Genomic DNA, 141,635 nt, shown 5'->3' on the forward strand with positions numbered 1-141,635 from the left:
GTGCATGTTAACACACACCAGTTGTTTTAATGGAGGCTGGCTGGGGGCAGGCACACTGGGCCGGGAGGGGGTATTTTTGTTTAGTTAAACTCACTCGCACCCTGGGCCTTGCTCCAGCAGTATGACAACACCATCTCCTAACCCTAGGAGATGGAACAGGGTGGAGGAGGGATGGTGGTCTTAAATTAGGCCCCCGTTGGCAGCCTCCACCCGCCTATTGTTTTAGGAGGTGTTGGTTGTCTACTTAGAAATGTGTTTTGTTATTGAAAATCTGGACTTGTTCGGGTCCCACGTTCCCCCGTTGACCTCTCTCCTCGCTCGGCACCGAATGCGCACATCTTCAGTTTGTTGACACAAATTAAACATTGAATTGTTCAGCCTTCTTTTGAGGTGCACAATGTGGTGTGCCTCGGAATCAGCCGCAAGTTGAAGAGGGAACCTCTGGCCTCGTTCAGAGAGCACACCTTTGGTCATTGCGTTTTCTGTAAGATTAGAGACCTCTTTAATCCTGGCTGTCATTACTCTACATTTAGGGTATTTAGCAGACACTTTTATCCAGAGCGACTTACAAGTAGATTTGTCAGAAGAAAGAGAAACAACAATATATCGCTGTCCGTACAGTACGGATGTTCATGGAGCAGCGCAGTCACTGACAATCATTAGGTTAAACCATTGCCCGTATACAACAAAGATAGCTAGGATAAGGATATGCTACAAGATACATAGTACTTTATTTAAGTGCCAGGACGTACAACATACAATAAGTGCGTACGAGGGGTGTGCTATGTCATAACAGAAAGCCAGACATCCATCCACTGACACCCGTGTGTTCCATCGCCACGTAGCCTCCCTCCCCCCCCCCGCCTGGAGAAGGGGCTCTCATGGAGCGCGGGGCAGGGGGTCCATGGAGCCACAACGCCACCGTCCACAAATACCGCTGAGGACGCGGCGTTGTGGCTCAGATGAAGAATTGCTCTCCAACTCTTCCTATTCATCCTGCTCTTCTATCTCCCCCCCCCCCCCCCCCCCCCCCCCCATTTCAGTGTTTATTTCTCTGCTCTCGAATCGATTTCCTCTCCATCAGTAGACCTGCATGCCGCAGTAACAGCATTCCTGGGGCTCGGATTCTGTTGTTGTTGTTGTTGTTGTTCTGTTTAAGATCACAGATGCACATTCATTCATGGCGTTGTGGTAACACCCCACGTCTCAGCAGTATTGACAGTGTGGGGGGGGGGGGGGGGGGGGGGGGGGGGTTGTTCCAGAGAGAATCTTAGCCGGACAAAAGAAGCTCACAATTCATTTGAAGACAAAAGGCGTCTAACTGCCTGTGTTGTTACACGGCCACAATGGCAGCGCTGGAGGACTGTGGGCCTGCTTGTGGTTTCCTCTCGCACTCGCTGCCTTGTAAATACATCACGGCGGGAGCGGCTTTGTCATCAGGCTCACCACGGCGTCGGGAAGACTCTGTTGTGTGCGTGTGTGGATGAGGAGTGTTGTGCTTAGCCTCAACAGCTCTCTCTGAATGCCCAGAGCCTCATGTTCTATAAAGCCTCTCTCAACACACACACAGACACACACATCGACGTTGCGACTGGCGACTCTTTAAAAAACACCCAGGAAGGCTTGGCTGACGGACTCATTACACGTGTCAGTCAACAATCAGCACGGCACACAATGGCACACGCACAACAACAGAGCCTTGACTCCACAACCGCTGTCGCCATAGCAAATAACACCTTTATGGGCCGGTGGGCGTGTGCTCCGTGCTTTAAACCTCGGTAGATGAACCAGTCCTGTTGTTTGTGTATGAGGATGCGCTCCGCTCCTGGGTGGGGGTGAAAGGGCACCGGGAGGAGATGTAACGCGGGGCAGTGATGGGGACTCATTGGGCATGGCAGCCTAGTCTGAGCTCTGAGGGGGCTGTGTGTTTATTGGGGGAGGGGGAGGCCCTGGGAGCCCCCCCCATCAGCCCTCGGCTCAGCCCTTAATGCAGCCCTGACGCCTCGCTGGCGCAGGGGCCACACTGCCCCACATCTGGAGCCGATTACACGGGAGGAGCCATGACACAACCCCCCCCCGTCCACCCCGTCCAGCTCCCTCTCCTTTCCCTTCCTCTGCTTCACCTCCTTACCTTGAACGTGTTTTATTCCTTTCATGCTGTTGTGTTCGACAGCACCTCTGTACCTCTTAGGACACTTATCTTGTCCTCCGGTCGTCGGTTCTTCACTCAGTCCGTTTGGAACCACATCATAAATAAGTTATATTTAGGTGTTATTTTTCAATGCACTCCCAGGTCCATGAATCCATAGTAGTATACTGAACTAAATGTGCATTAAATTATCTGGTGGTGCAGCGCTGGGCAATAAACACCCCTTGTGAATGAAGAGACATTTAGTAGCAAATTAGCTTTTACAGGTGTGATTTACGGCGGTGCTTCCACCGAGAACCTGTGTGTGTGTGTGTGTGTGTGTGTGTGTCTGTGTAAGTTACACTTTGGCCGTGTGTGTGTGTGTGTGTGTGTGTGTGTGTGTGTGTGTGTGTGTGTGTGTGTGTGTGTGTGTGTGTGTGTGTGTGTGTGTGTGTGTGTGTGTGTGTGTGTGTGTGTGAAGGAGATGGATGTTTATGTAGGCGTCTGTGTATACGGCTGTGAAAACCCCCTGCATCTTGCCGGGGTTATTGTGTAGGAGAGTGTAACCCCCATGCTCCGCAATGCGAGGAGAGTTCAAGAGTCCAGGTAATAGTGCGTCCAGCATGGGGGGGAGTTAAATATGCTGCTGCCTCGAGTCTTAATGACGGATGGAGGTTTGTGGTGTTGCAGGGGGTCGTAGATATATACTAGCCCCTCCGGACGTCTTTCACCGGGGTCAAAGTGCTGAGAAAGACGGGGTGGTGGGGGGGGTTCCATACCTGGTCCATATTCTCCCCGTTCCCCTTCGTCCCGTTTGGCACCAATGCTATGATTCATTAGCTGCAGTTACAGGCCAGACCTGGGCAGGGAGCCAGAGGATTGAGCTGTCCGACGTTACTGCGGCCAACACTGAAACATGGACTGTGACGACAATGTGCGAACGCTACAGGTGGCACTTAAAAACGACTCTGTTATGAATTATGGGAGCGCCACATGGCAGCGACCCCTTTGATTGTGTATATTTCCGTATACGGCGTTTTATTTATTTCCTGTCTTGCGTGGTGACCTTTTCCCTCCACGCCGATCATAAAACCCCATCCACAAGTGTTTTTTTGTGAGCGAGGTATGCAGACTTGTTGACCGGGCCGTAGTTGCAGACTTTTCTCATGCGAGCATAATTCAGGAGTTTGTCATCGGGACCCATGCAGGGAAGGCAGGGGAGAGTTCAAGCGAGCAGGAGTGGGTCAGGGTGTACATGGTGGAGGGTTTGGGGTGGAGGGTGTATGAGGAAAAACATTAAAAAAAACGAAACAAATCATTCAGGCGCATAAAAATGTCAAGTCATGGTCCAGGAAGAGGAGACGGGGAATGATAGAAACACAGGACTTAAGACTCATCCAAATGTCTTCATCGTAAATTACAGAAAATGGGAGGAAATGAGAGAACAGAGGGCGCAGCGCTGGAAGAGAGGTCTCCATCTGCCACCTGCTGGACAGATGCGTCTGTTGCTCCATCCCCACCCCTCTGGCCATTTATGATTATTATTTAGGCGTTATGCTTATGCCAGGACTCCGCCTACCATCCGATAAGGACGTATGCTATTTTCCAAATATATATATACATAAATATGATAGGCGAATATTCCCAATTGATCTGAGTGCACATCTAGACCTACATGTGGGTCTATAAATTAGTAAAAAAGTTTAAGTCAAGAAAAGTTTTTACAGTAGTACAAAAAGTCACAGAATATCGAATGCATGTCAAATGGTCCGTTTTTGTTTTTTTTCTGCAAATACCCCATGCCTTGCTCATGGACCTGTCCTGGAGGCAGCTCAGCTGTATTTGAAGTCGCTTCTACAGCTCCAAACTTGAGCCTATCAGCCTGAACTGCTTCTTCTAGAAGCGGTCAAAGGCAAGCAGACTCACCGCCTGGCTAAATCCACGGCCATTTTCTGACAACTTTATGATTATGACCTTCTCTCCCTGTAAGGTCACGTCTAAGAGGTTGTTTACAAGACGGTCTTTCATGGAGGATGTGTAGGATGGGGAACACATGCGCGCTTTATCTGAACCAGCTGGAGGGGGGTTCCGACATTTGGCAGAAGAGGGTCGAGTCTAACACTAATAAAGAGCCAAGACTTTGATCGTGGCATTTACGGAAAGAGAAGACCTCTGCCAACACACAAGAGCAGTTCTGCCAGACTTGAGACTGACTGACTGCCATTGCTGGGAGTCGGACACATGATGGACATATGATCAAACGTTCCTGTGTGTATGGACACACTTAAACTATCAATTTAACGCCAACATAATGATTCATGAGAAGTAGAAACACTTATTTTCAAATTCGTTATACATTCACTTATTTCCCAACCACCCCCACGGGGGGGGGGCTGTTTCCCAGGCGTTCCTCCTCACCTGGTTGAGGTGCTCCGACCGCGCAGCATTGTGGGAGAGCGTTTCTTTCTTCCTGAACGTATTCAGACTACAATATGAAATCACGTGACTTGTGAAAACAGGTTGTAGTGCGAAATGAAAGCGATGTTATCGGATACGAGCAGCTATGCGGAACCTGACGGCTTCTCAGCACTTGTGCTTCTCCTTATTATTTACCGAACGAGCAGGCGTCCTCCGGTAGTTGTACGCATGCGCAAAGCGGCAACAGCGCACGCAGCGGAGCGTTCGGAGTAGGACTGACAGCTTCAGAACCGTGGCAGGTCTTCAGAAGATGGAACCATTAGCAGGACTCCAGAACCACCGCCACCCGATTCTTTTTTGATATGGGAAACACCCGGCCACTTCACTCTGTATAGGTCGTTTTTATTTGACTTTGCATTTTTGCATTCGATGTTCTAACGAACTTTATTCAGCGACATGGAGATGAAGTTCAAGGGCCACCTCAAGCTCAGGATCGGGGAAGCCGTGAACCTCAAACCAACAACCTACTCACTCCGTCACTCTGTTATCTTCAACAAAGCACCCCCCTCGCTGGACCCCTACATCGTGATCAAGGTGGATGATTTCAAGGTGGGCCAGACGATAACCAAGCAGAAGACCAACTCGCCGACCTACAACGAGGACTTCAGCGTGGACGTGAGCGACGGGAAGAGCGTGGAGCTGGCCGTGTTCCACGAGACCCCCATCGGGTACGATGACTTCGTAGCGAACTGTTGCATCCGGTTTGAGGAGCTGATTGAATCGTCCAACTCTCAGGAGAGTCTTGAGAAATGGGTGAGTACCAGACAGGTATACGGTTGACCGTATCCTGGGAACCAGTAGGCCTACCAGTAGGTCATCAGTCTGTTTACATCCGAGTCTGCTGCAGCATCTGTTAAGCGTGATAAGGTCAACCCACAATGCTCTGTACCTGATCCAAAACAACTTGATACAAAGGTAGAGGTGAACACAGATTTATCATATTTGGAATATAAATTCGTATTTTATGCTAGCCAACATATTATTGTTTAATTCAACCGGCCCGCTTATTATAACCCATTTCCTTCATTATGTTTATGAAATACTGCCTGACCCTCCTGTAAACTTTGCCTTCATCCTACATCTGCTGGATCGAAATTCAAGTTATTAGATTATGTTGTTCTCCAAGAGGTCTGGTTATCACCTAGTTTCCCAGGGATGAGGGAACTTTGTGAACATGTTCGATCAGGTTTAACAGTTAAGGCGTCGTATGACCATGGGCTACCTCCTACCTCCAACACGGGCTGTCTCCTCCAACACCGGTCTGAATGCAGAGCAACTTTGCTATCCAAAAGCAAACTTTCTGCTTCCTATAAGCAATACATTAGTCACATTAAGTACATCCGTCTGTGACCTTCCTGTGCAAACATAGATTAGGTCGATTTCAAGATGGATTTAACAAGACATTGTAGCTCTGAAGAGCCATCAACTATTACAGCCAAATGTGTCTTCTCTCTAAATACATGTCAACATGTCAACCCAAACCGATCTTTAAGAACCTGTTTCATTGCCCTGCTGGACTCTGGCCCTCTGGTTGTAAACACTTCTGGTGTCAGTGCATTGAAATGTAAACCTGTCCCCACCTGAAGACAGAGCAGACCTTTATTGTCTCACCATGCATGCATCAGACCAGGTGAACACGATGTTCGAACCATAACAACAACAACAACTAGACTTTCCAGAACTCTCAGAACTGACGGGCACTCCCAAAGGCTTGTTTCTTCGACAGAGTTTAATGGGAAGCTCGACCCAAATCTGCAGAACTTCAAACCCTAGCAGAGGGTCAACCTGTCGAGCGTCGATCGATGTGGTTTCTTTATGGACATGCTACCTGTCACGTTAGTTTTGTTGGCTTCCCCACTTCGAAGTCCCTTTTAAGTCGTGGACATGGTTTTGCGCTGAATGGGAGCGGTGAAGGAGGGCTTTCGTTTGGTTAGAGTAAGGCAGCAGCAGAGGGGCTGCGGGGCCCCTGTCACATCAGAGAGGGAGAGACACAGGCCTCTACACGCCCACGCCTCCCTGACTTACAGCGCTCCCACCGTGGATCCAGGCTCAGGGTTCACCGGGTCTCTGACTGTCTCTTTCTCTCACCACTCTCTCCACACTCTCTGGTGTTCTTCAGTTTCAAGTTTCAAGTTTCAGAGGGTTTTATTAGAATGGAAAACTTGCATTAGCGTGGCGAAAGCACAAAAGTAAAATTAGCCGCAACATAAAAACAAGCATAATATATCCAAAATTATATTATTTTTATTGAATCGTCATTACAGTAGAATGTATATAATCAGTGAAACAGTTCAGCTGTCTCTCTTTCTGTCAGTGTGTTTCTCATTTGTATTCAGCTTCTGTATCTGTCTTTGACTGCTTCTGTCTCTTTGTTTGCTCTCTCCCTCTTTTCAACTGTCTCACCTCCTCCTTCACCTCTCACTATTAATCACTCTCTCCCCTAGGCTTTCCATGTCCTCAATAAATGAAAAAAATGCAACTCCTTTTGAATGAGAACCCCTTGGACAATCTGGGTCCAGATCACAGAACCGGCCGTGTAGCCGTTGAGTTGAGGTTCTCCTGTGTGGTTTGGCTTGAACCACGTGAGCCTGAGATGCTGCTTCAAGGGGGGGAGGCTGAGCATCTACGGGCCTTGATCACCAAAGAGCTGCAGCAGCCCACTGTAGATATGCTTGTCATAGTATGCGGTGTCACCTCCTGCTCTTCCTCTGTGGCTGGCCTGCTCACAACCTCGTCTGCCGCCCCCTCATTTTCTCACGTCCCTCTCAGCGAAGCCTCGGTTTCCATTGCGTTAGTTTCCAGCCGTACTTGCTGATGCATCTAGTCAACAGCGGCGTATGAGGCAAAAGTTTTCTTCTTATCTATCATACATGTCATCGATAGTTGGCAGGGAGAGCACCCACCCATTTTAAGATATCTTAACCGTAGGCTTTCGTTTGTGCAGTAACTTTTTGAATATTGTTTTTCATATTTTCCACACACTCTGCTATCTTCGTCACCCCCCTCCCCCCCACCCGCCCATTTCCTAAATGGTTTTGAAGAGAAATTAACGCCCCTGTGATGCAGAACAGCAGAGTTCTGCTTTTTAAATATAGATCCATGGTCTCCGTGGTGAGGGTTCATTCTCCGCCTCGCTGGAGTTCTGCTTACCTGAACCAATGAGCTGCTGAAGGAACCCCGACTTGTTCATACCAATGATTAATAACATTAAATAATGGTTTCATCATCCGGCTTGTGTCATTCTGGTGTCTCTGTATGTTTTAATCTGATCTCTCTGTATGTTTCTTAATCTGGTCTCTCTGTTTTCATCTATCATTCTGTATATCTCTCTGCTCCTGAAGGTGAAATGACTGCTGAGCTTTAAATCCATAACCGACAAAAGAATTAGGATTTTGGAAATGTCAAGAAAAGCCAAAACGATTAGACAAGATCATGAATTCTTAAAAATGTCAAGAAAATCCAAACCAAGAAAAATGTCATCAAAGAGAAAAAAATTATAATAAAGGGTATATTTGGATTAAATATGCGTACAAATACGCCTATATATTCCCAGACACACAAATAAGAAATATCTCCAATTAGTATCGTATTACCATCCTTAACTTTGTATGTAGCTGTTATTTGTAGATGACCACGCCCACCCATTCCTGGAGTGTGTGAGGCGTGTTCCGGTAGTTTCTCCTCAGCCGTGGTGTTCCCGCCACCAGGCATGCAGCCCGACCCGCCCGACCTGCCCTCCGGCGGGCCAACCACATTTCTGTGTGTGTTATGTCTGTGCAGAACTATGCACCTTTGCATGGCAAATGCCTCAGCATGTACGTAATGCGTATCGGGTCTGTAGCGCACCTTATGACCCGAGTCATGCTAAGCATCTGGGTGTATATACCGAGGGGCTGGTCATCGGAGCACAGCAAGCTTCCCGCTCTGTGACTCATCCCTGGATTACATGACCGTCCACCAGTCTGGCTGAGTGATCAATGGATCATGGATGATATGTAACATTCACTGTGTGTGTGTGTGTGTGTGTGTGTGTGTGTGTGTGTGTGTGTGTGTGTGTGTGTGTGTGTGTGTGTGTGTGTGTGTGTGTGTGTGTGTGTGTGTGTGTGTGTGTGTGTGTGTGTGTGTGTGTGTGTGTAGATGGACCTGGAGCCGGAGGGGAAGGTGTTTGTCGTCATATCTCTGATGGGGTCGTTCACTGATGGTAAGATTCCTGCTCTGAACTCAAACCCTCTCTTCTTCGTATACTGTAACTCCGTACCTGATCTTCCTGTACAAGTTATATTTTAAGGACGCAACCAAAATAGGTATTTTTTTAAGCATTCTTCACATACACCTACAATGCACCTGTGGAGAAATGTCTGTGTGGATATGGAAGTTGTCATGAAGCTCTTCCTCTTTTAAGCACTGAGATGAGCTCTACATGTGAAAAAAGCAGACTCACTCAATTGCCGTTAAGATAAGTCCTGCTCATGGTTATCTGGTCCATGGGATCTCCGCCCACCCACCTCTACAGTTCTGCTTTTCTGTCTAGCCTCACAGTTCTAGAAAACAGTGTCTTGCTATTTAAGGGAGACAGTTATGTATGAATTTGTATAGTATTTTTAGAAAATGTGGATTAATTTTCATAGGCTCCATAACGTAAGTACGCCTTAAACACAGACCAAGGTAGATTTAGTTTTCTTGATCAGAGACTAACACAACTATAAGCCTGTGAGTGTGTTTTTGTGTGTCCGGTGATCAGAGACTAACACAATCCTAACCCTCGGGTGTGTGTTTGTGTGTCCGGTGATCAGAGACTTACACAATCCTAACCCTCTGGTGTGTGTTTGTGTGTGTTTGTGTGTGGTGATCAGATAATGCGATGAAGGAGAAGACCTTTAAGCAGTTCACCAGGAAGCGGCAGGGCGCGGTCCGCCGGCGCATCCACCAGGTCAACGGACACAAGTTCATGTCCACCTTCCTCCGCCAGCCCACCTTCTGCTTCCACTGCAGGGAGTTCATCTGGTGAGAGCGCCTGGGAGAGCGCCCGGGGAGCGCCTGTGAGGAGGAGTGCCTGGGTAGCGCCTGGGAGAGCGCCCGGGGAGCGCCTGGGAGAGCGCCTGGGAGAGCGCCTGGGAGAGCGCCTGGGAGAGCGCCTGGGAGAGCGCCTGGGAGAGCGGCTGTGAGGAAGAGCGCCTGTGAGAGCGCCTGTGAGAGCGGCTGTGAGAGCGGCTGTGAGGAGGAGCGCCTGTGAGGAGGATGCCTGTGAGAGCGCCTGTGAGAGCGCCTGTGAGAGCGCCTGTGAGAGCGCCTGTGAGCAGTGACCACTGTGGGGTCGTCTGTAAAAGGTGACAGGTGATCATGGTGGTCAGCTGAACTGAATGTGACGCTCTATGTTTCCTCTACAGGGGGGTGTTTGGAAAGCAGGGCTACCAGTGCCAAGGTGAGCTGCTCTCCTTCTTCTTTAATCGCTTCTGATCAGGGGTTTGTTGAGGTTGTTTTTACTGATGGCTTGCGTTGCGAAGCGCCTTTTGTCTTACTGTGTGTTCACACCAAAAGCTGTAAAGCATTTTGAAAGATGAACGCCCATTCACTTTCTATTAGACATGAGCGATAAAGCGATTGGAGCGATAAAACGCTTGAGCGATAGCTTTAAAGCTGTAAAGCTGTAAATGAGAGTTGAAAACAGCTCAACTCTATGCAAATGAGCTCGTAGCGTTTCGGCTGTAAATGACCGTCAGCCAATCGGGCCAATCGGATACGCGAGAACTTTAGTTCCTAGTTTCTACCACATGTTTGTTCCTTCGTCATGGTGCATGAGAGAATAATTGCGGCTATTGCAGGGCATCGTATTTGTCCGCAATCGCATAGCCAACGTGGTCTTATTATAGCCCGATCATTAACTAAAAAACACATAGAAAGGATAAAGCATCCACCATATGATTTGAAGAGCCATCAACTCATACATTGTATGCCCTCATACAATGTATGAGGGCATACGCAATTCGTATTACGCAACAGGGATGGTCGCACAGTGGAATGCTGATGGAAACCAGCAGACGAGCGGTGGGTGGAGATGTGCACGCATTTCAGAAGCAGGGAGATACCGCACAAAAATCTATTTCTAATTTGTATATTTCTCCTTGCATAATAAGGAAATACCCCACACACACACACACACACATACACACACACGTACGTACGTATATGTATGTATATATAAGCATATAAGCAATCGCTCCATTAATTAGTTATTCAGTGTTTCATGTATTTATGCTTATTATTCTTTTTCTATTGACCAAACGAGTGACTATCTTGTGTTTTTGTTGTTCGGCAGCAGCACTTGCCTCAACTACAAGCGTGCAGGCAAAAGCGCGGCTCCTTTTTAAATGGAAAAGCAAGAGCGATATGAGCTGTAAATATTTTGGACAGCATTGCGTTTTGAGCTATTCAGCGGTTTTGCATCTTTTACAGCTTTAAGTGTGAACGTTCAGTGACGTCTATATGAACCTTGCAGCTTTCTAGGGGGGTTTCAGTTGATCATGTGGATAGTTTCTCAGTCCCTTATCATGACACGTAAACAAACAAACACCCCCACCGCCAGACAGGAAGCCAGCGTGCAGTGCTGCATGTGTAGACGCTTTCCATCGCCCTCGCTCTGCAACAGTTTGACAGACACAGTACAATGCGGCCCACTGCACTCCTTCATGATCCCTTCAATCTAAAGCTCGCTCTCTCTCTCTCTCTCTCTCTCTCTCTCTCTCTCTCTCTCTCTCTCTCTCTCTCTCTCTCTCTCTCTCTCTCTCTCTCTCTCTCTCTCTCTCTCTCTCTCTCTCTCTCTCTCTCTCTCTCTCTCTCTCTCTCTCTCTCTCTCTCTCTCTCTCTCTCTCTCTCTCTCTCTCTCTCTCTCTCTCTCTCAAAAAAATCACCTATGCCTGCTGCCATCAGTCTGGTCAATGACCACATGTAACCGTGATCTTTTTCGTGTTGTTTTATCCGTTATGTGTTTGCTGTTTCTTTTGACTACTGGCTGTGCATCAAATTGCCCCCCTGGAATAATAAAGATACCTTGAACCTCTCTCTCTCTCTCTCTCTCTCTCTCTCTCTCCCCCCCCCCCCCCCCCCCAACAGTCTGCTGGTGTGTGGTTCACAAGCGATGTCACCTGCACGTTGTGACCGCTTGTCCGGGGATGAAGAAGATCAAGAAGGAGCAGGTGAGGGAGACGCGCACACACACACACACACACACACACACACACACACACACACACACACACACACACACACACACACACACACACACACACACACACAGTGGAATGACCTAACCTTTTTCCACTACAACCTTAACACCTATAGCATCTTTCAATTTGTTCCTCCATGGGTCTAAACGGTAGCGATGGGGTGGGGGGGAACTGATTGTGGAATTCGACCTACAGTTCCCCCTCCCTGCTACTGTTTAGAACCAAGTAGGACTCAAGGAGACTCGGGCGACCCAGACCAATAGTGTCGTTGTTTACCTCCCTTTTCTGCGTTTCTGCGAGGGGACAGGCGCCTCAGTAACAGTGGTATCTTATCAAGGAGCCAATAGGCCTGTTGAAGAGCTTATGAGCTTCTCAGGGACTAGGAGAGAGAGAGGAAACTGTGGTACCGATCACCAACATGATCTAATAAGTCTGTTCTGCATGTCGCTGCAGTAAACAGTTCAGCTGTCCCGTTTCCTGTTTTTGCGTAAGGTCAACCAACCGCAACAGAAAGCGACTTTGTTGACTGCTTCAGCATTTACTGTCTGCTATTTTTCTGCTGTCTACTGAGGCAATTTGAATCAATGAGTGTCATGTCGGTTAAGTTCCATTACATTATAGATTTTCCTGGGCAGTCCTATGCTTTAAGGAAGTCCGTAATCTCACAAAGAGTTTGTAGGGTTTCGGTTGTGATGTGGTCACTTGAAGTGAATCTACTTCTGGCTCTGCGCTGTACATGGCTTCAGGACTCATGGATACTAACCCATGCCGACTTGTTCTTGTCATTTTCCAGTCAACGAACCAGGGCTTCAGTATCAACGTCCCCCACAAGTTCAGCAGCCACAGCTTCAAGGCCCCCACCTTCTGTGACCACTGTGGCTCCCTGCTGTGGGGGATCGTCAAACAGGGCCTGCATTGCAAGAGTAAGACCATGTCTGTCTGTCCTTTCACCCTCTCATTCCCATCATCCATGTTATTTTAACCTTGGTGTCCCTCTCTCTCTCTTTCTTTCTTTCTTTCTTTCTTTCTTTCTTTCTTTCTTTCTTTCTTTCTTTCTTTCTGTCTTTCTGTCTCCCCCCCCTCCAGTATGTAAGATGAACGTCCACATCCGCTGTAAGGGCAACGTGGCTCCTAGCTGTGGGGTCAACAGTGTTGAGCTGGCCAATAAGCTGGCAGAGATGGGTCTGAAACCGGGTGGTATCCCTCCACCCAAACCTTTGGTTCGTATTCTGACAGGCTTATCTCGATTCCTTTAACCTTTTTACAGCCTTGCTTGCAGACATGTCCACTTCTCCCATAGTGTATTGCAGTTTACTTGGCCCCTCTCCCGCCAATCCTAAACTCTCCACTATGGTCACGCCCACTTACCTTTGTTACCTGCATATTGCCCTACCCACAATGCAAACGTTTCCCTATAAGAATCTGGTTCACCCATTGTCTCACTGAATGTATTCTTGGTAACTTTGCTGCCTGTACTTTCCCATAATCATGCTCTGATATTCAATCAAATATTTAGCTGGCCGACGTGTCCTAACACTCAGTTCCTCTTCATTCCTCCTGCTCTGCTGCAGGTCCCGGGGGACCCGCCCCTGGACCCCCCGCCCGTCATGGACGCCCAGGTGCCCCGGCAGAACAACAGGAGGCTGGGCCTCTCGGACTTCACCTTCCTGCAGGTCCTAGGGAAGGGCAGCTTCGGCAAGGTGGGGTGGTGTTTAGGTGGTGTAGCGGTGGTCTGGGGATGGTGGGGTGGTGTTTAGGTGGTGTAGCGGTGGTCTGGGGATGGTGGGGTGGTGTTTAGGTGGTGTAGCGGTGGTCTGGGGATGGTGGGGTGGTGTTTAGGTGGTGTAGCGGTGGTCTGGGGATGGTGGGGTGGTGTTTAGGTGGTGTAGCGGTGGTCTGGGGATGGTGGGGTGGTGTTTAGGTGGTGTAGCGGTGGTCTGGGGATGGTGGGGTGGTGTTTAGGTGGTGTAGCGGTGGTCTGGGGATGGTGGGGTGGTGTTTAGGTGGTGTAGCGGTGGTCTGGGGATGGTGGGGTGGTGTTTAGGTGGTGTAGCGGTGGTCTGGGGATGGTGTAGAGGTGGTTCATGGTTCATCCATGATATATAAAACCACCTCGACTAGCAGCACATTATGCATATATAGTGTGGTATGTAGAATGTTTAGGTGTGCGTGTGTGTGTGTGTGCATAGTGGCAACCCGCCTTCTTGAGTGAACCGCCTCCTCCCCAAACAGGTCACGACTTAGCTGGGCAAAAGCCAAAAAGGCACGTTTATTCCAAAATCAAACATAAAGTCTCCTACTGAAAGAAAACAAAAGAACGTAAAGAATCGACGGCCCTATCCCTCGTGGGTGGGTTATATATATAGATAAACAATTATCCGCCAAAGGCTCTGTATATACTGAGGAATAGCCACCAAGGCCGTAGGTCTCTGGGGCTACTGTATTGGTGTGTGCACGCAATCACGCACACACACACACACACGCGCAGTCACGTATACAGACACATACACACATGCATGCAAGAGGTAAATAATTGTTTTAGTATATACCGCACATGAACACTCCAAAAATAAACAAGATGGCACCTTTTGCCGGCATTTTTTTTTTATTATTAGCAAACAGATGCAAAGCATTTTGCGATGAAAACCGAGTTTGAGAACTCATACTTTTTTTATATTGTATCACTTGACCTTCGGAGGAGGGATGGAGAGCAGACTGTGATCAAAAGTCACAAGGGTCAGAACAGCAGCAAAATACGAGACTTTTAATGTGCATAAGTTTTTTTATCTGGCAGTTTTATAATAAAAAATAACATATTTTTCTATAGTTTTCACAGCAAACGGGAACTTTGCACTTTAAAGCTTAAAACCAATGGAGGGGTTGTTTGATCAGTCCCCAGCTGAGAGGTGTGGGGTGTGGCCCAATGTTCCCCGACCCTTGACCCCTGACCCCTACCTGCTCCATTACGACTCCATTTCCCCTTCAAAGCCCCTGCTAGTGACCTAGCCCCGCTAGTCACTGCGTGAGTGACAGGAGTAGATCTGACCCCCCCCCCCCCTAGTGACCGTGTGAGTGACAGGTCTCCCCCCACCCCCAGGTGATGCTGGCCCGGCTGAACGGGGGCGAGCGGGTGTTCGCGGTCAAGGTGCTGAAGAAGGACATCATCCTGCAGGACGACGATGTGGAGTGCACCATGACGGAGAAGAGGGTGCTGTCCCTGGCCCGCTGTCACCCCTACCTCACCCAGCTGTACTGCTGCTTCCAGACCTTGGTGAGCACACACGCACGCACACACGCCTACAGACACACACGGACACAGACACGCGCACAAATACAGACACACAGCAGACACCTGCAGGCATACAGACACGCAGGAGTGCTTACAGACACACGCAGAAATAGACACACACGCACGCAATCATGCACACAGCAATACAGGCATGCACACACACGCGCGCAACCACGCATACAAACACATACACACTTGCACGCAATCACGCATACAGACACATGCACGCAATCACGCTATCACGCATACATGCACACGTAATCACCCACAAATGCACAACCACACATGCATACACACAAACGCATATCCTTTATTTTCTCAGGCAATACACGACATGCCCTGCAGATGGCAGCGTCACTGCAGTTTACTGGTGAACTTTTGAGTTTGGGGAAAGAATGTGAGCATGTGACAGTTTGTGGGTGAGAGACCGGCCCTCAGCTCCTCTCTACCCACAGACTAACCAGGCCTGCTGCTCAGCTGCTCCGGCATTTGAACCTTGGCGCACTTAGATTAATAAACAACACACAATGGATTCAACTGATCTCACCAACCCATCCCACATACAGCCAAACTCATGTGGCCACACATAAACACACACTGTAACACACGTACTGACACACACATACTGACATACACTGCTTATCTTGCCCTACAAGAAAAACATCATTCTGTAGCGTTCATCCATGACATTTTAGTTATACTTGTAGCTACTTGTTTGTGGAGACATTTGACAATTCCTCTTTTTGTTTTTTCGCTTCCAATGTGCAGCCTGAATCTGCCCTGGAAATACATTTTCATTGTGATTTGGTTGAATAATCACACACACACACACACACACACACACACACACACACACACACACACACACACACACACACACACACACACACACACACACACACACACACACACACGCGTATCGTGATCCCAATCATCTCCTACTCTGCGTTCTGTGTCCATCGTCCCTAATGCGGAGAGCCCATGATGGATTGGTTTCATCAGGGAAGATTCCCCTTGCCGATTCTGCTCATACTTGGGGTTCTACATGAAAGCCACTAATGACATATAGGAGGAGCCTCCGCATAGATCAGCTACACATCGTCCTCCATATCCATCGTCCACCACGTCTCAGGATATCCTTGGACATGGTCTGTGTGACCGCCTAATAAGATTGTGTGTTTTTTTGTGTGTGTGTGTGTGTGTGTGTGTGCGTGTGTGTGTGTGTGTGTGTGTGTGTCCTCTCCTCCGACCTCCAGGACCGCCTCTTCTTCGTGATGGAGTTTGTGAATGGAGGGGACCTCATGTTCCACATCCAGAAGTCCAGGAAGTTTGAGGAGGTGCGAGCTCGCTTCTACGCTGCAGAGATCACCTCCGCCCTCATGTTCCTGCACAGCAAGGGCATCCTCTACAGGTCTGTGGACCCCCACACACAGAACCCTCATAACCCTTACTCACATCCTCTACAGGTCTGTGGACCCCCACACACAGAACCTTCATAACCCTTACTCACATCCTCTACAGGTCTGTGGACCCCCACACACAGAACCCTCATAACCCTTACTCACATCCTCTACAGGTCTGTGGACCCCCACACACAGAACCTTCATAACCCTTACTCACATCCTCTACAGGTCTGTGGACCCCCACACACAGAACCTTCATAACCCTTACTCACATCCTCTACAGGTCTGTGGACCCCCACACACAGAACCTTCATAACCCTTACTCACATCCTCTACAGGTCTGTGGACCCCCACACACAGAACCTTCATAACCCTTACTAACATCCTCTACAGGTCTGTGGACCCCCACACACAGAACCTTCATAACCCTTACTCACATCCTCTACAGGTCTGTGGACCCCCACACACAGAACCTTCATAACCCTTACTCACATCCTCTACAGGTCTGTGGACCCCCACACACAGAACCTTCATAACCCTTACTAACATCCTCTACAGGTCTGTGGACCCCCACACACAGAACCTTCATAACCCTTACTAACATCCTCTACAGGTCTGTGGACCCCCACACACAGAACCTTCATAACCCTTACTCACATCCTCTACAGGTCTGTGGACCCCCACACACAGAACCCTCATAACCCTTACTCACATCCTCTACAGGTCTGTGGACCCCCACACACAGAACCTTCATAACCCTTACTAACATCCGTGCAGTGGTAAGCATCATAACATAGCATTAGCATATCTATTCAATAATGTATTAATTAATACCTTAGTTTACAAACACCACGAGAAAACGTGAACATCGTTAGTAAATGATTACTACGCCATTAGTTATCCGTTTATTACCATGGCTACAGTGCAGGCGAGAGGCCAAGCTGCCCTACGGTCTCACTGCATGGGGCATTTTTTGTTCTGTTGCCTCCCCCAGCAGAGCAGCATGGGGTGCAGCCCTTCAAGTGCATAAAGATAAGAGGGAATCATGTGAGGTGACTGCTGCTTTTTATAATTAGATGGGTATTCCACGTCATCCCACGTCACGCAGCATCGTTGGTACGTGCTGCACGCGCAGAGCTCCAATGCTAGCACTGAAATAGCTCTGTTCCGAACGAAAAGCTCAAGAGTTCGAAGTAGCTTGATTAGACTCTAGGACTACGTGATAGAACTATATTATAAAAAAACATCAACAAAAGTATTGTCTCTAGCCTACAGAGATAAAGTGTGTGCCTTATGTACAGCGTCCGTCCCAAAATGTCCTTTTTCACTTGATTTCCAGACCAATACGTCCGGACCATACATCCCGCCCCCCTGACCACGAGCGTCACCACTATGGTTCCTGCCTTTGTGCCAGGGTATTTTTCCTGCTAATCCCTATGACTGTGATGCCTACTCATCTCTCCCCCCCCCCCCCCCCCCCCCCCGTAGTACTGCTTTTTGTGCATGACGCGCTTCAGAGTAGGAAGTAGAGATGGGCCACTTATTGATTAATTGTGGAAGGAGAAGAGATGGCGGTGCCTACACTTTGGTTAGTGCTGCTATTCGGGTTTTGATGCTATTTTGCCTCAATGTTGTCTTCCTGGTTGAAAAGCGATCAGATCAATGCATTGCTCTAGTGATGTGGTCGTGATGTCATGGGAACAAAGCCTTCCTCCATCTCTCTGAGGAGAGCCAGGGTAGGGGAGCGCTGGGCTCTGAACATAGAACCATCTGTCCTCTCACTCTTCATAGTGCAAGGCAGCAGCAGCAGGTACACTGCTTGTTTTGGGCATTCCGGCTCCTCAACTTGACTAAGCTCACAAGATTCCACAGGTCGTTGATTCCAGTTCCAGTCTTTGACCGTGCTCTGTCCCGTGCCTCCATTAAGCTCTAATATGTTACTTTATGGATACTTAGTTCATTTAATCCATGGCCCTAATATGTTGACCGCATGAGATATCTCTTTTGGCTGTGGTACAAAGAGCTCATGCCATGCTCTTCTGATTCACTGGTTTCGTAATCGGTTTACGGTACAACAAGAGAAAACCAGTTTAATCCAGCCGGGTCATATTTGTCTGATTAACCGTCACCCCTCGGCTTCCCTTTTCTTCTTTACTGAAAGTCTACGAGCTGTAGATCTAGAGTTCTACCACATTGAGGAAGTGTGCCAAACGCATGTGACAGACAGACAGACAGAAGTACGCAGGATCTAACAGAGGGGTGAGGCTGCAATATGACTAAAACAAAAAACACAGTTGTGTCTGTGAACCCCACTGAATATTGGATGGCTTTGCTCACACCTGGAATTACCTCATTCAATAAAGATTCTTATATTTTGCCGAGGCATCTTGCCAGCAATTCTATCGGCATCTAGAGATACTATCACATTTTTTACGCAATAACCAAAACTATGTTTAAAAAGAGAAGACTTGATGTGGTTCAGGTATGGATTTATTCCTAAATTAAGAGAAATGCGTCCTCAGATATAATTGAACATAACTGACATTTTGCCTTCTGCAGTTACAGTAAATTAACAAGGGAATTGTACACTTTCAACTCCTACTGACATTGGAACCCCCCCCCTTCCCAGGTCTGAATGTGTCAGACGCATCCCGGTTGCCGGTCATTGTTGTCTGTTGTCCCCACCCCACTCTTGAGTGTGTTGGTTCATGCAGCTCTTGCTCTCATCGCACTGCCAAGCCTGGCAACAGGTCTAGCCGGTCCAAATCTGGACAGGGTTCATAGTCTGCATGTCACCTACTTAGTGTCTGATTCCCTATTCAGGGCATGTCCCCTGGGCCGGTCCCCTGTCCCAGTGCATGTGGTCCATGACAAAGGTTATGTTTAACGTACCTAAAAACGACAGCATTGACCTTTCTAAAAAACCTTTTCAAAAGCCTTGCGGTCCGACTGATGAATTGGAGTAACTCGCTGGTCCGCAGCCAAGCTGAAAGTACCTTCTCGTGTTTAATGGATGGCAATGTTCATTGTGCTAGTGTGCATCTCAAACGTGTCTCTCCTCCCCCCGTCCAGGGACCTGAAGCTGGACAATGTTCTTCTCGATAAAGACGGACACTGCAAGCTGGCAGACTTTGGCATGTGTAAGGAGGGCGTCTTTGAAGACGGAGCCACAGGCACCTTCTGCGGGACTCCAGATTACATTGCACCAGAGGTCAGTTAGAGAGTGCTTAGAAAAATCTAATTTATTCTGTATATTTCCTTATTTAGCGAGCATGTGAAGAATGCAAAAGGTTCAGCCTTTTACAAAAAAATCACTTCCTGCCTCCTTCCCCCGATCATCTCTCCAACAACGCTTATAACACTTAGGTCATTTTTTGTTTGGAATAGTCAACAGCTAATTCAATGTATCTTTATCCTTAGTTAATGCCCAACACACTATCTGTCTCTCTGGCACCTGTTGAGGTTTGTTTTCTTTTATTAATGCTCACCCAGGTGTGTGTCCGGTTAGTTCAGAATCACACACACATGCCCACACACAGTGCACCGCTCTGTTGGGGCCATCCTTGTGTATTAATGAGTAAAGCCCCTGGCTGCCTTACCTGATGCTGATGAATTATGTCATCCTCTGCATCAGATCCTGCAAGAGATGCTGTATGGGCCGTCCGTTGATTGGTGGGCCCTTGGGGTTCTGCTGTATGAGATGCTGTCGGGACACGCCCCCTTTGAGGCGGAGAACGAAGACGACCTCTTTGAGGCCATCCTGAACGAGGAGATCGTCTACGCATCCTGGCTCAGCAAGGAGGCCGTCAACATTCTGAAGGCTGTGAGTTCACAGTGAGATACGACGTGCAGCCCTTATGAGAGGAGGTCTGGAACAGGCAGATGAAGGCCTCATGAGAGGAGGTCTGGAACAGGCAGATGAAGGCCTCATGAGAGGAGGTCAAGAACAGGCAGATGAAGCCCTTATGCGAGACAGTCATGAACAGGCAGATTATGGAAACTCGGCTGTACAGCTGATCTTTCAGACGTATATCAAGACCCTTCTCTTTGCATCTTATGATTGCAGGAAAAGTCTGTTGACTTATTTTCATCTTTGGTTTTCGTGTGCTGGTGGCATAGGAAATGGATTTCCCTGGCATGGATGTATTGGGAATAAAGTCAGGGGACAAACCAAAGGGTTCAGTTATCCTTTGTTTAAATGAATACGCTGTTTGGAGGAACTAGGCGTCCTCCCTGTGATGATCGACGACGGGTCCATGCTTGTCTCTTACTAGGACAACACAGAGAATAGCTTTGCTCTTTATCTTCCCAGACCAGCTTTCTGTTGAGGGCTGGCCTTCAGAGCATCTGTCCGTCCGTCCAAAGGACTGACAGAATGTATGACAGCCTGGTGGGAGCTCCCCTTACCAGCTGTTTGGCCGGACCTTACAGAACTATAAACCCGACCCGTACCTGCTATATATATAGTGGCGCTCCTCTCTAGTTGTTGATATTCCAGCCAGAGTGAGGAGGTGTCGGTCCTAAACCCAAATCCTGAAGTGATCTTCTCTGTAGCATGCGTGCGTCCCTTAAAAGGCCCGTCACACCTCAGTCTGTCGGCCGCTGGCGCCTCCTGAGTGGATTTGAACATTGCTGGACTATTTTTACTGGAAGCTCATCCAAAGCCTTCAGGGCTCTTCAAGGCAGCTCTTTGGCGCGTGTTAGGCACACACTAAATGGTTGCTGCGTAACGCTTTGGCGTTGGTAATGTTCAGTTCCTCTGCACCCATTGGCATTAATCAGATCAACCACCGATTATAACGAGGAAGACAAGAATACTTCTGGTCAAATGTATTAGCTTCTTTGTGGTCAATATGAGGAAAGTGTTTAAGAATGATTCATCAAACAATGCATCAGAACATTTATTGATTTTCATTTCATTTATCAAGTGACGATTCAAAAACTATTTTATAGAAGTTTATATCTGAAGAAAAAACATTGACTATATTATGATGAGTAATCAGTGTGGTTACTTTCCATGTGGCTGTCTCCGGAATCTGAGAATGTCTCTGTGATGAGATGTCTCCCTCTCTGATGAGATGACTCCCTCTCTGATGAGATGTCTCCCTCTCTGATGAGATGTCTCCCTGATTGGATGTCTCTCTGATGGGTGATAACATGGGGAAAATGGCAGCAGCAGAATCGCTCCAATACGGGTTCTGTGAAAGATCGAGTCTAAGTGTAAACCAGATGGCATTAAAAAACGTTTACCGCCTCAAACCGCCTGGGCGTTTTATCTGAGGTATTTGGCTCTCATTCATTATTTCCCAGTTTGCTGAGACATCCACCGAGGGCATCGAGGGCATCGAGGGCAGGTCTGAGCGAGTGCACAGTGTATGGGGGTTGATACGGAAGGGAAATCCATTTCTGTGGACAAGGGGCTGAATCTGCTTCCATCTCTCGCTCTCTCACTGTCTCTCTCTCTGGGATAAGGTTGCTGGCTTGTTCTGGTGGCAGGTTAATGTCGGTGTTTGCCCCTAGGTGGGTGCAGACCTCTGAGACTGACCCCAGACACCTTCATTTATTTCTCTTTATTGTTCCCTCAGAGGCTGAGTCCAAACACTTTTATAATTGAGCTTTTTTTCTGTTTCTCTCCCTCCCTCTGGTCCTCAATCCACCAGCTAGGACCTGAGCTAATTTACACAGAGACAAGCAGGTTTGATAAAATGCTGCTGCTGTATCCGAGCAAAGAGTCTGTCTATATGTATACAGTAGTCTCTATCAATGAATTAACACCGGGAATAATGGGTTATTATAAAGCATAACCGTATAAACACAACAATAGAGTACTAAAGTGAAAACGTAAAGTTGTCCTGGCAACCGGATTTTCAGTTCTAAGCAACCGAACGAGAGATGGCGTTTTCCATTGCTTCCATGTGTTGTTTCTTTTCAAATTAAAATAAATAAATTTCAAGAGGTGTAAATCACTACCAATCGAAACATGTCGAGGCGTTCATGTATTCCTCCCTGGGGTATTAAAAGGAAAAGTTTGCGCTAGCATGAAAGAAGTTTATGATGTAATGCTAAATTGGCCCAATCTCAATATTACTTACATCATTGGTAAAGCAAACTCGCAAATCAATTCGCAATAAAAACGTTCCTTTTCTATAAAACATTCGTGCGGAATAGGATTTCCTCTTGTTAATTTGGTTTGTGTAGAACCGAAAATCGGTTGCTATGGAAACGTGACGACACACTTTAGTACTCTATGACAATAATATAATGAAACCCGTTAAACAGGAGATTAAGCTTAAGACGAGCAACTTAAGTTTTCATATTTCAGGTCATTAAATATTGAGCTCCTCAAAGGCTGGTCAAAAAGTGCTGAATCTATGGAAAAGTTTAAAAAGTTTAATTATGTAATGCGATTTACTGAATAGAGGCATACGGGTTCACTGGCCGCACTCAGCCCTTCCTGGACTCACTTTGGTCGCCCTCCAGAAAATGTGGCGGACTGTGCCAACCTCCACTAGGCTGTGTTTGTATTGGTGTGTAGAGAGAGAGAGAGAGAGAGAGGGACGGACAGAGGGACTGACTGTAATGCATGCTGGCTGAGCCACAGGCTTGGATTGCTGCAGAGCGTGACTTGGACCCAATAAGCCTTGTTGCCTGGAAATGGTGAGGAGCATCCAATGCCTGATGATATTCTTCACTTATTTAAGTAGGTTCCTTTGTTAACTGCCATGTTGGGTGTTAGTTTTAAACCTTTTCTCCACCCGTGGTTACATAATGGACATGAAGCACCTGGTCATCATGAATGGCTGATGTGAAGTCAGTTCATCCATCAGGTGCACGTCGGTTGCAGAGTCACAGTGAATTGTCGGCATCATGAGTTCACTGTCTGTAATAAATGTCTGATATCTCGCTGTCGTCTTCCTCAGTTGCTGACCAAGGCGGCGGCCCACCGGCTGGGCTGCATGGGCTCGGAGGGCGGGGAGAGCGCGGTGGTCCGCCACCCCTTCTTCGCCAGCATCGACTGGGAGAAGCTGGAGCGCCGAGAGCTGGAGCCCCCCTTCAAACCCAAGATCGTCAGTGAAACTAAATTATTGTTTTAAGTACATTTGTCCAAAGAAATATAAACAATATAACGCTGTTGGTACAGTAAGGATGTTCATAGAACCAAGTGCCAAGCATTAACAATTGTTAGGTTAACCCATTCCCCGTACACAACAAAAGATACACGATGCTAAGTATTGTTTTTAAGTGCCAGGACATACAACATTCAATAAGTACGTAAGAGGGGGGTGGGGGGGTGTGTGTGGGGGGGAGGCTTCCACAGGTTGCGTTCTTAAGTTGATGTTTCCCCACCTGATTCCCCCTTGATAATGATGGTTTTCATCCGACTCAATGCTATTCATTCTATATCTCCAGAAAACGACGGAAGATGTGAACAACTTTGACCCTGACTTTACGCAAGAGGAGCCCACGCTGACCCCCATTGACGACCCGCTCATCCCCTCCAACCACCTCAACGAGTTCCACGACTTCTCCTTCACCTCCTCGGAAATACTGCAGAAATAGGAGTTTCTGAAGGACCCATGGGACCACCTGCTCTGCTGGGATCCAGGTTCTCTGCCAGGTCCACGGACTGAGCACAGTCCGTGGACCTGGTGTTCCACGTGGGCAGACCTCCAGAGTCTAAGAACTAATCAATAAGTGGATACGACCCCCAATGTGGACTGGACTGAACGAGGGAAAGACTTCCTCAACAGAAAATATGCTCGCTGTTATCTCTGTGTCTCGAACACTTCAGATGTATTTTTTTACCATTCCCTTTATACATCCTCTATTCAACTTAATCTTTGAAAAGACATGGTGAATGCCTTTTTATTTTGTGCGCTTGTATTGAATGTAGAATGGCCTTGTGGATCCCATTGTTGGTGCCCGCTGAAAGAGAATCTGTAATATCTGTGCCAGATGTCATGTCAAGCACCAGGAAAACAGATGTATTTAAACTGTGACCAAACTTGCAGTTCCTTGTAAATTGTAGTCATCGGTGAATGGATTTGCTTCCAGTTGAATCCCAGGACATTTTTGTGGGAACTGTTTTATTTTTTGCCAATTGAGAAGCCTGTTGAATTTCAGGAGGCACAGACTCCTTAGCATATGAAATAGTGTCACATTTGTTCCGTATGTAAATACAAAAAATGGTCTCTCTTTCTCGCTCTCTCTCTGCGCGATATCATTTAAAACAGACTGATAAATCCATATCCTAATTGCCAGTTGGCAGCTATCTCCGTGACTACAACTGTCTTTACGAGAACAGACCAGTCGTAAGATGATGCAACAGTTGTGAAATAACAGAAAGTTTGTTGCTGTGATCCTGCAATCAATATCATCCGTTTGTCTGCCAAGTTCGCTCAGCAGTCGTTTCTTCTGCACCTCACCTTTTAATATTTGACGTCAGATGACACAACAGCTATCGTCTGGTGGAGCAACAAAGGCTGTTTGAGCCTCAAACCAGAAGGAGGAAACCGGAAACCGCCCTGCGTCACGGCGACCACTTGAACCGGCAACAGGAAGTCGTTACAGGAAGGGGGATCTTGCAGTTTTGCAAGACAGCAACGTCAGATAGTGTGTGATCGTCTGCCATAAGAGGCATTCAGGAGGAGAGAATCGCCCCGGACAGCATGAACAATGAACCATGGCCTCTGTTGACCCGGCCCAGATGCCCACGCCCGGTTTGGGAAGACTTCAGTCCTAATGTCTGGCAGTTCCTTATTCTGGTGGATAACTTTCACTTTAGTAGATTAAATATTAAAGCCAGGAAGCAAAAGACCAACCCTTCATACGCAGAAAGATAACAGTTCAAGTTCTCTCTGTCTCTGTCCACTATCGGGCTGAATATAGGAATGAGTGAACAGGCCTACGATTTCTTCCATTAACGGTATTTGGTCGTACTAGGCATTAAATGCAGTTTTTCATTGCTGGAAGTCCACACTGACCGCTTGGTCAACCTCCAAATTAAATAAATAAATAAAAAACATTCGATAAGACCAAAGTTTTTTTATCCATCTTTTTTAAGCAGTTGATTGTGTTCTTAATGTAATATGATGAAAGTTGAAGTGTTAAACCAAAAATAAGGCCTTGACTTGAAACTTGAAAAGTTTCTAAGGGTCTAATTCAATTCAATTTTATTGTATAGCCCTTAATCACCATTACAGTCTCAAAGGGCTTAACAGGCCAAATATGTATGACCCCCCCCCCCCCCCAAGCCTCCACAAGGGCAAAAAAAACCTCCTTTGAAATGGAAAGGAAGAAATCTTCTTCTAAATCCCTGTCAGGCCACTCTGGTGGTGTGACTATAGGGGTTTGAGTCACTTCATCATCCATCACGTGCCTGATGAAGGGTCACACTGACGTGTAGAGACAAGGGCTTCCTGGATTCAGACGTTAAGACGCACTGAAAATGATCATTTAACAATTAACTAGTTTCAACGCACTATTTATGTTGTTTTAGTAACGTTTGCTGACTATCTTTCACTAAAATGTTACTTTTGAAACAGAATTATGAAACAAATATGTCAACTTAAAGGTTTGTATTGCTTCTTCTCTGACCTTGTGTTGTGGATTACATATTAGCCCATTAGGACAGATTACGAACTCTATCCGTCTATCAGGTACAGACACACGCGATCATATCTGAGGGTCCGACACGTCACTGCTCCTTGCTCAGAGGGGGGCGGAACCGCTGGTCCTCCGACGGGGGCGGAGCCGCTGATCATCCGCGGCGGAGCAACATCGTTCAAGCGAGGAACCCTCGTCCAGCGTGGCACTATCCTCCACGGGAAGTCAACTCTTTCCGGATTTACACCGCGATACATTTCGATTGTTTTCCAAACTCAGTCCCCGTCGTTGCTCGTGTAATTGGCTGGGATCCGTGCGAGTGATCCATAAGAACCAGAGATCCTAGACCGACCGGACCGCTCGGTACCCGGGAGAGCCTCTCCTCGGGTCCGCGTCCTGAAATGGACACTGGAATTGTCCCTGAAAAGAAAAGGTAACGCTATCGCTTCTAGGAACTAGCTCGGTCGTTTTCTTTACCGAGACAGGAAACTTGTTCGGCGTTGACTTTGAGATGTCTTCCGGTGTGAACTTGTTTACCGGAGACTTTAATGAAGACCCCGTGTCGGGGGAGTTTGTGCGGGATGCGGGAGGGCTTCGTCTTTTAGCCTTTAACCAGCTAGCTAGAGGAGCTAACAGGCTAGCTGCTGTCTGTTGTGAGTTATGTTGCATAACAACATGCATGTCGTTGACTTTGTTCCAACATATTTAAATCAATAGCCTTTTTGAATCCCCAGGTGAAGTTGTGGCGGGTAGTAGTAATAATGTGTTCCAGACAAAGTGTTGTTAACATCGATCCTCAGATCGATGTTTGTATTGTAACGGAAGTAATTCAGGTTTCAGCTGGTAAAAGTGATGGATTATTGTGAAGATATGACCTGGTAGGCCTTTACTGCAGGGAAATCCACCCTCAACCTATGTAAACTAGTTCTTGCAGATAATAGATTCAACTTTTTATTAATTAGTAGGAATAAAGAAACCTGTAGCTCTTACCAAAAATTATTAATTGTTTTAATTAAACGAGGTATAAACTATCGTTGAAATCAAGCTAAAATCGAACATTACTTTAATTTACAAAATGACACCACAGCAAAAGATTGAATACATGTCATGATGTAAGATTCATAGTAATATATTGCCTTCTTCCGGTATAAATTACTAACGACATTTTGCTTAGCGTCGTATCCTAACTGCATGCAATACACACTCGTTACGTTAGTGTGCAAAAGTATGCAAACCATTCCGCATGCTGAAATCATTTATTCGGATTGAGTGTTTTTAAGGGTAAAATAAGCTGATGGGATGGCAAGTTGATTTCAATTTCTCAAGAATTACCAAGAATGGCGTTGCATGCTTGGTCAAATAGCGCTGCAAAACCGCTCAATGAAAGCAGGAGTGGAAGTAAAACGTAACGACTGTTTCTTTTCTGCATAATGCTACACATTTACTTGTTGGATATGTTTTGATCTTGCCAATAGCTTACTTGAGTTTGCGGTTAAGGCTTTGAAATCTACATTTAGGACATTTAGCAGACGTTTTTATCCAAAGCGACTTACAATGAGTACATTTATTTGAGTGCTGCGAAATGTCCAGGTTGAGGACATTCACACCGGTGTTTCATTTCAAGTCGCGGCCGTGTTAACTGGTGACCATCAGCCGAATGCGTCGCTTGTTGTCGTGGATACGCCAGCTGTTGGAAATCTGGAAAAGATTCGTAGCTGTCCTTGCGAATGCCTTAGATTTTTTTTTTCAATAAAATGTCCAAAACATATCCATCTCATTCGTATTTGGAGTCTAATTGGAGGAAACTTGTCACGTAGAACCATTTTAAGCCGAAATAAATGGAAAATTGGTGTGTGTTTTTTAATAATAAATACGGGATTCGAACTCGTACCATTTTGGGGGAAAAATATTTCAAGCTGAGATTCCATTCCATTGTGCCGTTGAGCCAGAGACTTGATCAGCTGCAGTACTAAAGAAGTCAACTTCTTCCTAAGAGCAGGAGGCAACCAGATCAACTTGTGACCCGACTTTCCATGTTATTATAGACCATGATATTTGTCTCGTTTCCAAAAAGAAGAGGCCATTACATCAGTTATTCAAAACCAAATGTTGTGTTGATCTGGCCGCCTCCTGCTCTTAGGAAGAAGACTAGTTGGAGTTTTTAGTACTACAGCTGATGGAGTCCCTTGCTCCACGGCATAATGGAATGGATCTCAACTTCAAATATTTTTACCCCAAAATGGTATGAGTTTGAATCCCGTAATGTATGCTATTTGATCTGAATAAACGTTATGTTTCAAAGTGATACCGCCTTGCGTTGCTTAATGCAATTAAGATTAAGCAATTTCATTGCTTAAACCGATCTAGCTGTCGCATGTAAACGCATTGATTTCCGAAGTCGCTGCTTTGCTTAGTGACATCCAGTGAAACGGGACAACAACGCACCACATCAGGCGACCGAATGATAGAATGAGCGCATAACTGTTTTTGGCAGTGGGGGGAAACATTAGGTTTTGAATAACTGGATGTAAAGGCGTCTTATGTTTGGAAACGCGACCAATGCATGGTCTTAAGTACATGGGTAGTAGGGTCACAAGTTGATCTGGCTGCCTTTCCTGTTTTCAAGAAGAATTTGTGATTTATACTACTACGGCGGTAAATTTCCCTGTGGGTGAACGGCACAACGGAATGGAATCCGAACTTGTTACATTTTTCCCCCACAATGGTATGAGTTCGAATCCCGTAATGTATCATATTTTAAACATTAATTTCCCATTTATTTGAGCTTAAAACGGTTCTACGTGACAAGTTTCCTCCAATTAGACTACAAATACGAATGAGATGGGAATATTTTTGACATTTTATTGAAAAACAAATCAAAGAGGCATTCGCAAGGACAGCTACGTGTCTGGACCCGATTTCCATAAACTGGCGTAGCCACGACAACAAGCGACGCATTCGGCTGATGGTCACCAGTTAACACGGTCGCGACTTGAACTGAAACACCGGACACACAAGTCCATGTCTTTAACCGAGAAACATCTGGTCACACTGACGCATCTCTCAAAGAAGGTTGTTTAAAGCTATGATGGACGATTTATTATAGAAACGTTTTAGCTTCCCCAAGAATTGCTAATTTCATGAGGTTACTCGATGGCCTAGCTGCTGTTTATAGCCTACCTGCTGTTTATTTACCTGCCTGTTATCTGCGCGTTCTTGCCCAACTCATTATGCATGTCTGAAATCTCCCATCTAAGCTAGGTAGACTTATTTGAAAAGCTAGCAAGCCTTTCATGCTCTTAGGGAGAAAGGGCTTACAAGCAGCCTGAGGGAGGGTTGGGACTCGATTGAATACTTTCAAAATCAAGCTTACTCTTGCTGCTCTCACCAGATTTCCTACCATGGCGTTAAGTCACAACTATGTTGCCAACATGACAACGCTATAGTTCTTTTTCATTATGTCAAAAGCATATGCCTGACAAAATAAATCCCAGATGAGAAATTCTGGAAAAGTAAGTTACATTAGAGCTCATCATTCCAATAACCATCTAGAATAAGCAACCTTCCAAATGATTAGTTGCAGGACAAAAAAATAACCACAACTGGGTCGTAGCCATGGGGATAACCTGCCCCCTCCCTCCTACAACTCTTAGTCCAAAACACATTTTTTACAACGTGTTTTCTCAAGAGCTGTTGGTCCGTTCTGGGCCGCTGTAGAAACATTTTATCTACACTTAAAATATATTTATGAACCTTATTATCCAGTTCTGCCAAGTCCGATCTGTTCCAATAATTCTGCACACCTGACCTTAAAGGTCAAACATTGCTAAGCTTGGTTGGATGAGTGCAAGTTCGCCACTGAAAACTGTCTGTATGACAGTAAGCCCATCCACTGCATTCAGCAGTGACTTCCAGGAGAATTGCTTCTTATAATTGTGCAACATTATTATTTCCTAGTGTTTAGACCTCTTTCTTTTTTGGCTTTTTTGCTTTCCGTCATTTACCTCAACGCTGGGTAAACCGTTCGGTTTTTGGTCCATTACGCTGTTGTCCCGTGACAGTCCTCTGCCAACCTGTGGGCTGATTGAGCGCTGCTGCAGGACTCTTGTATTTCCCTCTCATCTCTTATTCATTCTTGCAAGCCTTTTTGATAGTAGCCAAACTGGTTGAAATCGGATATAACATAAAAACGATGATCCAGGTATTGTTATTGTGTCCGTGTGTGTTAACAGCTAGGGCCGGCCCTCCCTATAGTGAGCACAAAAGGCCAGCAGCAAGAATAGACAGACCTTGGTCTATTTGCGGAGGGAAAGGGAAAGCAGCCTACAAGCATGTGCTGTGGACCTCACCTCCTGCCGGGATGATCCACATGCCCCTCCAGAGATGTATGAAGTTGTCTCCGCTGTCAAAGATTAAACTAAACGGAATAGGGCAGGACTCAAGCCCCACTGATAAGGGCAGGGTAGTGGTGTGTGTGTGTGTGTGTGTGTGTGTGTGTGTGTGTGTGTGTGTGTGTGTGTGTGTGTGTGTGTGTGTGTGTGTGTGTGTGTGTGTGTGTGTGTGTGTGTGTGTGTGTGTGTGTGTGTGTGTGCTTTACCAGGGCAGGGAGGCGTCCTCGTTGGGAGACAGGATGGTTTGGGGATAAATTATTCCCCAACCTCTGGTCTGTACGGCCCGGGTACCACGCAGTATTCAGAACAGATTTTGAAAACAGTTGCTAAAGTCTAAATGACTGAATAATGTTGAGTCAAATATGAAAACAGATGCACTAACAGATATTCCTTTTTCCGTCACAAGAAAAGGGAGTTTTTTTCGTTTTGAGCTTTTCAATTAATATGGCGCTTTCTCAAGAGCGTCTTATTCATTGAATCAGCTGATTCCCTTCTCTGTGAAAGAGGAGTACCAAGGATTAAACAAAGGACAGAACAACTGTTAACGTGGTATGGGGGGGAATTTCATCGCTCAATCAACCTAAATAAATAAAGGGCAGCTATGAGCAGACTACTTCAGCCACCATAGCATTCATAGTAGTCTTGGTGATGTGTTGAAGCTAAACGAGGAGCCGTGGGAACCATGGCTCTACACACTAACGTGCACATTCTATTTTATCACAACGCGACAAATGAGTCGGAATAGATGGGTGACTTTGCAGCCATATCAGTCTAATTAAACGTAACTAAAAGGGGGAGATAATTAGCTGAGGGAAACAAACGCCATGCAGAGCGCTCTCAGGCATGCTAGCCATGTGCACGGTGGTGTTATCTAATTACGGCCCCTCTGCCCGCCTGGATGTTCACACAGATCTGCCTTGTGTTCACGTTTCACCACAGAGCCTGTCGTCTTTACCAGGAGGTCCTCGCAGCCCTGCTGGGTGGACTTTGATTCATACGTTTGTATGAATCATGAATGATGTATAATGTGAACACTCACATTATACATCTTTAAGTCTAAATCAATATGCATAATCAATATTCCAGGCTTGGCTAGGTGTTTGCTGTGGTTTTGGACCACACCACTGATACAAAATTGATTCTGCTGACAGAGTATTTCGACATCAATGATAAACTCTTGGATCTCCTGTTCATCCTGCTCTGATACAGACCTGAGGTCTGTTCATCCTGCTCTGATACCGACCTGAGGTCTGTTCATCCTGCTCTGATACAGACCTGCTGTACCATACAGATTTGTATCCACTTGACTGCTTTCAAAAAAGGTTCTGGGCATTGAAGCTGCCCCCCCCCCCCCCTGTCACCACTACTAGTAGGACTCTACACTAAAAGGCATTTATTCAGTGATCTTACTAAAGCCCAAACATGCCTCATCTCGTCATTGAAAGAATCTTTTATTTTCATAAATAGAAGCCTTCCCTTTTCTTGTAAAGACCAAAAGCTGTACATTTGTGGTCTATATGATACTGATACTAAAGTATAACAGGAATAACCTGTACTGAGCTTCGCAGAGCAGACAGTTTCCTGATCCAATACTGGTGCAATGTATATAGGATGAATTGTTGCATCAGACCTGAAGCACTCTTTTACAGTCCCCCTGATTATCCCCCTCGGCCATTGATTTGTTAGCTGTAATGTAAAGTGACGTTTCTCTGGCATTGTGCGCACAATATGTTCTTGTGTTTCGCTGACCAAAACATCCTGCCTAAACAGCCTGGTGTGTTTATGAGGGTTCAAAGAGGAGAACGGCGTCTTTATGTTAATAACATGCGCTTCGGCCCGACGACGGCTGGCCAGCAGGACACTCGAGCAGGGGTTAATTGTATTGCTCTTAATGTGCAACAGATCGATTTAATTAGGGTTGAATTTCAGAATGGGCAGCTCTTAGATTGCCCCCTCCATCTTGCGATCTCTTTCCAATATGTCCCTGAGTGCTGTGAGCGTTGCAGCCTGAGGGATTTTCGGGTTGTCCAGTTGCTCGGTGGACTGAACTGCAGGCTATCGGGTGAAAAGTAAAGACTTAGTCTATCTCTTTGATAGCCACACGGATTACCCTCGTGCTTTGCCATTTTCATACTGGAGCATTCACAATGTAATCTAAAGTATACCATGCATTCACAGTGAATGAAGTGTGTATTTACATGATTCGTTTTATTTTTGAACTTTTTTTACTAAACCATGCCATCTATATCCTGTGAAGGAAGCGAGAATCTGGTGATATTTTGTTTTTCATGACACAAGCGCCGTGTGTATATATAAATATACTTTGCAATCTTAATCATCAGTCATGGGTTGAGGTGTTTCCAGAACGGCATAAGTACCATGATAAAACACAGCAGATACAATGCACCGACGACACCATATTACATATTGTCAAAACAACCTGCACCCGGGCTGAATTTATAAACACAACTTCAGCCTTCTCGTGTTCAGCCGATTACTTTATTTCCCCGTGTTGTTGCGGCTCAACTGCCATTCTCCTCTGGTCGCTCCGAGAGCCGGGCTGCATAAATGTCAACATGATTGGTGTGATACTTAGTCTTGGCTGCGCTCCAGCAAGCCTGACTGAAGAGCCCCTCAGGGCAAGCCCCCTCCGCCAGCCAATCACACCAATGAGGTCTCGCTGGCTTGGTCTTAAGCCGATCTCTCCCAGGGAGTGTCTGTGAATAAGTCGGCTCCGTTTGGACCTGACGATGAAGTAGCCTGCGCTACACTTCAGACCCACCCCCATTGTTGTGTGCGTGTGCGTGTGCATCTGCTCAACATGTTTTATCTGGCCAACTATTGGGTCCATCACTGCCCCCCCCAAATAGAGTTGTTTTCCGATACCAGTATCGGAAATTCCTCCGATACTGCCTTTTAGGCATCGGTATCGGCCTGTCTATGTGCCGATCCGATACCATCACATGCTCATTTACTACACAGGCAGAGAGTATCACAAACACTACGGTGTTATGCTGCGTTTGTTACCGGTCAGAGGTGGAAAGTCGGAAAGGGAAACGCGTCATCTCCGACCCATGTGAGTGTCGAGCTACCAATTCGGGAAACCATGGATGCATGGACGCTTAACTACAAGAATACAAATGTATTATAATTATGGTTGTTCATGTAAATTATCTAGTTCAAAAAAAAAAGAAGTTTTTAGGCAGTAAGTTAACCGACTATACATTGTGGACATCGTAAGAGAACCCTTTGCTATTGCTAGATGCTGTAGCGGTATATACTCGGTATCCGCCGACCCTCAAGTTCAGGATTCTGAATCGTTATCGGGGAGTACAATTTTTTTAGCAGAAAATGTCCACCCCCAACGCTCACCCACCCATGTCACCCCCCCCCCTGCAGGGTGAGCTCGGACCGCAGGAAGGAGAAGTCTCGGGATGCGGCGCGCAGCCGGCGGGGGAAGGAGTCGGAGGTGTTCTACGAGCTGGCCCAGGAGCTGCCCATGCCCCACAGCGTCCGGGCCAACCTGGACAAGGCCTCCATCATGAGGCTCACCATCAGCTACCTGCGCATGATGAAGCTGCTCGGCACCGGTGAGGACTCCGCTCATATTAGGGCTCCACTATTAGGCCATATTAGGCTCCGCCCAGGTGGGGCTCCGCCCAACAGCGCCCAGGGCTCCACTCAGTAGAACCTTCATCATGATGTCACATCCTTAAATATGGTGGTGACATGTGTTTTATATTATATTACATATTGAAAGGGGAATTGGATAAATGCCATGGTGGCCAGATATTCTCACTGCGTTGCTGTGCTGAGCCAGACATGTTGGCACGGACAGAAGGAAAGCCTTTGGATGGTTTTAGCTCTCATTCCTTCCCATGAAGCAGTGATTCAAAGTACCCGGGGTATTCAGAGCTGCTCCAGGCTGTGTCTGATTGTTTAGAACAGGGTCTTAGTTCAAGTTCAAAATACTTTATTGTCCCCCAATGGGGCAATTTGTTGTGCAGTAATTAGTATACAAATCCAGGTCAACAAGTTGTTATTTAGGTGTTATAGGTGTTATTTACGGTTCTTTATAGAATTTAGAAGTAGAGGGAACAAAAGAGTGTATATCTGTTGGTTTTGAGTCGTGGGAGTTTAAAGTGTGATCCGGATGGCAACATCTGAAATTCAGCCTGTAAGGGATGAGAACTATTTCACAGGATAGATTCAACCCTTTTTAGCATCTGATTCTGATAAAGTTCCTCCAGGCCTTTCTGCTTAGAACCTGTGATACGGCTGCTCACCTTAATTAACTTGGAAAATAAGTTTTTTAGTTTTACAGTGATAGACCCACACCGGCAGATTAAGGAGAAGGTGACAACTGACTCAACAAAGGACCTATGGAAAAGGGTCATCAGGGTCAGCGAGCCACCGGAGGTACGAGATCCTACTGCAGGTGCTACCTGGGATTTGAAACCTGAAATGGACCAATGAACAACAATATAAAAAATATTATACATCTAGGCAAAAATGTATTTAAAATAAATAACGTTCTGTCTTTTTATGTAGTTCTCTGGCTTGCTATTATTTTAAGAATAGCGCCGCTTTGTCCATTCAACAGAAATTTTCCATTTTGAGTTTTTCCGTTGACTTTTCATGTTAATTCGGGTGCTAAAAAAACCCTTGGAGCACAAGCAGCGCTGCTGACTCGCTGTTTCCACCGTCTCCCCCGGCCAGGGCCTACTTCCAGTAACACTGGTGCCCTGCATGGCTATTTATCCATTATGAACCATCGGCGTGTGAGGCGGTCCGCACATCTTGATGCAGATTTAGTGGTACACCTAAATTCAACACCCACCCACTCTCCCATGCCCATGCCGGTTCTTTGAGCAAGCAAAGGTCGATCATCGGAGTCACAGCTCCTCTCTGTCGTGGCACTGCAGTGGTGGAACGGGCTCCCTGCCGGGGTCAGGACCGCAGAGTCGCTCACCAGCTTCTGCAAAAGACTCAAGACTCGCGTGTTCAGAGTTCACCTAGACCAGGGGTCACCAACCTTTTTGAACCTGAGAGCTACTTCATGGGTACTGAGTCCTACGAAGGGCACCCAGTTCTATACACTCTTCTGAAATAACAAATTTGCTCAGTTTGCCTTAAAGGTTGCGTAGGTGATTCGCTTTTTTGGCCATTTTTGCAAAATTACTTGAAATCCTTATCATAACCCGCTTACAGCCACTGAGTTAGAAGTACTGACATGAAAATTAAACTTGTCAATCATCTGTGGAACGGGCAGGGCTCGAAAAACTCCAGCCAATAATTTCCATTGCCACCGAGTTTCATTGGACAGTAAGTACGTCAATCAAACGGTCGTACTGCACTCCCCCTCCCCCGCGCCCCGCCCCTTCGTGCAGTACTCGTGACCCAGAGCTCGTGACCCAGAGCAAGCTCCTGTTTGTTGTTATCCTGCGGTATCTACTGGAACACCACCACCACCACCAGCAAAGAGAAGGAAAACTCTTTTTCAGAGAGTAATTGATAATAAAAACGCTGAAAGAAAAACTGAAATCAAGAATAATCCTAGGCGCTGCTTTTGAACGTTGGCGGCAACTGAAGGACGAGAAGGGTCTAAAAACCGATGCTTGTGTGGCGGTTGACCTAGTTTCAAAGTTTATACCGTTTATACTCGGTAATACCGGTGTTGAGACGAGTGTATTACTCGGTGTGAAAATGTCCACACCGCGGCAACCCTAGTGAAAACCAGGACTTCCAATACAATTATATGAAACAAACATACATTTTCTAAAAATAGTAATGATTTATGTGACCGTTTAATGTTTATAACATCTGGTGCAACCATAGCCGCGAGAACGTATTCTCAGCAGGGGGTGCTGGGAAAAAAACCCGGCCTGCACTAGACTCGCAACTCGTCACATTGATAAAAAAGATATATAGCAGCGCAGCTCAATTACACCAGTGCATGCGCGCACAGTTGAAAATCGATCGTTGTGTTCACTTCCTTCACACCATGGTTCACATCCAGCTGCTCACAGAACAAGTTTAGCGCACCACCGCTACCCTCACACTTTTTCATATAACATTTTTTCAGCACTAGGACATATGAGCATTAAATAAATGCTGCGTCTCAACATGCCTTGGACAGCAGCGAGGATGACTCGCTTTGCCACGGGCCGAAACAGTTCGGAGCGACCACAGCCAGAGCGAACACAGCGGGGCAGAGGAGTGTCAGGAAGTCTTTGGTGTACACATCAGTACGGCCTATTTGCACTAGGCCTACTGTTTAGTGGCAATGCAGTGTTTTATTCTATGCCTTTTTATTTTCGTATATTATTTCAATTAAAGGCACCCAGTGCAACTTTATGTAAACATTCAATGAAAAATAAACATTCAATTTCTAGTCTTTTTTACACATAGTAAGTTTCAATAACTCCATACCATTACATATCGACATTCAAGGAGCAAAGATGAGACGTCGCTGTGTGGTGAGAACTAATAGAAAATAGTAAACGACAACAATCGCCGGTGGGGAGAAGCCATTTTTCCATTGACTGGAAGCCTGCTTTATTTATTGTAGGTTACAAAAAATAAAGAAAATGGCGGCATTGTTGTTGTTATCGATTTTCTATCAGTTCTCACCACACAACGACGTCTCATCTTTGCTGCTTGAATGTCGGTATGTAATGGTATGGAGTTATTGAAACTTACTACGTGTAAAAAAGACTAGAAATTGAATGTTTATTTTTAAGCCTCGAAAGTTGCACTGGGTGCCTTTAATACAATTTATTTATTCATGAAATCAAGAGCTGGTCTTCAAATCTTTTTTCCAAATATAGGTCGTATTACAATGGGGTTTGTGTTTATATTCGGACCAATACGGTACAGCGGACGCTCACATGACGTTAAGCATTTCCTGGTGCATAATGTGACGCTTCAGAACCTAAAATCCCGTTTCTCCCCGTTGATACAACACATAACCGGCGTTTTCAGAAATCTCCACTTTGGTTTTTAGAAATGATCGTTTTCTGTGATAAGACAGGGCCTCGGACAGGGGGTGTTGCAGCACCCCCAAAACCCCTACTTCCCGCGGTACTGGGTGCAATTTACAGCTGAATGTAGTGCCATGTTGTTAAACGAAAACGATAGTTATGTTATTATAACTCTAGTTCTATGATTGTAGGCGTAGCCGTCTAGGCTTCGCCTTATGGGCTTGTCCCGTGCGCGCGCTGGCGCGCGCTGAAAATTCAAACTATGCACCTATCAGCGTGGGCACCGCCCACATTTCCCACGGTATCGTGTCTATATAACGCGGTGTATACCGTCGCTCATCCTCCACGCTTTTCTTTCAGCATTTGGAGGGTACAGCAGGTGGGAAACTAGACGGCTACGCCTACAATCATAGAACTAGAGTTATAATAACATAACTATCGTTCTATTTCATGTAGGCTACGCCGTCTAGGCTTCGCCTTATGGGCTAAGGTGAAGCTGCGAGCGGAGCCCGATCAATGTACTCCTGCTGGACCCCAGTCAAAACGACCTAAGTCACCAGAACACATTAAGACTCAAAAAGCCAAGGAAGTGTAAAACACAACAGCTTTATAAAAACTAATTCCTCCTAGATCAAGCAACGCAATGATCAAGGGAGAAAAAAGTGAGTCTGTAAAGACTCCGGCTCTATTCCGTGCTTCATGGAACCCATGAAAAGGAAAAGAAAACCAGAGCAACACGGTTTCCATTAGGTCCGCTACCACCGGGGGCGGAGCTACGGAATTCGGCTCTCCAATAATGGGACTCTCTCGGCCGTTTCTTATTTGAAAAAAACGGCGGGAGTGCCTCACTGGTAAACAAAACCACCAGACAATTGGCGAGCCAATAGAAAACCCCCTAGCCTGTTTTTCATTTGAAAAAAGGTGGGAGAGTAAGAGACTGGTAATCAAGACCAACTCGCCAGCCGGCGAGAGGAAATCCAACCACGCCGCTTTAAAGAACATGTCTATATTCTTAAGCCGTAAAAAGGGGTCCCGGACTCTAGCACAGAGTTGCCGAGTGAGCCCCTGGACATGTCTAACATGTAAAAACGGACAAAGAGGCCGAGGGAAGACCAAGACGCAGCCGCGCAGATGTCTTCCACCGAAACGCCCTTGAGTAGAGCCGTTGAAGCGGCCACGCTCCGTGTGGAGTGAGCTTTAACGCCCAACGGTGGCGCCAAGCCCTGCCGAGAGTAGGCTAGGCAAACACCCTCACATACCCAGCGAGAAAACCGCTGCTTAGAGAGAGCGCGGCCCCTGCTAGCGTCGCTATAACACACAAACAACTGTTGTGTGGAGCGGAACGCTGCCGAGCGATTCACGTACATAGCCAACGCCCGAACCGGGCACAGGAGATGCAACTCAGCCTCCGCCTCACTAGAATGAGGCGGGGGGTGAAAAGCCTTAAGCACAATATCCCTCGACCGAAAAGAACTATTAATGTTCTTCGGGAGGAACGCAGGATTAGGTCTGAGCAACGCGAAGGAGCTGTCCTCGTTTAGCAACAAGCAACTCGGGCTGACAGACAGAGCGGTTAGCTCACCGGCCCGCTTGGCAGAAACCAAGGCCAACAAGAGCGCCGTCTTAAATGACAGGGCATCCAAAGGGGCCTGGGAGAGAGGCTCGAAAGGATCCCTGGACAATCCGCGCAACACGGTGGGGAGATCCCAGCGTGGTGTAAGCACGCGTGAAACAGGCCTAACCCGTCTAGCCCCACGCAAGAATCTCTTGACCAGTGGATGGCTGAAGATCGGTCCACCATCACAGCCTGCATGGCCAGCCGAAACGGCTGCCGCATAGACCTTGATAGTGGAGAAAGCCAAACCTTTTTCCAATAAGTTTTGCAGAAACGAAAGCACGCTTCCCACCTCGCATTGAGATGGGACAGCGTGGTTCGTCTCACACCAATTAGAGAAGGCGCACCACTTCGCCGCATAGAGGGAAGAAGTAGAAGGCGCACGAGCACTCTGAATAGTGTTGATAACCGTCTCAGGCAAACCTTTGCCCTGCAGGATCAACCTCTCAGGAGCCAAACCAACAGCCGTCCCGAGACATCGGGCTGGTGGTGCACCGTCCCGTGGGCCTGTGAAAGCGCATCCGGCCTGAATGGTACTGGCCAAGGCGCCGACCGCGAGAGCGCGGCCAGCTCTGGAAACCACAGAGCTGAACGGTTCTCCGGGGCCACTAATATCAGGGACAGTCTCTCCTGTCTGACCCGTTCCAGAAGAGGAAGGATCAGCTGGAGCGGGGGGAACGCATACAAGAGAGCCCGCGGCCAAGGTGTGTGTGCCAACGCATCTACCCCCAACGGGGGAAGATCCCGAGGGCTGAGGGAGAACCACCACCTGCAGTGCGTGTTCTCCCGGGACGCGAAGAGGTCCACCTGCGCTGTCCCGAACCTCTGCCAGATCAATCTGACAATGTCGGGATGTAACCGCCACTCGTCTCGGCGGGGACCGCCTCGAGACATGAGGTCCGTCCCAAAGTTCTGGGCGCCCGCGATATGCAGGGCTCTCAGACTGCGGAGATACTGATGAGCCCAAAGCCAGAGCTCGACCGCCTTTCGGTGGAGAGCAGGGGAGCGGACTCCCCCCTGTCTGTTGATGTACGCCGCCGCCGACACGCTGTCTGTCCTGATCAGAACGTGGCGGCCGCGCACCAGGTGAAAGAAATGCAACAGCACTTTCCTCACTGCGTCGAGTTCCAACACATTTATGTGTGCTGTAGGGGGCGTGCGCCACTCGTCTCCGACCGAGTGAGAGAGGCACGTTCCTCCCCAACCCGTCAACGAGGCGTCCGTGAAGACCACTACGTAGGACGCCACCCTGCCCAGTGGAACACCCTTGAGAAGGGCGGAGGGTCCTTTCCAATATTCCAGGTCTGGCGACACCGAACGGGGGACGAGGAGCACCCTGAGCTTGTGTCGCCTGGGGTCCAACCGTTGGCGAGCAAACCACCGCTGGAGTCTGCGCATAAAAAGCAGACCCAGGGGGACCACGGGGTGGGCAGCTGCCATCAGCCCCAACAGGCGCATGGTGGACAGTGCGGTCACGTTTCTGCGAACGTGAAAACGGGAGAGCGCCGACAGGATGGCGTCTCGCCGAGGAGGCGAAAGCATCGCAGTCATGGTGGCTGAGTCTAGGCAAAGCCCCAAGTAGACTGTCTGCCGGCTGGGGAGCGGGGAGCTCTTCTCCCAGTTGATGGCAAAACCCAGGAAGGAGAGATGGTTTATCACCAACATGGTGTCCCTTCTCGCGGTCTCTTCTGAGTTGCTCAGAATAAGCAGATCGTCTAGGTAGAAAATAATCCTCTTTCCCTGACGTCTGAGCGGTTCCAACACCGTCTCCACACACTTCGAGAAGGTGCGCGGAGCCAGGGAATAGCCGAACGGCAGACACTGGTACTCGTACGCCATCCCCATAAAGGCAAAGCGGAGAAACTTCCTGTGCGCCTGCCGAACAGGGACGTGGAAGTAAGCATCCTTGAGATCCAGGGATGTGAACCAATCGTCCTCTCTCACACACCGGAACAATGCTCCGACCGTGAGCATTCTGAACTTCCTCGTGGCAACGAATCTGTTGAACACGCGAAGATCCAGAATAGGTCTAATTTCCCCTGACTTCTTGGAAACCAGGAAGTAGCGGGAATAAAAACCTAGGTGAGACTCGTGGGGGGGAACGACAGTGATGGACCCCTTTACCAAGAGACGTGCCACCTCTGCTGCAAGACCCGTGCTCGCAGCCGGGTCCCGTAGCGTGGTCTCCACCAACCCCATAAAGGGTGGGGGACAACGCTTGAACTGTATGGGATGGCCCCATCTCAACGTGGTGTCCAACCACGATGGCAGAACGCACCGCTCTTGCCAACACGCATAGCGGTTGGAGAGAGGGTGAGCCGACAGCTGAGGAAGACCGTCCAGGAATAACCCGTATTCCTCTGCCCCTACCGCCTTCACACTGCGTGTGAACCATGGGGGGCTCCCCATGAAAGGGAGGAGGCTCAGCGAGCGTAGGAGACGTACCACAACTAGCAGTTGTAAAAACAACGAGCTGTCTAGACGTCGCGCTCGTGCCCGCTGAACAGGGAGCGAGCCGTCCGGCCGCAGCACCTGTCCGCGGACCCATCTCCTCACCTATAATGTGGGGAACCAGGAGACCGGTATAAGCGGCCGTATCCACGGGCTCGTGCAACGAGTCTCTGATCCGTCCACGAGGCTCCAAGGGACGCCGCTTCTTAGAAGCAGGTGAACCAGAGGCCATGTGAACAAGCCGTCCGACCGCCACCCTACAGCCACAGGGCTGAGAGGGGGGAAGAGGCAACATGGAGGAACGCACCACAAGCGTAGGACGCAGGTGGCCTGAGGAATATCGCTCTTTAGGTACCATGTAGCCTACCGCTGTTCGGCCGAACGGTCTTTACTTTTTCTTTTTTTTTTAATAGGGAAAGAAAAAGTAGGAGCAAGCTTCCGGAACTTACCGGTCCGTGGCGCTGCTCTACCCGGCTGCTGCGGCACCGGGGCAGGAATCGGAGGCGGCCCCCTGGAACACTGGGACCGGTCTGGACCCCGCCTCCTCCCAGCCTGCTGGTGGGAGGAGCACGTGAGAATCGCCCCGAACCGGGAACGATTCTCACGGACTGACTGCTGGTGCGCGAGCACCTCGGAGAACCGGGGACCAAATAGGCCATCAGGCGCTAGTGGACCCTGGACGAGGCTGGCCCGCTCTCGTTCCTGCACCGCAGTGTGGGAGAGCCATATGACCCTTTGAATCATGGTAGCCCACGCCATATGCCGGCCGGCCGAAACGGCTATCGGCTGGCATAGCTGGAGGATGGCGCTGGAAAAAGCGGGAAACCGCCAGCCATCTCACGGCTTCCTCCGGGCCGTAGGCCTCCCTGTCAGCAAACAAGGAGACCATGGCAGAGGAGAGCAGGGCGATGTTGTTGACCGCCGTCGCGGATTGTCGGCCTAACGTCCGTTAGGCCGACAATCTGCTTCTGGAGGCGGTCGGGGGGCAGCGGCTTTTCGTTAGGGCGCCATCCGGCGCCCGGACAGAGAAGCGCTGCCAGTGGAGGCTCCAGGCGAGGGATCCCCCTCGCTTACCGGAGCCTTCAGGGTAGAAGGGTCCCCACCTGCAGCAGTAAACAAGTGCTGCACAGGCGGGAACAAGGGGTAACCCGCCGGGAAGCAGATGGGGTGCGAAAGCACTCGCCCTGCATATCGTCAGATACGGGGGCGAGAGGCGGGGCCGGCATGGGAAACCCTTTGATGGCCGCCGCCTCACCCATGATCTCCCCGCGACGGTGGCGGTTGTAACCCGAGAGCGGGAAAAACCGGACGCCGAGTCGCCGTCCATGGAGGCGTCGTCGTCGGCGTCGATGATGCCATCGCGTCAGGTCCACCGCAGGGGAAAAGAAGAGATGCCTGGAGAGGATCCCCTCTTCAGGCAGCTCCCGGCAGGCGACACAGGAGACGGGGGCCGCCATAGCAGCCTCGGCGTGGTCGGTGCCGAGGCACACAGAGCACGCCAAGTGCCCGTCACCCGGTGCCAGGGAGGCGGGACAGGAGGCGCAAAGGAGTCCTGAAAAGGACCTAGCTCCAGGAGCGCTCTCAGGTGGCCCTGAAAAGGGGCCGTTTGTCCGCGGCCTCGCCCGAGCCGCTGCCACCGGCTCGGGAGATCCGTGTTTAAGTCTTCATCTTCTTCTTAATAGTAGTTCTCAATTTCTCGCTGATAAGCACAAGTGCTGAAAGAAAAGGGAGGATGAGCGACGGTATACACCGCGTTATATAGACACGATACCGTGGGAAATGTGGGCGGTGCCCACGCTGATAGGTGCATAGTTTGAATTTTCAGCGCGCGCCAGCGCGCGCACGGGACAAGCCCATAAGGCGAAGCCTAGACGGCGTAGCCTACATGAAATAGAACCTACGCTAGCCTGGCTCGCTCTCGCGCATCTCTGTTCGCGCTCGTGCATGATTGCACGTCCAGGTACTTGGAATGGGTGGAGTCAGAGTCAGCGTTGAAGGAGAGGGGGTAGGACCATTTGAGTTGTGTATTTTCAAAATCTGCTGGCGTTTCGCAAATCGCGTACCCAACCTTTAAGTTATATATTATTATTATTGATACTCATCTATGTGAAGACATGTTAATTAATTAAGTCATGTTAATGATTTCTCACAATAATTATCAACAATGACTTAAAAAAGGTGGGAAAGAGTTGTTGAAGAATGTGGAGTGTAGTGCCATTTTTAGAACAGGCCTGCGGGCGCCTCATGTGGTCCTTGCGGGCGCCATGGTGCCCGCGGGCACTGTGTTGGTGACCCCTGACCTAGACTCTGCATAGCCTCCCCCCTTTACCCCACCATACCCCTCTTAACGTACTTATTGTATGTTGTACGCCCGGACGCAACACGTACATCCTGTTGTACGTGTGTTGTAGGTTGCTTTGGGTCAACATGTCTGCTAAACCCACTAAATGTAACGTGAATGTGTTCCTCTGGGCCGCAGATGGGCCCGTGGCGGAGGCGGCCCCGGAGGAGAGTGAGCTGGGGGCCCGGCTGAGCGGCTCCTACCTGAAGGCCCTGGAGGGGTTCCTCATGGTGCTGTCGGAGGACGGAGACATGATCTACCTCTCAGAGAACGTCCACAAGTGCCTGGGCCTGGCACAGGTTGGTCTCCTCTTGTTCACCCTGGGTATGGAGGCTTTGAGTGATGACAGTACGCCTGATGATGATGATGATGATGATGATGATGATGATGATGATGATGATGATGATCTAAAATTGGGTGGGGTGGGGCGGGGCCAAAAATGTGTACATTGCATAATGATTGAGGTGATTTTGTAGCGTTCTACCTTTTGCTGACTCATTTTGAAGTTTAACTAGCGGGGACGGCTTTGGTTTTTCGGATCATAATTGGTGGTTCGCTTTGCATGCAGAGCCTGCATGTCACGCCCTAGCACTGCTAGGGAGTGGTTTGCTGGGAATGCAGAGCCTTCATGTCACTCCCTAGCAACTTACTGTACCCAAGAACCCTTAAATCTGAGAAAATTATGTTATTTCAGACAGATTTCTCTTGTAGATAAGTCAAGGTTATCAATTTTTTTTTGCCTATCCATTTTTATATATTTTTTATATTGCCAGCATCCAGCGATACGAATATCTTTTGTATTTTGATACAAAAACAATGTATGGTGCAGCCCTAGTGGACCTGGGCCGTTGCTGTTCACCTCTGACCTCTCTCCTCTTTGTGTTGTTCTGCCAGTTTGACCTGACCGGGCAGAGCGTGTTCGACTACACGCATCCGTGTGACCAGGAGGAGTTGAGAGAGATGTTGGTCCACAAAACAGGTAAGAATCCAACCCTGGCCCGCCATCCCCACGATAACAACGGTGAATGGTTTGAGACAAGCAGACACACGCACACACTCCTGCATTGGCACTGAGCTGTGGGCTGTTGGAACACGTCTCTGTGTGCCCGTCTCCCTGGTTCCTCCTCCCAGCGATGGAATGGCCTCCCAGTGCACTCTGCCTGATGCTGGGAATTATCTTTTATTTATCATGTTGGGAAAACCTTTTATTCTCGGGCCCATTAAATTCCTCTTTATCAGCGAGCAATCGCCACAAATAGAAGGAAACTAAATTCGGCCTTTTTAGGATATTACTTTCCACGTGGAGCGTAACAGGAGCCCGCATTAAACATCATTTGTAGTCGGCTGTGCGACTCCTGATCTGTCGTTCCGTAAGGAAAGGAGAATACATCTAGTAAATGTTGTTATTTTCCCCTGGCGCATCAAGCCTAATGTATTCAGCCTCCCTCGATGGCCGAAGCAATCTCCAGAGTACCAGCGGCACTGCAGACGCACCCTGCTGGCTGCGGCGTGGAGCCCATCAGGGGGCAGCCTCTGAGCAGCACGCATGACTCCCTAACCAGCAGCTCAGCTCAGTCCCTGTGTGGGAGCTCGCTTTATCTCCGGAGAAAGCTCTTTTCCAGGCCCGCTCGCCCTATCCCGCTCCTGGGAAGAGATGTGTCCCTGTGGGCCGTCCGCTCTGGATCTCGGCCCCTGTGTCCCCCAGGCCCCGCTGCTCATGCAATAGTCAGCAGCAATAATGCTCCGATGCCCTGCGCTGATGCATGGAACCCTGCCTGCCTGCAGCGCTCTACTGCACACATATGAAGGCTTTCTGCACCCCAAGCACCCATGAGCAATATCACCTTTAATCAACTGTTGCCCCCTGTTCCCTCAAAGCCATCGTCCGCTGACATCTCTCCATAGTATTTCAGGAAGCATTGCCATCTAAAATATTCACAGCGGCATCACAGCCTTGACACAAAGCAGAACCATCGAGGGATTGGATCGTAAACATTGACGGTAGTTCTAGGTCTAACAACGAACACATCCGTTGTTCAGAGTGAAGGCTGAGCTACAAACGTCCAATGGGACAGAATAAAATCAATACTGAACACTTAACAGCCCCAGGGTTCCCTCTCCTCCTTTTCGCTCACCTCTCCGCCGCTCCCTGTGGCTCCCCTCAGGCTCCAAGAAGACCAAGGAACCCAGCACCGAGCGCACCTTCTTCCTCCGCATGAAGTGCACCCTCACTAGCAGGGGCCGCACCGTCAACGTCAAGTCGGCCACCTGGAAGGTATGGCCCGGCCTACTACTGTACGGACGGCGATATGTTGTTTCGCCTGCTAAATGGCCTGAATGTAAATGTCCCAGTAATGACCTGCTCTGTCCCTCGCGGGGGACGGGGGGCAGACCCCCTGCTGAGACGACGGGGCGCCCTCACTCACCGCTCTCTCCCGATCTTTCCTTCAAGGTGCTCCAGTGCTCCGGCCACGTGCGCGTGTTCAAACCCCCTGCGGAGGAGGAGAAGGCCCCACCCTCCAGGCCCCCGGTGCCCTACCTGGTGCTGATCTGTGACCCCATCCCGCACCCCTCCAACATCGAGGTGCCCCTGGACACCAAGACCTTCCTGAGCCGACACACGCTGGACATGAAGTTCACCTACTGCGACGAGAGGTCCGCCCCCCACAACGTGAACCCCCCACCTGACCCCCCACCTGACCCCACACCTGACCCCATGAGGAACACTGCACCCACTAGAACGTTCTTCTGAACGGCTGTCCATGTGGAGATGGGGGGGATCTAGAGCTCCTCTCTCTAACCAAGACCACTAGGTGGCTCTGAAGCCCCCCTCTCTCTGTGGAGAAGCAGGGGATTCAGGGCCCCATAGGTCCAGCTCCTCTCTCTCTCACCAAGAACTTGTGGGGCTTCAGAGCCACCTAGTGGTCGATGGTTAGATTGGCATGAACAGAACTTTTCAGAAATGTTCAACAATCTCCTTTAAAGGATCATTACATTTACATTTAGGGCATTTAGCTGACTCTTTTATCCAAAGCGACTTACAATAAGTCCTTGTTTCGAGTCTTTTTTTTTTTTTTCTCCCTATTTACTCTTTTAACTGTTTTCCGCTCGTCCTTGCAGGATAACAGAGTTGATGGGCTACGACCCGGAACACCTGATGAACCGCTCTGTGTACGAGTACTACCACGCCCTGGACTCGGACCACCTCACCAAGACCCACCACAACCGTAAGGCCGTCCAACCACATCCTGCTGCCTGACGTCTGGAGGAACGAGTCCGGACCGGTTTAATTCGTCTGTTTCTCTCTCCCTGGTCGTAGTGTTCGCCAAGGGGCAGGTCAGCACGGGGCAGTACCGCATGCTGGCCCGGGGGGGGGGCTTTGTGTGGGTGGAGACGCAGGCCACCGTCATCTACAACAACAAGAACTCCCAGCCGCAGTGTGTGGTCTGCGTCAACTTCGTGCTCAGGTAGGGCCCCGCCGACCTCGCTGGTGTTCAGTGGAGAGGTGGATGATAGAGGGGCTCCATCCTCATCTCCATAGATTTGGATGTGGTGTGTTCCGTAGAAAGATATTCTGTGATTAAAAGAACACATTACAAGTACATTACAGGTCCACTATAATTTTAATCAACACCCCAAATGTGACCATGTTAGTCGTTTTAGTCATATTCCGTCCTTTTGATTGTTTTGGGAGGTCTTCCATTCCCACGGTTGTGTTATAACCATCCGGTCCTCCTCTTCCCATCTCAGCGGTATCCAGGAGGAGAAGCTGATCTTCTCTCTGGAGCAGACGGAGGACCTGAAGCCGGTGAAGGAGGAGAAGAAAGGGCCGCAGGAGGTAGAGGAGGAGGAGGAGCAGGAGGAGGAGCAGGAGGAGATTGAGCAGGAGGAGGTGATGGAGACGGTGTGCCATGCCGACGAGACTATTGTCCAGGCCGCGACTCTCCAGGCGCTGCCCAGCGAGGAGAAGCCTCCAGAGGTGGACGTTGTTCAGATCTTCACGCAGGCCCCTGAGGGCCCGCCCCTGGTCAGCCTGTACGACCAGCTGAAGGAGGAGCCCGAGGCCCTCACCCTGCTGGCCCCGGCCGCGGGAGACACCTTCATCTCCCTGGACTTCAGCTGCCCTGGTCAGTCGCACGCCTCCTCCAATCAGAACGGTCCCTCCACCCCTATAACACAGAATACCTCCACTCTCCATAGAGTACTAAAGTGAAAACGTCACGTTGTCCTGGGAACCAGATTTTCTGTTCTAAACAACCGAACAAGAGATGGCGTTTTCCATGTGTTGTTCTTTTCAAAATGAAAATAGATCAACTTCAAGAGGTGAAAATAACTACCAATTAAAACATGTCGAGGCGTTCATGTATTCCCCTGGGGTAGGAAAAGTTTGTGAACGTTAGTTTATTATTTCTTTATATGAAGACAATCCATTGGAAAAGCAAACTCGCAAATCCATTCGCCAAAAATCGTTGCCTTTCTATAAAACGTTTGTTTGGCATAGGATATCCTCTTGTTAATTTGGTTTGTGTAGAACCGAAAATCGGTTGCTATGGAAACGTGACGTCACACTTTAGCACTCTATTAAAGCAATAGGATTCTATTTGGGGTTCGGGTCACAATAAAAATATGAAATTGCTAGGATAAGATGCTACAATGCTACTATTTTTACTTTCGAGGACGTACACCGAACAATAGTATACAATAAGTGCATATGTTAAGTACCAGGACATACATTATACAATGTAAGTGTGTAAGAGGGGTGTGGGGCTGTAAGGGGGAGGCTATGCAGAGTCTAGCTGACCTCTGAACCAGTGAGTCTTCTGTTTCCACTCCAACGTCTGTCCACCTCCACCGTAGACTCCGAGATGAACCTTCTGGAGGACGCGCCTCTCTACAACGACGTGATGCTTCCCTCCACCAGTGAGCACTTGGCCCTGCCTCTGACTGACCTGACCCCCAGTGAGTCCCCCCGCTCAACCCCCAGCTCCCCCGCAGAGCAAGAGGTGCCCTGCGGCCGAGCCGGCGGCCACACGCAGGCCAGCAGCCCCCCGGTGGTGAGTCACCTGACCTCGTGTTGTTGGGACCTCATGCCGTTGATAACGCTTACAAAGTGCTGACCCGTATCCCCCCTCCCCCCTCTCAGCCCGACAGCCCCCTGAACCTAGGCTTCCCCGGGGACATGGAGCTCAGCTCGGACTTCGACCTGGTCGAGAAGCTGTTTGCCGTCGACACGAAGCCCAAGACCCCTTTCACGACCCAGGTAGGCTTTCAGACCCGTTTACATCCAAAGCGACTTACTATAAGTACACTTGTCAGAAGAAAGAGAAACAACAATATATTGCTGTTGCAACAGTAAGGATGTTCATTGAAACAAGTGCCAAGCACTGACAATTACTAGGGTAACCCATTCCCCGTATGCAACAAAGATAGCTGGGATAAGACGCTAAGCAATGCCAAGTACTATTTTTAAGTGCAAGGACGTACAACATACAAGAAGTGCGTAAGAGGGGTGTGTGGGGGGGTAAGCGGGGAGCCCATGCAGAGTCTAGGGGGAACTCTGAACACGTGAGTCTCGAGTCTTTTTCAGACCCCCCAGTCCATCCTTCCTCTTCCCCAAGTCCCCGTGTTGAACCCAGTCTCCGTGCCGGTTCGTTGTGTGTCCAGGCCATCGAGGACCTGGACCTGGAGATGCTGGCGCCCTACATCCCCATGGACGACGACTTCCAGCTGCGCTCGCTGGCCCCTGACGAGCACCTGCCCTGCGAGCCGCCGCCGGTTCGGCCGCCGGCCACCTCCGCACCGCTCCACAGCTACCTGAGCTCACCCTCGGGCCGCACGGGGGGCCCCGGGCCCCTGGGGCCGGTGACCACGCCCAACGCGGCCCCCCTGCTCTCCAAGAGGTAGGCCTTCTGATGACCGGGCAGGAGCTTACTCCTCCAGCGCCTGGCTGTGTGTTCTGTTCCAGTAGCCGTTCAGGGCTGCTCCATGCAGTGGCTGACTGTGTAGGACAGGGTTCTTAACCTCGTGGTCAGCGAGCCGCTCGTGGTCTGATTCTACTGCAAGGTGGTACCTGGGATTTGATACCGGAAATAGATCAATCCAAAAACAAAATTATGATATACATATAATCAAAAATGAATATACAACTAAAAGGTTGTCTTTTTATGTATTAGTTTGGCTTGCTTTTGTTTTAAGAGTAGTGTCGTTTGTTCATCAGAATTCTTTCATTTTGAGGTTTTCCCGTTGATGTTTTGTGTTAATTTGGGTGTGCTAAAAATAAACCTTGGCCTCAACGAGGATGCCCGGGCTGAGTGAACACGTTCCCCGCCCTTCTGTCTTCAGGAACCCGCAGCTGGAGACGGAGGTGTCTCTGAAGATGCTGGCCGCCGTGAACGCCCAGCGCAAGAGGAAGCTGGGCGACGTCCCGCTGACGGATGTCTTTGCAGCGGTGAGCGCAGGAACCCCTCCATCAGTTAGCCTACACGCACACGCCACCCAATCAAACACCGTGCTACACCGACCACACCTACCACAGATCACTGACTGCGGTCTCTCCATTACCCAGGGGGCATTGCTTCAGGGCCCGTGTGAGCAGGGGAAGAAGCTGAAGGTGTCGGAGGTTCCTGTGATGCTCTCCCATCGCTACGTCCTGCTGCTGCCGTCAGGTGAGGCCTCTGTCATGGTCAAATTAAGACCCTCAGCAGACGACCCTGGATGTATGGCTGTAACCCGTCTCCCTGCTCTCAGACCTGGCCAGCCTCCTCCTGGGCCCCTCCTCGGAGGGCGGCAGCCCGGCCATCACCCTGCCCCAGCTCACCCGCTACGACTGCGAGGTCAACGCGCCCGTACAAGGGCGCCAGCTCCTGCTGCAGGGGGAGGAGCTTCTGCGAGCTCTGGACCAAGTCAACTAGGCACACGCTTAAAGCCCTCTTCCTGCCGGCCCGGACCGGACACTACGGTTTAGCCCCCCCCTTCCCTTCGCCAGCTCTACTCGCCCTTATTTATGTGTCTGTATGTTGGATAGGAGAGTGGCCGCCTGGTCCCCCGTTTCTTCAGCGTTCCACCGCGGTGAAAGACCCTCACAGGGTCTCTGGTGCAGGGTGGAGGGCCAGGGGGTGGGACAGGAGTTACTGCCAGCAGTATATTGTAAGCTTAAGTCGCACAATTTATATTTTCCTAAAAAAACTATAACCAGCAATATATATATATATATATATATATATATATATATATATATATATATATATATATATATATATATATATATATATATATATATATATATCTATATACACACACACCTTAACCGAATGTCTTTGGTCCCCCAGTATGAGCATATTGAACGTTGTATACCATAAATGTTTATCTGTGTCTGAAGCAAACACGTTTGTGTAGATGTTCAGTTCTGTCACTTTATTTCTTTACTGTAAGTGTGTATTACTGTGCATAGCCAGGAAAAAAAAGTAAAATTTCCGCATTTGGGCAGTCGCTCAAAATTTAGATGAGGGGCGCTTCATTTTTCAATCATGTACGGTCTGCGATTATTTTGGTCAAGAAAATAATCTGTTTTTACTTTGAAATGAATAAATCTGTAATTTGGTAATTTTTGCGAGTTAAAGAAACAATAGAAATGTTAAGAGTAAGATGGAGCTTTAAACTGCTGATTCTCATCCATTTAAGGAGGCCATGACTTGTCAGCCGGCCATCCGAGTTCTCAGTCCTCAGGACGGTTCTTCCCATTCGGTCTGAACGCACCATCGCTCCAGTCATTTAAAGGACGCTATGTTTGTAAATGTTCATTTATTTGAAACGTGGGATCATGGTCTCAGTAGCATTTGTGGCTTCTCCAACTCGTCCACTCAATCTGAGTAGTTTATACCGTTAGTTCAATCTGCAGTGTGGGTCTGTCCTGTTTCTTGCTAGTGTCTAACATTAAATTGCTTTGTCGAAAATATATACTGTCTTGCACTTTGATTGGTATGACATATCTGTACAGTATTATTACCATGAACAACAAGGTAGGCTTACATCCTACAGCTTCCCAATGAAATGATACAGAATGATTGCCAACAACAATAACAAAAATGTTTTCACTTCAAAACATTTAAAAAAACGACTTGTGTTCTTGAGTTGTGACGGGTGTCCGATGGCTCCGGTCTGGGAGGAATCTGTCCGTCGAGTCACGAGTTCAGACCTCGTCCTTCGGTCCTCCCGCCCCTACTCGGGCAGGAGAGGAGTGAACGCTCGTAATGATCACTCCCCTCCTGCCCCCCCCCCCCCGGTTAGGAGAGGAGTGAAAGCTCTCAGCGGTCACTCTGCATACTCGGGTGTTATCTGCATCCTCAGCTGCTCCTGTCCCCGCTGGACCAGCATGGAGATGGTGTTGCGGCTGCGCACCGCCTGGTAGATCTCCTCTGAGGTGTTCACTTTAGTGCCGTCGATCTCGACCACCACGTCCCCCGGCTGCATGCCGGCTCTGAGAGAAAATACTATTATTATACGGTAGCCTGGACGTGGACCATGGGTGGGTTGAATACATTCCTCAAGTTGGTTACAAAAAGCCTGACAATTTGCGGGTCTGCATTGTCAAATGTCATTACAAAACATTTGTGGCCCATTTGTTTCCATTTAAGTCGGGGTCTCCTACTAAATAACTTCCTTTAATAAGCTGTTACTATTTAGGGGGTAAGATCTAGCACGGTTGACATTTACATTTAGCAGACGCTTTTATCCAAAGCGACTTAGAATGAGTAAATTTGTCAGAAGAAACAAAATATTGCTGTCTGTACAGTAAGGTTGTTCCTAGAACCAAGTGACGAGCACTAACAATTGCTAGGTTATCACATTCCCTGTGTACTACAAAGATGGCTAGGATAAGGTGCTACATAATACTAAGTACTATTTTTAAGTGCAATGAGGTACAGCATACAATAAGTGCTTAGTTTAACTTTTCATCTGTATGGACAAGTTCCTCTGTGAAGGCAAACTCTTGATGTCTATCACTGTTGGATCTGTTTATTAAAGTGCGACCAGTGAATTGTGACGCCATGCTTACTTGTTTGCTGGTGAGCCCGTGATGACCCTGTGGATCAGTATTCCATGAGTGACTTCTGGGAAGAGGGAATCTCGCAGCTTTAACTCCGCAATGATACTGCACAAGCAAAGAGACCAGATGACACAAAACACTCAGCAGAGTGTGAACACATCCCTTCGGCCACGATGGCTTGAAGTATTACCTTGGTATCAGGGTCAGCATCATCACTCCAATATACTTCCGCCTGCTGTCTGATTGGCCAAACTTAGATCCTGGCAGGTACAACAACAAAGTTAGATTCTGTATAAAATGGGATTATAGTTATAAACTTTATGGGTGTTATGAGAGTCTTATTAACAGACCGTTTTTTCTTTTTATTGCTTCCTCATCTATCAAAGAAAACATGCTGTGACCTTCCTATGGAAGAGGAACTGCTAGTGGCTAACGTCATCATACATAGACGGCACACAAACAAAGTGACATTCTTTTACATCCTTGAGTACTCCATCATCAACTCACTCTTCTGCTCTGCCGATTTGTCCAGGAACAGCTTGACGTGGTCAGAGGGGATGGCGAAGGAGATCCCAGGAGTGACCTTCATGGTGTTTATCCCAATCACCTCCCCGTCCTGGTCCAGACAATACAAAAGTATCTTAAGCGTAAATATGTTGGGAAAGACCTAATATACTTCTGTAGTTAACTCGATAGCTTTTCTTTGGTATGTGATGCTTTGATCTGTCACTCACCAGGTTAATGAGGGGGCCTCCTGAGTTCCCAAACTGCAAAACACAAATCGGTTGAATGCTTACTATAAACCGACGAATACGCAAAAACATATTCACAATCAAACGCACGCAGCACCGGGTGTCAGACCCCGCATCACCACACAGCATGGGGCTCCAACTGCATTGAACCCTTGACTGTAAACAAACACAGTTGACCACTGAACCAAATTAGCGCAGCCAATCGGGACAGTTTAACGTCATGGCTTACACCTGCGGGCCACTGTAACTCTGCTTCACACCCCAATATACCCGTCATACGACTTACATCAATGGCCGCATCCGTCTGGATGTAGTCCATGTTGGAGTTGGAAAGGCCCAGCTCCTTACTGCCTCTCTGGGCAGAGCTCACGATGCCCGATGTGATCGTGTTGCGCAGGGCGAACGGGCTGCCCATGGCGACAACAAACTCTCCCTGGCGGACATCCGAGGAGCGTCCGAAGGGTAGGGTGGGCAAAGGATGCTGGAGCCAAAAGTGGGAGGGACAATGTGAGTATGTACCTATGTTATATGAGATCAGCAGCCTTGGAAATGCGTAACAGATTTGAAAAGCGTTGTGGTTGTTCACCTTCGCAGTGATTTTAATGGTGGCAATGTCAGCCACTTGGTCGACATCCTGCACGGTGGCGTTGTACGTTTCTCCGTTGGTCAGCTTGACACGCACGCCTCTCTTGTTGGCGACAACATGGGCATTGGTGACGATGAGACCGTCACTGGTGATGATGAAGCCCGAACCATTCGACACAGGGACCTCTCTCCCGGAAAATGGGTGCCTATACAAAAAAATGGACGGTAAAACACCTTACGTCTGAAGATAAACATCACCCTGAAACAAGGTCATCCATCCTGAAACCAAAAAGCGACGAGCGTGTTTTCTCTCAAGCAACGCATCACACATATCAATACATTGGAATTTGGAAAAAGCACATAACACATGACTATTAAATATGAAGATGTTCGGATGCCAACTTACCTGCCGACAATTTCAATGTACACCACAGCTGGAGTCGACTTCTCTACTACGTCAGCAATGAAGTTGTACTTGTACCGGGGGCTATCCGGTTTGTACGGGGAGGCGCACCAGGCAGATCGAAGGACTGGTCCGAGAATGGAGCTGGAGAGAGATACTGTCCCGTCGTCCACCCCCTCCCCCGAGTCCCAAAGTCCGGCAAAACCGAGTCCCAAACCAAGTCCCAAACCGGCGGCGACCGAGGTTCGAACGCTTCGCCCCCCAGGAGCGTCGCGACCACTTCCTGTAGTTCTGGTCGGGCGTCTCGTGTCCAGAACATGCCTTATGTCATTTCCTGCATGTACTCTATCAAATATTAAACTAGACACACTGGACATAGTTCTTTCAGTTTGCAAGGGGGATCCACATTTATTGCTTACCAAGAAAACAAAACGATTGACACCGCGTGATGCCATATTACATCCCGACCCTGAGCAGACTTCTCCAGATTAATTAACCGAATATTAATCGAACCGGATTAAACCGCGAGGTAGTAAAGGTGCAACTACAGAACCAAACCGTCTCAGCGTACTTCCTTGTAGTTTGTTGAATAACTGTAAACCATGAGTAACCGACAAAGTATGAATCTGCTCCCTTGACATGTGTGACACGCATGCGCAATATGACACCTTAATGAGGCACATTCAGGAGCATAATGTTTATCTACGGCTTTGCAAATATAATTAATAAAACGGTGAACAGCTTTGACACGAAAATACCAGCCTCAATTCGACTATTGACCGTAAAAATCATGAATTCTTCCAAATATTGTTTCAGAGTTCACGAAACAATGGTAATAGTTTATTTCTTTATTTTTTAGAAATAATGATACACATATAGCACCAACAAAATGAAACCAGCTGCTGAGAAACTGAAAACTCTTCCTGAAAACATGCTCCTCCTAAAAATAAACGTTACTTTATCATTTATTTTGAGCTCGGTTGGATTGTGAACATACACACCTGACGTCACAGCGGATGTGTTTACGGACGTGACGTAGATAATTCGAGCGGCTAAAATTTGAAAGTTATTGGCGAGTTTAGCAGTCAGGTAACCGGAGATTACTTTAATAGGGATTTGTTAATTCATAGTGAGATAAATAAACTGTTTGCTAACATCATCGACGCAGGGAGCTGGACTCAAAAGTTGGACCAGAAACGTTGACGCAGGTCCATCTCGTGAGGAGTAGCGGAACACGGACTTCATCTCGAGCTAAACCAATAACGCACCAGTGGCTTTAGAAGATACCTCGGAACTGATAAACGCTATTCAGAAAATGTGTCAATAATCAAAAACCGTATGCAAAGACATGTCGACGTTTAACTCGACAATAATCGAAGCCGGTCGATATTGCTTTCAGCAGCAGAGAGACGGTCGGGACCGGAGGCTCCACACGCACCCGCAACGCCGCGAGCTCCACTCCACGGCCATCGATGACGGACACACGTCTCCCAGTCTCTTGCAGTCGAGTATGTATGGTGGTTCGGTCACAGGATGGGATCAAGACCTTTTCCCCACCTCGAAACGGATGAAGTCGCACGTTCGCCCGAGATCACAATTTCAGTCTCCTGCGAAAGTCTTTTCGAAACTGAAAGCCAGTGTTGGTAGGGACACTGGCGGGATGAAAACATATGAGAAAGATGGATCGGTTCTTCCGACGACGAGTGAAGGAGCAGCGAACACGCAGGAGGCGAAGACAAACGAGACCAGTACCTTCGATCCTATTGGTGCAGAAGCCATGATCATCTACCCAACTAAGTCCCCTCAGCATAAACCGACCAAGTCCTTCCTCCACTGCACCAAGTACAGAGTGCCGTCCCCAATTAGGGACACACGACACGGGTTGATTAAGAGGAATGAGTATACCCCAGTAAAAAACCCTGGTCAGGTGACACAACAAGTACCGCTGTCTAACAAGTCCATGATGTTAAGATCATCCAAAAACGTTTTCAGAACTCCAGCAATAGGGCAACCACAACAATTGATCCATTACGAAAGTGGCGGAAGACCTATCATAGGTAAAGGTTCTGTGAAAAAAAACGATAAACTGCACTCTTTCTGAAATCATTGATTATTGCACTATGACAGCAGTACCATGCTACAGTTTCTGTCTTGGCTGATTACACTGATGTTTGAACAGAGGCTACGGTGTGCCTGGAAAGATGTCCATTGAATTCCCCTGCAAAGATGTTTGCTTACTTCAAGAGATCCGAAAGAAAGAAGGCCTTTCTTTTCCCACAGAAAACAGGTGAGGCGGCTGCAAACCAGTACTGGCCTGGAAGATAATACCTCTTATACCATGTTTCTAAAATGTTTCTAAAAGTTTGTGGTTTGATGTCAGACAATGAATCATTTGATGATTCTTGGTCAGGGGAGCCTTAATGGGGGCCCTCAGATGATGGGTAGTGGCGAATGTGCTCCCAGTGAACTTTCATGCCAATTTGTCTACCTGCTTTATCTTGTTGCTGTAGCTCATGGGAAGAAGGACGTCCGCATGGAGCTATCGGATGATGAATCAAAACGTTTTTCTCCAGCCGAGCCTTCGGAGAGTGACCTCCGCAGCATCGACGAGCCCACAAACAGCCCAGTGGGGAACGATGTTACCGATGACCTTTCACCTCCAGCTCGCAGTCCCATGGTTCTCAACAACCTGTGGCTTCATCACTCTGAAAAGGCCCTTGTGTCAAAGAGAAGTACGATTTGCATTGTATTTAGTGTTTCTTTCTCGTCCGGTCGATGGATTTCTGTCTTATCATTTGAAATGACAGTTCTTTAAAGAAGGAAATCAAGAGAACCAGGAGAATCTGGTTGCTCCTGCCAAGACCCACATGCAGGAGAGGTAGAGGCTGCAGCCCCAGGAGGCTGACTATGTCTGAAGCAGCACCAGGGAGGCAGGTGGGATAGAAGTGAACAGGAGGGGGCAGCCTCTGCATTGGCCAAATATTCAATGTAAAACCACATTGCAGCCTCATAGATCTGGCCTCCCTAGATCAGGCCTGTATGTTCATTTATAGCCCAATTCGGTTCTGAAACCAAACTTACTAAAATGTATTTTTTTTCTTTTAAGAGTGACGCCATGGCTACTCGCTGTAGCCATGGCCGAACAGTGACGTTTTAATAGCGCGATTGATCTTTGAACCGAGGAATCGCTGCATTCCTAGAAGTGAATTGTTATTCTGCTGCACAAAGGCTCCTGGGCCGCCAAAGTCATCTCCACAGGTGGGTCTTGTTTCAAGAAGTTCAAGAACCTCTGCTCAATCACGGTTTCCTTTTTTGGGGTTTAGGCCACAGAGTTCAGTCTTGGAAGAGGCCTGCCTCTCCAGATCTGAAACGGGTAGAAGCTGAGTACGGGACAAACATGGATCGTCTTCTGGAAAGGAAAGATAATTGCTTCCAATCAGCAGCAACGTTTGAGAGCTGTCGAAAAGATGACTCGCCCATCCCAGCCCGCACATCTCTGTTGGTTCTGGCAGAAGACCCACTTATCAATCAGTCCCCGTGTGTGTCAATCCCCCAAATAAACAACCCCATCATGAAGCGGAAGCCGGCGCCCTTGGAGCCAATCCAGCCTAAACAGGTACCACGGGTTCTTCAGCAGTTTTTCTATGCCCTAGTTTTAAGGGGAGGTTAAATACAACTGTTTTTCTCAAACGTATTAGTATCTCAACCGTCAACTGTGTGGTAATTGTATCCTTCCTTCACTTATTCAGATCCCTGTTCAGAAGGGAAGTGGATGTGAACTTGCAAAGTGGACCATCAAGTATAACAGGGAAGGTCTCTATGTGGACGGAATCCGAACGTAAGTTACTCAGGACACACTGGGTGCTCCTGAGTGCTCTCGGAGTGCTCCACTGGGTGTCCTCTGTCACATATGACTTACAGTGTAGTTGACTGCATGCTGGCCTTAGCGTCTCCGATGCTGGTTTTACACCGGGCTAGCATATCCCTTATCCCCTTTTAGTCATTTGACCTTTGTCAAAAGCAACTTGCAGTGAATGCAGGTAGATTCAGTTAAGACCAGGCAGATAGGGGTTAGGCTATGGAAATGTGGGATTCAACCCTGACCTCTCGGCGTCAATTGAGTCATCACCCTCATCAATACTTCACCACTTACAACGGTTGCCAAGCTGGGTAACACGCTGATGGACAAGTATGTGTTTCGTCTGTCTGCCTAGTAACAGTATGTTCCCCGTCCCAGATGAGGATGTGTTTCGTCTGACTAGTAACAGCTTGTTCCCGTCCCAGACAAGGATGAGTTTTGTTTGCCTAGTAACTAGGTTTGGGAAAAATAATCGATTCTTCGATGCATCACGATTCTCTCTCGAACGTTTTCGTCTCGATGCAGATATATTAATACTGGGAATTATTATTATATATATATAATTTTTTTTTTTTTCATTTGTTAGACTGCTGCAACATTCTGTTCGCCAGAGAGGGATCAATTTAGTAATTTTTAATTTAATTTATCTTCAGTGTGTATTGGCCAATCTGATTTGTCTTGACAAGATTGCGATTCAGCCTACGCATCGCCTGCACGCAAACTCAGAGACACAAGAACTCCTTCTAATTCAAGAGCAGCCTTTTCTTAAATGACATAGAAAAGAAAGATTAGAAAGAAAAAAATAACGGAAACTTATTTTTTACATACTGTGTCAATATTGTGTTGTAATGCAAGCTGCATTGATTATTGCATTGTTCATAGAAAGTCATAGTTGTGACAAAAGATGTCTCTCTAATAAAATATTAGATAAGATTATTCATCTGTTGATGTCTTTAATGATCATCACAAAAGAAGGAAGTGATTAGCAAACTCAGATGTATATATCTTTTTTTTTGAAAATCACGCATAGAAATGTCCGTAAATTTTTTTTGAATAATCGGAATTGAATCGTGAGGTGCCAAGAAATTCCCACCCCTACTATTTACGGCACATTCTACGTCCCAGATGAGAATGTGTTTCGTCGGCCTAGTAAGCGCATGTTCCCCATCTGGGACGAGGAACATGTCCCAGAAGAAGAAGCTCTCGATATGTTCTCCATCCCCTGCACAGCATTATGATTGGGTTTGTGGGTTTGCATTGTGTGACCCCAGTGTGTGACCCCAGTGTGTGACCCCAGTGTGTGACTGGGTGCTAGGTCTATAGTGTGTTGCTGGGTCTACAGTTTGGGATTGGGAGCTGGGTATATAGTGTGTGACTTGGTGCTGGGACTACAGTGTGGGACTGGGACTACAGTGTGGGACTGGGACTACAGTGTGGGACTGGGACTACAGTGTGGGGCTGGGACTACAGTGTGGGGCTGGGACTACAGTGTGGGACTGGGTCTACAGTGTGTGACTGGGTGCTAGGTCTATAGTGTGTTGCTGGGTCTACAGTTTGGGATTGGGAGCTGGGTATATAGTGTGTGACTTGGTGCTGGGTCTACAGTGTGGGACTGGGTGCTGGGACTACAGTGTGGGGCTGGGACTACAGTGTGGGACTGGGTGCTGGGACTACAGTGTGGGGCTGGGTGCTGGGACTACAGTGTGGGGCTGGGTGCTGGGACTACAGTGTGGTGCTGGGACTACAGTGTGGGGCTGGGTGCTGGGACTACAGTGTGGGGCTGGGTGCTGGGACTACAGTGTGGGGCTGGGTGCTGGCACTACAGTGTGGGGCTGGGTGCTGGGACTACATTGTGGGGCTGGGTGCTGGGACTACAGTGTGGGGCTGGGTGCTGGGACTACATTGTGGTGCTGGGACTACAGTGTGGTGCTGGGACTACAGTGTGGGGCTGGGTGCTGGGACTACAGTGTGGGGCTGGGTGCTGGGACTACAGTGTGGGGCTGGGTGCTGGGACTACAGTGTGGGGCTGGGTGCTGGGACTACAGTGTGGGGCTGGGTGCTGGGACTACAGTGTGGGGCTGGGTGCTGGGACTACTATGGATCGGTCTGACCCGTGTTCCCCTCCCAGGTCAGACAACACTCCGTGGCACAGTACCATCATCGTGAAGAGGATCTCCGCGGACGTGCTCAGAACACTCTCGGGGAAGACCTACACTCTGATTGGCCCAATGAACATGCATGAATCCTCCAGTAAGAGATTCTCATAAGATACTTATAACGTGCAACAAGGTTATATCTCACATCGGGGGGGGGGGGAGCTCCAGTGTTTTGTGTTTAACTATAAAACTCTTTCTGTCCTTTGCAGAATTTCCAAACTGGCTGTTGAGGAAGTTTGTTCACGGTTTCCCTCCGGATTGGAAGAAGCACTTTGAGCGTTTCCTTTTAGAGTAAGAGGATTAAAATCTGTATGCAAATCTGTGTGTGCAGCTCTCAGTTTAACATACATCGGTACGGTGCGTTGTTTGGCTACTTTAAAAATGTCCACTTTTTAAGATGTTCCACTCATCAGCATGTTTTTATCGTCTTGAAAACCCAGGAAAGATGCAGAGAGTAGCAGCGCAGACATCTTTCCCCAGGGCCCCTGGGCCACAAAGAATGCTGAGAAGCAGAGCTCCACACCTTTCGTCACACGTAAGTTGAAGTTCCACAAATTCCTCCATGGGCTCCTAGTAAGTTGAATCCTGCCAAATACATTGCACTGATTTTTAAATGTTATGGCGTATTTGGGCGGAGGATTGCATATTTAGCCAATTGCACTTGACTCGCCAAGTGCAGAAACTCATTGCCCAACTAACAATGAATTGTTAGACGGGCAATGAGGTTCCGCACTTGGCTAGTTAGTTGACCCATGTATTTCTCTACTTGGCTAGTTAGTTGACCCATATATGTCTCTACTTGGCTAGTTAGTTGACCCATGTATTTCTCTAGTTGGCTAGTTAGTTGACCCATGTATTTCTCTAGTTGGCTAGTTAGTTTACCCATATATGTCTCTACTTGGCTAGTTAGTTGACCCATGTATTTCTCTACTTGGCTAGTTAGTTGACCCATGTATTTCTCTACTTGGCTCGTTAGTTGACCCATGTATTTCTCTACTAGGCTCGTTAGTTGACCCATGTATTTCTCTACTTGGCTAGTTAGTTGACCCATGTATTTCTCTACTTGGCTAGTTAGTTGACCCATGTATGTCTCTACTTGGCTCGTTAGTTGACCAATGTATTTCTCTACTTGGCTAGTTAGTTGACCCATGTATGTCTCTACTTGGCTCGTTAGTTGACCCATGTACTTCTCTACTTGGCTAGTTAGTTGACCCATGTATTTCTCTACTTGGCTAGTTAGTTGACACATGTATTTCTCTACTTGGCTAGTTAGTTGACCCATGTATGTCTCTACTTGGCTCGTTAGTTGACCCATGTACTTCTCTACTTGGCTAGTTAGTTGACCCATGTATTTCTCTACTTGGCTAGTTAGTTGACACATGTATTTCTCTACTTGGCTCGTTTGTTGACCCATGTATGTCTCTACTTTTCCTCCACATCAGCCTCCTGTCCTCCCCCCTCCTCTGGTGTGTCCAGTCTGGCCATGAAGAGGTCTCGGTGCGGCCGGTTGCTCAAGCCGCCGCTGCAGTTCTGGAAAGGAGGGAGGGTGATCCTGGACCAGTCCATGAACGTCACCATCATGGAGGATTACGAGAACACTGTGTGCATGACTGTACGTGTCCCCCCCGTCCCCGTGGGCCTCCCGGCTCTAAACGCTGGAGGAACTCTGAATTCAGTCCCACAACCCGGCTAGTTGAAACGGCTTGGACCGGTGTCCATGACGCTTACTTTACATTTTTTTGAACTTCAGAAATCGTTCACACTGCCCACCATATTGGAACCTGAGCCGCCCAAACTACACGGTGGACTTCCCCAGCGCCACAGAGAAGGTAAAGCTGCGGCCCCATCCGCACACCCCTCCCATTTACGTGTTCAGCACTTATCCTCTGCTCCTCTGTCCCCAGCCACCCCGCCCAGCCAGGAGACCGGCAGGCCGCTCGTTGACCAGTGGCAGTCCTCTGGTCCTTCCGTGCTGCGGAGGAAGGCGAAAGCTGCGGGTCGGAATCGCAGAGCAAAGACCCACGCATCGCCAGAGGCCTCTGCGTTCCCTCCGGAGGAGGAGGAGGGCCGGGGCCAGGGCGCCGGCAGCAGCAGCCCAGAGGAGCAGGAGCCGAGAGCCAGGAGGGGGACGGAGCAGCGGCGTCTGGTCCTGCAGGCTGGACGATTGGCCCACCGTCCAGATCCCAGACAACGCTCCGACAACGACGCTCCTGAGGGTCGGATCGCGTTACCAAGGGAACAGAAGATTCCGGTATCCAAAAAACCGACGTTGGCCCACGGCTCCCCCGCATCGACATCTGATGAAGACATTCCAGTGAGGAAGAAGGCAGGATGTCGGGGCATGTATCAAAGGGTTCTCTCCGACTCTCCGTCCAGTACGTCTCTCAGCTCAATGGACGGAAGCTTGACACTCCCGAGGAAGGACATGGGAAAGACTGTGACGAGGACGGACAAAGGCAAAGGAAGGGCAGGGTCACCAGAGCTTGCGCCTGACCCGTTGTCTTCTCCGGCCCAGCCCAGCAAGAAAGGAGGCCGACGTACAATCCCTGCAGCAGTGTCTGCTCCGGCCCAGCCCAGCAGGAGAGGAGGCCGACATAGAATCCCTAAAGCAGTGTTTTCTCCGGCCCAGCCCAGTAAGAGAGGAGACGGTGGTTCAGTCCCTAAAGCAGTGTCTTCTCCGGCCCAGCCCAGTAAGAGAGGAGACAGTGGTACAGTCCCTAAAGCAGTGTCTTCTCCGGCCCAGCCCAGTAAGAGAGGAGACAGTGGTACAGCACCAAAGAGAGGCATTCTACAGGAAGAGAAAGTGGATTGGACGGAAGCAGAGCTTAAGAGTTTGAGAATGTAGGTGTTCTGTTACCAGAGGGTGATTTATCCTTATTATTAATAGTAGTTTAATATTATCCTTTATACTATACACTGCATCCTATATAACAGTAAAAACAGTCACTTTGAACAAGGTAACATCATTTAATTTAACAGAACATCGAACTCATCCCCGTCTCACTCTGTCTTCGTTCTGCGTGTTCAGGGCCATTGCGTCCTTCCCCAAACACATGGGGCGCTACTGGGTGAACGTGGCCATGATGGTGGGAACGCGGTCGCCAGAGGACTGCCAAACGCAGCACAACTTCCAGGAGAGTGTCAAGGCCTCCAGTAAGAATGCCAGGGTCTCTGGGAAGAAGATGGATCCCCCTGCGGACCAAGGTAGGGGACGGAGATGATGGCCTGGTTAGGAGTCTGAGTGTATGAGGCTCTTTTAAAGCTACTGTAATCTGATTGCTCGAAAAAATAATAATTCTTACAACCATTCAGATCGCCCGAATAATATTATTTTTTTCCACCAATCGCATCGTCGTAAAAAATACTTTTCCGAACCAATCAGATACCAACTCGAAAAAAATAACCTATAAATGAAATGAGTTGACAGTGCTGTCTTGATATCAGGCTAAAGCTTCGCTCAACTGATTCGTAACGTTTAAATCGATTCATCGAATGATTCTTGGTCATTTTCAAATCGATTCAGGGGCCAGCGTATCGATGTAGTCGTATCTGTGTTAATCCAACAGTTTACTGATTGGTATCGGTGAATCGTTCCACCCCTAGTAATCACGGTTTTACAATTCTCAACTTCAACACAATATCCATTTATGCAGGCACTGTTTCAATATTTTCTGTGTTTCTGTTCTATTTACTTAAAATATCAGAGGTCAAAATGCTTTTCCACAGCCTTTTCATTAAAAACACATATCTACAACGGTATATAAATTCTTTCATCTACTTCGGTTTGTGCATTTCCCATTTCAATGATTGTCCTTCTAAAACCATCCCGTTTGGATCGACTTAATGCCTTGTCCTGCCCACCCAGCGCCTCCCGCCATCACAGCCCGCGTGGGCACGCTGATGAGGAAGCAGCAGGTGCGGCAGTTCATGGAGGCCATGCCCAAAGAGGACAACGACGACGTCTTCAGCAGCACAGCCATGCAGGGAAAATGTTTCCAGGTGAGGCTCGCAAAGGCCATACCACCACCAGCCCATTTTGAATGGTTAAAGTGCACAAAGAAAATATTGTGTAGTCTTTCTAATGAATCCTCAAATTAGTAAAAAGTGTCTAACTTCTTCCTTTAGAACGCCCCTTCAATCCTTTACATCAGAACAAATGGAATATGGACTGCATTAAAGAAGCGCCATTCTTACCAGGGGCCACTCAAATTGCTTTACAATATAGCATTCCCAATATCACATCCATTCATGCACATATTCCCAAACCGACGGCGGCGTTGACCCCGCAAGGCCACAGCTAGCTCGTTGGGAGCAGTCAGGGTGAGGTCTCTTGGCGACACTCTGCTAGGAGGAGCCGGGGATCTAACCAGTAACCTGGTCCACATGCTGCCTGACAGGTGAAGGCGCTGCGTGTCCTGACGCGTGTTCTGCTCCCCAGATGCCCTCGATGAGCCCCAGTGGAATGGAGCAGGGCTTCGTGCTCTCAGACCTGGAGCCCACCACCCCTCGGGGGTCCAGTTACTGCACAGCGAAGACCCCCTCTGGTCTCCACATCAGCCCTGGGATGATTCGCTCCGTCAACAGGTAACCACCTGGCTTCTCTCTTATTATTGTGATTTCATATTATGTTCTATCATAAATGACAAAACACATTTTTGATCGGACCATAAAACTTTCTACTTCCTTTATTTTGGCTTTTTCATTTATTTCTTGTCTTGCAAAATGAAAATGTCCACAAGGGTTTGGTAGACCATTGGTCTAAATTCACTGTGTGGGTATCTGGTTGTGTTTTGTACTGAATGCATTGTTTGGTTTCCTAGAGAGCTTGAGCCTCTCGGTTATATGCAGTTATATCCTGGTAACTCTGGCTTCCTCAGACAGCTGATCAGATTTCCTGGTAACTCTGGCTTATTATTGTGATCTGTAGGAAAAAGGATGACAACTACATCTACCAACTCCAGAAGAGAATGAAGAGAAGTCAAGTGAACGCCTGTAAACTCAGCCCCCCAACCAAGGTACAAGTATCCAAGGCCCTGTCTGACCTTGCTAGTCTGGTAGATCATGTACTAATGCCGCGTTTCCACTGCAGGGTGCGGCACGGTTTGGTTCGCCTCAGTCCGGTAGGGAGGGGGCGGTATAGCCCAGCTCAGTTCCGAGGTTGCGTTTCCACCGCCGACAGTACGCTTTATGGTAGGCCGGATGTCGATCGCCGCGGCAGCTACGTAAACACGTCTTCCTCCCCAAGAATGCAGAGGAACGTCTCCACCTCCTTGTTCGCCCACATGTCACGTTTTACGTCTTCATTGTTCATTGTAAAGAATAATACCTCGAGGCTACTGTTTGTTTGTTTTTACCTCGCCCGGAAGTGACGATTCTGTCGAATCAAAGGAGGGGGTATAGCTCGAATTTTCCGGCACCCTTTCAGGCGTCTCAGTACCCCAACGGAGGAGTACTGAAGACGAGGGCAAAACGAGTACTGCTCAGTCCGGGTCACGCCCACTTTTGGCGGTGGAAACGCAATCCATACCGCACCTTTGCGAACCGAACCGTACCGCACCCTGCAGTGGAAACGTGACATAAGTGCCTGAAGGCCAGAATTTTCATATTGATTTCAGACTCCTCCAAAGCATTAAAGCTGTATTTTCTCACCCTTGTTTTCTTTTCTGCAGACGTTCCCGCTCAAGCCTTCTGTGAAGCGAGGTATGAGCCCAGGCTATTATTTGTTTCTATCACTGAACTTTCGAACAAAACTCTTGCTCAGCAAAGATGGGAAATACTATCAAATGTATTATTTAAACCAGCATGAATATTACTGTACATGTTTACCAGGATATTGAAACACACACACACACACACACACACACACACACACACACACACACACACACACACACACACACACACACACACACACACAGGCGGAGTGGTAATCGGGAGAGTTGGGAGAATTCCCTGTGGGCCGCTACCGTTTCGGGGCCGCCGGGCTGATTACTGCGGGATAACAATATTGCGTTTATTAATGTTTCGTTGCAGCGCCTTCCGGCAGCCAGAGTGCAACCGCAACCTCTCACTCACTCAACACACGCAACACATACAATCTGTCAACGTCTTCACCAATTCGATTTTGTCGAGAGGGGAGTAACTGAGCGGTCGGCCTTGAACTGCGTTTGGTCAGAAAGACGTAATGACAACATTGAACTCTCGTACAGGCTCAAACAGAGTGACACACAAACACACACACGTTTAAGGAGTATTTCACCCGCTCCGTATCCAGCTTGTTTCACGCTTTAAGCACCCAGGCTACTAGTATGGGGCAAGCTGGGGCTCTCATGCTCCCCCCTGCGGTGTATTCCTTGTCCGCATCCCCTGCCATCCAGGTGTCATATGATTCATGCAACCTGGCTTTGAACGGCTGATTCCAAGGATGTACTTTGCGTGTGCCATGTTTTCCCGCCGATGTGGCGAAGCTGTATGGTTATGCTGTTGAGAGCTTAAATTAATGGACTATATAAGTTGACTATGAACAATTATTGAAGTTCAGCAAATTTGACAACTGACGGATGCAATAGTGTAGCCAGTGAAAACCGCAAAATTCTGACGTGTACAATTATGGGCAGATTTAGAATCATTTGTTGCCGATCATCGTGTCGATATTGCTGTTTAGTGCTGCTCTAGTGTGCACAGATTCAGGAGACCCGCAGTGAATTCAACCCGGTCCCCTTGACATCGGGTAGGCTCATGGCAGTGTTTATTTGGCTACAGGCTTTTCTAATGTCTCATTTTGGCTGCTGGTGTATGTGGTGCACTTTCCAATCCTTAACGTAAACATGAACCTACTCATAGGCCTGCCCCGACATGAGTCAGATATGACGAATGGTCTTTCCTTTACTTCTCAAACTACGTTACATTTTCATGTTCATCAGCCTGATTTTCAAATTTTCTCGGGGGAGCATCACCCAAACCCCCATTTCAAAGGGACTCTAACTTCTGGGCTACAGCCCTGAATGTTAATTGCTAGCGACGCTCCTGTTGTGAGCTCACACTTTCTGGGCGTGACCAGGAAATTAAGATCTATCTCTCTAATAAGATCTACAACTAGATTAAGATCTGCTTGATGTGAAACGACTCATTATGTTCTGAATGCCATGTGTGAAGGGATCTTTTCCTTGTTTCTCTCAGACGACACGAGCTTCGAAATATGGGAAACGTTCCCGGACAACCGAGGAGCCCAGGATGATGACAGTGGAGAAGAGCAGGATGATTATTTCTCAGACAGCGACTGATTCGAAGTACTGGGCCTGAAAAGTATTTTTTAGTTATTTAATCAGAATGTACTACTTTTACTTCCTAATGTATTTGAAGTAGTTGTGTGTGCATTAAAGTGACTTTGAAGTACTTTCAATGGTTGTTTATTAAAATTGTATATTGTCTTTTTTAAATAGTGGACCAAACGGCCCTTTAGCCATTGGCTATTAAGGTTTGCAGATAACCTGAAAGTTGTATCCATTCTTAAAGAAACGTTTTAATTGTTTTTTTTTCTCCGGTTGACGCAAGTTGAAATTTTGTAAAAAATGTTATCATGAAAAACGAATAAACACGTTTGGTTTTTTAGTTTTATTCATCGTTTGAAATGCGTTTAGTAGTTTGAACTCACACCCTAGCTCACACTAACCGACTGCCACCCAGCGGTGATATATCTATCTATTTATATCTATATATTTATCTGGCTATTGTCCAGACTGCCATTCAAATATAAAACTCTTTCAGAAGTAGGTCATCGATATAATCGGTATTAAAAGGAAAAGGAAGTACAATTCATTGTCTGAAAATATTTTTTAGCTCAGGCTGAAAATAGCCGTTGCGCTGATGTCACGTGACAGCCTTGTCATGTGATCCCAGATGAATCTGATCCTTACGTCCTTCGTCTAGTAGTCGCTCCTGACCACAACAAGTCAACCCTTGAGGACAATGAGGACCGTGTAAGTTTTTACTGTTTAGCTTTCTTTTTAAATCAACTAGAGTAGGTTATGTGTTTCGTATTAGTGTTAAGCCTTTTAGATTAGAGCTGCAAATACTGCTTCGGATTTAACACAGCAGTAGGCGGTAGTGTAGGTTTGTTCTGGTATTTGAAACATTAGTTAACGCGGTTCCGTCTGGGCGCCGTTGATTGCAGAGGCTCTCTTTGTACCCCAGACGTCCACCGTAACCCCACTTGTTTCATTCCTGTGACTTTTTCAGGTTGACCCTCGTCGTGGTGCTGGTCTGCAGCTCACCCGTACGCCCTGGGTTCCTTGAGGAGGATCAAGATGTCCTGTGAGAAAACCCACTTTTTAAATCTCTCCTGACCAAATAGATAACGTTCTTGTCTCCGTTCAGGCTTTAGTCACGATACTAGTTCTAGCCGGCTTAAATTAGTTTATATTTTGGTGTGACACTGTTATTAATGTCACCATTGTAACCTAAGTTATTGGTCATTGAGGAAATAGCAGCTGTTTTATTTATGATTCTCTGGCCAGTAAACGTACATGTGCAGGCCTAACTGAAGCGTATAAGCCACTGCGGTGCATTTGTATCACAGAAGGTTTAGTAGTATTATTTGATAATGCTGAAGAAAAGTATGGTTGCTGGCGTGGAGGCTGAGGCTCCAATGTTCATGTCATTTAGTTGATGTTATATATGTAGTGAATGTATGCGTCATGTATTTAAAGGCACCCAGTGCAACTTTATGTAAACATTCAATGAAAAATAAACATTCAATTTGTAGTCTTTTTTACACGTAGTAAGTTTCAATAACTCCATACCATTACATATCGACATTCAAGGAGCAAAGATGAGACGTCGTTGTGTGGTGAGAACTGATAGAAAATCGTAAACAACAACAATCACCGGTGGGGAGAAGCCATTTTTCCATTGACTGGAAGCCTGCTTTATTTATTGTAGGTTACAAAAAATAAAGAAAATGGCGGCATTGTTGTTGTTATCGATTTTCTATCAGTTCTCACCACACAACGACGTCTCATCTTTGCTGCTTGAATGTCGGTATGTAATGGTATGGAGTTATTGAAACTTACTACGTGTAAAAAAGACTACAAATTGAATGTTTAATTAAGCCTCGAAAGTTGCACTGGGTGCCTTTAATGTATGTATGTATATACGTATGCATGTTATCAGTCATCCACCACAAGTTCCTACACTCTTATCAATCTGGGTTCCTCTGTTTTCTAGCATTCCAGATGACTGGTCCCGTGTGGGGCCGGTGGGACCCTCTGAGCAGCTGGAGCTGACCTTCGCCCTGAGGCAGCAGGGGGTGGACCTGCTGGGGGAGACGCTCCGCAGGGTTTCTGACCCGGACTCCCCACAATACGGTACCGCAGTCTGTTCGCTGTTCATTAAAACTAACTTTTCACTACGCTCACCCTTTAGTTCCCCAAGTGGTAGTCAGTGCCAGAAATTATATATCGCTTTCTTTTTTTCTATAAAACATTTTTGCTGAGGCTAAGGCCTTGACTCGCTCGCAATCTGATGTGTTATGTTTTGGGGGAAAATTGCTTTTGTCAGCGTCACACGGACGGAGTGCTCCTGAACGCACCACAACGAGCCCATCACTACATCAAATCCAAAGGCACACGGAAAATGGGAAGTCGATTGTACGTCCTTGCACAAAAAAATAGTACATAGCGTCGTGTAGCATCTTAACCTATCTTTGTTGCTTATAGGGAATGGGTTAACCTATCGGCACTTGGTTCTATGAACATCCTTACTGGGATAACACTGATATATTGTTTCTCTTTCTTCTGACAAATGTACTTATCGTAAGTCGCTCTGGATAAAAGCGTCAGCTAAATGCCCTGAATGTAAATGTATTTATTTGCACATTCCCTTCCTGATGCTCAAAATAATCTCAAGTCTTTGTCTATTGAGTTTCATTCGATCCGTTTTGTAACCCTTCCTCCTCCGTCCTCCTCCGTCTCCCAAGCCAAGTACCTGAGGCTGGAGGAGGTCTCCTCTCTGGTGCGGCCCTCTGACCTCACCCAGAAGGTGGTCCGCCGCTGGCTGCAGAGCCACGGGGTCTCCGCGTGTCTGTCTGTCCTCACACGCGACTTCCTGCAGTGCACCATGCCGGCCCAGTGAGTACAGCCCTGTGCAGACGTTTCAGATCACATGTGAAATGAAAGACGGGTGACCTATTCCTTCTCTGGTCTTGTGACTCTGTTCCTCTTTTGTTGCCCTTGGTGTGTGTGTGTGTGTGTGTGTGTGTGTGTGTGTGTGTGTGTGTGTGTGTGTGTGTGTGTGTGTGTGTGTGTGTGTGTGTGTGTGTGTGTGTGTGTGTGTGTGTGTGTGTGTGTGTGTGTGTGTGTGTGTGTGTGTGTGTGTGGTTTTCTTTAGAAGCATTGTTCTCTTGTGTGTCTGTTAATCTTTAGGGTCCCACTCTTGCTTGTCTTTCGGGTCTCACTCTAGTGTGTCTTTCGGGTCTCTCTCTTGTGTGTCTTTCGGGTCTCACTCTTGTGTTCATTTGTTCCAGAGTGGCAGAGGCTCTTCTTCCAGGCGCTAAGTTCCACCGCTACGTCAGAGACGGGCGTTCCCAGGTCCGGTCCTCAGCTCCGTACTCGGTCCACGACGAGGTTCACCAGCACCTGGACTTTGGTGATTCCCGTTCATTGACACATTCCATCCTTCACACATTCATGTATTGTCCTTATTTTCGTTTTTGTTCAAGACGTCCTCCGATTTGTGATGTCAATCATCTCAAACGTTTAAATCCTTTCCTCTCCCCATGCACAGTGGGGGGTCTTCACCGCTTGCCCCCCCGGGGTCAGGATGTAGCATCTCATGGGAGGAACAGACACCCGAAGGCTGGTCTCCACCTCGGAGTGACCCCCGCCATCCTGAGGGCGCGCTACAACCTCACCGCCTCCGACGTTGGCTCCTCCCAGAACAACAGCCAGGCCGTGGCCCAGGTGGGGATAAGATACCATTCACCTGAGAGACCGCCCAATCTCCCGTTCTAGTTCCACTAGAACCTGGAATCATCATTTACGTCAAATGTCTACAAAGAGGCCTTGTGAACCGTCTCTCTTTCTTGACTCAAATTCCAACAAACGTCTACTCCTTCATGTTTCTTGTGCTCGGTAGTTCCTGGAGCAGTACTACCACCCGGCAGACCTGGCTGAGTTCATGAGCATGTTCGGAGGGAGCTTCCCGCACCTGTCCCTGGTGGACCGGGTGGTGGGCACCCAGGGGGCGGGCCGGGCGGGCCTGGAGGCCAGCCTCGACGTGGAGTACATCATGAGCACTGGGGCCAACATACCCACCTGGGTCTTCACCAACCCGGGTAGGGGACTGCTTGGTTCTGGGTGGAGAGGGTCCGATACCATTATATTTTTTCCCTTTCTGTAACGAGTATATATCAATACAGCATCTAGCATTATAGCTACCACAGCATATTTTCATATTGAAGGGTTGTATTAGAAAGACAGGAATGACGGTTCACTTACTGTAGAAAATGTATTTTCAGAACTAGATTGAATACATTTATAATTATAACAATACATTTGTATTCTTTGAAGTAAGCATCCTTGTTTTTCCGACTTGGCTCGAACACAAGTAGATCGGAGATGACGCGTTTCCCATTCCGACTTTCCGCCGCCGACCGTTCACGAACGCAGCATGTAATATTCTTAGCCTGTGTAGTAAATTAGCTAGTCATGTGATGGTATCGGAACGCAAATAAACCTGGATACTCGCCGCTACACAATACTGCATTTAAGGCAGTATCTGAGGAATTTCCGATACTGGTATCGGTATCGGAACAACTCTAGATTAGGGTACTAAGTACTAGAACACATCTCCTTCTAGTCGCTAAAACAAAGGAGAGTTGAGCTTTGCATAGCCCTAAAGTAAATAAACTAATGGGAGCCTTTTGTTTGCATATAAATCCCGTTTTCGTAGTTGGACGAGGTCAAAGTCCCCCACTGATAGTGGAGGGAAAACAAACTTTTGTGTTGCAAAGTAAAAATGTACCTGGTCTAATGACCTATCTTAACACGACAAAGTGTTTCCTCACGTCACAAGATGACCACGCGATGACTGTGTGCGTGCTTGTATTGATTGGAACGGAGGGCATAGATGACGCCATGCCTGTTCTCCCTCTCCCTCCCAACCCGGCCCCCCCGCTGCTCCATCCCCAGGTCGTCACGAGAGTCAGGAGCCCTTCCTCCAGTGGATGGTGCTGATCAGTAACATGTCGGCCCTGCCCTGGGTGCACACGGTCAGCTACGGAGACGATGAGGACAGCCTGTCCAACGCCTACATGACGCGCATCAACACCGAATTCATGAAGGCGGGCGTCCGCGGCATCTCCCTGCTCTTCGCTTCTGGTACCGGGGCAGGGGAACCAGGGGCAGGAGAACCAGGGGCAGGGGAACCAGGGGCAGGGGAACCAGGGGCAGGGAACCAGGGGCAGGGAACCAGGGGCACGGGAACCAGGGGCACAGGAACCAGGGGCACAGGAACCAGGGGCACGGGAACCAGGGGAACCAGGGGCAGGGAACCAGGGGCACGGGAACCAGGGGAACCAGGGGCAGGGGAACCAGGGGCAGGGGAACCAGGGGCAGGGAACCAGAGGCACGGGAACCAGGGGAACCAGGGGCAGGGAACCAGTGGCAGGGAACCAGGGGAACCAGGGGCAGGGAACCAGGGGCACGGGAACCAGGGGAACCAGGGGCAGGGAACCAAGGGAACCAGGGGCAGGGACCCAGGGGAACCAGGGGCAGGGAACCAGGGGCACGGGAACCAGGGGCAGGGAACCAGGGGCACGGGAACCAGGGGCAGGGGACCAGGGGCAGGGGAACCAGGGGCAGGGGACCAGGGGCAGGGGACCAGGGGCAGGGGACCAGGGGCAGGGAACCAGGGGCAGGGGAACCACGGGCAGGGGAACCAGGGGCAGGGGAAATGGGACCCTCACCTCTTCAGCCATTCATTGAAGTAGCTCAGATTAAAGGCAATCGTGAATGGAGATATGAGATCAAATCCACACACATTGCTTAAATGATAAGGATGCAATATTGTATAGATATATATTTATAAAATATATACTTTTTATGAATTTAATAACATTTCATAATTCATTATCAGGACAAAGGCTCAGTTAATGTGATCTAAATATAACTTGGCCTTGAGCTTTTTGAATACAGGGTAAAATGACGGAGATTATAATATTGAATCCTAATACTGAATGTGTTAACAGCAGTTGTTAACAGCAGTTGGATACCCTCTGGTATAGATCACTTTGCAATGTATATTTGTTTTTTTGTATAGCAGATGCATCTACCATCACAATTCAGCATCGGCGTGGGGTCTGCACTCCAATAAGATTTTTATCATCCTAATCTTATATTATTTGATGTGCTCGTTTCCTCTCCTCCGTCTCCGTAGGGGACAGCGGGGCGGGCTGCAGACATCTGACTAAAGAGGAGAACTGCTTCCGGCCGAGTTTCCCTGCATCCAGGTAAACCCCAGCAGCAGCAGCGGGGGTGACATGTAGTATTGACTCTTTTGGGACTCTCAAAGCTAAAGTAATATTCATGGGCTGACGCTTACCTGAAGGCTGTAGTACCGCTCCATTCAAAGCCTACAGCGGCCTCCTCCGAATGACCAGAGGTCCAGAGACCCTCAGAGGTTGACGGCTGTGATGTACACCAATCTAAAGCTCTGTCCACTGCCTCCTTCCCCCCCAGCCCCTACGTCACCACAGTGGGCGGGACGTCCTTTAAGAACCCCTTCAAGATGACTTATGAAGTCACAGATTACATCAGCGGCGGAGGCTTCAGCAACGTGTTCAAGACGCCCGACTACCAGGTACCACAACCAGGAGTCTGTATTCTACACTGAGGCTTCAGGAACTAAGGGTGCACTCACACTAGGCCATCTGGCTCTTGTACATCACGTCGTAACACGTCATCACCAAGCGTCCGCTGCATGGACCATAATAAAGTCTGCCGCCAGTCAGAGGTTTAACAACAATGGACAACAACACAGAGGCGGCCCGTACCGTAGCAGCACACCTCTCCCAAGTGGCCAAGTTGGCCTGGCCTAACCAGCCTGGCCACACTCACACTGGCAGATTTGAGCACGGTTAGGTGTGAAAACGGCCACGGCCAGATGGCCTAGTGTGAGTGCACCCTAAACCTCTGGCCTCCTGGGGGTCCGCTCTCAAGGCTAAGGTGTGTGTGTGTGTGTGTGTGTGTTCCCTCGCCCCCCCCAGGCCAGCGCGGTGAAGGCCTACATGCAGACAGTGGGAGGAGGGCTCCCCCCGCTGACCTACTTCAACACCAGTGGCAGAGCCTACCCGGACCTCGCTGCCCTGTCTGATAACTACTGGGTGGTCAGCAACAGGATGCCCGTCCCCTGGGTCTCTGGCACCTCGGTAAATGTTCACACACTTTCATCACTAATGTATGTATGATGATAATCGTGATGTGTTCACCTGCACTCTGCCTAGCCCCCCCCCACACCCTTCTTAGGCACTTATTGCATGTTGTAAGTCCTGGAACTTAAAAATAATACTTAGCATTGTGTAGCATCTGATTCTAGCTATCTTTGTTGGATACAGCGAATGGGTTAACCTAGCGATTGTAAGTGCTTGGCACTTGTTTCTATAAACGTCCTTACTGTGCGGACAGAGATATATTGTTTTTCTCTTTATTCTGACAAATGTACTTATTGTAAGTCATTTTGGATAAAAGCGTGATGTGTAATGTTACATGCAGACGGCTCTGTCGGGTCGTGCTCTGGTCATGACGTGGTGGGGACTGGATTTGATGTAACGGCCGATCACGTAGTGGAGTTCATTGGTCTCTCCCCCCCCCGGCTCTTCCCCTGCAGGCGTCCACCCCTGTGGTCGGCGGCATGCTGGCTCTGATCAACGACCGGCGGCTTCTCAAAGGCCTTCCCCCCCTAGGCTTCCTCAACCCCCGCCTCTACAAGCTCCAGGGAGAGGCCATGTTCGACGTGAGTCCACACACTAGGCCGGCCCCTAGAACACATGTTCCGACTGGCCTCAGATCAGTTCCCTAAACGCTGTACGCTCCGCTCTCCCCCAAGGTGACGGAGGGCTGCCACCTGAGCTGTATAGACGAGACGGTCCAGGGGCGGGGCTTCTGCGCGGCCCCCTCGTGGGACCCTGTGACGGGTTGGGGGACGCCGAACTACCCCGCGCTGCTCGCCGCCCTGCTGGACCAGTGAGGCACTGGAGGGCTCCTCCTACATCCAGGATCATGCCAACAGGGTAGCCGACGTAGTATATTGCTAGTTCTGCTGTAGGCCCGTTCAGGGCCAGCCAGGGATCATCTAACTCAGTCAAAAAGTAAGTCTGGGTCCATCTCATCATAGCGTCAAACACAGCCCCCCAGATGCCTATGGAACAATGCAGGGTACGGATTGGGATGGAGAAGAATACCATGAATTGCTGATTCTGTTATTCTTTGCATTTCAGAGAATCTGAAAGATTGTTTTAAATGTCAATCTTATGAAGGGGAAAGGTGGATATCGAAGATGCAATTAATTAAACATTTTATGAATTACATAAAATGGGTTTGCTATTTTACGTACATAAAGACGCATCATATTTATGGAGCACATTAATTGACTTTTCAGACTTACGCTGGCGACACAAATCACTTTATTTTTAACTGTAGTATAATACTATACTACTCTACTTCGCTATGATCAAAATTGTTGCAAATAATGATTTGTTAATATTTTTTATTATGCATAAAATTGCGCATGGTTATTCTCAGGTAGTTTGTAAGTAAATGTTTAGGGTGCCACTATCGGAAGTAATAACTAATTTTTAAACCATTTTGACAAAGGTTTTATGTATTGTAGATTTGGTTCGTTGGTCACGTATTTTCTGTTTTTTTGTTTTTGTTTGTGTGCGTGGGTGTGTAGAGAGACTGATGGACTGTATATTGAAATTGTTTTGCATGGACAGCCAAAAGGCTGAATATCGGTCATACCCTGGTAGCTGACCAGTAGCCTGAACGGATCCCTAAGCTTTATGCAAACGTTGCTCGACAGTATTCTACACCAGCAGTGCTGCATGTTAATGTTTTATAATTGACCCCAACCCAACAAACATGAATAAAAGGATATCAGAAGTGATGATTCATTGGTCAATAAATTCATTGGTTCATAAATAAACATTTATATCAATCTATATTTTCTATATATTTTACATTTCACATAAATATTTATTTATTGGGATATAATTTTTGTAATAAATAGAAAAAGGATGGAAAAAATTAGAAAAGGATGTTCAGAAAAATTATGGAGGATATATTTTGGGGAAAAAAGGATAACTTAAATAATGTGATCAAGTTTGAATAGCTGTGCTGTTCCGAGAGATCACATCTAGTTGATTGAAATAAGACCACAATGATAAGGCTTATACCGTTGGACACCTTTGAGTCTCATTTTATGGCATATCGTTAGTGTAGATAGCATGTGTTGCCAGATTAGATTGGTAATTTCCAGCCCAACTATAGACCAAAAACCGTCCCAAAACGTGTATTGCCAGAAAACAGATTCATCATATACTTCTGCAATAGCAAATACAGGAATACACACCTAAACGCAACCTTATAATTAACAATGACGTTGTGTGGCCTACAAGGAACCTCTCAAATATCTCTATCTCTCACACACAAACCTCACAAGGTCTGTGTAAAGAACACACTTGACAGCGTCAGAAAATGGGTCTTGCGTGAATGAGCTGACATTAGTACACAACACATAAAATAGGCATGTAAAAGACCAATGGTGATCACAATAAACACCTTTTATTGGTCGTCATGAAAATGAACACAAAGGGTAACACTGTTGTCTTTGTCAAATAAAATATAAGGGGTAACACAGTCGTTTTTTATTGGTCGTCATGTAAAAAAACATAAGGGGTAACACTGTTGTTTTTTATTGGTCTTCATGAAAAAAAACATAAGGGGTAACACTGTTGCTTTTTATTGGTCTTCATGAAAAAATCATCCTTTTTTTATTGGTCGTCATGAAAAAAAACATAAGGGGTAACACTGTTGTTTTTTATTGGTTGTCATGAAAAAAAACAAAAGGGGTAACACTGTTGTTTTTTATTGGTCTTCATGAAAAAAAACAAAAGGGGTAACACTTGCTTTTTATTGGTCGTCATGAATAAAAACATAAGGGGTAACACTGTTGTTTTTTATTGGTCATCATGAAAAAAAACATAAGGGGTAAAACTGTTGCTTTTTATTGGTCGTCATGAAAAAAAACATAAGGGGTAACACTGTTGTTTTTTATTGGTCGTCATGAAAAAAAACATAGGGGGTAACACTGTTGTTTTTCTTTGGTCGTCATGAAAAAAAACATAAGGGGTAAAACTAACACTGTTGTTTTTTATTGGTCTTCATGAAAAAAAACATAAGGGGTAACACTGTTGCTTTTTATTGGTCGCCATGAAAAAAAAAAAAGGGAAATAATAGAAATACAAAAATACATTTTAATGTCATGTATATCCTCTTTATTGATGATTGATTGATGTGTATAGCCATCGGCTCAGTGGTGCAGTGGGGTGCACTCTGCCTAACCCCCTGGAGACCGGGGTTCAAGTCTGGTTGATGTCATCTGTTGGAAGACTCTTATCTCTATTTCATGCAAATTATAAAGGCAAGTATAACCTTTGCGATGACTTTTTCAGCTGTCCCGATGGTGCATTGTTAAGTTCGGAGGTTAACACTCTAAACAGCTCATGTTCGGATCCCCGCAATAACGTTGACAGGGGTGCCACTAAAGTGGCACCCCAAAAAAAGGGTAACACTGTTGTCTTTGTCAAATAAAATATGAGGGGTAACACTGTCGTTAAAAAACCCTTGTTTTTTATTGGTTGTCATGAAAAAAAACATAATGGGTAACACTGTTGTTTTTTATTGGTCGTCATGAAAAAAAAAATCATTTTTTTATTGGTCGTCATGAAAAAAAACATAAGGGGTAACACTGTTGTTTTTTTATTGGTCGTCATGAATAAAAACATAAGGGGTAACACTGTTGTTTTTTATTGGTCGTCATGAAAAAAAACATAAGGGGTAACACTGTTGTTTTTTATTGGTCATCATGAAAAAAAACATAAGGGGTAACACTGTTGCTTTTTATTGGTCGTCATGAAAAAAAACATAAGGGGTAACACTGTTGCTTTTTATTGGTCGTCATGAAAAAATCATCCTTTTTTTATTGGTCGTCATGAAAAAAAACATAAGGGGTAACACTGTTGTTTTTTATTGGTCTTCATGAAAAAAAACATAAGGGGTAACACTGTTGCTTTTCATTGGTCGTCATGAAAAAAAAAATCATTTTTTTATTGGTCGTCATGAAAAAAAACATAAGGGGTAACACTGTTGTTTTTTATTGGTCGTCATGAAAAAAAACATAAGGGGTAACACTGTTGCTTTTTATTGGTCGTCATGAAAAAAAACAACATTTTTTTATTGGTCGTCATGAAAAAAAACATAAGGGGTAACACTGTTGTTTTTTATTGGTCGTCATGAAAAAAAACATAAGGGGTAACACTGTTTTTTTTTTGGTCGTCATGAAAAAAAACATAAGGGGTAACAATGTTGTTTTTTTATTGGTCGTCATGAATAAAAACATAAGGGGTAACACTGTTGTTTTTTATTGGTCGTCATGAAAAAAAACATAAGGGGTAACACTGTTGCTTTTTATTGGTCGTCATGAAAAAAAACATAAGGGGTAACACTGTTGTTTTTTATTGGTCTTCATGAAAAAAAACATAAGGGGTAACACTGTTGCTTTTTATTGGTCGTCATGAAAAAAAAAAAATAATAATTATTGGTCGTCATGAAAAAAAACATAAGGGGTAACACTGTTGTTTTTTATTGGTCGTCATGAAAAAAAACATAAGGGGTAACACTGTTGTTTTTTATTGGTCGTCATGAAAAAAAACATAAGGGGTAACACTGTTGTTTTTTTATTGGTCGTCATGAATAAAAACATAAGGGGTAACACTGTTGTTTTTTATTGGTCGTCATGAAAAAAAACATAAGGGGTAACACTGTTGCTTTTTATTGGTCGGACTCGTCATGAAAAAAAACATAAGGGGTAAAACTGTTGCTTTTTATTGGTTGTCATGAAAAAAAACATAAGGGGTAACACTGTTGTTTTTTATTGGTCGTCATGAAAAAAAACATAGGGGGTAACACTGTTGTTTTTCTTTGGTCGTCATGAAAAAAATCATAAGGGGTAAAACTAACACTGTTGTTTTTTATTGGTCTTCATGAAAAAAAACATAAGGGGTAACACTGTTGCTTTTTAGTGGTCGCCATGAAAAAAAAAAAAGGGAAATAATAGAAATACACACATACATTTTAATGTCATGTATATCCTCTTTATTGATGATTGATTGACGTGTATTGCCATCGGCTCAGTGGTGCAGTGGGGTGCACTCTGCCTAACCCCCTGGAGACCGGGGTTCAAGTCTGGTTGATGTCATCTGTTGGAAGACTCTTATCTCTATTTCATGCGAATTATAAAGTCAAGTATAACCTTTGCGATGACTTTTTCAGCTGTCCTGATGGTGCATTGTTAAGTTCGGAGGTTAACACTCTAAACAGCTCATGTTCGGATCCCCGCAATAACGTTGACAGGGGTGCCACTGTCGTTTTTTTCATTTTATTGGTCGTCATGAAAAAAAACATAGGGGGTAACACTGTGGTTTTTCTTTGGTCGTCATGAAAAAAAACACAAGGGGTAACACTGTCGTTTTTAATTGGTCGTCATGAAAAAAAAACATAAGGGGTAACACTGTTGTTTTTTATTGGTCGTCATGAAAATAAACACAAAGGGTAACACTGTTGTCTTTGTCAAATAAAATATAAGGGGTAACACTGTCGTTTTTTATTGGTCGTCATGAAAAAAAACATAAGGGGTAACACTGTTGTTTTTTATTGGTCTTCATGAAAAAAAACATAAGGGGTAACAGTACTGTTGCTTTTTATTGGTCGTCCTGAAAAAATCAACCTTTTTTTATTGGTCGTCATGAAAAAAATAAATAAGGGGTAACACTGTTGTTTTTTATTGGTTGTCATGAAAAAAAACATAAGGGGTAACACTGTTGTTTTTTATTGGTCTTCATGAAAAAAAACATAAGGGGTAACACTGTTGCTTTTTATTGGTCGTCATGAAAAAAAAAATCATTTTTTTATTGGTCGTCATGATAAAAAACATAAGGGGTAACACTGTTGTTTTTTTATTGGTCGTCATGAATAAAAACATAAGGGGTAACACTGTTGTTTTTTATTGGTCGTCATGAAAAAAAACATAAGGGGTAACACTGTTGTTTTTTATTGGTCGTCATGAAAAAAAACATAAGGAGTAGCACTGTTGCTTTTTATTGGTCGTCATGAAAAAAAACATAAGGGGTAACACTGTTGCTTTTTATTGGTCGTCATGAAAAAATCATCCTTTTTTTATTGGTCGTCATGAAAAAAAACATAAGGGGTAACACTGTTGTTTTTTATTGGTCGTCATGAAAAAAAACAAAAGGGGTAACACTGTTGTTTTTTATTGGTCTTCATGAAAAAAAACAAAAGGGGTAACACTTGCTTTTTATTGGTCGTCATGAATAAAAACATAAGGGGTAACACTGTTGTTTTTTATTGGTCATCATGAAAAAAAACATAAGGGGTAAAACTGTTGCTTTTTATTGGTCGTCATGAAAAAAAACATAAGGGGTAACACTGTTGTTTTTTTATTGGTCGTCATGAAAAAAAACATAGGGGGTAACACTGTTGTTTTTCTTTGGTCGTCATGAAAAAAAACATAAGGGGTAAAACTAACACTGTTGTTTTTTATTGGTCTTCATGAAAAAAAACATAAGGGGTAACACTGTTGCTTTTTATTGGTCGCCATGAAAAAAAAAAAAGGGAAATAATAGAAATACAAAAATACATTTTAATGTCATGTATATCCTCTTTATTGATGATTGATTGATGTGTATAGCCATCGGCTCAGTGGTGCAGTGGGGTGCACTCTGCCTAACCCCCTGGAGACCGGGGTTCAAGTCTGGTTGATGTCATCTGTTGGAAGACTCTTATCTCTATTTCATGCAAATTATAAAGGCAAGTATAACCTTTGTGATGACTTTTTCAGCTGTCCCGATGGTGCATTGTTAAGTTCGGAGGTTAACACTCTAAACAGCTCATGTTCGGATCCCCGCAATAACGTTGACAGGGGTGCCACGAAAGTGGCACCCCAAAAAAAGGGTAACACTGTTGTCTTTGTCAAATAAAATATGAGGGGTAACACTGTCGTTAAAAAACCCTTGTTTTTTATTGGTTGTCATGAAAAAAAAACATAATGGGTAACACTGTTGTTTTTTATTGGTCGTCATGAAAAAAAAAATCATTTTTTTATTGGTCGTCATGAAAAAAAACATAAGGGGTAACACTGTTGTTTTTTTATTGGTCGTCATGAATAAAAACATAAGGGGTAACACTGTTGTTTTTTATTGGTCGTCATGAAAAAAAACATAAGGGGTAACACTGTTGTTTTTTATTGGTCGTCATGAAAAAAAACATAAGGGGTAACACTGTTGCTTTTTATTGGTCGTCATGAAAAAAAACATAAGGGGTAACACTGTTGCTTTTTATTGGTCGTCATGAAAAAATCATCCTTTTTTTATTGGTCGTCATGAAAAAAAACATAAGGGGTAACACTGTTGTTTTTTATTGGTCTTCATGAAAAAAAACATAAGGGGTAACACTGTTGCTTTTCATTGGTCGTCATGAAAAAAAAAAATCATTTTTTTATTGGTCGTCATGAAAAAAAACATAAGGGGTAACACTGTTGTTTTTTATTGGTCGTCATGAAAAAAAACATAAGGGGTAACACTGTTGCTTTTTATTGGTCGTCATGAAAAAAAACAACATTTTTTTATTGGTCGTCATGAAAAAAAACATAAGGGGTAACACTGTTGTTTTTTATTGGTCGTCATGAAAAAAAACATAAGGGGTAACACTGTTTTTTTTTTGGTCGTCATGAAAAAAAACATAAGGGGTAACAATGTTGTTTTTTTATTGGTCGTCATGAATAAAAACATAAGGGGTAACACTGTTGTTTTTTATTGGTCGTCATGAAAAAAAACATAAGGGGTAACACTGTTGCTTTTTATTGGTCGTCATGAAAAAAAACATAAGGGGTAACACTGTTGTTTTTTATTGGTCTTCATGAAAAAAAACATAAGGGGTAACACTGTTGCTTTTTATTGGTCGTCATGAAAAAAAAATAATAATAATTATTGGTCGTCATGAAAAAAAACATAAGGGGTAACACTGTTGTTTTTTATTGGTCGTCATGAAAAAAAACATAAGGGGTAACACTGTTGTTTTTTATTGGTCGTCATGAAAAAAAACATAAGGGGTAACACTGTTGTTTTTTTATTGGTCGTCATGAATAAAAACATAAGGGGTAACACTGTTGTTTTTTATTGGTCGTCATGAAAAAAAACATAAGGGGTAACACTGTTGCTTTTTATTGGTCGGACTCGTCATGAAAAAAAACATAAGGGGTAAAACTGTTGCTTTTTATTGGTTGTCATGAAAAAAAAACATAAGGGGTAACACTGTTGTTTTTTATTGGTCGTCATGAAAAAAAACATAGGGGGTAACACTGTTGTTTTTCTTTGGTCGTCATGAAAAAAATCATAAGGGGTAAAACTAACACTGTTGTTTTTTATTGGTCTTCATGAAAAAAAACATAAGGGGTAACACTGTTGCTTTTTAGTGGTCGCCATGAAAAAAAAAAAAGGGAAATAATAGAAATACACACATACATTTTAATGTCATGTATATCCTCTTTATTGATGATTGATTGACGTGTATTGCCATCGGCTCAGTGGTGCAGTGGGGTGCACTCTGCCTAACCCCCTGGAGACCGGGGTTCAAGTCTGGTTGATGTCATCTGTTGGAAGACTCTTATCTCTATTTCATGCGAATTATAAAGTCAAGTATAACCTTTGCGATGACTTTTTCAGCTGTCCTGATGGTGCATTGTTAAGTTCGGAGGTTAACACTCTAAACAGCTCATGTTCGGATCCCCGCAATAACGTTGACAGGGGTGCCACTGTCGTTTTTTTCATTTTATTGGTCGTCATGAAAAAAAACATAGGGGGTAACACTGTGGTTTTTCTTTGGTCGTCATGAAAAAAAACACAAGGGGTAACACTGTCGTTTTTAATTGGTCGTCATGAAAAAAAAACATAAGGGGTAACACTGTTGTTTTTTATTGGTCGTCATGAAAATAGACACAAAGGGTAACACTGTTGTCTTTGTCAAATAAAATATAAGGGGTAACACTGTCGTTTTTTATTGGTCGTCATGAAAAAAAACATAAGGGGTAACACTGTTGTTTTTTATTGGTCTTCATGAAAAAAAACATAAGGGGTAACAGTACTGTTGCTTTTTATTGGTCGTCCTGAAAAAATCAACCTTTTTTTATTGGTCGTCATGAAAAAAATAAATAAGGGGTAACACTGTTGTTTTTTATTGGTTGTCATGAAAAAAAACATAAGGGGTAACACTGTTGTTTTTTATTGGTCTTCATGAAAAAAAACATAAGGGGTAACACTGTTGCTTTTTATTGGTCGTCATGAAAAAAAAAATCATTTTTTTATTGGTCGTCATGATAAAAAACATAAGGGGTAACACTGTTGTTTTTTTATTGGTCGTCATGAATAAAAACATAAGGGGTAACACTGTTGTTTTTTATTGGTCGTCATGAAAAAAAACATAAGGGGTAACACTGTTGTTTTTTATTGGTCGTCATGAAAAAAAACATAAGGAGTAGCACTGTTGCTTTTTATTGGTCGTCATGAAAAAAAACATAAGGGGTAACACTGTTGCTTTTTATTGGTCGTCATGAAAAAATCATCCTTTTTTTATTGGTCGTCATGAAAAAAAACATAAGGGGTAACACTGTTGTTTTTTATTGGTCGTCATGAAAAAAAACATAAGGGGTAACACTGTTGTTTTTTATTGGTTGTCATGAAAAAAAACATAAGGGGTAACACTGTTGTTTTTTATTGGTCTTCATGAAAAAAAACATAAGGGGTAACACTGTTGCTTTTTATTGGTCGTCATGAAAAAATCATCCTTTTTTTATTGGTCGTCATGAAAAAAAACATAAGGGGTAACACTGTTGCTTTTTATTGGTCGTCATGAAAAAATCATCCTTTTTTTATTGGTCGTCATGAAAAAAAACATAAGGGGTAACACTGTTGCTTTTTATTGGTCGTCATGAAAAAAACGTCATTTTTTTATTGGTCGTCATGAAAAAAAACATAAGGGGTAACACTGTGGTTTTTTATTGGTCGTCATGAAAAAAACATAAGGGGTAACACTGTTGCTTTTTATTGGTCGTCATGAAAAAAACGTCATTTTTTTATTGGTCGTCATGAAAAAAAACATAAGGGGTAACACTGTGGTTTTTTATTGGTCGTCATGAAAAAAAACATAAGGGGTAACACTGTTGTTTTTTATTGGTCTTCATGAAAAAAAACATAAGGGGTAACACTGTTGCTTTTTATTGGTCGTCATGAAAAAAAAAATCATTTTTTTATTGGTCGTCATGAAGAAAAACATAAGGGGTAACACTGTTGTTTTTATTGGTCGTCATGAAAAAAAACATAAGGGGTAACACTGTTTTTTTTTTTTGGTCGTCATGAAAAAAAACATAAGGGGTAACACTGTTGTTTTTTTATTGGTCGTCATGAATAAAAACATAAGGGGTAACACTGTTGTTTTTTATTGGTCGTCATGAAAAAAAACATAGGGGGTAACACTGTTGCTTTTTATTGGTCGTCATGAAAAAAAACATAAGGGGTAACACTGTTGTTTTTTATTGGTCTTCATGAAAAAAAACATAAGGGGTAACACTGTTGCTTTTTATTGGTCGTCATGAAAAAAAAAATCATTTTTTTATTGGTCGTCATGAAAAAAAACATAAGGGGTAACACTGTTGTTTTTTATTGGTCGTCATGAAAAAAAACATAAGGGGTAACACTGTTGTTTTTTATTGGTCTTCATGAAAAAAAACATAAGGGGTAACACTGTTGTTTTTTTATTGGTCGTCATGAATAAAAACATAAGGGGTAACACTGTTGTTTTTTATTGGTCGTCATGAAAAAAAACATAAGGGGTAACACTGTTGCCTTTTATTGGTCGTCATGAAAAAATCATCCTTTTTTTATTGGTCGTCATGAAAAAAAACATAAGGGGTAACACTGTTGTTTTTTATTGGTTGTCATGAAAAAAAACATAAGGGGTAACACTGTTGTTTTTTATTGGTCGTCAGACTCTAAAAGCTTATGTTCGGATCCCCGCAAAAACGTTGACAGGGGTGCCACTGTCGTTTTTTATCGGCCGTCATGAAATAAATATAAGGTGTAACACTGTCGATATTTATCAAATAAAACATAGGGGGTGACACTGTTGTTTTTCTTTGGTCGTCATGAAAAAAAACACAAGGGGTAACACTGTCGTTTTTATCAAATGAAACATGAGGGGTAACACTGTCGTTTTTATCAAATGAAACATAAGGGGTAACGCTGTCATTTTATATCGGTCTTCATGAAAAAAACATAAGGGGCAACACTGTCGATATTTATCAATTAAAACATAGTGGGTAACACGTCGTTTTTATCAAATGAAACATGAGGGATGACACTGTCGTTTTTTTGGTCATGAAAAAAAAAATAAGGGGTAACACACTTGTTTTTTATTGGTCTTCATGAAAAAAAACATAAGGGGTAACACTGTTGTTTTTTATTGGTCGTCATGAAAAAAAACATAAGGGGTAAGAATGTTGCCTTTGTCAAATAAAATAAAAGGGGTAACACTGACGTTTTTTATTGGTCGTCATAAAAAAAAAATATGGGAAATAATAGAAATACACACATACATTTTAATGTCATGTATATCCTCTTTATTGATGATTGATTGATGTGTATTGCCATCGGCTCAGTGGTGCAGTGGTGTGCACTCTGCCAAACCACTGGAGAGCGGGGTTCAAGTCTGGTTGATGTCTTCTGTTGGAAGACTCTTATCTCTATTTCATGCAAATTATAAAGTCAAGTATAACCTTTGCGATGACTTTATCCGCTGTCCCGATGGTGCATTGTTAAGTTCGGAGGTTAACACTCTAAAAAGCTCATGTTCGGATCCCCGCAATAACGTCGACGGGGGTGACACTGTCGTTTTTTTCATTTTATTGGTCGTCATGAAAAAAAACATAGGGGGTAACATTGTTGTTTTTCTTTGGTCGTCATGAAAAAAAACGTAAGGGGTGCCACTGTCGTTTTTTTCATTTTATTGGTCGTCATGAAAAAAAACATAGGGGGTAACATTGTTGTTTTTCTTTGGTCGTCATAAAAAAAAACATAAGGGGTAACACTGTCGTTTTTAATTGGTCGTCATGAAAAAAAAACATAAGGGGTAACATTGTTGTTTTTCTTCGGTCGTCTTGAAAAAAAACATAAGGGGTGCCACTGTCGTTTTTTTCATGTTATTGGTCGTCATGAAAAAATCATCCTTTTTTTATTGGTCGTCATGAAAAAAAACATAAGGGGTAACACTGTTGTTTTTTATTGGTCGTCATGAAAAAAACATAGGGGGTAACATTGTTGTTTTTCTTCGGTCGTCATGAAAAAAAACATAAGGGGTGCCACTGTCGTTTTTTTCATTTTATTGGTCGTCATGAAAAAAAACATAGGGGGTAACATTGTTGTTTTTCTTTGGTCGTCATAAAAAAAAACATAAGGGGTAACACTGTCGTTTTTAATTGGTCGTCATGAAAAAAAAACATAAGGGGTAACACTGTTGTTTTTTATTGGTCGTCATGAAAAAAAACATAAGGGGTAACACTGTTGCTTTTTATTGGTCGTCATGAAAAAATCATCCTTTTTTTATTGGTCGTCATGAAAAAAAACATAAGGGGTAACACTGTTGCTTTTTATTGGTCGTCATGAAAAAATCATCCTTTTTTTATTGGTCGTCATGAAAAAAAACATAAGGGGTAACACTGTTGTTTTTTATTGGTTGTCATGAAAAAAAACATAAGGGGTAACACTGTTGCTTTTTATTGGTCGTCATGAAAAAAAAAATCATTTTTTTATTGGTCGTCATGAAAAAAAACATAAGGGGTAACACTGTTGTTTTTTATTGGTCGTCATGAAAAAAAACAAAAGGGGTAACACTGTTGCTTTTTATTGGTCGTCATGAAAAAAACATCATTTTTTTATTGGTCGTCATGAAAAAAAACATAAGGGGTAACACTATTGTTATTTATTGGTCGTCATGAAAAAAAACATAAGGGGTAACACTGTTGTTTTTTATTGGTCGTCCTGAAAAAAAACATAAGGGGTAACACTGTTGTTTTTTATTGGTCGTCATGAAAAAAAACATTAGGGGTAACACTGTTGTTTTTTTATTGGTCGTCATGAATAAAAACATAAGGGGTAACACTGTTGTTTTTTATTGGTCGTCATGAAAAAAAACATAAGGGGTAACACTGTTGCTTTTTATTGGTCGTCATGAAAAAATCATCCTTTTTTTATTGGTCGTCATGAAAAAAAACATAAGGGGTATCACTGTTTTTTTTTATTGGTTGTCATGAAAAAAAACATAAGGGGTAACACTGTTGTTTTTTATTGGTCTTCATGAAAACAAACATAAGGGGTAACACTGTTGCTTTTTATTGGTCGTCATGAAAAAAAAACTCGTTTTTTTATTGGTCGTCATGAAAGAAAACATAAGGGGTAACACTGTTGTTTTTTATTGGTCGTCATGAAAAAAACATAAGGGGTAACACTGTTGTTTTTTATTGGTCGTCATGAAAAAAAACATATGGGGTAACACTGTTGTTTTTTTATTGGTCGTCATGAAAAAAACCAAAAAGGGTAACACTGTCGTTTTTATCAAATGAAACATAAGGGGTATTACTGTCGTTTTTTATTGGTCCTCATGAAAAAAACATAAGGGGTAACACTGTTTTTTTTTATTGGTTGTCATGAAAAAAAACATAAGGGGTAACACTGTTGTTTTTTATTGGTCTTCATGAAAACAAACATAAGGGGTAACACTGTTGCTTTTTATTGGTCGTCATGAAAAAAAAAATCATTTTTTTATTGGTCGTCATGAAAGAAAACATAAGGGGTACCACTGTTGTTTTTTATTGGTCGTCATGAATAAAAACATAAGGGGTAACACTGTTGTTTTTTATTGGTCGTCATGAAAAAAAACATAAGGGGTAACACTGTTGTCTTTGTCAAATAAAATATAAGGGGTAACACGGTCGTTTTTTATTGGTCGTCATGAAAAAAAACAAGGGAAATAATAGAAATACACACATACATTTTAATGTCATGTATATCATCTTTATTCATGATTGATTATTGTGTATTGTCATCGCCTCAATGGTGCAGTGGAGTGCACTCTGCCTAACCCGCTGGAGACCGGGGTTCAAGTCCGGCTGTTGTCTTCTGTTGGAAGACTCTTATCTCTATTTCATGCGAATTATAAAGTCAAGTATAACCTCTGTGATGACTTTATCCGGTGTCTTGATGGTGCATTGTTAAGTTCGGAGGTTAACACTCTAAACAGGTGATGTTCGGCTCACTGCAAAAACGTCGACAGGGGTGCCACTGTCGTTATTAATTGGTCAACATGGAAAAAACATGAGGGGTAACTGTCGTTTTTTATCGGCCGTCATGAAATAAATATAACGGGTAACACTGTTGATATTTATCAAATATAACATAGGGGGTGACACTGTTGTTTTTCTTTGGTCGTCATGAAAAAAAACACAAGGGGTAACACTATGGTTTTTATCAAATGAAACATGAGGGGTAACACTGTCGTTTTCAACAAATGAAACATAAGGGGTAGCGCTGTCGTTTTTTATCGGTCGTCAAGAAAAAAACATAAGGGGTAACACTGTCGATATTTATCCATTAAAACATAGGGAGTAACACAGTCGTTTTTATCAAATGAAACATGAGGGGTGACACTGTCATTTTTCTTTGGTCGTCATAAAAAAACCATAAGCGGTAACGCTGTTGTTTTTCTTTGGTCGTCATGAAAAAAAAAAAAAGGGGTAACACTGTCAATATTTATCAATTAAAACATAGGGTGTAACACTGTCGTTTTTATCAAATGAAACATGAGGGGAGACACTGTCGTTTTTCTTTGGTCGTCATGAAAAAAAGCATAAGGGGTAACATTGTTTTTTTTTATTGGTCGTCATGAATAAAATATAAGGGGTAACACTTGTATTTTATTGTCGTTTTTCTTTGGTCGTCATGAAAAAAAACATTAGGGGTAACACTGTTGTTTTTTATTGGTCGTTATGAAAAAAACATAAGGGGTAACACTGTTCCTTTTTTTATTGGTCGTCATGAAAAAAAACCTTAGGGTTAACACTTGTTTTTTATTGGTCGTCATGAAAAAAAACATAAGGGGTAACACTGTCGTTTTTTTATTGGTCGTCATGAATAAAAACATAAGGGGTAACACTGTTGTTTTTTATTGGTCGTCATGAATAAAAACATAAGGGGTAACACTGTTGTTTTTTATTGGTCGTCATGAATAAAAACATAAGGGGTAACACTGTTGTTTTTTTATTGGTCGTCATGAATAAAAACATAAGGCGTAACACTGTCGTTTTTATCAAATGAAACGTAAAGGGTAACACTGTCATTTTTTATCTGTCGTCATGAATAACCCATAAGGGGTAACACTGTCGAAATGTATCGAATAAAATATAGGGGGTAACACCAGGGACGCGGAAAGTCAGTCCGAGGGGGGGGGGGTGCTGAGAGAGAGTCTATATAATGACGTCATAATAAATGCTGCGCACATCCATTGTTTACAGAGACGAGATGACGGGTGACGTCACATTCAGGGCTCCGCTCTGATAAACACTCTACTGGTGTGTAAAAATAGTTCTGCCAACTGGCCACTGTTATTCACAAACGTTAGCAAGTAAACTATGTGGAAATGCGGCTGATACTGTGCTGAATTTCACACACTAACAACATGCCGACAAGCTGTTGCGGTCCGGCATTAAACACAGCGTTATATCAAGGATTCGGGAGGTTATTTCTAAAGGTTTACAAAGGAAAGTGACAATAAAAGAAAGCCTTCATTTTCATCCAGAGTTACGAGTTGTCTGATATGAGGAAAGCGACGGTTTCTCTGTCAAGTGAACCGTCCGTCTTTGCTCTTTTTTTGCCAACCAGTTTACGTGCGGGATTCCAGAATCAAAACGATAACATTCAACGTGTCTATTGATATGGCAGCAACATTTTACGCCAGTTTTAGAATGTTCACTACAACAGATGTTGAACACCAACATGCTTATGTAAAATCAGCATAGTACCATATTCAGCTATCGACAGTTCTGCGTTGTGCGTCATAGCCTACGTCAGCCTACACAGACAATGTTTTAAATAAAATGAAATGATAATATGATAAATATCATAAAAAGGGTGGATGTCAATAATTTAATGAAAAATCATGTTGTATGATAAAATTATACAAAAAAAAAACGTATTGATTTGTTCAGAAAACTTTCTCACTTGCAGTTACAGCCAGGGGCCGCCAGGGGGGGGGGGGGTGCTGCAGCACCCTAAGCAGCCCCACTACCCGCTGCTGACTGGACACCATCTAGAACTGCTTGATAAGGGCTAACGTATCTAGAGGGAAAACAATCATGGTGTTTTTTTCGCCCCGCATGAGACCACATTAGCATCAAGTGAGCATTTTGTTGCAAGCTCATCCATGCTTCCTCTACTTTACTTAGAATGTTATTTTGCTTTCCGATGTAAGTTGCGCACTTTCCTTGCACCTCTTTCCATTTCGTTAGTAGCGTTCGTCTTGTGTCCCCATGACTGCATGTGCACGGCTCTAATGAAAAGCGACAAATGAAAAGACACCGATATGCAGGCCCTCACCCTTTTCCTTTCCTCCCCCAGGAATCCATCTGTGCCGCCCAGATGATCACCGAGGACGAGGGCTTGGGTCGGCTGGCCCACACGGTGCAGGTCTTGGTGGACCTTGCGCCGACTGTTGCCAGCCACCGCCGCGCTAGCAGACCGGAGCCGCTAGGGGCGGACAGGATGGGCACTGCTCCATCCTTCTCTTACCTCCATGTCGTCCACTGATTTTGCTGTCATCCAAAGGTCCAAAATGGTACCCCAAAAAAATCCATGAAACACTTGGTTTGTAATCATTGGTTGTTGAAAGTGAAAGATGGATTTCTTCCGTGTTTACAAGTAAAAACAGGCGTTTAGTTAGATTTTTTTGGTTTTCAAGTAGGCATATAACAGCATATGACTGCACTGAATCCATCAAAAAAAGCATGTATTTTCAATCCTTGTCAGTTCCATTCCCTGTCGTCGTCATTCAGTAAATTCAAGTAAAAAGCTATACATTTTGATTGACTATATGGGCAGTGACTCCATCCCACCTCTCATATTCAGTCGACGAAGAGAACACAGTCTATCTCTTGTTTAACAGTTCTACCGATAACTATAACCCTAACCCTCAACCAATCAGAACTTTCATCACTATACATACAATAATGTGTCCAACTAAAAATTAACAAAAGGCCTTTGTGTTTATTGTGTTCATGTAAGGGGCTGTTCTTCTATTGTTTGAGTCCTTGAGAGGGACTGTTTTTCTGTTTGGTTAACAACGACTCAGCGGGTTCACTGAATGTTCTCTGTGTTCAGCAGAGGATCAATTTACACTTTAAGTTTGGGGGTTCACTGAATAAAAAGCACAATAGAGGCTTCGTCTACATCTCATCTTCATAATTCTTTTTTTTTTCACCCTGAGCAAGTTTGAATTCTGATCATAGAAAATTGAGAGAAAGGACTAGTGTTTGAAACGTAAACCAGGAAACAAGGAGAATCCTTGAGAAAGAAAGCGAGTCCTGAAACAACAAAATGTGGTCAGTCTCTTATTTATTTTTTCACAATTTAGCAAACTTTGTACAAAAATAAAGCGTTTTTTCAATTTGTTCAGTGTACAATGATTTCAACAACACTTTTTTTCCCCCTAACTTTTCGGTATTCTTATTAAAAAATAAATCCTGTTTCCTTGAATCGAAGACCGTTAGAGGAACTGGGAGCTGAGTCCCATTGAACAGCCAAAGATCCCGCACGGATGAGCCCTTCCCACCTGCAGGCCTTCATTATTCCGTTTCGTCCTCCTCCACCCCTCCGCCCATCAACATCGTGTCTTCTAGTGAGCTATAAAGATCGCAGCATACTCTTTGCGCGGGATACGTTTCTTTCTGGAGAAGTGAAGAGGGCGTCCTACTGAACGGAGGTGGGTATCCTACATTATGTTAAAAGAAATGACTTAGTTCAAGTGAATTCCCCCCAAAGTATTTCATTAACATGCCACAAATGTCCTTCAATGTTTTTTAATGGTCGCCATAACATAAGTTCAGAAATGTTAATGCAATACTTAGGAGGGAATTCACTTGAACTAAGTCATTTCATTTAACATAATGTAAGGCAGTAGGACGCCCTCTTCACTTCTCCAGAAAGCAACGTATCCCGCACAGAGTATGCTGCAATCTTTATAGGTCCATTGTTGGCACGCGGTGGGTCCCAGTGTAATTTGAGAAATGCATCCCTGCCGATTTTCATTGGATTAGGAAGTTATGGGCGGAACTATTTTGTCCCGCCCACGGACGCTCTGGCATCTACGGATACGAATACTTTTGCTACACATTTAAAACCAAGACGTATTGCAAAACTACCTGCAAAAAACCCCACAGCTGAGACTTGCAGGAGCAGATTCGAGCAGTTGTAAAATGGATTTGTGCTCGCTCATTAAAATGCTGAATTAACATAGCGTTCTTTATCATTTTATTTGTGAGGAAATTTTTCACAGATGTGCAACTTCTGATGCATTAGTTCAAATTTGGGTTTACGAATGCACACCTTTTGGGCATGATCTCAGATTATGATACACAGGTGTGCGAATTGGTTTTGCACCAACTGCGCTGCAATAATTGTAGCAAAAGGATTTGTGCACCTGTAACACAGATTTGCGTACTCGTAGACCCTATTTTGTGTTTACAATGGTATAAAAAATATTCACGACTACAAATGTACTGATACACATTTGTGACTTTAGAGTACAAATGCAAAATAAATATATACATAAATAAAAAAAAAATTATATAGATAACTTGGATCACCAACTACCTCATAGATAGACCACAGTTTGTTCGATTAAAGGACGACACATCGGACATCTTAATCAGCAGCACTGGGGCGCCTCAGGGGACTGTGCTGGCCCCTCTTCTCTTCACCTTATACACCTCAGAGTTCAGCCATAACTCTGAATCGTGCCACATTCAGAAGTATGCTGACGACACAGCCATCATGGGGTGTATAGGGGGGGGGAGTACCGGACTCTAGTGAGAGACTTTGTCACCTGGAGCCATGCAAACAGCCTGCAGCTCAACACATCAAAAACCAAAGAGCTGGTGATAGACTTTGGGAAGTCAAGGCCACGCCCCCAAGCAGTGGACATCAATGGGGTAGAGGTGGAAACCGTGGGCAGCTACAAGTACCTGGGAGTGTGGCTTGACAAAAAACTGGACTGGGCAATCAACACCGACCACCTCTACAAGAAAGGCCAAAGCAGAATGTATTTTTTAAGGAGGCTGCGATCTTTTAATAGCTGTAGTAAACTTCTGTCAATGTTCTATCAGTCGGTGGTCGCCAGCATCCTTTTTTACACTGTGGTGTGTTGGGGAGGCAGCACAACCAAGAGGGACTCCTCCTCATCAGGCGGGCCGGCTCTGTGGTCGGCTTCAAGCTGGATTGACTGGTGACAGTGGCAGAGGAGAGAACCACAAAGAAGCTTCTGGCCATCCTGGATGACACCAGCCACCCTCTGCACACTGTCATCAGCAACCAAAGAACCTCCTTCAGCGACAGGCTGCTCCTCCCCAGATGCCGCGACAACAGACTAATGAACTCCTTTGTCCATCGTGCCATCACACTCCACAACTCCGCACTTGGAGGGAGGAGGGGGGGGGGCAGCAGGAGGAGTACAGTACAGTGAATAAAGGGAAATAGAAATAGGATAGACTGATCGAGCTAGCATAATCTATTTATTTATTTATTGCTACACACTCCATTTCTTAACACAAATAAGATATAATAATTTCTGCTAAAATCTGCTGCTGCTGCTTCTTCTTTTTAAAATGTATTTATTTATACAATGTTTTGTTGCATTTTAGCTTGTGTTTTTCTTGCTTGTTTATGTGTCTTGTCTGTACTACCGCTGCTGGAATTTTGAATTTCCCTGAAGGAGCATTCCCAAGGGATCAATAAAGTGTCTATCCATCCATCCATCCATCAATCCATCCATCCATCCATCTATATACAACTTCAAATTTACTGTGACTTTAGTGTACGCATTCAAATTCTGCAGTTACAGGTGCTAAAGACTTTTGCTACAATAATACCTTCATAGTCTTCTTCTTTCAATCCCCGTTTATCCTAGCCTGGCAAGCCAGACCATAGCCAGACGGTTGTCTTTCAAGTTCCCTCTGCACGCAATAGGATAGCGCTACAACCAATCAGAGCAACGAAGAAGGTGACGTAGTCAGAGCGACGGAAATTTCCATGGGGAAGTGTTGCGAATGGTGGATTGAGAGAGTGGAGACCAACGAAACTTTTACCGTATCCGGTCGACAAAACTCGAATGCATCTTTCTTTTCCAGGAAAGACTTCAGTGCAGTTCTTTGATCATTTCTCAAAGAAAATGATAACTTCAAGTCTTGAAGAGTCGCGGCCAAAGCCGAGTCGAAAGACAGCTGTTCGCCAGCAGCAACAGCCATTATTGTTTACCTTAACACGGAATCGTCGCAGCTCTGTCGTTATTCTGCTCGATACCGCCCCTCACGATCTGATTAGCCTGTCCCAGAGCTTGGCCTGTCCCATTTTCTGTTTCCAGCAGCGAAAAACGACGACAGAAAGCTAGACCTCCCTGGCTGCAAATTAAATTTGCTGCTGCTAGGGGCGTCTAGATTTCTAGGCTACGTTTATCCATATCCAAAGCCGAAACTCATTGCAAACATTTTGTTCATCCGTTTGTCCGAGGAAATACAACACCAGCAACTCTCACGATCAGTGGCGCTGGGTCAATAGGGAGCGCTAGGGCGCCGCCCCTCCGTGAAATATTCAGTTGAATATATCTGCTAACTATTATCATTACGAAATAAATCAACAAAAATACATAGCGTTTATCCTCGATTAATTGTGTGACATGCTTGTCACTGCCAGCAACCATTTAAATGCGTCTGAACGTAAATGATTTGGGCTAGAATACTTATTGGTCAGTCGAAATAAAGCCCTCCTCCAAGTCAGGAGCGCCGGTGTAAGTACCACATTGGCTCGGCTACCAGATCGGCTCGGGGTCCGTCGTCTGCTGATTACGTTACACAATATCATTGGCTGTACGCTTGAATGGGCGTAGGCTACATTGTGATTGGCTGCTAAGGGACAGTTGTGATTGGCTGTTATGTGTTGTAGCTCTGGCTGTCGTCATAGCAACCACAGCGAGCACATGTGTGAGCGCGAGTAGGTCTGTCTAGTTTCGGTTTGTGTTGCCAGATTGGGCATATGTCCCGTTTTTCCAGCATAACGTGATTCAAAGTAGCCAAATCAGGCTGAAAATGTGCCCAATCTGGCAACACGGACGGCTTATCTTAACAGCCAAGATGATTCCGAGGGACGTTTTGTTTTTAGAAGAAAACTATCCATACAGATAGGTTGGGAATGGTCTATGTTCAAAATGAAAGATCATTACAGGCTCTTTAATTTAAGCCATAAAATACCTTATTGCTGTAGATAGCGTATTGTGTGACGTAATCAGCAGACGACGGACCCCGAGCCGATCTGGTAGCCGAGCCAATATGGCACTTACACCGGCCACGTTGAAGTCAATGTAAGCTCGCTAATTTTTTGCTTTCTATCAAGCAGACAGCTTTTCATTGGCGCAAGAAAATTCGCCCTCGGGTCGCACCAGTGTGCGCCCCAGGCCATTTGTATCGCTTCTTTTTTGTTATCACCACATGATTGGACAATTCAGCGAATCAATCAAATATGCTACCTCCCTCAGCAGCATTCGCACCACAACTACATAGGAGATAGATCGCTAACTAGCAGTGAGTTGTAAGCACTTTCCACCCTTTTCAGTGGAGGAATTGGACTCCCCAAGCAATGTTATACTTAAAAGGAGCAAGTAAGTTACATATTCATTTAGTCTTTTGGCCTGTAGCATACAAACAAAATGAGGCAACTGTCCCATATTTCTAACTGCATTTGAATTAGACATTGAGACTCACAAAAAATTGACACTATAGGACAGTGATCATGATTTGTCTCAATATTAGAATAACAACAATGGGTCAAATAGCAATGGCTGGTGGAATGGCCATGAAGTAGGTCTGTATATGCAGTGTAAGCTTGTCCAGGCCCTGCAAGTCAGGATGTAGGCTATGAATCTGAATGAAAAGTAGGTAAATAGGTAGTGGGCCACTAGTGGCCATCCCCAAAATGCACCAGAATACAGGAAAACAAATCTATTAAATTCAAAAAGAAATATTGGGGGGGGAACCTCAGACCCCCCGTCTATTACTGTGACCCACCAACATGTTCGATCGCCAGCCGCCACTGAACAATTGTCCTATTTTCTTAAAATATTTGACCCTCATTGGCCAACGTTAACCCTGAAGCATCCAACCAATCCTAAGCCGAAAGCACACACCCATGTTTGGGTTCACGTCTACAAGTCGAACGCAGCTCACTACAATTGTGCTCATTGTGGTTCAGATTGCGCTGTGTGTGTGCATTGGGTTTAAGAATATATTCAATCAAGTTGCAGCGAAAGAAACCAAACCCTTAAAAAGTTTGAAGAATGATAAAACACATAAGTTAGAAGGCTCATCTTTACTGTAACAGCTTTGAGATCCACTTAAAAAATGTACTCTGCAGAAGAGACAAAATTCAAATGATTGAAGTTAAAATGGCAAGAAAAATAAATTGTTACAATCTATGACAGTTAAGAGTTTCTGAAGGGTTAAAGTATGCAAGGACAGACGTGACACTTTTCTATCTGGTAGTGCAAGGGAAACAATGTTTTAATCACGCCTCACTATTGAAATAACATTGCTATCATCTAAATGATTCTGACGCATCAAGACAAACATACAAAAAGAAAACCTATGAAGAACATCTCTGACCTCCTGTCCAGATTGGAGGGCAACAATAAGGTCAAATCTCCCAACAAGAGCTATTTAAAAAAGATGTTATCGCAAAGCTTGTGCTAAAGAAAAAGTGTACAATATGCACACTTAACTTGAATACAAATTCCAGGATTTAATTGAATTGATGACCATTACCGGGGCTTTTTGTGTGTAAATGATTCATGAGATGGAGATGGGAACATATATAAATAAAATCTCAAGGGACATATCCATGAATTATCGTCTTCATTTGAAGAAACTTTAGGCTTGAAGAAACGTTGCCTTGCCGTACCCCGAAACACGCCAGGAAGGAAGCGGGGAGCGAGTGTTCCAGAGTTTCTTGTACTCGTATCAAAAATGTTTCGTTTTTTTCTCCGAAAGGTCTTTTTAGTTTTAAAACATTTGCTTTTCTAGAAAGAATACAAAGGGGGCTTCATGTCCTGCGACAAAGTAGTTCACCGACGATTGTCCTCCGCAGAGGAGCGGAGCCAGCGATTTGCCGTCCTCCCGCTGCAGGTCGCTGGGCCACGCCCACTCACTGGTTGTTCTTTGCTTTGGCGTGTGTGAGGATGTGCGACTTGAGGTTCGTCGACTGGGCAAACTTCTTGTTGCAGCCGTCGAAGGGACAGACGTATGGCCGGTCTCCAGTGTGAATGCGCACGTGTGTGCGCAAGTTAAAGTCCAGGGAGAACCGCTTTCCACAGCCCTCAAACGTGCACTGCGGATGAGAGAAGAGGAGTGTTACAGAGTAGAGGGCTGAGTACCTGCAACCTTTCAGTAGGAAGGGAAACTCTGCCGTGATGAACCACGGCACGGTGCTCCACAACCACTGGACTCAATAATCGCAGGGCATAAATTCTGCCCTGTTTCACTCATCAGATGACATCCGTCTTTATACAAAGATTTTTTTCAATGTACAAAGAAAGATACTCTATCACCTTTTCTGGTGTAAACGTTAGGACATTTCTAAGGGACATTGAAGGCCACTTACCAGTTTCAGAGACCCTGGGATAGGACAGAGTAACAACCAGGACAACTTCTAGTTGTAAGTGCAATACATTGACTAGGTTCATTTCATACGAGTATTCATACCCTAGCACCACAATACAGCCTGGTTACCAACTACCTTGGATACAAAGTACCAAGTTTCGTGAAGTTCCACGATTGCAGCTGGCATGGTCCGCCTTTATGTACAGAGTGTCCCCCGATGGCATGGCAAAACCAGCACTTTCTCTTGATTAAAATGGTCTCATCCCGCTTTACGACTTGTGTTCTATGCCTTCCTCATACAAGATTTATATTATTGACTCAGCTAAACAATCAACAACTAAATACTAAACCAACAACTAAACACTCAAAACTTGCAGCCATGGGACCCACCTGAAAGGGCTTCTCCCCCGTGTGAACCAGCTGGTGTCTCTTCAGCTTGGAGCTCTCCACGAAGGCCTTGCCGCACTCCGCGCAAACGTGCACCCGTGGCCCATGGGTGTGCAGGTGCTTCCTCATGGCAGAGTTGTCCCTGAACATCTTACTGCATCCCTGGGCATGGAGACACAGGAGACGAGGTGAGAACCAGCGCAGGGAGCACGCCACTGCAGGCACTAGGTCTGGACGTCTTCACATCTTAATGACTGCCTCCGTTTTGGAAGTATTTACAAACGAATATACTGTGAAGTACTACCACTACCACAAGTTATTCTGTTTATACTGTTTGTCCTTATTTGAGCATTTACTTAAAGGGGTAGTTCGGAATTTTGGACATTGGGCCTGATTCCGAAGTGAGCATTGGTATTCTATATCACTGGAGACAGTTTTCAACACATTTCATTCAGTCCTTCTAGTTGCAGAGTTCGCTCGTGCTAGGCTAGCGCAAGTCAACGGGCAATGCTAGCCTGCTATTAAAAACAGTCTTACCCACTCCACAGTACACCCGAGGTAAATCAATTATAACGCCAGACTATAGATTTAAATGTCTGTGTTGATAGAATAATGTTAGAAATAAAACTAACCATCCATCGCATGAATCATCGAGGGACTACTTTCTCAGCAGAAGCGGAATTCTACTATGCGCTGGTTAGGTTTGTAACCGAATCACGACAGAAGAACGTAAACAGAAGCGTGGGACAGAAGCGCAATTGAACGACTAGGCAACATGATGGTTCAGTGTGCTTTTAGAAATTGTAGAAATAAACGGTACAGATGGGCACCACAAAGTTTCCACCAATTTCCAGTGCGAGATCCAGAAAGGACTCAACTGTGTTTTGTTGCTGCTGGCTTTGACATCAAAACACCGGCTCGTACATGTACGGTTCGTTGGATACAACAAATTCCTCATAATCGTCTTCAAAAGCAGATGCATCGCTAACTCCTCCAAACGTGGCCATATCTTGTTAATTTAATACGCTTGTAGAATTCCTTCGTTCACTGTACTCTGCGTTTGTAGCAATGACAGCGGCAGGTAACCTAGGTATAAGTCCGCCGCTGCCGTAGCCTACGTACAGGAATATAAACACTGCTGCTGAGACCCCGCAATTCCCTCAAAATGCAATGCAATGCAAGGTTGGTTTTATTTCTAACATTATTCTATAAACAGACAATTAGATGTATAGTCTGTCGTTATAATTGATTTACCTCGGGTGTACTGTGGAGTGGGTAAGACTGTTTTTAATAGCAGGCTAGCATTGCCCGTTGACTTGCGCTAGCCTAGCACGAGCGAACTCTGCAACTAGAAGGACTGAATGAAATGTGTTGAAAACTGTCTCCAGTGATATAGAATACCAATGCTCACTTCGGAATCAGGCCCTATGTCCAAAATTCCGAACTACCCCTTTAAGCATCCATTAGTTTTCCTCCACACTACTTTGTATTATTTATTTACCATTTATTGTATTGTATTATATCCTGTTTCCCCTCCGGGGGATTAATAAGGTATTATCTATCCCTCTATCTACAAGTATGTCAATGTTAGTAAGTGGTTTGGTCTTTGTTAAGTAAATTAATCTATGTATTTGTCATTATGGGATGATTATTGTAGTGTTTGAAACTGCATCAGGCTAGACGTGGCAAAACAAGGTTTTGATAAGTATGGATACGTTTATATAAGTTTAATTTGGATTTTAAATGACTTATTCTGATGTACAATCCCTGTTGCATCTAACATAACATATAACAAAAAGGTGGCTTTTTGATTAATAACTTTCAAATAATAGTTTAAGATGTGGCGAGTAATCCAAAAATATAACAACAATATAACAAAACAGAACCTAGAAAGACAGCAGTTTTAAGATTTTGAAAACTTCACTCACTTTGTGCGGACACGCTATCGTTCGAGGAGAATCGTCTTCTTTTACTTTTCTTGGCTTCATTCTAGAGAAGAATATATATATTTAATCACAAAGTTCATACTGATAGCAACATGAGAAACCACAACTTTAATGAATAAAATAAATTAGTGATTGATTGTTGGGGATGATGGCAGTCCAGAGATCAGCAGGTACCCCAATATTCAAAACGTTCCTATTTTCCTAGGAAAAACCCTTCTCGACCCACCTTGCGAACTCGGCCAGCTGCTTCGGGTCCGACAGGTCGATGCCCGGGATACCGCCCGGCGGCAGCTTCTTGCCTGTCATGTATTCGGAGTAGTCCGGCGGCGAGTTCTCCCCAATGATTTCCTCCTCATGGTCGATGTCCTTCTTGTCATCTGAGTTTAGTGTAGGGGTATAGTTTTAGTGCACTGCGCTTAAAGAAGTCCATTTTAAAAGCTCCGTTCGCCGGTTGACACGCAACCCCGTCCTTCCTTCGCAGCGGTGCGCGCGATAACGGTCCGCTTCAAAACGTCCCTCGAATACCACCAAAAGAGCAAATAAAGATCCCGGTAATTTAACGGAGTTAATATTTTAATTGTCACTTCGGTTTAAATGGGTGTTCGGTTTAAAAACATCTACAACTGCTAACGTTATACATGTGTGCAAAACCCTTTAAGCATTAGGTTTCAACCTCTACAAGTTTGTCGTTAACTAAACAATAACATCTCTCCGCTGTCAGGTGAGTTCCACTGGAGCGCATACACCGCGGCTACTATCGGACTAGCATTAGCGAGGAGCTAGTCAACTAGTAGTCAAACAATCACCGCTGTCTGTACGGCTACTAGCAGCGTCAGCTCGGCGCTAATGCTTTTCCGCTAGTAGCCGCGCATTCAGTACGGCTGCTAGCCGTACAGACCCTCCCCCAGCTCGAGACGCAGCTGAACTGCGCCACAGCGGCCTGCTCCGCGAGCCCGCTACAGGAGCGCTCACTCCACCACCCTCCGCCATCTTCCCTGGCCAAGTAAACGCCATTTTTTCGGGCCGCCATACTTCTACACTGGGGAAATATGGCGGCGCCCATCAACAGATAAAACATGGCTTCCCATAAAAACAAAAACATTTCCAATGGAATATTTGCGAGTCAGAGTTTCAAAATAAACCGATTACTGGCGGAGGGGATCCCTTGCAACCGGGCCAGACGCATGTTACACACAGCAGAACAATGCGGACGAGCAGCATGTAGGAATTCAACCTAGCAACTTACCCGATGCCCACATCGTCACCGAAAACTCTCCTTCTAAAGTCTTTATCTGGACTTGCTTCTGCTCCCACTTGCGGCCCATCTCCGCGCCGCTCAGATAGCTCTTCTTTCCCGCTTTCTTGCCACTTCCCCCCTTTTTGTTGCGACCCACCGACGAGCTTTTCCCGGCCACTGTAACCAGAGTCTGTTCAATGTAGTCCCGCTCCGCCGCGGGCACCGGGACGGGGATCAGGATCTGATCCTCGTACCCGTCATCGGTGTGTAGTTCAGAGTCCTCCTCACCCACCACCTCCTCCCTGGTCTGCACCAGGATCACCCCCTGATGGTGATGGTGATGGTGAATCGAGTGGTGGTCGTCCGTGTCAAGAGGCTGCAGAGCGATCATAGGCTGGTGTTCATCGTCGTCTCCGACAACTGTTGTCTCGATAGTCTCCACTTCGATTTCGTGAAGTTCCACTATTTCGGATGGCATTTCGGACCCGTCCGCCTCTATGTACAGAGTGTCCCCCGATGCCATGGCAAAACCGGTACTTTCTCTTGATTAAAATGGTTTTATCCCGCTTTTCGACTTGTGTTCTCTGCCTTCCTCCTTCTTCTCCAACACAACTCCACAACGCTAGTCTCGTCGCCACTATGCGCTTCAGTTGCGCACTCTCGCGCGATTTGGTTCCATAGGATTTGTTGACAAACTTCAGACTGTGGCTGCGGTCTGTCCGTGTTGTGCTGACTGCGACAACTTAAAAATGATTCAAAAAGCAGCTAGCAGTTAAAAAGTCTGTTATTTATAAATCTATCTTTTTGGATCTGGATATTAGGTGGGAATGATTAGTTGAAAATCTGCATGCATGATGAAATGCATACAAAGCATGTGTCTTCCTAAAGAAAATAATAATAATGTATATAGAATTACAAATATTATTAATAATCATAAAAAATGACTACGGTAGCTTAATTACAATTAGTTACGGAGAAGGGATAGGACTAAATAAGTGTGAATCTCTTTCCACTCCATTTCGAACATGATACAAATCCGCAAGTGTTTGTCATTTATGTATCTAATTATGCTTTCGAAATGTATGCTTTCGAACATTTTTTTCTTTTTTTTTATAATCAATAGTAATGTAAATATATTTGATACAATTCAAAATGGCAACACAATTGTTGTCAAAATAATACTAAAACGGAATGTTTAACAGGTGCATCGTTCACTTTATTCCCTATGGGAGGAGCTCCTCACACACCTTTATCTGCATGGGGTGGGTGTGACCCGTAAGTCTGAGCGTTTATTCACGTACGATCAGTCGCCCTTTGCCTTAGCGTCGTAAGGACAGACATGGGTAAGACAGGTGGAAGAGGAGACTTTGAATGGGTCTACAATGATCAGCCACACACTTCAAGAAGAAGAGAAATATTGGGTAAGATGATTCCTGTTTCAATAAACTTCAACATAACCTTAACTAATTTTCAAGAAAGTTCATGACAATTCTGCCAACCCCAATGGTTCTAAGAATGTAGCCGGTTAAACCAGTTTGCCGTTGCTAGACAGGATACTGCATCTATTGACGTCAATAGATGCTTGGAACGAGTGGGTAGATTATCCAGTATCTGTCTGCACTCTACTTCTGCTGATACTACTACTGATACTACTCTGCTGCAATTAATAATACATTTTAAAAAGATTACGGAAAGTAGTGGCAGGAATCTGGCCGTTTGTATCGATTAAAGTCGGGGCAGTAAGACAAAGTTCGTTTCCTATTTAAAAAGCCTGATTGCAACTGCGAGAAAATATCTGAGCGTCATAAACCAGACTATTCCTAACATAAACCTACACACGGCTGTTGAACTGAATCCTACAGAATATCACTCATGCATTCTGTTATGCATTCTGACCAAATGCTGATTAAAAAGTCAATCAACTGGATAAATCAACATTTGTTCAATTAGCCTTGAGAATCCCAGAGACTGGTTAACTCCCTGATATGTAAACATACCTTATCACCAACCCCGCCATCTTTAATATCTCCCTCTGTACTATGAAACAACGTGTTGATAGCAGGTGCCTGACAAAGCCTTTAGGTTAGCACGGGAACAAGACTCCTTCCCCACCAATTACACACACTTCCTGCTAATCCATGATAGTAGTAGGGGACGGTTTGCCAGAGTGAGAGAGAGAGGGGGGGGGGGGGGGGGGATAACCTTCAACAAAAACAGCCCAAATAATCCTGAAATTAATTGTCATTTTTTTAAAGTTGCATTTCTTGTGACAAAAATATCCTGGTATCATAATCCTAAATCCCACCTTTATCTGCAGACCATGAACCTTCACGAAGGGAAAATGCAGAGGGTTTGTTCTCTGACACCTCTGTTGTATTATTAAAGGCTTTATTATCATGCTCGGCCACATCCTGTCAATGGAGGAAACGTTTGTGGGACCACATGGTACCAGGGCGTCTGTCAACCTGCACGGCATCTCTTTTTATAATGCTAACTTTTTATAGAAACCGTAATCATCTGGTTGCCCGTGTGTCATAGTAAATGTTGGTTAATCAGTGACATTATTTCACTGAGCACTGCTGTGGAAACAAATATGCTGTGAACCTTTCAAGGATGAAGCTTCAGTTGAGTTAATCTTTTATTCAAGTAAGATAGAAAGCGCAGTCTGGCAAGCACCTACAAAAGGTCTTAGTATGTGCAAAGGGAGATTCGAACCACTCGCCTAATGAGGCGCTCCAATTGGCCTCCGGTTAAGTGTGTGTGCGTATTTATACAGGGTTTTTTCAACAGCTTGGACTGAGAGTTGTCTGCCCACTAGTGGGCGTGTCCACCTACATTTTGGGCAGATTAGATCTGTGCTGGATCGATGAGCAACGTTTACTTCAGTCCCCTTGGTAGGCTGGTAGACTGCTCTATCCAGCACAGATCTAGGTGGACAGCCCACTAGTGATGTCATATGGGGCAGATTTTCGAAACGGCTTGTAAGGCTAAGGCACACTCACACCTGGTGGCATAATAGGTCCCCTTTTTAGAAAATAATACAAAGCCGAGCTGGTCTTCAGAGCACCTGCTTTCCAGCTTCGGCAAATGGTCTTTATTCTCTGGCTCTGTCACTCCTCCTATAGGCCCCCGGGTTGTTATCAAACAATGCCTATAAATGGCGTCAACATCCACAGGGTTCCATTTGTTCCGTCGTGTTCGTGGTTCTCAAGCACAACTTGTTTTGCCACGTATTGGTGGTAAACTTTCATCCAGTTTACCTCATCCTCCAACCTCGCCTCCCTTATCTATGGAGGAACATCTAGTTTACCTCATCCTCCAACCTCGCCTCCTTTATCCATTGAGGAACAGCCAGTTATCTACGTCTCTCTCCCTCCTTCTCCACTCCTTTACCAACCTCTTTAACCGTTAACTGGTCCCGACCTCATCAGAGGGATTATACTGTAGAAGGAACATCAGTACATATGGTGGCACAGAACATGACAAAAGTCTCACAGAAGAATCAACAAAGAGCAAGCTTAACTTAAACTGATCCTAATGAGGAAACATAATGATTATAGTCCTTCAAAGGGTATGTCAATTCTCCCACAAAACTTGCAGCAATTTATCAGAGTGAGGACAAAATGTATTGGTAATTTATGCATTTCAGGAACGTTATCATGCGGTCTGGCTATTCATTGATTTTTTTTTCCCAGGTAGCAGGTAATTAACTACTAAATAAATAACTTGGTAAATAATTTTGAAAATCAGTAATAGATCTTACCTTTAGCTCAAAACACAATGACACTTTGAACAATCTCAAGCAATCATTGTATCTTAAAATTATGATGCACTATATATCTACATTTACATGTAGGGCATTAAGTAGACGCAAGTACATTTGCTAAACAAATGAGGTTTGGATAAGAACTAGCCTTATTTACATGACACATAACAGGAGTTCCCAACCATGTGGTTGTTTAAATTGATTTAATCTTGTACGATCACTGTGTGGTTGTTCAAACAGACAGAACCGAGACAACGTCTGCATGGTCACAAATTGTCTTTGCATACATTCCATCCCATCTTCACATATTATATGTTGAGCATTTATTTTGCTACAAACAACTGCTATTGCGACCATCTTCCATAATGAAGCACATCTTTAATTTATGTTGTAACCACAGCCCACTACTGTGAGCCAACCGGTTTATTCTTTAAGTGGGACTTGTATCTACTCGAGAGGTTGGTCCCAGAGCACAACAAACACCTCGGCCAATTAAAAGAGGTTTGTCAGCGGGCCCCTTGCCCTCGGGGAGGCATTAGAGAGACACAGAGTTATCCGTACATTGGCGTTGGCCGGTCTAACCCAGATTCAGACGCGTGGTTAGGGTTAGTCCAAAGGAAACATTGTGCGTCCAGACCGGGGTTAGCTTCCTGTGACACGCTTCTGGCCAGGTGGTCTCCTCAGGGGGTCACCTGTCAGCAGTGCATCACGGCCTCTTAATCACAGCCTCAAAAGTATGGCAAACGAGTGAAAGGCACAACACAAATATAATCTTGTCCAGGGGCGATGCCACATGTAGAGGGTTTCGACAGCCAAGGAACAAGTCATCGACCACCGGGTCCACTATAGATTATTCAACCTAAGTCTGTATCTCGCTGTATTCCTGGAAAATAAACCATCTATTCAACCCTCTAATCCAACCTGCCAAGCTGCTTTGATTTCGACTTCAAGAACAAGTCTGTCCGAACAGTTTAGAAATAAGCTGAAATCTAACACTTGGTGCCGTGACACCGTCTTGAAGAGAGAGGAGTGAGAAGACGATTGCCTCTGAAGATTGCCCTGTAGTGCCCTTCAAGTGTCCCTTCCCTGACCTATGCCTTGTAACTAACTTACATGTATATGCCTAATAATACCATCTACGACCAATAAAACAAGGCATTATGTGAAGTTATGAAGCTACAATACCTTTATGTTACCTTATGATATAGATGAGAACTTTGATAGACAAAAAGCCACCTCCTCATGTCCGTCCGTCTGCTTCTGTTCCTCAGCTAAATACCCAGAGATCAAGACCCTCATGGGCCCAGACCCCCAGCTGAAGTGGGTGGTGTCGGCCATGGTACTCACCCAGCTCTTGGCCTGCTACATGGTCCACACCCTCTCCTGGAAGTGGATCTTCTTCTGGGCCTACGCCTTTGGCGGCTGCATCAACCACTCCCTGACCCTGGCCATCCACGATATCTCCCACAACGTTGCCTTCGGCAACAAGCTGGCCAAGTGGAACCGCTGGTTCGCCATGTGGGCCAACCTCCCCATCGGGGTCCCCTACTCGGCCTCCTTCAAGAAGTACCATATCGACCACCATCGCTACCTGGGAGGAGACAAGCTGGACGTGGACATCCCCACAGACATCGAGGGCTGGTTCTTCTGCACGCCAGCCAGGAAGGTCCTCTGGCTCTTCCTCCAGCCCTTGTTTTACGCCATTAGGCCCTTGGTTGTGAACCCCAAGCCCCTGTCTCTGCTGGAGGTGCAGAACGCCGCGGTTCAGGTGGTGGTAGACCTCATCATCTATCAGCTCTGGGGACTGAAGCCTGTGGTTTACCTCATCGCGGGATCCATCCTCTGTATGGGACTGCATCCCATCTCGGGACATTTCATAGCAGAGCACTACATGTTCCTGAAGGGCCATGAAACGTACTCCTATTACGGATCGCTAAACATGATCACGTTCAATGTGGGGTATCACATGGAGCACCACGACTTCCCCAGCATACCTGGGAGCAAACTACCTCAGGTGAGACTGCTTACTGCACCGACACTGCATTTTTCCAACATCAATTCTGGCAAGAATGTTAACAGGTCACATTTCACTAACAATGTCACTGGTTATGGATACTGAGATAAGGAATAAAGGTCAAAGCATGTACCCGTATAAATGCCAAAGGACAAAAAATAACATGACAAGTTCTCATGTTTTTTTTCTTGGACCAGAATTTATAGGTCAGATGGCTTTTGAAACGGTCTTCTCCCAAATGAATGACTGACTTTCCTTTTGTTGCCCACAGGTGAAGCGGATTGCGGCAGAGTACTATGACAACTTGCCTCAGCACACTTCCTGGACCCGAGTACTATGGGACTTTGTGTTTGACGACAGCATCGGCCCCTACGCCCGGATCAAACGGGAATATAAAATAGTCAAACAGGGTTGATTAGGCTGATGGCACGTTTCGTTCTGACATGAATGTGAAACCAACGACGAAAGACTCTCTCCGTCCTCCCCTTCTGTCCGTTTAAAAAATGGCCATTGTTTAAACTGTTGTGATAATGTAAGTGTGTACACTTCAATTGTATGTAAAGTATGAAGTGGATGTATGTACATTTCTTTGAAAAATGAAAAGTTTGCCCTAAATGCTCTCTACTTTACTGCGAGCAGGCTCTGCATATATAGCAACATTTTCATATCCTATAGAAGGATCAACTTTTAGAAGGAGTTTGACTGAATTGGAGAAGTTGTCAAGAAGAGAACGTTTAATATTGTGTTGTATTAACTATAGATACATGATCTTTATCATCTTTATAATATTATATATTCCATCAAATGGTATTGGTCTATTTTTCTTAGGTCAAAGTCACTAACGTATATAGGTTTTATGATTGATTCATAACATTAACAAAGATAACATTATTGCTCTAGAGTCAAGTTCAGTTGGTTGCTATGGGGACAGAATCAAGACTGAGACGTCTCATGACCCTGAGGGGTGGATCTACACTACATCACGCCTGGTGGGCAGAGAAGAAAATGAGCATTGAGATGTACCTCGGTGTGAAACGGGATGCAACTACAGTGTCGCTGCATTCTGCTTTTGATTAAACTGTTTCAATGCCCTTAATGTTATCAGGATTAACATTACTATTTAAATAAAACAACAGAAACAGTCATGGATCATTATAAGTTAATAATTTAAGACTTTCTGTCCGTCATATTCTGCTACCATTACAATTTTTGTGAAATTGCTATTAATCTACCACACATTAAGAACAAGGTGAGGCCAGTCGTAGGGGAAATAAACCACACAACTGAACATGTTAATAGTTGACAGGTATATTGTTTTTGTTTGAATGAGTTCACTTCCAAGACTTTGAGGGGTATTGGCGAGCAGATAGAATGAAACCACAACCCATCAATTCAATTGACGACTCTCTTCAGACAGACATTTAGCCATTGTCACGTACCGCTACCCCTTCTGCACATTTCAAGCCATCACATTTCTATATTGCCAGCACCACCTATTACATTTTAAACAGCTACCGTTGTTCAAGATACTTCATCTGTATAGAGAAAGGGGCATCCTCAGGAAACAAACCACAATGGTAAGTGTACCACCGAGGACCGTTCTATCTCCTCAAATCCTTCTTTAATAAACCCAATGAAAAACAAATTTATAGTGAGGGGTTTCATGCATATCTGGAAGGTTCACAAAGCATAGGGTGACTAATAGTTACAACTACATTGTTTCATATCTAGGCAAAAAAGAGGTGGCACATTTACAGTTATGGGCCTGTTTTTGAATGATCCCCCCCCCCCCCCCCCCATCCGCTCAGCTGCTCTGACCCCCCCACACAGACACCTGATTCAGCCTGATTCCACCTGATTCCACCTGATGCCTGGATCACACTGGAGCAGGACTGGACTGGAATGGGAGATCCAGTTATTCTGGTTTTATTGTTGACCTTGGACGCAGGGGATTATCTAAAGACCCATTTCTGGATCAAATGAGATACTCACCTACATGGCACCCAACATTTTTTGAGTAGGATAGAACCACATGTCAATATGAACAAGGCCATCGCAACGGCGTTTGAAAACTGGACAGGTGCGTCTGAAACACCTTGTCTGCCCGTATTGTGCTTTTTGTTCCTAAGGTTTGACTACGGGACAACTAAATAGAAACTGTTGAAAATATAAAAGGCTGACAAAGTATGTGCAAGGGTGGTTTCTCCTACAATATCAATCAAATTATCATTGTCATTAATTGCAACATCATCATCATCACAGCATTTTTAAATAAAACAGTAAAAACTTAGAAAAATGTTTGTGTTTTTTTCTTATGACTGAAAAGAATAGCTTTGCGACCCTGGGCTGACGGAGTCTCTCGGTCTCTCGCGGAGCGCGTGACAAAACCAAACTCAGTGCGAGTGTCAGACCGCCACCATATTCCCCCTCTCAGCCAAGTCCTTTCGCACACACCTGCACATCCCTCACACGTTTCACTTTCCTCTCCCTCGATGTCCTCGTCTCGTCTCGTTGCTCTGTTTCCACTGCTTCCTCATGCCTCTGTTCTGCGGCAGATTGAGAAATGTTTGGCGCAGCATTTCTGTAACTTCCATCACGGCTCATTGACTGTTCAACATGGCGTCACAGAAACATGGCGGGAAACATTCCTGAGGTCTGTGACTGTCTGCCGATCCTCTGGCTCCTCCCACCGGTGTTCAGGAGACACTAGGACGTGCTGATTCTGCCAATCTCTTGTCTAATGGCTGCAGGAGACAGGAGACAAGATGGCTGGATTGAAGGATAGATAAACTTGGGATTCTCAACGCTACACTGCTCTGGTTATCACAAAACATTACTTACATTGCTAGACTTTCTTACACTTAAACAATATGAGGACAATCAATAAACGTTGAATTCCTTGAAGAGCCAGCGATGGAGTCAAATCGCAGACGGTAGGTTTTAGAGCACTTTCAGAATTAACGTAGAGGCCATTCAGAAGAGCAATTTCTTGTTATTGAAATAAGTGACATGAGCTGCAATATGAAGTTGGGTAGAGAGTTGGGTACTGAAGTATTTTCTCACCATTGATGATCTCATCTTTAACTTTATGCAATTCACGTACGACCTCATCCAGGATCTCCTGCAGAGAAAGAGCTCAGCGTTAGTTCCCTGGTAGACATCATGTCAGCTAAAGAGACGAGGAGGAGTGAAAGTGTGCATCACCGGACCTGCTTCATTCTGTCGAACTCTGTGTCTGCTTCACTGGAGCTGCCGACAGGCCTCACTCTGCAACACAAGACACACCAGACCTATGAGGACCCATCGGCTCACGGCGGGGAGCCCAGGGTACACAGCGATGGATCGCTCTCACGCCCTACTGACCTAGACACCAGCGAGGAGCGCTCAGCCGAGTTAGACCGCTCCCACGGCTTCTTCAGGGCATCTGATGAGAGGAGAGAGAGGAGATCAGCTTAAAAATGTACATGTCAAATGCGTTTGCGCAGATGAGGTGTTTCTCCAACGGACGGTTCTGTACCTGTAGAATTCTGTCCACGACCGCCGGAGTCGTCCTGTAGAACAGAAGGAGATGAGAACCAAACAGTTCCAGCGATCAATGACCTTAATGTGTGCACTTCTACAGCCAGGAATCTGGTAACATTAGCCTGTTTGCGCGATAATTGCAAGTGTACCAAGACAGGAAGAGGAGAACTATTCCGATAGACAGATACTCACTTCATCAGGTTTCTCTGATGCTTTCCGCCTGAGAGAAGACAAATCAGACACAAGAAATCAATCATGGATGAAGGATCAGAAAAAGTAAGGAGAACATTTAAACAGCACCAACACGGTCCATAGATAACATCACAACATCAACAACACATCCGGGTCTAGCAGGTTTATTTCTCATGTTTCTTTCCCAGCAGTGTAAGCGTGTGAGTGACAGAGGAGCGTGTGAGTGACACCACGGCCGTGGGGTCTCCTGTCCTCACCTCCGAGCCAGCAGGGCGTTCATCTCCTGCATCAGCCCCTCCCCTCCGCCCCCGCTGCCGCCGCTGGAGCGGTTGGAGTCGCTCCGGGAGCCGCCCGACCCCGGGGGGCTGCTCTCATCCTACGGGAGGAGACGAGATCCACACGATTGGTCTCCCGGGAGCGGCGCTCAAGGCTCAGAACAGGGCCTCCGACGGGGCCGTGTTTACTGTGCACCTGCGGTGTTTGCCTTGGGAGACGCACGCTGCATTACACCCATGAGCACGCTGTGCGAGTGCGGCGTGGCTTCCTTCCCAGGGATCCATAAATGTTATCTTATCTCAGAGGGTGTTCGCTATGTGGGTTTTCTCCCATAAGAACAAAGGTACCTCAAGCCTGACCTCTTTGCTTCAAAAACGTGTTTAGCGAGAAACAAGGCAGGAGGGGAGGGGGGGGTCCGCCAGTGTGATACTCACGCGCTGCACTTTACGTAGTTTGGCGCCGGCCAGCGCGGCGGCGAGCCCGGCGGGCTGCATGAGCCCGGGCGGGCCCCCGGGAGGGCCTCCGCCGGCGGGCAGCGGAGGGGGCATGGGCGGGGGCACCGCCATGGGAGGGGGCGGGGGCCCCGGAGGGGGCGGCGGGGCGGGCGGTCCGGCCATGGGCGGTAGGACGGGGGCCGGGGGGGGGGCTACGGACAGCATGGACGCCGGGTGACCTGCGGAGACAGGGGGACCTGGGAGTGGTAGAGTTAGGAATGTTAATGAGGAGGCCTAATGGACCAATAGGCGGGCTGGGCGTCCTCCCTGCGCCCAGGGTACTGATGTGGTGCCGTTCATCCACCTGGAGGACACGGGGAGGGCAAAGGAAGGAGCGAGGCTTTGGGAACACCGCTCCCTGGGAGGAATGGCTTTGTTATGTGACAACAGGTGGGAGCAGGTTAGTCATTCAGCGGCGGCGATAAGGTCAGAGGTATTTTATGGCGTTATACTCTTCAGGGTTTGCCTTTACAGAATGCGTTAATCTGTCTCACAGTAATCAGGAAAAACTTGTTTGACTTTGTTCTCTTAAGTAAATCTCAAACGAGTCTTCTAATCTGTTCATTCTGTCAAATGAGGCACATTAGTAATCTACGCTCAGATCGCCTTCCTCTTTAAAAGGGTATGAGTGCATTGGGTCACAATTTGCATTCATTTTAATATGCAAAATATTCAATATGTTTTGTGTTTGTATTCATAGCAGAAAACCTTCCTGGGCTTTTTCTGTTGTAAAGAACATGCCCTCATGTCATCATCAAATCTATGAATAAGTTATTCTAAGATGCATGACCATCATAGCGATGTACAACGTAAAGTAAGCACAGTTCCGATTTGTTATGATGCCAATTCTCTCCGGCTAATCTATCTTCATTCTTGTGTGTCACTACGGCTGGAGGAATTCTCCAGGACACACGGCTGACTGACACACACACACACACACACACACACACACACACACACACACACACACACACACACACACACACACACACACACACACACACACACACACACACACACACACACACACAAACACAAACCCCCCCCCACACACACACACACACACATAACATCATACTGCAGAGTCTCCTTCCTCCGCTCTCTCTACTCTCCTCATACTTACTGCTGCGGGCCCCTGGGGCCTGCTGGGGCACCGGGGAGGGGGCCTTCTTGGGCGAGCCCCCATCAGACACGTAAGTGTAAGAGGGGGGTGAGGAGGAGGAGGAGGGGGGCAGAGCCTGCTGCTGGTAAACCTGCTGCTGCTGCTGGTACAGCTGCTGCTGTTGATGGTACATCTGCTGCTGCTGCTGTTGTAGCTGATGTTGTTGTTGTTGTTGTTGTTGTTGTTGTTGTTGCATTTGCTGTTGAGGATGGAAGCTGGAGGGGTACTGGCCAGGGGGCGGGGCCTGAGGAGGCGGGGCCTGAGGGGGCGGGGCCTGGGCCGGAGAGCCAGTCAGGGGCGGCATGGGCACGGCCTCGCAGTAGTGCGGGGTGACGGGCAGGTGGTGGGAGTGGGGGGAGTAGTACTCCTCGGGCAGGCCGTTGGACTGGGGGGTCAGGTGCTGGGCGTACTGCTGGGAGGCCAGGCTGGTGTCGATGGGGGGGGGCTTGGGCCTGGAGCTCAGCGGGGGCAGCGGCAGGGCCACCGGGGGGGCGGGCTGCGGGGGCGGGGCCTGCTTCCCAGGCATGGCCATCATGACCGGGGGGGACTGGGCGGCGGCGGCGGCCTGCATCTGAGCGTACATGTGGGACATGTGGGAGGCGGACCAGGTGCCGTGTTTGGGCGGGAGGACGATCTCCTGTTGCTGTTGATACAGCTGTTGTTGCTGTTGTTGTTGTTGGTGGTGCAAGTGGCGGGCGATGGAGGGAGGGGACAGGGGGATCTGGCGGACCTGCCGGCCCTGGGTGCCGACCCCGCCCTGGACGGGGGAGAAGGCGGAGGCCAGGGAGGTGGAGAGCTGGGAGGACAGCTGCCCCGTGTCCCTGGAGGCCTCCCTCTCCTGGGAGGGAGAGGAGGAGGCGGAGGAGCAGGGGGGGGAGGAGGAGGAGGAGGCCACGCGCACGTAGGAGGGCGGCAGGGTGCTAGCCCTGTAGTGTCTGTACCCGGGCGGAGTGTCAGGGTGGGTGGGGGGGGTGGCGACTTTATATTGGAGAGTGGAGACGACTGTGACAGAGAGAGAGAGGGGGAGAGAGAGAGAGAGAGAGAGAGAGAGAGAGAGAGAGAGAGAGAGATGGAGCGAGAGAGAGAGAAAGAGAAAGTGATAGAGAAAGAGCGAGAGAGTGTGAGAGAGAGAAGGAAAGGAGCGAGAGAGAGCAATGCAGCGAGAGCGAGAGAGGAGTGAGTGAGAGAGAAATAAAGAGAGCGAGAGCGAGAGAGAGCGAGAACGAAAGGAGGGAGAGAGGCAGAGAGGGAGAGAGAGAGAGACAGAGTGAGAGAGAGAGAGAAACAACACAGACACAGAGATACAGACGTGGAGGAGCAGGACGGACAAGGAGGAGGAAGACGAGGAGGAGGAGGGCAACAAACAAAGAAAAAACAAAAGAAAAGAGAGCAAAACATGAGACGGATGAGAAGCAACCCACTGAGCAACCGAGCAAGTAAAAAGATGAGAGAAATCAGGAGCAATCAAAAGAACCCAAACATCGGAACGAAAAAGAAGAAGCAAAACGCAACATGACTGAGCCATGACTGAGAAAGCATGTAGCATGTAGCATGTTCCCCCCCCTCCCCAACGGTAGCTGGGGGGCAGCGGATGGCAGTAAGGCATGTTGCAGGGTGCAGGCGATAGGGTGAAGGTGGAGGAGGTGGAGGAGGGTTCCAACCTGTGTGCAGGTTTGAAGGGGGGGGAGGGGAGTGGGTAGATTGGACATTTCCGGTAAAAGGGAGGGGGGGGGGGGGGGGGGGTCACACAGGCAGGGAGGAGCAGGACAGTGGGGGGAGGCACCACCGGTGCCGGGTTCAATCTACGTCGGAATACATGGGGCATTGCATTGTGGGGGATGGTTGTGGTTACTATGGGGTATGTTTAGCCTATAGTATTAGTACAGGGGTCTGTTTAGTGGTTTAGTCCTCGCTTAGCTGATGCGTTCATCCACCTTAGAGAGAGTTTTAGACACATGCCATTTAGGAGCGGGCAGGGAGCACGGCATCTCGCTCCGGGACGTCTACAGATAGGCTGCGGGCATCAGGGGATCGAACCCGGGACCATTCAGTTCAGGACCCACCGCGCTGTCCCCCTCACCCCGGGACAGCAGTGGACCGGCCCGTCAGCCGGAAGAGGAAACATGTCAATGTGCGGCCAGCCGAGGCGCTCGCCGACACCTGCACTGCGGTGGACGTTTGGTTTGCAAAAGCGTCGGGCCTCCCAGGCGACCCGCCCTCAGACCGCAGACGAGTCCGCCCGCATTCAAAGCAGGGTGTGCTGCGTCCTGAGTGTGTGTTTGGGTGCAGGTAGAGCCCGACTGGTTGAGTGAATGTGTGTTTAACAAGGTGCGGGTCTATTTGTTTAGGCTCACCTGATCCTGACGTCCTGCGCTCTCTCTCCTTGTGCGCCTGCATCTGGTGCTGTTCCAGCATCCTGCAACACGCAGTGGAACACACGGGGGACGGGGATCAGGGACGGACCTCGGACCCCCCAGGGCCGGACCCCCGAGGGCCAGATCCCCCCAGGGCCACACCCCCCCGGGCCCGGACCCCTCAGGGCCACACCCCTAAGGGCCACACCCCCCAGGGCCAGACCCCCCAGGGTCAGACCCCCCAGGGTCACACCCCCCAGGGCCAGACCCCCCAGGGCCAGACCCCCCAGGGTCAGACCCCTCAGGGCCAGACCCCCCCAGAGCCAGACTCCCCAGGGCCAGACTCCCCAGGGCCACACCCCCCAGGGCCAGACCCCCCAGGGCCACACCCCCCAGGGCCAGACCCCCCAGGGCCAGACCCCCCGGGGCCACACCCCTCAGGGCCAGACCCCCCGGGGCCAGACCCCCCCAGGGCCAGACCCGACCAGTCTGTCCCTTCCATCTGGGAACAGTATACAGCTGACCGGGAGTCTTCATCTTACTAGTACCAGTCTACATTTTTGTGGTACCAGGGTACAGCTGACTGGTACCAGTGCAATGCTGACTGGTACCAGTGAAGAGCTGACTGGTACCAGTGCAATGCTGACTGGTACCAGTGTAGAGCTGACTGTTGTGCACCGCTGACAGACAGTGCACAGCTGACTGGTACCAGTGCAATGCTGACTGGTACCAGTGAAGAGCTGACCGGTACCAGTGTAGAGCTGACTGGTACCAGTGAAGAGCTGACCGGTACCAGTGTAGAGCTGACCGGTACCAGTGTAGAGCTGACTGGTACCAGTGTAGAGCTGACTTGGACTAGTATAGTGAAGGGAGCAGTAGCCGAAGATAATTCATAACCACATTTGTATTTATCCTTACACAACAGGTAGGGCTTGGGTTCATGTAAAGAAATAAGATAGGTAACATCAGAGAGAAGGTAGCAGGAATGCTTCAGGTGTTCCTCCAAACCTCGGGGTCTCTCTCAGGGGAAACCAATTTGGGAAAAGAAGAGGGGAGACTATGGCCTCAAGCAAGGTGATTATAATCACTATAAAGTAGGTCTGCACTTCAAAAGCCTTCAACGAGGCTTCCATGGGCGGTACAGTATAATGTGTACATAGCAGCCCACTCATTTATAATTTTCCTCGTAGTTTTCAAAGTTATGTAACGTTGAAGTGGAAGTCGAGCCAGTCTTCCAGGGTTGGGATAAACTGATTTTGCGAGAGTTTTGGGAGTGTTTTGGGAGTGTTCGGGAATGTTTTGGGAGTGTTTTGGGAGTGTTTTGGGAGTGTTGTGGGAGTTTTTTGGGGAGTGTTTTCAACATGGCAGCAGAGCTCACCTCCTTTGTGCCTCGCTGTCCTCTGAGGACGGACCATTCTGCCTCTGGACCTGAACAGGACCTGGAAGAAACACAACAGGAAAGGACAGTAAGACCAGGAGAACCATGACCTATCAACGCCTATAATCCCATACGTCAATACGAGAAGAACTCTGACTTCAGAAAAGAAGAGACTGCAGTAGCTCATCCACCCGTTTATAGTGGGGGATTTGATCATTTTGCTTCTGATTTTGAACTTGAGGATCAGAATCAGGCTAGGGAGGTGCTGCTCCTGTAATGGAAACAGATCAACCCATTAGCCTTTAGCGGTGGGTGGGCAGGGCCTGTCCTATCGGGGTGATAAGGGGAATGGTTGGTCACTGAGGCGTCTGATCAGACTCTACCTGACAACCGTGATATACCACTCAAGATAACAACAGGTGTTGCTATCTCGATGGGGTGTCCGCTCTGATGAAAGCCCCATACATACTCTGTGAGTGAGCTCAATGTAAGCACACGTGACTTAGTGCTCCATAAACCTGTTGCAACGAACCAGAAACAGTTGTATGTAAAGTTATATGACTTGTAGTAACTGTCACTTGTAAAGTGTGGTTCGGCGGTCGATGTTGGTTTTAACGCGGAAGATCAGAACACAGAATAATACATTAGAGGACCTCCTGAGATCTGTTTGTTATCAGCGTGACTGCCGGCCCTCACCGACCGCTCACTGAAAAGACTGACAGCATGGACCCTCTGCATGGTAACTGTCCAACCTATCAGAGGCAAGAAGCTCCTTCCAATGTGATTCATTAATACTGGTTAAGCTCCCTTTATAGAGGATGCATCTGTCACTATCATGCACCTTTTTGATCCCATAGACGCACACACAGATAAGTGTGTGTGTGTGTGTGTGTGTGTGTGTGTGTGTGTGTGTGTGTGTGTGTGTGTGTGTGTGTGTGTGTGTGTGTGTGTGTGTGTGTGTGTGTGTGTGTGTGTGTCTGTGTGTGTGTGTGCGTGTATGTGTGTGTGTGGGAGCGGGACTTAGAAGCCACAGAAGCGCAGCTGACTGCCACCAGCTGACTGCAGCCAGTACCTCCGGACCCCCCCCCCCCCCCCGCTGGGTTCCTCAATAAGAATCCTATTCTGAGCCCCGCCAGAGCACCAGAATACCAGCCATTAAAAGGCAGCGGCGCAGTGGGGAAGGGAGAGCACCCGAGGGTGATGTTTCCGCTGTGTCTCGGGGGGACTGGGGGCAGTCAACAGGAAGCAACCGGATGCTAAAGCCCACGGCCGTTAGACTGCAGTAAAAGTTCTGCAGTGTCTAAGAACTCCTTGTCAGTGAAGGCAGTGGATGAAATGATCCCATAGACGCACACACAGATAAGTGTGTGTGTGTGTGTGTGTGTGTGTGTGTGTGTGTGTGTGTGTGTGTGTGTGTGTGTGTGTGTGTGTGTGTGTGTGTGTGTGTGTGCGGTGCGTGTGTGTCAGTGATTAATCCTTGGAGCAATTCATTGGGTGGACTGATTGTTTCCCTTTCACTGCTATTAAAAGGGCTTGGTGGGTGAAGTCCGTCAGACACGGTGACACGGTGATTGCTTGTTTACCTCACTCTCTGATCCCTGCTTGTGTGGCGGGGGTGATTAAAGGCTCAGCTGCCAGAGCAACACGGGGAGTGTGTCACATGATGACACATGTCAACACTCCCCTGGCTCTGTAACAGCCTCCATCTTGGAACAGAGGAGGAATGACGCCAACCAGAGCGAGAGAGAGCGATGAAAACGCCAACCGTCACAAGTCTGTTTGTGCGGGTCGTGGGGGGGGGGGGGGGGGGGGGGGGGGGGGGGGGGTTGGGGGCATGACCTCCGCTCTAGAGAGGTAAGGGCCCCTGGGGGCCGTGGAGACAGGTTTGACAGACTCTCTGTTCTCCCTGTTTGGCGGCAACAGCAGAACACTCGCCCTGAGAGACGGTCAACAGTGGAGACAATGGAGAACACGGTGTGTGTGTGTCGTGTACATACAAACCCACCGGCCCCCACAGACACACCCTTCATCTACACACACTGAAGTCCCCAGGATACCACCGGACCCCGGTCACGACTCTGGCCCGGTCCGGCCCCGACTAGGAACACGTTTCCCTCATTATCTGCTAAAGCACCTGTTTGAGGTGGCTGAGCGGACCACCTGTGCCACCTGCTGGACCTATCGAGCCAATTATCCACCTCTGCTGCGCTGTGCATTTGAACATGTAGAAATATGTGCGTGTGTGAGCGTGTGAGTGTGTGTGAATGTGAGTATGTGTTGTTGCCACGGTGATGGTAGGAAGACAAGGGCTTGATCAGACACATAAAGGCTGTTTGTGTGTGTGTGTGTCTGTAAGGGGGGGGTCAAATGTGCGTGTATCTGTGTGTCTGTTTATGTGTGTGTCTGAGTGTATGTCAATGTCTGTGTGCGTGTGTTTCTCTATGTCTTTCTGTGTGGGTGTGTGTTTCTGTCTTCGTGGTGTTTGTGTTTCTGTCTGTGTGTGTTTCTGTCTGTGGGTGTGTGTGTTCTTCTGTCTTAGTGTGTGTCTGTGTGTGTGTAAGTTTGGGTGTATGTGCGTGTGCATGTACATGCTTGCGTGCGTGTAAGGTGGGTTGAATGTTCGTATATTGGGGCTATGTTTAATCAAGGTGTGTGTGCGCAAGGGGGGTCTTGCCCAACGCTGCTGGGGTACTATTTGGGGAGGGTGGAATATGAATCCTCCCCATCCCCCAAACACTCATATAATTAGTAACAAAATTCCCTGTTTGATTTATCATTTTAAAATCCTTTTCTAACGACATGTTCCCGACAGATCTCTATGGTAAACAGGGATCCATCCCCAGACAGAGCAGTAGAACACACAACCTTCCTCTTCATTCTGTAACAGCTGGAACAATGACACTTGGGGTCTCCCTGAAGCCAAAAACATCCAAAAGCGTACGACACTGTGTGTGAATCCTGTAGTTACCCAGAATGCCCTACTGCTGACCTAAGAACATGTGAAGACGGCGGACGCTCTGAGCCTCTGCTCGGCTCTCCACCGGAGGGGCTACTCACTGAGGAGGATGATGGCCGAGGAGACCCTGCGGAGACTTCCCGAGGCTACGTCCAGAGCCGGCATCGCTAGACCAGGTACCACCTGAGAATCAGCCGCCTCAGTGAGAGGGTCCCAGGTACCACGGCTAGGGGACACGCAACACACCCTGAGGTCGGCCTGGAGGACTGTGGGCTCGCTGCGGAGCGCGGAGGTCCGCTATCCCAAGACCAGAGAGCTCTGTGCGAGGGGGGGCCATGATCTCAGGGCCAAATGCAGCCAGACTGAGGAGGAGCGGGGGGTAAGACCAGACCGCTCCCTGGCATTTTAGACAGAGCTGCCCACCAATAGGAACGCTACAAAAATGGACTGGATGACAGCAGAGAGACACAAATATTACACAGAAGTTCCCTGCACACTTGTGCGAGTGCTCACACACACACACACACACACACACACACGCACACGCACGCACACACACACACACACACACACGCACACACACGCACATGCACACACACAACCACAGACACACACTATAAGTAGACTGTAACCAGAGCCAATTAGAAAAGATTTGGTAGACCAAGAGTTGGGTTGAGTGTCTAATAGAGTTACGGTCTAACATAATTTATAGAAACCATCCATGTCCACCCCCTGACCCTGCACATGAACACACACAGCTCCTAGTTTGGCTCATTTTTGTTACCTTCAACGACTGCTATTGCTGACCCGAGTTTTAATCAATCTCGGGTCAGCCATATAAAAAAATCAAAGTACAATATGAGGTTCTTTATGAAGTCATAAGTGGTTATGGTCTCTCCTTTCACCTACATTTTTTTTATATGCTTTGCTTGAAAAGAAAAAAGAACAATGATGCTGCAGTAATCACAAATCCCCACCAGAGGGCAGCATGCCTCAGCTCAGAAGATAATACATACTGCATTCTGAAAAGAAGACGTCTCATTGACCATTTCTGACAGATAGTCGCATACAGTTAGAGTCTGAGACGCAGGCCTGCGCCCACACACAGGATCAGGGGGGAGGCTCGGGCGTGGCAGGTGGGGGGTCAGAAGTGGGGGCTTCTGACTCGATGGATATGTCCGTCATTACTTGCTTACTTAACTTTAAAATATTACTTCCTCCACTGTTACATATTATAGTTATTGTTAAGAGATATATATTAATCACAACGGTTAGCAGTACATACAGCCCCTACTAGCCCCTACTTGAAATGAATTGATTTGCAGTACTATACGGTGAAATTTATATATATATATCTATATATATATAGATATATATGAATGTATATTGAGTGTCATATGTTTGGATGGTGTCTTTGGCATCCCCTTTGAGATCAATAACATAGACACAAACAGCTTAGCAGGGTGGGATGCCAGAGGTAAAGAGAGGCAGGCCTCCTTTGGAAAGAAAGCAGGAGTCATTTTGCCTGCATGTAAAGTAATGTGGATTTGACTAAAACCCTTCAACAGTGAGAAGTGTTTGTACTGCAGTGGGCTGAGGGTGTGGATCCGTCTACCACAACACTGACCCTTGATCAACACTCTGTAGGGAGTCTCCTCATCACATCGCAGAGGCTGTGGCTACATGTCCATCAATACTAAGAAATAAATATCTCTAGCTCGTAAAATACTTTGGTGAACACATGCGCTAAGCTCACGTTATTCAAGCTAGTAATGTGTTCAAAATGTTTAGTCCCACATTGAGCCCAAATAAGCAGAACTATTATTCCAGTACTGTAGTAAGTACCGTAGTAAGTACTACTTGTGACCATTTTCCGTCATACTTTTCGGAGTTAATCAAAAAAAGAGTTCTAAATGTTTTCTTTAACTGCAGATTCTGTCGCAGTTAAAGAAAACATTAACACATTAAAGAAAACATTAACACATTCCTGCTGTCCGGCGACAGCAGGAATGTGTTTTTAATGCCATGTTTGGTAGAGCTAGAGCCATTGTCTTGTTACGTATCTATTCTGGAATAAGACATGTAGTGCACCAGTAAAGGGTGGTACCAGCGTTATCACTGGTCCAGTGGTACCAGCGTTATCACTGGTCCAGTGGTACCAGCGTTATGACTGGTCCAGTGTTACCAGCGTTATCACTGGTTCAGTGGTACCAGCGTTATCACTGGTCCAGTGTTCCCAGCGTTATCACTGGTTCAGTGGTACCAGCGTTATCACTGGTCCAGTGGTACCAGCGTTATCACTGGTTCAGTGGTACCAGCGTTATGACTGGTCCAGTGTTACCAGCGTTATCACTGGTTCAGTGGTACCAGCGTTATCACTGGTCCAGTGGTACCAGCGTTATCACTGGTCCAGTGGTACCAGCGTTATCAGCGTTGTGAGCCCTGGTTACCTCCTCCCCCGTCAGGCGAGCTCAGCACGTTGAGGGCGAACAGCATGGCGTTGGAGAAGGTGGTGGCCTCCTCCTTGCTGGCGAAGTTCAGGCCGTACACCTGGCGTGCGTCCCGCCACTGGTGGAAGGTGGGCGTGGCCTGGTTGTACTTGAGGCCTTTGACGATGGAGTAATTGATGACCACCTGAAACGGAGACGGAGGAGGGGGGGGGGGGGGGACCATGAGACCATCTGCAGCCCTATGGACCAACATGGAGTCTGGGTCGTCGTCTCTCATGTTTCATTCAAAATCAAAGCCGCACTGAACTGACTCGCTGCTACAAAGTTTAGTGACATCTCGGGTCTCACACTCACACACATATACATATTTCATATCTATTTTCACTTAGACAGTTTCATAATGCAATAGCATTTGAATAGTTCAGTGACACCTGAACTTTAAGATAAGGTCACGGACATAAATGATTGAGCGAAAGCATTTCCCCAATGTTGCCGTCACTCTCTCACTTATGTATCACACCATGGTGTGTGTGGATGTGTGGAGCTCTGTCTGGCCAACGGTATTATTGATGTCTGTGTCAGAGAGAGTGTTAATCCTCTAGGACACTTATATATAACGCTATGTATGATGTGGCACCTCTCATATCCATCACTCATTATAAGGCTCAGACACAACAACGGTACTAAAAATGTATAAGAAATGGGTCGTAGCCATGGAGACAACACGCCCCCCTCCTTCCTACAACTCAGCCCAAAACACATTTTCCTAAAAACACATTCTTTCTTGCGCTTCTTTCTAGTTTGTTCCGTTCTGGGCTTCCCACGTTGATACAAAAGGGATTAAACTCAGGTAACGAAAACATAACGATTCTTATTTTTATGGGATTATACACTAATAAAAACTTAGATCACTATGTTATATAAGTATGCTCCACTAGATGCCACTCAACTCGACAGAGACTGGACCCTTAATGCAGATGAATCACGGCACTGGATGTCTTCAAACTGCGGTGGCTTCAAATTACTGCCAGCTTTGTTTAGAGACGTAAGTAAGCCTGCCGTCTTCCTTTGCTAATCAAATGCAGTCAAATTGGGTGACCCTCTAAGAGTCCTTGTGGTCACCTTTAGGCCCCGTACGTACAGTATATATCATTTATGTTTGGATGGGGCGGCAGTGGCTCAGGTGGTAGAGCGGGTTAACTTATAACCAGAAGGTTGCTAGTTTGATCCCTGGCCCCTCATAGCTAGAGTGTCGAGGTGTTCCTGAGCAAGACACCTCACCCTTACTACTCCCGAAGAGCTGGCTGTCGCCTTGCATGGGGAACTGCGCCGTCGGTTTGTGAATGTGTGTATGAATGTGTGAATGTCGGACAATAATTGGACGGCGCTTTGAGTGGCTTAGAGAATCCCTGTATAAATCGATCTTTACCATTTACAAGATAGAATTTTTTTTCTATAAAAATGTTTCAGTCTATCCTTGGACCCCCAGACATGATTACAACCATGTTCACCCACAAGGCACTTCTACATCATCGTCTCCTCTGACTTCTGCTTTGTCTCCTGGGAACAGAGCCTTCTCAAAGAGCTCCGTTCTCAGTGGTGGACGTCGGCTCGGAGCTCAGTACAGTAAAGGAAGCCGACACAAAGCAACACGCTGGCCTCTCTCCTACCTGCTGGTCCTGCAGCTTGACGCCCACCACCCTGAAGGTGTTGTTCGTGGTGTTGTGGTAGATGTTGATGCGGCTGAAGCCCTGCTGGCCCGGCTTGATGGGGACCCATTTCTTACTGGCGTCGTCGTACACCATGACGGAGGCCCGGGCCTGGCAGATGCTCTGCTCACTAGGAGGAGAGGAGTAGAACGGGACACGGGGTTAGGGGAGGAAGGCTTCACACGGTCTGGCTGGCAGGAGCTTGGATCAACAGCGACTTAGAGGGCTTAAAAATAAAAAGTAGAAAGTTTCAATTTTGAAAGCTAGACAAAATAAAATCAAGAAAATGGACGAGTGGTTGAAACGTAAATCCGACAAAGAACCGGTGAAAAAGAAAGCTCATCCAGAAACATCAAAATGTCGTCAGTTTCAGGAAAAATATATATTTTAAGTTCAAATTCTGATGATACAAGCTCTTTATGATACGAATGGTACGTTGCGAATCTGAACAGTTATACATAACCACTACTGTGTCGAGATAGTGACCCCACCTTTTCTCAACGTTATTAGCACAACACATGACGTTTCCTGAATAAAACCGCAATCAAAACAATCTGAGTGGATTCACAGGATCCCAACTACCACATCAGCAGGTTGGCTCGTGGGCAGAGAGGAGACCGCCTCCTCTCCATGAAACCACCAGAACTTAAGTCCTTTGAGCGATAATAACAATGTTTCCACTATAGAAATATGACAGCCAGGTCCCAATGAGAGGGTGGGGCAGCCATTTGGAAACCGTGGAAACCAGCCTACTGCAACGTTAGTCCACGCCCCGCCCCTTTCCCCGCAGGCCTTTAGTGTGGCGTTCAAGATCCACACCGCTGAGCGTTCTGAGAGCCAGCAACCGCATGGGTGTGTGTGGACCTTCTGGGTAATAACACGGTGGGTAATCACATGGTGTGTGATCAAGTGTCTCATCAACAAACTGATTGAGGGCTACAAGCTGAGAAGTGCAGACAGAAAGCAAGCGAGCACGCGCACGCGCACACACATACACACACACACACACACACACACACACACACACACACACACACACACACACACACACACACACACACACACACACACACACACACACACACACACACACACACACACACAAACACACACGTCACTTCTACAAATAACTACAAAGGGAAGTCTTCCCCCTGAACACGAAGAGATAATTTTGGACACTTAATTACAGGGTTCAGTTTAACTGCGATTAACCAAGTTCATCACAGATGAGTTCTCAAAAGGTGCAATTATCCTCCCCGCGAACGCAGCTCAGAGACCATGTGAATGAATTGACCCTGATGGGTTGGAGGCGTGGCTCCCTCACGGTGTTAGCGCCGGAGCGATGTAGCTAGCAGCTGCTGGATGGCTAACATCCAAAGCGAGCCTCATGTGAGCCAACACGAGGCTCGCTTTGTGGAAGCTGTGAAGTCCTTTACTCATTGTCACCTTCAACACCTCTAGGGGTCAGGCTCCCTGTCAGCCCTCCAGCACCACACACGTTTGGACAGCACCGCGCATGTTGAGCCAGCACTGCGCATGTTGAGCCAGCACCGCGCACGTTGAGCCAGCACCGCGCACGTTGAGCCAGCACCGCGCACGTTTAGCCAGCACCGCGCACGTTTAGCCAGCACCGCGCACGTTTAGCCAGCACCGCGCATGTTTAGCAAGCGCCGCGCACGTTTGGCCAGCACCGTGCACGTTTAGCCAGCACCGCGCACGTTTAGCCAGCACCGTGCACGTTTGCCCAGCACTGCGCATGTTTAGCCAGCACCGTGCACGTTTGCCCAGCACTGCGCATGTTTAGCCAGCACCGCGCAAGCCTGGACTCGGCCTGCGTCGGGACGCCAGATGCAGAGCCTGCCTATCGCCTGGCGGAGGTCTGCCGAGGTATGCTAGCAGGGTGACGGTTGGGGGGGCGTTGCGAGGGTGAGACAAGTTATTTATACAGGTCTTGGTCACGGGGACCCGGTGTCTGTCAACAAGCTTCACTGTTCTATCTTTACATTCGCTGTTCAGAAATGCGAAAGATTCAAGGTCGGAAATAAACGCGACAGCCTGACTCTCCTCAGCCCAACAAGAAGGCCGTCCGCTCATATGGCTCCTCAGCGGATAACGCCTCTACATCAGCACGGTGGGAACATGAGTATGAACACCACGGAGGGGAGTGACATCACTAGTCCTCCAGGCTGGTCATGGGGGAGAGGGGGAGGGTCTCCAAGGCCCAGAGGACAACGCTAACATTCAAATGATCACAAGTGTTCTCTCCCCGTCTCTTGACCCCTCTCCTCCTCCTCCTGTCCCTCCATCTGTCCCCCCCCCCCCCCGGGTCAGTGACGCCCAGGCTTCACTAAGTGATGATTGGACAGCAAACACGCCTGTCAGCTTGTCATCATGTAGGCTGGGCTAACTTGGTGTAAACGCGCCGTCTGCAGAACAGGCCACCATGTTGAGAGGGTTTAGAGTTGCTGTCACCAGCCTCCAGCTACATGCGTTAGTAGCTCGTAGCTAGTAGCTAGTAGCTAGTAGCTACTAGTATGCGTTCCTCTCAAACATGTCCCTGCTCCATCAGTCACATTGTTCCTTGGATCCCGATAATATCCCAAAAGCCATGTTTACTCCATCAAAGCCAACAACTTTGATGGAGTAAGCCAGGATCTTATTTGACTTTCCCCTCCCCAGTAGACTTCGTTCTATTGAACCAGGCATTTCCATGTGCAATCATCACATTTTACTCCGCCAATGGCCTTCTTATGTAATTGAAGAGATGTTATAAACACTGACCCCGGAATATTGGTCTGCCGTTTATCATTACATTACATAAAACCATCGGCCCACAGAATCTACTGTACTCGGAAAGGTCAGGGGGTAGAAACGATCCAAGAACTTAGGAACTGATACAGGATGTCTAAAACGTATTCATTCTACATGACGGTTGAAGGCCTGTTTCACTGTTTCACTATTCAATCCATTTATAGGAAGCCTCAAAATCGGGCAGGGGAGCCACATCAATAAACTAGTATTTCATACTGCTTCAGGGGAATATTTAGTGCTCTTTGAGCTGGCCTGAAGTATTAAATGCATATCATGTTACCATGACAAGCTCCCTTTGAAGCAGGAACAGCGTATTGTGGCTATATCATCTGACTGCAAGCTGAGAAGATTCAAAATCCATATCTTCTCGGCTGTCAGAAGAAGAATACATTGCTATTATTTGCTTGTATTTCAGAGAAAAGGGGTCATACTTCAAAGTGCTACGGTCCTGCTGTAGAGGTTCAGCCGTGGTAAGGGTCTACTGATGGAACGCTTTTCCAAAGTCTCCAAAACCACATGACAGGTCTTCACAAGTGAGACCATCGTCACCACAGTCTGATGGCTCTTCTTACAAAAACAAGCCCTATTTCTGGACTGGTTTGGGGGCACTGAGCACCTAAAACAAGCCCTATTTCTGGACTGGTTTGGGGGTACAGAGTTACTAAAACAAGCCCTATTCCTGGACCAGTTTGGGGGGTAATAAGCTAGCATGCTCCAGCTGCCACGGTAACCGTCTCCCTCCAGTATCAGGGAGAGCAGTTTGGCACTCTTGTGGCCCTCAGTCGGGCCTGAACCGTGGGCCACGGACATTTCCTTTCTGCTCCGTACACCCGAGAACACCTCAAGTAGATCTGGCCTAAGATAAGGTCAGCTCTGTTCAATTAAATGCCACGGAAAGCTCCATGGAGACAACTGCTGCTCGGAACCGGGTTAAGGTCGTGTCAAAAGCGCTTAGTGTCTTTGAAGGCTCAAATAGGGATATAAAAATGTGATAAACTGCATTTAAGAACACAAAGGGATGTTTTGAACCATGACATCACTGCAGAGGGTAGGCGCAGGGTCTCTGAGTGCCACCTGAGAAGATGGACTGAGGCTCCGCTCCATAGGCCAAAAGATAACCTCCTAACCTGACAGCTGGCTCGGCTCATAAAACCCCACGCCCCGAGGCTCACACTGGGGCCTCACCGGCCGGACCCACTGGTGAACTGTGAACGGTGGAGGGGGAGGAGAGGGAGGCAGGGGGAGGAGAGGGAGACACGGGGAGGTAAAGTGACTACTGGCTTGTAGGCAGGAGCCAGCATGGAGCCGCACACTGAGAAGGTCAGGCTTTAGGATGGGATCACAGTACGCTGAATGGAGACCTGCGTGCCGGAAGGGGTCTCCGCCTCGCAGCTCCCCCTTTCAGCAAAAATAAAGAGGCAGTCGGCGTCAAACATAAAATGGAAAATGCATCCGGCTAATATCATCATCCTGTTTTCAACACCATCTCCGTCCTATAGAAGACTGCAGAGACGTGCTTAAAGATGCATGGCAGCCCCCCACTGCCCTCCTCATGAATAAGAGAGGACAGATTGTAGGTTACAACCTCATGAGACATGCACACATAATTACACATCAGCTTCCAGACCTTAAGGATCAGCGCTCCTCCATCATAACATTGAGGACTCCAGGGATGCTGACGGGATATTATTTATGCCATGTAGCTCTGAAATAAATAGTGTTAAAAAACCTGAAAGTGTTCAATATCATCAGGCTATAATATCTTGCCCGAAACAACAGGTTAGCAAAAACAAATAGAGCAAATCACCATTCATTAAGTACTGTTTGCAGGGTTTTTACATTCATAAATCACTTTAAATTACCGTGATATGAACACGTTGTAATTTATCTGAGAAACATTCCGACTCAATCCATGGCTCAGTACAACCTGGGGCGTCTAAGTGGAGATAATGGCTCTGCTTTCATAACCATTTCATTTTTACAATGTTTATTCATGATTATAACCAACATTGGGTTTTGATTAACTCACAGAGCTCGCGATAAGCTCACTGGAGGCGCTAGATGGAGCAGGCTGCACTTCCCTTACCGGCCAGAGGGGTCGGTATTGAGTGAGCGCGTCTGAATCTTTCACAAAGTGCCTTTAACATACAAACACCTGTGAAATGAATAAATAAGTGCCTTCATAACGTCTTTAGAATAACAATAGCATAACAAACAACCGAATGTAGCATCAATTGGGGATAGCTACAAAAAGTACAGCTATGTTGTTATCAATACATCGGTTAACATACAGCGGAGGGGGGTAGCGTGGACAGTTTGAAGGGGTGATTGATTTCATGTTGTACTCGTCTGACCTGGTATGTTGGGGCGGTAATAATTGGGACTGAACCAGGGCGAAGGGTGATGTGAGCGGGCCGGGACCGGCCCAAAGACACAGTGTGAATATGGGTTAGGAGAAGGAGTGTGAGGAAGAGAGGAGACCTGAGGACAGGTTCCGCTGCGTGAGCACTTACCTCCAGGCTGGTAGGCCAGGAGAAAGGAGCACACACACACACACACACACACACACACACACACACACACACACACACACACACACACACACACACACACACACACACACACACACACACACACACACACACACACACACACACACACACACTTTCTCCATCAGCAAAATCCATTAGCAGAATCGGTAGTGCTGGAGGCTCTTGTTTTGACCTGATACATAAGCGCACGTGCGCGTGTGTGTGTGTGTGTGTGTGTGTGTGTGTGTGTGTGTGTGTGTGTGTGTGCATGTGTACAGTATTGTAAGTTATACTCCGTTGGATCCACGGTATTTTATTGTATATCACTTGGCAATGCCTTCATGCAAACCAAACAGGACATTCATAAGATGCACTTCAGAGAGCGCCTGAGCCACAGAAGTGAATCACCACGTGTCTCTGAGGTCAAACATGTTGGCCAACACTAAGAAACCGTTACAGCTGTGCCCGCTACATTCAATCATGATGCATACATCATCACACCATCACACACATCACTCAGAGGCTGATTCATTCTAAAATGGTCAGGGGATTCAATAGTGTAAACTGAATTATCTTCCACTGAAGGAGCCTGGCTCTGTGGGGCTGAGCCTGGAAGGCACCCAGCTGAGGTCAGGGGATGATGGGGCTGCAGGGGGCTGTGATGGATATATAGACGGCACCCCGGGGGGCGGCACGCCCCGGTTGCCATGGTAATTGTTTACTCTTTCTAGTGCCCCACAGAGCGGGCCTGCTGTGAGGCGGGCCTGCTCAGGGTCATGTGATGAGCTGAACAGCTACGGTGACACCGCGGCGGCGGCGCACGCGAGCGGTCGTGCGAGAGCTGCATGAAGTTTTGCGTGCATCTGCACACTGCTGCGACAACCGACAACTAAACATGAATCACGACGAAGCGAGCGGTGACAAAGGACTTCTTGTTGGAGGAAGTGAGAGTTGTATTGAAAATACACCTACAGTTAGCTTTTAATCATCTATTACAGCCATAATAACCCGTGTGACTCCTCCCTATTTTGCCCGGTAATACCAACTTCCTGTTCTAGGAAAATGGGAACACCATATAATATACACATCCCAAAATAAAGGCGAGTTATTTTTAGCTGGATTTCAATTCAAAGATGCTTGTACCAACATGTGCACTAGCATTCTCACAAATTAACGCTAAACCCACACACAGTGGGAGCCTGTGCCTGTGCGTGTGTGCGCGTGTGTGTGTGTGTGTGTGTGTGTGTGTGTGTGTGTGTGTGTGTGTGTGTGTGTGTGTGTGTGTGTGTGTGTGTGTGTGTGTGTGTGTGTGTGTGTGTGTGTGTGTGTGTGTGTGTGTGTGTGTGTGTGTGTGTGCGCTTAGGGGGCAATGGGTCCAGACTCTACCTGGATTAGAGGCCGAGCCAGGCAGACACGTCATTATTACCTCACCGGTCTTAAATGTAGCTGAACTGGATTTAACTCTCGCCGGCTAATCATCTGCTCCACGGGGAAAGACGGTTCAGTCACAGAGCGGGCCAAGCAGCGCGGCGGACAGGAACTAACTAAGAAGAGCGCAGGCACACTAAGCACTGTTACCAGGAGGACAACCTCTCTACTCCTACAAGACAGCAGTGGGAGGACTGGTGCAGTGAGGGGTTGGCAGTGGGAGGACTGGTGCAGTGAGGGGTTAGGCAGTGGGAGGACTGGTGCAGTGAGGGGTTAGGCAGTGGGAGGACTGGTGCAGTGAGGGGTTAGGCAGTGGGAGGTGTGCTGCAGTGATGAAGACCGCAGTGGGGCTTGATGTGACCAGTGAGGGTTGAGTCAGGCTGTGCGTGTGATGAAGCCCTGTGACCAAGAGGCCCAGAGAAGAAATACTTTATTTCTGATTCCGACAGCGTGGCCGTTTGTTCATACGATGAATGGTAGGAGCGGTGCGCGAGCCCCGGGCTGGTGCACGTAGAGCCCTGCTGACGAGGCCAAAGGCCCCGAGCAAACAGCGAGACGCAAGAGCCAAGAGGCAGGACAGCGCAGGGCTGATGCCTCTCACCGGAGATCATCAGGGCATTACTGTACACCATAGAATAATGCAGCTTAGAAATAGGAATAGATATCCAACACTCCCCACTTTTCGTTGAAAGCTTCAAAGTGCCACGGATACGGCTCACATTTGATATAATCCGCCCCCATCCTGTTTCCCTTCACCTCTGACTTTAGGACTTTGGGTCTGGGCTCCGCTGTGCTGTGAGAGGCCCTCTGCCTCCTGGACGGATTACAATAGAGACAACAGTAGAAGCACCGCGCTGTACAGGCCAGCAGCGGTCCTGGATGGAGCCGCCATCGCAGTAGGTCCTCCTAGTGGCATTAATAGCGTCCCACTCAAGGTCTTATGTTCTCAGTGTCCTGCGTGTGGCGGGCCGGTCACTTGATCTAATGCCCCGTTAGAGGGGTTGTAATGTCGGCGAGTCACTTCCGCAACCAACGTTGGGCTGCATTCCACTACTACCACTTTAATTCCCTTTCCTATTGATTCAGATATACCTTAATCTGCCACCCAGGCGAGAGGTCTATTATCAGACCTTCAAATGGGCCAGACGCTATATATATATATATATTTTTTTTTTTAGGTTAAATGGACTGCGTTTATAAGCGTTTTTTTAACCATTAAAAGCGCTTTACAGTATTGCCTAGCATTCACCCATTCATGCACACATTCACACATTCTGCCTCCTGAGGCTCATCCCGCCCTTATAGTATGTAGGTTAAATTAAGTCTGCTCCAAAATGTTCCATTTTAAGGTTGTTGTATGATATTTTGTAGGATTTGATTATTTTGTACTATGTTAGGGTATTACCCATGCCAAACACCTCACAGGATCCTAGTTTCACACAAAACCCAAACATCCAACCAAATGTACGGTCTGAAAGCGTTTCATCTTTTCCTCTCTCCTCCAGAGTCAAGTGCATCTGCCAGTAGAGGCCAAGTGAGTGTGAGGCTCTAATGGGATAAAGAGCAGGGGCAGCTGGCACAGAAAATATACTCCCCATAATGCACAGATAAACCCTCATTGTCGTGCACGTTACATCACCGGGTAGTAACTGTTGACAAGATGGCTATCGAGGTCAGCTGACCTCAAAGCCCTGAGAGAGAGAGAGAGAGAGAGAGAGAGAGAGAGAGAGAGAGAGAGAGAGAGAGAGAGAGAGAGAGAGAGAGAGAGAGAGAGAGAGAGAGAGAGAACTGGACCGAAAGGTTATGGTTTTAGCCAGAAGCCAAGTTTTCATTGAAAGTTTAGTGAATAAAACATGTAAAGGAGGAAGCCTGCCTATTCAAAGCATACACAATACATGGAGCTCTGCATGTTGAGAATACGATCATATCGCAAGGTGCTGAGTGAAGGCTTCATACATCAGGCTATTTTTATCAGCTGCATCCTCTGAAGGTCTGCACGAAGAGCAGCTCACTGGAAGCACTGCAAACAACTTTGAACGTTTAATATCCTGTCACTCCGACGGGCCCGCCATGGGACAGAGTGGTACACTGAATAGAGGAACACGTGAACTGTACACATCCGTGCGCGCACACACATCATGAACACACAAAAAAAACATTTATGCATACATTTAACACACAATTCCTCATACAAAAAAGTTTCCCTTTCTTCGATTAAGATAAGTATGAGATAACATTGGTGATTTAGTTGTGATTAAACACAACGATTCGGCCTGTGGATTACCTCTGTCACACACACATGAAAATATCAGCGAGAAATTCATCACAGACACAAAGAGATGTAGTGAACCTTCTGAGAGGGAGACTCAGACTCAGACCAGAGATGGACACACATCAACCAAGATAGGGCCCGGTTCATAATCAGAGTACTATCGTCCATTCACAGCCCCTTTAATAACACAACTTTAACCAAGAGGACACGCACATGCACACACACACAACACACACGCACGCCCAAACACACAGACGAACACACTTGGCCGACCAACCTGGCAGAGTTGTTATGAGTGTAGAACAGTCCAGAGTCGCTGACACTCTGTGGGAGGCAGTATCGGAGCGATTGCAGATGATGCACATCCATGTTTAAAGAACAAAGAAAACACGCAGAGCAGAGAGACGATCACCGGCGGCCCCTTCTTGTTCTGCTACACTGTCGGGCTGCTCGCAAAATCACCAGCCATTAGAAGATATAATCCTCCAGACAGAAGCCCAGTGAATCGTTCAAGAGTGACGACCCCACAAAAGAACCCAGAAAAACCTGGGGAAATAAAACCGTTGGTATCCACTTTAGATTGTAACAGGATCCGCTCCTCTAAGAGAGTGGGGAGTTTGATTTAAAGTGCATCTCTTGCACTTTATGGGAGAAAGAGACTGGGAGATCCACTCATCTACCCGGAAACAAAGGACTGACAGAGATGAAGTCATTGACCGGTCTGCTGTCTGCAGGACAGATGAGCGTGTATTACTGTGTATTACTGTGTGTGTATTACTGTGTGTGTATTACTGTGTGTGTGTGTGTGTGTGTGTGTGTGTGTGTGTGTGTGTGTGTGTGTGTGTGTGTGTGTGTGTGTGTGTGTGTGTGTGTGATATTGTTAGCCCCCTAAGGGAGATTACCTCATAGCTTCCAAAATCAAGCCCTGCCCCCAACAACATTCTACTACACACCAACATATGTGCAAAACACACACTGTTACCCTCACACTGCTGTGCACACAATCACAGAGAAACACCCTATGAAACAATAAATGGACAGATAGCTGCAGTTAACAGAGTAGGGGGGCAGGAATCAGGGTTCCACGCCCCCCCCCTTCAACTCGGCTGCCAGCTGTTGCCATGGTCACCCAGAGTTAAGCAGGGTTTGCCCTGATGAAAAGTGGGGTGCACTGTAATCTGGTCGTATAGATTAGGGTGCCAGCCAGACCGGGGGGTGAAAACGGAAAATGTGTGTGTGTGTGTGTGTGTGTGTGTGTGTGTGTGTGTGTGTGTGTGTGTGTGTGTGTGTGTGTGTGTGTGTGTGTGTGTGTGTGTGTGTGTGTGTGTGAGAAATAGCCACCGGTGTCCACAGTGTAAAGTTAAAGCTAATTTCGGCTAAATCTGCTAAATCCTTCCCCACAGTGGGATTCTAATTCAGACGGCGTCGGTTTGATCTACTGATCCAATAAAAACAAGTTCAGCCTTTTAAGGACTACACCCAAAGGCACACACACACACACACACACACACACACACACACACACACACACACACACACACACACACACACACACACACACACACACACACACACACACACACACACACACACACACACACACACACACACACACACGCACACACACTCACTCTTCCGAGCATCCAAAACACCAGGGTCAGGTTTTGGATTCTGACACGTGCGTTTGTGTTAAAGTACAAGACTCAGTAGAACCAAACGGCACTGAAAGCGGGCGGCTGTGAGTGATTGCCCCTGTGAGGCTCCTAGTCAGCAGAACTAGGCTTATAGCGGGCTTCGGTAAACAGCCATTTAGTGTACAAGACTCCTGACCATGTGCCAACGAGATTTATCATTGGCCAGCGTGTGATTCTGGCTCCGCCAGAGAGGCGATAGCCTGAGCATCCTGTCCCAGCCCAGGGCTCTCCCCCTCTACGACCGTGGCCGATACTGCCTGATGCTCAGGGGTTAGAAACATTCACACACCCAGGTTCAGAAATCAAATCCAAATTTAGAATATAAAAAAGGTTTAAGCCCCCTGGAATATTCTAGGTCAGATAAATATTGAATGTGTGATGGAACAATGTGTGATGCATCCATCTATTATGGATCATTGGAATGGTTCCCTGGCCAAACGTTTAGAATGAGTGTGTCAGCTCGGGAGTTCTGGCACAACGGACAGCTTGTCCAATAAAATATGTAGAAGAGCAGGCACTGATTCCCAACACCTCGTATCCTCTTCATTGAGATGTGAGTAAAGGGACCAGATCCATCTGTGTTGTACATCAGTTCCCTTAATAAAGGACTGCCTATGGGGCTGTGGCTCCATGCTATAGCTTGTTTTCAATAGCTGGCCTGCAGCCCGGGGGCGGGTCGTTACGCCCCCATATGGTACGACCTGCCCCCCCCCCCCCCCCACACACCCCTCCCCTCCACCACTTTAATCCGGATCTGTGTGGACTCTGTAGACCACCATACCGCAGGCAGCCCCCCCCCCCCCCCCCCCCCCCCCCCCCCCAGAGTATCGACACACTGCGCTTAGGAGGGGGGGCAGCGTGACCCGGTGCTGCTGGCTGAGCGGGGGTCAGGGCACGAGGAGGCGGGTCCAGCTCACAATGATGTCACCTGTCAATCAGGGCATTGATCACTCTGGCCGTAATCTATGATTTGCTTGGTTGATAAAATGTCCTAAATAACGATGGTTCGTGACCAGTTACCGGACAACCAGAATGATATCTCTTGAGTCGTTGTGCTTTTTTCTGACAAGGCGTTGAGGCAAAATTACATTTTTCTCTTTGTCTTCTGAACCAGAGGAAAGAAAACAAATATTAGCTAAGTGGAGGAATGCTGGATGAAGGAGACTAAGTGGTTCTCCCAGAACAGGAACCATGACAACACTGTTTACCACCAGAGCTCCAAGGGTGGGAAATACAGAGAGAGTTTAACACTGGATTACCATAGCATGAGTCAGTATCACTCTTTGATGCGGCCTACTGTACTTTATCCTGAAGCACATCTGAATCGGACTGCCAGCGAATCAACATGTCCTGCTCACTAATCTGACAAGTCCACATTACCTCGAAACCCCGGATCTGTGCTGGAGAGTTCATGCTGCCATTCACAGATTAGCTCCCTCTCCCTCTCCCTCTCCCTCTCTCTCGATGGCCGATCCAGAGCAGCTGAACGGACACACTGACAGACAAGCTCGTTCATGATTTAACCAATCCACCAACAGCTGGCCAGCGAGAGATTTGTGGGAAAGCAAGAGATGGAGAGAGAAAGTAAATCTCTGTCTCTCTAGATAGAAACTGAAGTCAAAGATGACCAACTCGGAGACTGAACACACACACACACACACACACACACACACACACACACACACACACACACACACACACACACACACACACACACACACACACACACACACACACACACACACACACACACACACACACAGCTAAACATCTAAACATGGCTCCGCTGTGCGGTGAGAACAAGCTTTAAACAGAGCCTGGAGACTCAGAAACCCTGGCAGGAGACGCAGGAACATAGCTTTCTCCTCGCTCGCCCCACCACCACCACCACACTTTCCACAGCCCATTGCCGTCCATTTCATAGAATTCAGATGCGCAGAGAGGAAGGGAGCGGGGGCGAGAGAGCGAGAGTCAGGGAACAGGGAGAGACAGTCCAGAAGAGCGGCTCCTTACCCGAAGTCATCCAGGGAGTACATGTTGCCCTCCGCTCCGCTCGCTCTCCGGGAGCTTAGGTTACAGCCGATTGACGGCTCCGTCAGATGGAAGCCAGAAGGTGTGATTATGGAGGAGAGGCATTAGCGAGGGCGGAGACAGCAGAAGGCATCGCGCCCAGCTCCCGTTCAGCACAAGGGGGAAATATTATCCTCTTTTCCTCACATGCTCGGAAAAAAAAACCCAACCAGTGACGGAGCAGGCGGCCAGCAGTCAGCCCCGTTCACCAACGGGTAAACACAGCGGACAAGTCAGAGCGACGGCGATTGAGAGGAGGAGGAAGGAGGAGGAAGGAGGGAGAAAGTGAAGCAGGAGGAGGGGGCAGGAGTGAGTGAGAGAGACTGTGAGATAGAGAATCCGAGGGAGATCATGTGACCATTTCAGAACAGTTATCCTGCTCTGGTCCAAGGAATGGACATCTGTCTCTGTGCCACTACTGAGCAGAACACAGGATAGAGAAGGCTTTACGCTGCCTTTACTTAAAACCCTCTATCCTGGAAAACCTTCACTAGTAGTACCAGGATAGAGGGTTCTACTATGCCTGTATCATTCAAGCAATGGAAAATCTTCCTAATCCTGTCGACTGAGCAGTACACAGAGCAGTACACAGGATAGAGAAGGTGTTATTTACTCCAGTATATGATAGTTTATCCAGCTACCGAGCGGTTGCATGTAACAGATAATTCTCCTGCTCTCGTGATAAGCACTGACAGACGTAACTCTCCCGCTGTTATCTCCCGACCACGACGACCTCAACGCAGCATTCCTCCCTTAATCGGAGGCACATTGAAGCCCGGAAATTCAGAGAGCCGTGTTGCTTTGTATCACAGATCAACAGTGTTCCTTCAATTCGGTGTCACTCGCTGTTGGGTCGTCTTAGCGTTTCATTGGAGCCTGTTCCTGGTCCATCTGCCCTTCGCAAAGATAACCCCATTAAGCTGCTTTGTGGCCATGAGTCGCAGGGCAAAGAAACAAAGAGCGTTCAGCCTCTTAAGAGCCGACCAGACCGGGCGTAGTTAGCTTACCTACAGGAGACATTCTACACTGAAACATGGAATGACCAGTCATCTAAACTAGTCTGGATGTAGGGGCATCTAGACACAGATGAATGTGATGCCATGAGCATGATCTAGATTCACCCCCCAGTCCAGATTGTTGTTCAGGATGTCCACGACGGACAGAGGACAATGGTAGCAATATAACAACATCCAGAAAAGCCCAGGAATGCAGTAAGCAAAGACAGACAGTAGTTAACGTGGGGTTGCAACAGCCCTTGACTTTCCATGCTGAGGAGGAGATTCTATCCCAGGGGGGGGTATTAACGTAAGGAGTCCACTATCACACACGCCACTTTCAGCTCTGCTACTAATCTGATGGACATGTTTTAGGGCCCATTGAACTCTTATCTTAACTTACCCTCTTAAGGAGTGCGGGATTGAGAATACAATTTGAAAACCTCTCTAATGTGTTTTTGTAGTTCTGTGAACAAGGTTAGCAAACATTGCTGTGCTGCTTTCCCAGGTGAGTCAGCAGCTGGGTGAAACTCGGAGGACGGCCTAGAGCGATGGGGACTGAGGGGAGAGACAGCTGCAGAAGAGGAGACACACACACTCCAACATAGGTCTATGAACCAGCCGACCAACACTCCACCACAGGGGGGACGTGACTCCCTTCTAGTGGAGACGGAGCTGTTAATAGAACAGGTTATGAAACAAGGAGAAGAGGAGAGAGAGAGAGACCGACAAGACAGAGGAGGACTGTCTAAACATGATATGAGATCCGAGCGGTTCTAATGCATCTGGTTGATTATGTTACCACAGACATGAAACTTGTCCACATCACTTCTCACTCTTGCACCAAACTCCAAATATTTTCTACTTCAAAACATGACTATCATTTCTATCACACTGGTTGCAAACAAGTCTTAATCACGTCGGTATTGATCGGTAAGAATCACACAAACTATACAGAATCAACAACAGCTTTTCTGCGAATAGCTATTCATTTGATTTCCTAGATCGCTCTGTGCTTCATAAATAAAAAATAAGTAGGGGTGTGAACCAGGCTTCTGAGGTGCTGCTGCTCTGGGATCAGCTGTAGGTCAGCAGCAGCCTTCCCTGCAGTGAGATGCATAACTCTGCAGTTTCTCTGGTCTTTCTCTCTCTCTCTCTGGTCTCTCTGCCCTTTAGTTCTTACCAGTCACCACAGCGAGGGCCTCAGTAGTCATCAAGCATCACTGAGGAGAACGGCTCCCTCTGTGCTCTCTCTGACACACACACACACACACACACACACACACACACACACACACACACACACACACACACACACACACACACACACACACACCCAGCATTACAGGTGTGTGTGTGTGTGTGTGTGTGTGTGTGTGTGTGTGTGTGTGTGTGTGTGTGTGTGTGTGTGTGTGTGTGTGTGTGTGTGTGTGTGTGTGTGTGTGTGTGTGTTTGCACGAGCATGCACTGCCTGCATCACAGCAGTGTGTGTTTGCACGTGCATTCATGTGCAAACACACACACACAAACACACACACACACACAAAGACACAGCCATGTAGCAGGAGGAGGTGTGCGGAGCCTCCAGCCTGTGAGGGAGCAGGGGGCTGAACAGATGTGTGCGTTGGACTCTAACGTGTCTCCCTGCGACCTGAGAGCCCCACCTCGGTGGAGCGGTCCTGAGATTTAAGACTTCCCTTCAGGAGCCGAACAGAACAGAAGAGCTTTTGGCAGGCACACACACATCACACAACACACAAACACACAAAACACACGCAAATACACACGGAATAGAACATATGTAGTAGAGATTTACAAAGTACAGGAAACCGCTGGGTTCATCCAGAGAGAACAGGGAGATGTTTGGATTATTTTTAGCGGATGGACACTAGTGTGTTGTTTGGATTAGAATCACGTAAGATAAACTTCCTCTAATATGAGACAGTGACGTGTGATGTGGTTATCCAGACAGAACACACACAGCCTTCAGGATGTTACCCTCTCCACACACACACACACACACACACACACACACACACACACACACACACACACACACACACACACACACACACACACACACACACACACACACACACACACACACACACTTCTGTTTGTAGGACATGCACAACCACAAGTAATACCCCCCCCCCCACACACACACACACACACACACACACACACACACACACACACACACACACACACACACACACACACACACACACACACACACACTAACTATGCTTTTTCCTGAGAATCATCGTCTTCAGAGTCATACGACAAGATGTCTTTCATGCAGTAGCGCCACGGCCCACGGCTAACGGAAACATTAAACCTAAGGCATAGAGTGTTTCCCAAACAGACGGGGACCGCAGGGTGCCGGTGAGGCTAGCATCTCTGGGCCTCCTAGCATTCCGCATGCCACTGCATCCACGGCAGGGATCAGAATACTATCTCATTCCACCGCGAGTCAAATTAGAACAGAGACTTATGGGATTTAGAACTACAGACAGCCACGTTTTCCATACAGGCTGACGTGTGCCGGTGTGTATGTTTAGGAGACTGAGGATCATTGATGTGCGTTTTTCTCTGTGTGTCGGTACGGGCGCGCGCATGTGTGAGATAACCTGCCCGGCAACGGCAGAATAAATACACCCCCCACCCCCCACCCCCCCCAGCCCACCCCCTGGGGTGCGGAGAACGCCTCAGCCATGTGCCGGGACACGTCAATCAATTCGTTTCCTGTGTCCGCAAACGCAAACAACAACGTACTATTCAACGTAAAAAAGATGTTGAGCACATATAGCATCTGGCGTGTCGGGAGACGATGCTGACGTTCCCATGACAACAACATCGCTCTCCCTAAAAGCTGCATTCAACGAAATGGGCGTGACCACAAACGACAATGG

The 141,635-nt window shown here is 46.7% G+C and overlaps 8 protein-coding genes across 12 annotated transcripts in view; 5 read left to right on the forward strand and 3 right to left on the reverse strand.

Moving 5' to 3' along the window:
• The first annotated feature begins 4,518 nt into the window (after window positions 1-4,518).
• Window positions 4,519-25,647, forward strand: prkcha (protein kinase C, eta, a). The gene is made up of 14 exons (XM_056590323.1): window positions 4,519-5,359; window positions 8,744-8,807; window positions 9,460-9,610; window positions 9,994-10,028; window positions 11,717-11,799; window positions 12,623-12,752; window positions 12,916-13,049; window positions 13,401-13,529; window positions 14,927-15,100; window positions 16,375-16,529; window positions 19,594-19,732; window positions 20,156-20,344; window positions 23,442-23,588; window positions 23,932-25,647. Exons 1-14 carry the CDS (start codon window positions 5,003-5,005, stop codon window positions 24,079-24,081), a joined length of 2,037 nt encoding a protein of 678 aa, XP_056446298.1. The 5' UTR covers window positions 4,519-5,002; the 3' UTR covers window positions 24,082-25,647.
• A 562-nt stretch (window positions 25,648-26,209) lies between these two features.
• On the forward strand, window positions 26,210-56,742 carry hif1aa (hypoxia inducible factor 1 subunit alpha a). 3 transcript variants are annotated; one of them, XM_056591056.1, is made up of 15 exons: window positions 26,210-26,560; window positions 33,918-34,108; window positions 44,047-44,207; window positions 44,803-44,887; window positions 46,074-46,183; window positions 46,361-46,563; window positions 47,029-47,135; window positions 47,228-47,375; window positions 47,659-48,035; window positions 48,766-48,962; window positions 49,052-49,168; window positions 49,573-49,808; window positions 50,251-50,356; window positions 50,474-50,573; window positions 50,656-56,742. In XM_056591056.1, the coding sequence occupies exons 1-15, from the start codon at window positions 26,529-26,531 to the stop codon at window positions 50,817-50,819; spliced, it is 2,334 nt and encodes a 777-aa protein (XP_056447031.1). In that variant the 5' UTR covers window positions 26,210-26,528; the 3' UTR covers window positions 50,820-56,742. The 3 variants fall into 3 exon arrangements, with proteins under 3 accessions (XP_056447031.1, XP_056447033.1, XP_056447032.1); XM_056591058.1 differs by lacking the exon at window positions 26,210-26,560 and adding an exon at window positions 34,843-34,937 and having other exon boundaries at window positions 34,017-34,108; XM_056591057.1 differs by lacking the exon at window positions 26,210-26,560 and adding an exon at window positions 34,835-34,937 and having other exon boundaries at window positions 34,020-34,108.
• LOC130383045 (serine protease HTRA2, mitochondrial-like) lies at window positions 51,226-55,422 on the reverse strand. 2 transcript variants are annotated; one of them, XM_056591061.1, is made up of 8 exons: window positions 54,698-55,374; window positions 54,293-54,497; window positions 53,993-54,187; window positions 53,689-53,721; window positions 53,462-53,570; window positions 53,145-53,214; window positions 52,964-53,059; window positions 51,228-52,384 (listed from the first exon to the last, which is right to left on the reverse strand). In XM_056591061.1, exons 1-8 carry the CDS (start codon window positions 55,147-55,149, stop codon window positions 52,219-52,221), a joined length of 1,326 nt encoding a protein of 441 aa, XP_056447036.1. In that variant the 5' UTR covers window positions 55,150-55,374; the 3' UTR covers window positions 51,228-52,218. The 2 variants fall into 2 exon arrangements, with proteins under 2 accessions (XP_056447035.1, XP_056447036.1); XM_056591060.1 differs by having other exon boundaries at window positions 51,226-52,384; window positions 53,993-54,497; window positions 54,698-55,422.
• mis18bp1 (MIS18 binding protein 1) lies at window positions 56,043-68,392 on the forward strand. The gene is made up of 17 exons (XM_056591055.1): window positions 56,043-56,751; window positions 56,874-56,981; window positions 57,205-57,426; window positions 58,018-58,310; window positions 58,444-58,532; window positions 60,682-60,803; window positions 60,919-61,000; window positions 61,150-61,244; window positions 62,152-62,321; window positions 62,460-62,538; window positions 62,614-63,550; window positions 63,738-63,913; window positions 64,575-64,708; window positions 65,148-65,293; window positions 65,637-65,724; window positions 66,379-66,409; window positions 67,889-68,392. The coding sequence occupies exons 1-17, from the start codon at window positions 56,043-56,045 to the stop codon at window positions 67,990-67,992; spliced, it is 3,585 nt and encodes a 1,194-aa protein (XP_056447030.1). The 3' UTR covers window positions 67,993-68,392.
• Window positions 68,393-68,580: 188 nt separating this feature from the next.
• Window positions 68,581-76,866, forward strand: tpp1 (tripeptidyl peptidase I). Its single transcript, XM_056591059.1, has 13 exons — window positions 68,581-68,688; window positions 68,948-69,022; window positions 69,935-70,074; window positions 70,686-70,836; window positions 71,232-71,353; window positions 71,492-71,667; window positions 71,843-72,041; window positions 72,898-73,086; window positions 74,144-74,216; window positions 74,446-74,566; window positions 74,973-75,134; window positions 75,593-75,718; window positions 75,812-76,866. Exons 1-13 carry the CDS (start codon window positions 68,678-68,680, stop codon window positions 75,950-75,952), a joined length of 1,686 nt encoding a protein of 561 aa, XP_056447034.1. The 5' UTR covers window positions 68,581-68,677; the 3' UTR covers window positions 75,953-76,866.
• Window positions 76,867-96,778: 19,912 nt separating this feature from the next.
• On the reverse strand, window positions 96,779-103,362 carry yy1a (YY1 transcription factor a). Its single transcript, XM_056589854.1, has 5 exons — window positions 102,656-103,362; window positions 101,636-101,786; window positions 101,392-101,452; window positions 99,467-99,625; window positions 96,779-98,804 (listed from the first exon to the last, which is right to left on the reverse strand). Exons 1-5 carry the CDS (start codon window positions 103,167-103,169, stop codon window positions 98,622-98,624), a joined length of 1,068 nt encoding a protein of 355 aa, XP_056445829.1. The 5' UTR covers window positions 103,170-103,362; the 3' UTR covers window positions 96,779-98,621.
• A 432-nt stretch (window positions 103,363-103,794) lies between these two features.
• On the forward strand, window positions 103,795-110,159 carry degs2 (delta(4)-desaturase, sphingolipid 2). Its single transcript, XM_056589856.1, has 3 exons — window positions 103,795-104,067; window positions 107,684-108,426; window positions 108,698-110,159. Exons 1-3 carry the CDS (start codon window positions 103,986-103,988, stop codon window positions 108,839-108,841), a joined length of 969 nt encoding a protein of 322 aa, XP_056445831.1. The 5' UTR covers window positions 103,795-103,985; the 3' UTR covers window positions 108,842-110,159.
• Window positions 110,160-110,232: 73 nt separating this feature from the next.
• Window positions 110,233-141,635, reverse strand: part of evla (Enah/Vasp-like a) — a 32,386-nt gene continuing 983 nt past the window's right edge. The window contains exons 1-14 of one of the 2 annotated variants that reach the window (XM_056589857.1): window positions 137,669-138,121; window positions 124,881-125,049; window positions 123,211-123,394; window positions 117,805-117,865; window positions 116,427-116,488; window positions 114,034-115,074; window positions 112,851-113,107; window positions 112,398-112,516; window positions 112,141-112,168; window positions 111,944-111,977; window positions 111,790-111,850; window positions 111,636-111,693; window positions 111,490-111,547; window positions 110,233-111,170 (exon numbers count right to left, since the gene is read on the reverse strand). In XM_056589857.1, coding sequence (XP_056445832.1) covers window positions 111,133-111,170; window positions 111,490-111,547; window positions 111,636-111,693; window positions 111,790-111,850; window positions 111,944-111,977; window positions 112,141-112,168; window positions 112,398-112,516; window positions 112,851-113,107; window positions 114,034-115,074; window positions 116,427-116,488; window positions 117,805-117,865; window positions 123,211-123,394; window positions 124,881-125,049; window positions 137,669-137,691 — 2,193 coding nt within the window. In that variant the 5' untranslated portion in view covers window positions 137,692-138,121 and the 3' untranslated portion in view covers window positions 110,233-111,132. Of the gene's footprint in view, window positions 111,171-111,489; window positions 111,548-111,635; window positions 111,694-111,789; window positions 111,851-111,943; window positions 111,978-112,140; window positions 112,169-112,397; window positions 112,517-112,850; window positions 113,108-114,033; window positions 115,075-116,426; window positions 116,489-117,804; window positions 117,866-123,210; window positions 123,395-124,880; window positions 125,050-137,668; window positions 138,122-141,635 lie in introns of those variants that run through there. The other variant, XM_056589858.1, reaches the window with a different exon arrangement.

This window comes from Gadus chalcogrammus, chromosome 5 (assembly GCF_026213295.1).
Source record: "Gadus chalcogrammus isolate NIFS_2021 chromosome 5, NIFS_Gcha_1.0, whole genome shotgun sequence".
NCBI classification, from domain to species: domain Eukaryota; kingdom Metazoa; phylum Chordata; class Actinopteri; order Gadiformes; family Gadidae; genus Gadus; species Gadus chalcogrammus.

Excerpts from the sequence above, each read along its gene's own strand:
- prkcha (XM_056590323.1), top strand. The coding sequence starts at position 5,003 with ATGGAGATGAAGTTCAAGGGCCACCTCAAGCTCAGGATCGGGGAAGCC. Across the intron at positions 11,800-12,622 it reads AGAAGATCAAGAAGGAGCAG|TCAACGAACCAGGGCTTCAG; the intron begins GTGAGGGAGACG and ends GTCATTTTCCAG. Across the intron at positions 20,345-23,441 it reads CCGTCAACATTCTGAAGGCT|TTGCTGACCAAGGCGGCGGC; the intron begins GTGAGTTCACAG and ends CGTCTTCCTCAG.
- hif1aa (XM_056591056.1), top strand. The coding sequence starts at position 26,529 with ATGGACACTGGAATTGTCCCTGAAAAGAAAAG. Across the intron at positions 44,888-46,073 it reads GATGTTGGTCCACAAAACAG|GCTCCAAGAAGACCAAGGAA; the intron begins GTAAGAATCCAA and ends GGCTCCCCTCAG. Across the intron at positions 50,574-50,655 it reads CGTCCTGCTGCTGCCGTCAG|ACCTGGCCAGCCTCCTCCTG; the intron begins GTGAGGCCTCTG and ends CCCTGCTCTCAG.
- LOC130383045 (XM_056591060.1), bottom strand. The coding sequence starts at position 55,149 with ATGGCATCACGCGGTGTCAATCGTTTTGTTTTCTTGGTAAGCAATAAA. Across the intron at positions 54,498-54,697 it reads TACATTGAAATTGTCGGCAG|GCACCCATTTTCCGGGAGAG; the intron begins GTAAGTTGGCAT and ends TTTTTTGTATAG. Across the intron at positions 53,215-53,461 it reads CAAATCGGCAGAGCAGAAGA|GATCTAAGTTTGGCCAATCA; the intron begins GTGAGTTGATGA and ends TGTACCTGCCAG.
- mis18bp1 (XM_056591055.1), top strand. The coding sequence starts at position 56,043 with ATGTCGACGTTTAACTCGACAATAATCGAAGCCGGTCGATATTGCTTT. Across the intron at positions 58,311-58,443 it reads AGCCAATCCAGCCTAAACAG|ATCCCTGTTCAGAAGGGAAG; the intron begins GTACCACGGGTT and ends TCACTTATTCAG. Across the intron at positions 61,245-62,151 it reads CTCCACACCTTTCGTCACAC|CCTCCTGTCCTCCCCCCTCC; the intron begins GTAAGTTGAAGT and ends CCTCCACATCAG.
- tpp1 (XM_056591059.1), top strand. Across the intron at positions 71,668-71,842 it reads ACAGCCAGGCCGTGGCCCAG|TTCCTGGAGCAGTACTACCA; the intron begins GTGGGGATAAGA and ends TGTGCTCGGTAG. Across the intron at positions 72,042-72,897 it reads CTGGGTCTTCACCAACCCGG|GTCGTCACGAGAGTCAGGAG; the intron begins GTAGGGGACTGC and ends CTCCATCCCCAG.
- yy1a (XM_056589854.1), bottom strand. The coding sequence starts at position 103,169 with ATGGCATCGGGGGACACTCTGTACATAGAGGCGGACGGGTCCGAAATG. Across the intron at positions 101,453-101,635 it reads CAGCTGGCCGAGTTCGCAAG|AATGAAGCCAAGAAAAGTAA; the intron begins GTGGGTCGAGAA and ends ATTCTTCTCTAG. Across the intron at positions 99,626-101,391 it reads CGATAGCGTGTCCGCACAAA|GGATGCAGTAAGATGTTCAG; the intron begins GTGAGTGAAGTT and ends CTCCATGCCCAG.
- degs2 (XM_056589856.1), top strand. The coding sequence starts at position 103,986 with ATGGGTAAGACAGGTGGAAGAGGAGACTTTGAATGGGTCTACAATGAT. Across the intron at positions 104,068-107,683 it reads AAGAAGAAGAGAAATATTGG|CTAAATACCCAGAGATCAAG; the intron begins GTAAGATGATTC and ends TCTGTTCCTCAG. Across the intron at positions 108,427-108,697 it reads CTGGGAGCAAACTACCTCAG|GTGAAGCGGATTGCGGCAGA; the intron begins GTGAGACTGCTT and ends TGTTGCCCACAG.